Source organism: Salvelinus fontinalis, chromosome 6, assembly GCF_029448725.1.
Source record: "Salvelinus fontinalis isolate EN_2023a chromosome 6, ASM2944872v1, whole genome shotgun sequence".
NCBI classification, from domain to species: domain Eukaryota; kingdom Metazoa; phylum Chordata; class Actinopteri; order Salmoniformes; family Salmonidae; genus Salvelinus; species Salvelinus fontinalis.
In genome coordinates, this window is record NC_074670.1 from 25,942,799 (window position 1) to 26,086,977 (window position 144,179).

Genomic DNA, 144,179 nt, shown 5'->3' on the forward strand with positions numbered 1-144,179 from the left:
ACAGGCATTTGGGAGATAAAGTGGATGATAACTCTCAGGCAACAGTGCTCTTTTCCCCAACCAAATTGCAGTGGAGAGCGCAGAGGAATTTTAAAAGACACATTTATCTGCTCCCGACAAGACCTTTATGCAGTGAATAATTAATGCAGTGGGCATGATGTGTCTTCCAGCTCTGTCCTTGAAGGCTGTTGTCTCGGGGGAAGTTGAGTGTTGAGTTGAGTGTCCAGAGGTTGTTTGAATGGAAGTCTTATGATACCCGCTCTGGGCCATACATTCGTGTCTAATAGTAGATTTACGTAGGGGTTTGCTTCATTGGCCAAAGAAAATGGTGCTATGAATTACCAGAGTAGTAGCTAGGCTCCGTTTTTTTTGTAGTTGTTTTTTTAATCCGAGAAATAAATTCAGAGCAATAAAAGGCTGAGCTGTGATAGTAAAAGCCATTACTGATAGTGAGGAGAGGCTAAATGGATTGTAATGGCTGTGTGGGGTATGATGAGAGGACACTTTTTTTTGCTAACTCCCTGATGAAATATAGACATTGTATGACATTATGTGTTATTGTACTTTTTATTAGTTTTAGGCTTATCTGAAAGGATATTTCAGCAAGAAAGGCACTTTCAATATGCAGTGTTACACTGTGATATAAAAAACAGTCTGAAATGCTCACCAATGCAGCCACAGGCAGACAGTATCATTTTGATTTTAGGTGACAACAGTGTGATGCTGGTTTTATACTGCTGCATGGCATTGTCAATGTAAAGGTATTGTAAGGTCAAGTATCTAGTGGAGCGTTGTCACTCGTTGCCTCATACAACACGAGGTGAGATTAAGCTCCAACATACTAGCTTTCCAAATCCTGTGGCTTCACATGTTACACATGTTTCTCATATTTCTAAGTGTAATAAAACAACTTTAATCCTCTCTTCCCTTGCCTATGGCTATAGTTCTAGTACCTCTCCGTCTCTACACTCCCACTGTCATTTAGATACTTACTTTTCTGTGGCATTGATTACGGTTTGAGTGTGGATGTAGAGGATTTAAATGGAATTAAGACAGGCTGTTGTACGCCAACGAGGTTTCCCCCAAATCCTTGGAGACTTGATTTGGTTTATCCGATGTTCACAGCTGTGGGGTCAGCTAATCGTCTTCTTTCACAGCCCTCAATTTATCTGGATTTCATCGAACGGAAATAAGGTCTTAGTGAACAGTTTTATTTGTTTGCTTACAACGTAACATGTATACTTTTTTCTGTGTTATCTGACTGGGATTAGGCAATAGGGACAAAGTATCATTTTATCATGGATTTCAATGGAAGTCAATGTCTTTTCACTTTCATAGATTCACTTTAATGTGTAGATGTGAGCTTTCCCTTGCCTTTGTGTGTGATCTCAGTAAGAGATATGATGATTTCCATGTCTCTGGATAATACTTGCTTAACATACTGGGAATGAACTGCGAGGCCGTCTCATTGATATGATAAAACTGGGCAGGATTAGGTTAAATAATCAAATCATAACTGTTTCAGGGATGTGCAGCCGGTCTCTAAAGCTGAGTTTATTCTGGTCCTTAAAGCCTGCGATCGAGATTGCTCAGGTTGACAGCTAGGAACATTGATTATCTTTCACAGAAGTCGTCTGTGAAATAATCTGTGCTCTGAGGCGCTGGGGCTTACTGCGGGTAATTGACCTCAACGTTTCCAAGGTGCTACGTTCTTTTAAAGGCAGTGGCCAATGTCTCAGAGTGATGGAGGGCTATTACGGCTACTTTTGGAATATGATCTCATTTATCTCGGATTCTGTTCAGTTTATGACCGTTCAGCACAGAGGAATCTATATAGGAATCTATGTATTGTCAATATGAGTAGTTCTATTCTACAACAAAAACACTAGTCAGAGATAACATGCATTCTTAGATTTTCTCTATGAATCATAGTCAAAAACATGCAAGATAGAGCTATTTCTTCATCATAAGAGAATACATTATATTCTGCCATAATGAAGAAATAGCTTTATCTTGTATGTTTTTGTCTATGATTTATAGAGGGAGCCTAAGAATGCATGTTATCTCTGATTAGTGTTTTTTGTTATACAGTAGAACTACTCTTATCTCTTCACATGCCGTATTGGTTCTTCTCAACTCTACCCTACTCCCTTTCACATTCTTAGCTATCTCCTTTCTAAAACAAATTCTATATGCTATATGACATGTATTGAAACACTGCTATTATTTTCTTGCCTAAATTACACCTTTATGCTAGGGCAAACCATGAGGGCCATTTTACTTATTAGCCTTTGCATAGCTGAGTGTTTACTGAGGCAGTAGTGGTTAAGTGCCTTACTCAAGGACAGCTGTATCCTCTCATGGGAAACACATTAATGCAGTGATGATCTCTGCCAAACCACAGGCCATAGAACGAGGCTGGCTACTGGAGCTAATGCATGAACTGTGTACAAACACACGCCGTAGTGCTAATACAGTAGAGTGCTATGTGGACTGTAAGCATGCTTTACTGTTAAGCAATGTGACCACCAGGTTATTATATACTGGCTATACCAGATTAACTATGGCGAAATAATCTTAAGTGTCTTCAATTGCACCATAAACCCCTATATAAAGTAGAAAATGAATAGTGGTCATATGTAACAACATACTATAGGTTATGCCACTATAGTTCCTTGATTGTAATACATAAATCCCATGCAATAAGACTATCTTCCCGTTTCCCATCATGCACTGAGACAGCTAGGATAATTAGTTATTGATAGAAGGCCGGTAATTAATGATGATGAGTCTAGGTGCAATATTAGCTGCCCGTGATTGCATCTGAGTGGCCACTGTGATTGGTTCAGAGAGTCACGGAGACATGGACACTCGTTTGTCAAGTCCCTTGAACTGAATCTGGGGTAATGGGATGGAGTCACACAGTGATGGAAGGGGACCAAATTCACTGCACCCCGGTCAATAGTTCTGAAATGGTCAGTGATAGTGATAACCTCCAAGCCATTTAGGGTATGGTGTAATTCAGGCAATGGTTATGGATTATAGAGCGGTCGGTGCTCTTGTCCCTTCTCTCATTGTGTCTCTGTAAGTTCTTATGAACCAGGTCATATTGTGTTATTTTAAAGCTCTCGATATTTATCGACATATTTTGATGATGACAATAGGGGGGTTATAATATTGAGCTCAAATCGAATTGCAATTCATTAAGTGTTTATGAGTTGGTAAGAGATATTTATGGTTTCATGTTAATGTTTATTAACATTCATGAAACCAAAAGCCTTGGGTTCATGCCAGAGGTCAACCGATTATGATTTTTCAACGCCGATACCGATTATTGGAGGACCAAAAAAAGCCGATAGCGATTAATCGGACGATTTTTAAAAATTTATTTGTAATAATGACAATTACAACAATACTGAATGAACACTTATTTTAACTTAATATAATACATCAATAAAATCAATTTAGCCTCATATAAATAATGAAACATGTTCAATTTGGTTTAAATTGCCAGCAGCATACCACCCTGCATACCACTGCTGGCTTGCTTCTGAAGCTAAGCAGGGTTGGTCCTGGTCAGTCCCTGGATGGGAGACCAGATGCTGCTGGAAGTGGTGTTGGAGGGCCAGTAGGAGGCACTCTTTCCTCTGGTCTAAAAAAAATAAAAAATAAAAATATCCCAATGCCCCAGGGCAGTGATTGGGGACACTGCCCTGTGTAGGGTGCCGTCTTTCGGATGGGACGTTAAACGGGTGTCCTGACTCTCTGAGGTCATTAAAGATCCCATGGCACTTATCGTAAGAGTAGGGGTGTTAACCCCGGTGTCCTGGCTAAATTCCCAATCTGGCCCTCAAACCATCATGGTCACCTAATAATCCCCAGTTTACAATTGGCTCATTCATCCCCCTCCTCTCCCCTGTAACTATTCCCCAGGTCGTTGCTGCAAATGAGAATGTGTTCTCAGTCAATTTACCTGGTAAAATAACGGTAACAAAAATAAAATAAATAAATAAAAAATATAAAAAAAATAATGCAAAAACAAAGTGTTGGAGAAGAAAGTAAAAGTGCAATATGTGCCATGTAAGAAAGCTAACGTTTAAGTTCCTTGCTCAGAACATGAGAACATATGAAAGCTGGTGGTTCCTTTTAACATGAGTCTTCAATATTCCCAGGTAAGAAATTTTAGGTTGTAGTTATTATAGGAATTATAGGACTATTTCTCTCTATACCATTTGTATTTCATATACCTTTGACTATTGGATGTTCTTATAGGCACTTTAGTATTGCCAGTGTAACCAAATAGCTTCCGTCACTCTCCTCGCTCCTACCTGGGCTCGAACGAGGAACACATCGACAACGGCCACCCTCGAAGCAGCGTTACCCATGCAGAGCAAGGGGAACAACTACTCCAAGTCTCAGAGCGAGTGACGTTTGAAACGCTATTAGCGCGCACCCCACTAACTAGCTAGCCATTTCACATCGGTTACACCAGCCTAATCTCCAGAGTTGATAGGTTTGAAGTCATAAACAGCAGAGCTGCTGGCAAAACGCACGAAAGTGCTGTTTGAATGAATGCTTACGAGCCTGCTGGTGCCTACCATCGCTCAGTCAGACTATATTTCACTGGTCATCCCCAAAGCTAACACTTGGTTTGGCCGCCTTTCCTTGCAGTTCTCTGCTGCCAATGACTGGAACGAATTGCAAAAATCACTGAACCTGAAGTCTTAAATCTCCCTCTCTAACTTTAAGAATCAGCTGTCAGAGCAGCTTACCGAACACTGTACCTGTACACAGCCAATCTGGAAATAGCACACCCAACTACCTCATCCCCATATTATTACTTACCTTCTTGCTTTTGCACCCCAGGATCTCTACTTGCACATCATCATCTGCACATATATCACTCCAGTATTAATGCTAAATTCTAATTATTTTGCCTCTTTGGCCTATTTATTGCCCTCCTCCCTAATCTTCGACATTTACACACACTGTATATAGATCTTTCTATTTTTATTTTATTTTGTGTTATTGGCTGTACGTTTGTTTATGTGTAACTCTGTGTTGTTGTTTTTGTCGCACTGCTTTGCTTTATCTTGGCCAGGTTGTAAATGAGAACTTGTTCTCAACTGGCCTACCTGGTTAAATAAAGGTGAAATAAAAATGTTAAATAAAAACAATTTATAGTATTCAATTTTGCATCATTTTGATAGAACCACACAGAAAAATTCCCTGTTTTATAATATGTAGAACTACTCTGAATAATCTTAAGAGGTCCAGTGCAAACTTCTAGCCGTTGAGATAATTGAGCTATGAAATGCAATAAAGAAAATGTTATTTGCTTGAATTATCTGAGGAATCCCTTAGGAGTAGAGAAAGTAAGGACTGGAGCCTCTTGAAGGTCCTGCCGTGTATGTGTGTGTCTGTAAATGTGCGTGTGTGTGTGTGTGTGTGTGTGTGTGTGTACTGACATGTGCATGTGTGTGTGTACGTGAGTGCATGTGTTTGTAGCCTACGTGTGGATGTGATCGTCTGTGTCCCGGCTCCCCCTGTGGGGACGTGTGTGAGTGATGGCTCTGTGTCTGAGACGCCATTGTGTGTGAGCAGCAGAGCGTGTAATGAACGTTACCGTCACCCCCACTCCCCCCTCGTTCTCCTTCATCCCTCACTCTGCTACAGCAGATCCTGTACCGGGCCATTCCCATCACACACATCACAGTACATCCCTCCCAATCACTCGAAGTTATCAGACCACACATACTCCACTGTACACAGACGCATAGGCTGCAAGGAAGTGTGATCATCTCATTCACTCCTTCAATGTGTCTACATCTAATTAGCTCATTTGAACACAGTTGATTTCATTCTGTGAAATTTAGGGGAAATATGATATGTAATGGAGACTGGATGACGTCCTCAGAACAATCTCTATGACAATAACAGAGTAATACTGTTGGCTACATGCGGCAGGATGGAAACAGAAAATGAGCTCTGTCAGGTTGGATGGGGAGCGTCGCTGCACAGCTATTTTCAGGTCTTTCCAGAGATATTAGATCGGGTTCAAGTCCGGGCTCTGGCTGGGCCACTCAAGGACATTCAGAGACTTGTCCCGAAGCCACTCCGGTGTTGTCTTGGCTGTGTGCTTAGGGTCATTGTCGTGTTGGAAGGTGAACCTTCGCCCCAGTCGGAGTTCCTGAGTGTTCTGGAGCAGGTTTCCATCAAGGATCTCTCTGTACTTTACTCCACTCATCTTTCCTTTGATCCTGACTCTCCTCCCAGTCCCTGCCGCTGAAAAACATCCCCCCCAGCATGATGCTGCCACCACCATGCTTCACCGTAGGGATGGTGCCAGGTGACGCTTGGCATTCAGGTCAAAGAGTTCAATGTTGGTTTCATCAGATCAGAGAATCTTGTTTCTCATGGTCTGAGAGTCCTTTAGATGCCCTTTGGCAAACTCCAAGCGGGCTGTCCTGTGTTTTTTTACTGAGGAGTGGTTTCCGTCTGGCCACTCTACCATAAAGGCCTGATTGGTGGAGGGCTGCAGAGATGGTTGTCCCTCTGGAAAGTTCTCAAAGCTCCACAGAGGAACTCTGGAACTCTGTCAGAGTGACCATCAGGTTCTTGGTTACCTCACTGACCAAGGCCCTTCTCCCCCAATTGCTCAGTTTGGCTGGACTGCCAGCTCTAGGATGAGTCTTGGTGGTCCCAAACTTCTTCCATTTAAGAATGACGGAGGCCACTGTGTTCTTGGGGACCTTCAATGCTGCAGACATGTTTTGGTACCCTTCCCCAGATCTGTGCCTCGACACAATCCTGTCTCGGACCTCGTCGGACAACTCCTTCGACCTCATGGCTTGGTTTTTGCTCTGACATGCACTGTCAACTGTGGGACCTTTACATAGACAGGTGTGTGCCTTTCCAAATCATGTCCAATCAATTGAATTTACCACAGGTGGTAGAAACATCTCAAGGATGATCAATGGAAACAGGATGCGCCTGTGCTCAATATCAAATCTCATAGCAAAGGTTCTGAATACTTACAGTATGTGAAAAGGTATTTCAGTTTTTTATTTTTAATACATTTGCATATATTTCTAAAAACCTTTTTTTGCTTTGTCATTATGGGGTATTGTTTGTAGATTGACAAAGATTTGTATTTATTTAATCCATTTTAGAACAAGGCTGTAACGTTCCAAAATGTGGAAAAAGTCAAGGGGTCTGAATTCTTTCCAAATGCACTGTATACCCAGATAAGCACACCCATTCCTAGAAAACCTTTAGTAGCGTCGGCACACCTGAATGCTCCAAATATACATTATGCTTTGTGACACACATTCTGCTTTTGAATCAGTACTCTTAAAAGCAAACAGTTTGACTTTAAATGCTCCACAAAAGGCTATGTTGACCAATTCCCAGCAGCCCCACTGTTAAAACATGACCCACTCGATCATAGGTCTTTGGTGCTCTGATGCATGACAACAAAGTTCTGGCTAGTGTTAAAACCCCTTCAGTGCAGGCAAAGCAGCTCTCACTGCATATGGGTTACAGCCACCTTTCTTTTACGTATCAACATATTTCCTGAGATGGTTTAGAGGTCCTGATTGGGTGAAATTTCAAAATCACCACTACATAAAGGCATTCCATTACCACAGCTACAGAGGGAGAGTCAGGCTGCTTCCCAAATGGCCCCCTGTTCCCTACACTGTGCCCTACTTTTGATAGGGCTCTAGTCAAAAGTAGTGCACTAAATAGGTAATATGGTGTCATTTGGGATGCTGCCTGACTCTCCCTCTGTAGCTGTCTTAATGGAATGCCTCTAAGTAGTGGTGATTTTTAAATTTCACCCAATCAGGAGCTCTATGCCGTCTCAGGAAATATGTTGATACGTAAAAGAAAGATGTTGCTGTAGGCTTTAAGGCTGACAGGACACAGTTCGACGTCGAGGTGTTACCTGTTCTGAGGAGATTGGTTTTGTGATGAATTGTTCGATGCTTGTCGTCGCCTGCAGTGTATGCTCTTTTCTCTTCCCTCCACTTAGTTGAAATGCACCCGGGGCCAGAGGTCCTTCCAATTCATCAGGCAACTGATGCCATCATCCAGCAAACTGCTGCATATGGGAAAAAATGTGGAAGAAGGAAAATGTTGTGTGTAGGAGGATTGATCCAAACATGTGATCTGTGATCAGTAGAACTGTCAAGAACCTGAGGGATCAAAATAGATACAATGCTGACTGGATTCAATCTATGAAACATCCAAATATGCATGGATGGATGCTGGGGTGATTTTGATTGGACGGGTCAAGAATAATAGGAAGTAATTCCTTGTTGTTTACATTCCTGCTGGGTATACAGATCTGCGAGCTGGTATGTGTTATGAGACTTTGCTGAGTAGAATTAGTTACAGAGGCAAAAACATCACACACACACACACACATACACACACACACACAAAGAGAGCAGGAATTCCATCTGCTGGAAATATTAAAGCTCATAATTTTCTCTGACCAAAAATAAAAACGTGCAAAAATATTGACGATATCATTTTTTGGAAAAGGTTTGGCGAACGCAGAGAATACAAAGATCTGCGACGTGTGTTACTTTCCACAGCTTTTGCAATTTATCCTTATTGTTGCCATTATTGTCAATTAGTTGAACACATGGCTCATGGAACATGACTAATGATGGTGAGTTATGTAAGCATTATAAAGACCAGAAGGTTGTCAGAGATTACTGATGTGGTGGGGAAGGATTTTTGTGGCGTTCTCGCTGGGCACTGCTATTATCAAAGAGAGCTATCTTCCCCAACAGATGCTAATTGATACCAGCTCTGGCTTCTGGGAAATGTTGGAGACAGTTTTTCCCCGCTCCTTTAAAGAATCCATATGTTATGTTAGATGTTATGACATCACAACTTTAAAGGGTCTGAATCTCATTTTTTCGGTGATTGATACCACCCTTGTTTTTGAAGAATTGACATAGACTTTAATAGGTACAGTACTAGCATTAGAGAGATCAAGAAAGGTATTATAGTTATAAACAGTTTATTATGTTCTTGAAGCAATTTTGAGTAAGGAGATTTGCTCATCTCCGCACGTGACCCAGTAAATGTGTTTCGGATTGTGTGAAAAGGAAAGAGGAAAGGTTTCAGGACAAACAAACAAAGGGGTCAATGTGTACATCATTGTCTGTCTGTCTGTCTGTCTGTCTGTATGTATGATTTAAAAAAGAAAAATACATGTAACCTTTTTATTTTACTAGGCAAGTCAGTTAAGAACAAATTGTTATTTACAATGACAGCCTACCGGGGAACAGTGGGTTAGCTGCCTTGTTCAGGGGCAGAGCGACAGATTTTTACTTTGTCAGCCCGGGGATTCGATTCAGCAACTGTTCAGTTACTGGCCCAACGTTCTAACCACTAGGCTACCTGCCACCCCAAATACACTGATACACCGACAGGTTTGGAATGTTCTATCTCTGATGAAACAAGGGGCATTGCTCTCTCTTGTCAACATAATTTCCAAGCAGGGCAAAAAGGAAAACCCGCCCTTTCTTCTCTGTCATATTGAAGAATGGCTTTCATTTTAATTCGTTAATGTTTTCAAATGTTTATGAATAATTCTCTAAGAGCTGAGGACCATAGGCTTCCATATCTTTATATATCAGTTCCCGTAATCATACATCTATTATGTTGACTGATGTATATATACCGTATGTATGATAAGAGCTATATCTGTATCCTTACCATATATGGTTATCCTTATGTCTTTCTATGTCTCATTATCTTGCCTTTGCTGCAGAGTTCATTACATGAAAGGACTTGCTTATCAGAATTGCTTATTTCTGTCACGATCGTGTGGAGGATTGATGGACCAAAACGCAGCAGTAGGAAAATAAGCCATCTCCTTTTATTGATGAAGAAGGCAAAACGAAACAAACACACTTACAAACTAACCAAAACAATAAACGATCGTGAAGCTAAATAACGATGTGCACACACAGGCTACAAACGTATCACATAGACAACTACTCACATCAAATGAAAGCCTATGGCTACCCTAAATATGGCTCCCAATCAGAGACAACAGAAATCAGCTGTCTCTAATTGGGAACTCATTCAGGCAACCATAGACTCTCCTAGACAACTAAACATACATAGACAACGCTAGACACATGTACTCAACACAAACCCATATACTACACCCAACACCCCCTTTACCATAGAATCACCCAAAACCAACAAAACACAAACATTCCCCATGTCACACCCTGACCTAACTAAAATAATAAAGAAAACAAAGAATACTAAGGCCAGGGCGTGACAATTTCATTTAAAATCTCAGCATTCTTCCACATCCCCCTCTGCTAACTCATCTGCAGATTATCGGTACTTGCAAGGTTGTAATCTCAAGAAATACTGCCACCCTCCATCGACTCCTTCAGGGTAGCTCCTTGATCGTCATTGGCCAGGAGCAGGTGATGTGCGGATCAAGCCATGGAGACGTTACTAAGAGGTTTGAATAATGGATGAATCATCATTCAAATGTAATGCCAAACGTAGGGCAAAAAGGTGCACCGGTTTTACTACTTCCTGTATTAGTTGTTAACGAACCAGGTACCCACACTCAACAGATATCAGTCTCACTGCAGCACTCACACACAAGGTGACAGAGGCCAGGTAGATCATTGTGGGAGCTTCCATCATCCATGCAGAAAGGACAGGGAACCTTTCAGTCACCAGGCCCCCATTGTTCAATGAAGGTCAGTGGAAAGGGGGAAATTAAATAGGGTGACACAGCAGAGAGATAACACATAATGGAGACGTAATAACACATATGCCAACATAAAACATATTCATAACCACTATATATCATTTAGCAGCAGCTGGTAAAATCCAATCATTTTATTTATCACATTCTTCGTAAACAACAGGTAGACTGACGGTAATGTGCTTACTTACAGGCCTTTCCCAACAATGCAGAGAGAAACATAGAAGAATTATAGAAAGATAACAACACAAGGAATAAATAAACAATCAGTAATGATAACATGGCTATCTACACGGGGTACCAGTGCCAAGTCGATGTGCAGGGGTGTGAGGTAATTGAGGTAGATATGTGCATATTTTTATTTAACTAGGCAAGTCAGTTAAGAACAAATTCTTATTTTACGATGACGGCCTACTCCGGCCAAACCCTAACCCGGATGACGCTGGGCCAATTGTGCGCCGCCCTATGTGACTCCCAATCACAGCCGGTTGTGATACAGCCCGGGATTGAACCAGGGCCTGTAGTGATGCCTTAGACCGCTGCACAACTCGGGAGTCCACATATGGGTAGGGGTAAAGTGACTAGGCAACAGGATAGATAATAAACAGTAGCAGCAGTGTATGTGACGAGTCAAAAGAGTTAGTGGGGGGTCCTTGCAGATGTATCATGTAGATACTGTACAGTCGAAAAACACGTTTATTGGGTAATATTTGGACTAAATCAAAAGACTGGTTGGAGGCATGGGCAAACTAATGGTAAACAACATGCTGCATACAGTACTCTGGAGTCATAATTCTGTCTGGAAAGCTTCCCAGTCAAGTCGGGCTCAGCATGAGTCATTATGTACAGTCCCCTTTGAATTAGATCCTCTGGAATGATTAAACCTTTACAACCTATAGGGGTAAGTGAACAGCGCACAAGAGGGGATTTACCCCCCATCCCCCCAAGCAAATCAGAACCTCCTGTATACTTCACCAATAATGATTTAGTCCCAAATAATGACTTTCATATTTTTGGATACAGATATTATTAAGAGTCCTCTGCTCTTTATCGAGAGCTATTATTTTAATAGGAAATGACATCACTGGAAGCCCAAGGTGGGCCCGTTAAGGGACAAAACAACCGCACTGCCCATTGGCACAAACATGCTAGGGCCGGTTGTTTTTTTTTCACAGATGGGGGAACTGAAATTAAGGGTATTTTGTTCACTCACGCTAGGGTCCGAAAAAGATTATGCTGGGACTTGCAGAGACAGCTGGATAGTAAAAAAAAAAAAAGAAAAGAAAAGAGGAAAATCCCCAGAAAGAAGCCTGGTCTTAATTACAAAAGGCTGATGGGAATGGTTGAATAGAGGAGCTTTGGAGAACAGATATTTGCAGCGGGATCAAAGGAGAAATGAAGGATGACAAATAACCCCCGGCCCAAGTCTGCTGGAATCCAACTGGTAGACAGTCTAACCCCAGGGATAGGGAAAGAGAAGGAGAGAGAGTGTGGAAGGGGAGATGCGGATTGCATCCATCTATTTGAGTTTGCCCTTTTCCAGATTTTTTCCAGCAACGTTTTGGCATTATTTGTATTCAGAAAATAAGGAGCAGGTGGACCTTGCCAGTACTATCTTTTAACCAATTGCAATCCCCTCGAGTTGTACCAATAAGGTACTGTTTTACAACTTTATTTTGCAATCGCAGCATTTCAATGACGTCATCAACAAACGACAGCAGAGTAGGAGAGTTTCTTTCAGCTCTTGTTGTGATGTGTATTCAATGTCCAGTTCAATGTTTCACCAGCGCTGTCAATGGAACTGTCACTTTAGGCAAGCTTTGGTGAATTGAGTGCGGGTTACAAAAACAGGAAATAAAGTCACCAGTTTTTCCTCTCATTCCAAACATGCAATCTCCTCCGGCATTGGGAGAATTCCCAGCCCAGCCACACTATGAGTCCCGATTGTTTACACACTTCCTCTATTCAACACCAGGCCGACTTTATGAGGCTTTATTGTGTATTTGTAGGCTGTTCTTAGACCAAGAATAGGGATCAAGACTAAATGAAAGAGGATTGCCAATAATGTGACAAACGGCAATCCTTTTTGTTTGACATCTGTTTTCACTGCCGAGTGGTATCTTGAGTCATAGTCGTGGGAAGTAGGGGTGCTGAGGACGCTGCAGCACCCCTGGAAAATGCGAATATTTTTTGTCGTTTCCCACGAAAGTAGTATACTTGGCCTTTAATAGTTCTGTATTAGTGGACCGACATAGCCGTCTGTAGCGCAAACACAATTTAAAAGGATTCCACCTGATCATCTACTGTACATACCTTTGACATTACTGTAAGATGATTCAAGTACTGAGCTAACGCAGTATATTTTTCTTCCTGTCCTGTTCATGTAACTAACTGAGCCCATTGCTTAAAAATCACCCATACAAAACCGGTGTCAAATTGTTTCAAGGGGTTCGACAGGAAATGACATTCATCTACAGTATATCATTATTGTTACAGGTTTAAAAAAGAACCAAAGTAATCTTCTTCTTCAATAATTCCAGATGTCAGTATGGTGGTAGAAGACATACCCCAGTACCAACCCCATTCTAAAACACACCACAGGAAAGAGAAGAGTAGCATTACAAAACGGTCCGTAGGGAATCTCAAGTTAGTCTATATAAAATAAAGCCGTCTGGTAGGGGAAATGAGCGAGGAACCTGCATTAAGTTACCTAAGAAGTAATACCTTCATCCAGTCCATTGATTTAAAGTGGTGGCTAGTACTCTATGTCACAGTAATTGGCTTTTTAGATAACAAAACAACTTTAATAGGTTTGTGCTGACTGGCTGAGCAAGCTTGTTGTTATCAGTAGTGCAGTGCACTTTGGATGATGGATTAAGTGAGTGGTCTCAGTCACAAGACAACCGGGTCTTTGAAAATGTTACCCTTATCTCGCTGATGTCATCAACGGGAGACTGCTGTCATGACTCATGATACAGCAATCATACATGTCTGGAATGTACAATCACAAGGATAGGAGATATTCAGGACTACTTCCTTACTGATTTACTGGAGTAAAGATACTTGACATTGGTTATGAATTTGGAATTCAAATATGCCACTTGTATTACAGGATAGCCACAGTCACTGGTCTTAATTTGGTGTAATTGGGAATAAAGTTGAAAGCACACAGAGAGATTTTAAGGTGCTAAACCATAATTGCTGTGGTGAAGGAGAACTAATGAATGCCGGCCAAACAGTTTCCACCCTAGAAAAGAACACGGTTTATTGAATCTCTGCGTGCTCCACTGTATCTGAGGCAAATGAAATTCTAGAAGCGCTGTAATGTATTGTGCTGTCTGTTATTGTATTGTGCTTTCGATATCCGCCTCAGCTGGGGCAATACAGCCCTTCTACTCAGTGCCAAAGTTGCCGTTAGCCCAGTGAAAGTAACCTGTTGCTTCCTCCCTCAGTTTTTTCTTTAAAATTTGATAAAGCCAAAGTTGTCCAAGTTGCTTCAATATGCTGACCCAAAACAACAGAGCAGTAATGGGAAGGCAAGTTTGTCGAAAACACAGTTATTTGTGTGATTTTTTTCATTTTGGGGCGTTTTGCGATCCAGCATGTAAATCCATGCATGTAAAATGAATAACCACTAACCAGTTAGGAATATCTATCGCACATCAGATGTTGCCTTAAGTTAATATTATGTCAAGTGGTTATTTAAAGCCCATGTTCCTCAGACACAAAGCAGACCCTTTAATTCAGAAAGTACAAAATGATGTCAAACTACACTTTTAAAACTTCTCTGGGATATGTGGGACGGTAGCGTCCCAACTAAGCAACAGCCAGTGAAATTGCAGGGTGCCAAATTCAAAACAACAGAAATCTCATAATTCCTCAAACATACAAGTATAATACACCATTTTAAAGATAAACTTCTCGTTAATCCAGCCAAAGTTTCTAATTTCAAAAATGATTTACGGCGAAAGCACACCTTGCGATTATGTTAGCTCAGTACATAGCCACATAAAAACACAGCCATTTTTTTCCAGCCAAAGAGAGGAGTAACAAAAAACAGAAATAGAGTTAAAATTAATCACTAACCTTTGATGATCTTCATCAGATGACACTCAGAGGACTTCATGTTACACAATAGATGTATGTTTTGTTCGGTAAAGTTCATATTTATCCAAAAATCTGAGTTTAGGCGGGACGCTACTGTCTCACTTGGCCAAAAGCCAGAGAAAATGCAGTGCGCCAAATTCAAATAAAATACTATAAAAATCTAACTTTCATTAAATCACACATGAAAGATACAATATGCATATCTTATCTTCTGGGGAACAGTAGCTGGCAGTTGAATTTGGGTATGCTTTTCATCCAAATGTGAAAATGCTGCAGAGTCCTCATACATATTAGGACAAATCATTATCATTGTCTGCTTAATTTTTTATCAACCAGCCAGCAAAAAAGGATTATACATGAAACATACTAAATTGATGTGTGGTCGGGTTTTCAACCCCAGTCAATCCTTTGTGGCTTAGTTATGGAGAGTTTCAATGAACATTATTGGATAAGTTAATTACTTGCCTGTCATCTTTGCTGCATCTTTGCTGCCCAAAAAGAACATTAGTAACATTAAAGAGATTCTCTGGTACTTTTGTTTACTTTTTAGCCAGTAGTCTTGAAAGTAGCACTCACATATGTACAGATATGTGCACCCTGTCATTATTCTCATTCTCACTCTGCTGTGTGTGCATCTTGCTAGCTGTCACTCAAATGGTGAGGGTATGAAGCTCATTGGCTAGAACTCAAATTGCTAGGGGGGTGGCCCACGTGGGAGAAAATGTAAAGAAAATGGCACAGCACAGCTTACAGAAAACAGCCACTTTCAAACTAGGGACTTTGTGGCTAATTGAGGTAATACAGTAATTCTGCTCATAGATTTTGCATGTAGATGAGCTACATACACATTGACCCATCCAGCCCAAAACAGAATCCTTTAAAAAATAGTTAGTAGTCACCAAAGTTCCAGAGCATTTCTTTAAATGAAATCTGTGGAAAGGATCAGGGAGTCATCATACCACATTATAAGCCCTACAATAAGACATTATAAAGGCGCATACATGCTTATAACAAGTAATAGCATTATAAGCAGGTGTTAAAGTGGAACTAACAGCGTTTTAGCAACATGAAATTCAAATATCTTCATTTACACCCCCAGGAAGAATATGATGCCTTTTTCTATTCTGAGAAGCGAGCACTTAGCTATGACCATTTTCACGTTTTCATACTTCCATAGAATGGTTGGGAATGAAGTAGAGTAAGGGATTTGTGAAAATTCTATAGAGTGTGAAAGCAGCCGTGCGTTTGGACAATTGACAGACACTGCAGTAAATACACACGATACCCGATAATGACAAAGTGAAAACAGGTTTTTAGAAATGTTTGCAAATGTATAAAAATAAAAAAAACAGAAATACCTTATTGACATAAGTATTCAGACACTTTGCTATGAGACTCAAAATTGAGCTCATGTGCATCTTGTTTCCATTGATCATCCTTGAGATGTTTCTGCAACTTGATAGGAGTCCATTTGTTGTACATTCAATTGATTGGACATGATTTGGAAAAGAACACATCTGTCTATGTAAGGTCCCACAGTTGGCAGTGCATCTCAGAGCAAAAACCAAGCCATGAGGTCGAAGGAATTGTCCTAGAGCTCCGAGACAGGATTGTGATGAGGCACAGATCTGGGGAAGGGAGCCAAGAAATGTCTGCAGCATTGAAGGTCCCCAAGAACACAGTGGCCTCCGTCATTCTTAAATGGAAGAAGTTTGGAACCACCAAGACTCTTCCAAGAGCTGGCCCGCCCGGCCAAACTGAGCAATCGGAGGAGAAGGGCCTTGGTCAGGGAGGTGACCACAAACCCGATGGTCTCTCTGACAGAGCTTTAGAGTCCCTCTGTGGAGATGGGAGAACCTTCCAGAAGGACAACCATCTCTGCAGCACTCCACCAATCAGGCCTTTATGTTAGAGTGGCCAGACGGAAGCCAGTTTGGAGTTTGCCAAAAGGCACCAGAAGGACTCTCAGACCATGAGAAACAAGATTCTCTGGTCCGATGAAACCAAGATTGAACTCTTTGGCCTGAATGCCAAGTGTCATGTCTGGAGGAAACCTGGCACCATCCCTATGGTAAAGCATGGTGGTGGCGGCATCATGCTGCGGGGATGTTTTTCAACGGCAGGGACTGGCGAACTATTCAGGATAGAGGGAAAGATGAACGGAGCAAAGTACAAAGAGATCCTTGATGAAAACCTGCTCCAGAGCGCTCAGGACCTCAGACTAGGGTGAAGGTTCGCATTCCAACAGGACAACGACCCTAAGCACACAGCCAAGACAACGCAGGAGTGGATTTAGGACAAGTCTCTGATTGTCTTTGAGTGGTCCAGCCAGAGCACGGTCTTGAACCCGATAGAACATCTCTGGAGAGACCTCAAAATAGCTGTACAGCAACACTCCAACTTGACAGAGCTTGAGAGGATCTGCAGAGAAGAATGGGAGAATCTCCCCAAATACACAAGAGGACTCAAGGCTGTAATCACTGCCAAATGTGCTTCAAAAAAGTACTGAGTAAATGGTCTGAATACTTGGGGTATTGTGTGTAGATTGATGAGGGAAAAAAACGATTTAATCCATTTTAGAATAAGGCTGTAACTTAGCAAAATGTGGAAAAATTCAAGGAGTCTGAATACATTTCGAATGCACTGTATATGAACAGATTTTAATAAGATTTCATGTTGCTAAAATGCTGTCAGTTCCACTTTAAAGTGTGTTTTTATTTCACTTTGTCAGTCTCTTTGGTCCAGTGGAAAAATAACCACCTTTTAACTTTGATTCTCACAGCTGGCGTCAGTTACATTTGTTAGGTGTGGTGTGAGCACGGCAACCGATACATATGTAAAAGTGGAATGCATTTTAAGTTCTACATGGTTCATATGCAAGCATTACTTAGGTATATATCAGGTTTCTGTTTGTGTATTCATTGGATGGAAGTCACAGAGTCAACATTGAAGTAGCGATGGTGTCGTTATGCAGTGCTTCCTGTAGTCAGGGAAGTTGAGGGAACCATAGAGGCAATCAACTAGGAGACAGACATCATATTGAGTTCTGGATGCTGGTTGGATGTTTGAAGATACTGAAGTTGAGCAACACTGTTTAGTGTATGTCACTGTGTTAGATAAGGGCTCAATGAATTGCTGGGTTCATCACATTGAAGTGGATGAAATTAGATGTCTCATTGGCCTGCTGGTAAGTGCAGATCTCATCAAAGCAGAAAGGTCTGTGTTCTGAGAGCTTTCGATATCTACAGCAAGAACCCCCCCCCCCCCTTCTTCTCTCATCGCTGTGTTAATCTCTTTCATACTATGACACAGTCCTGGTGTTTCGTAGAATAGATCTCACTATAAATACAGTTAGTCCTGGTTGCAGACATTTAAACATTAGTCTCCATGTTAGTTTTAGGATGGGAAAGGCCTGTGTTTTGGTTCAACTGAAGTTGGTCAGAACCTGAATTATGCACTTAGTTCCTAGAAAGTCAACTTAGTATACTGTATGTACCCATTTACAGCCTTCATACAGGTGCACTGTAAAACATTTTTTTTTTAAGTGGGATGGCGCTGTCATCTGAAGTGCTTTTCTGATCGGTATGATCCAAAATTACGCTTTGGTTCATTCAACATGTTCTACTCAATTTGTCTGAAATCAAACAATGAATTTGACAGATCAATGTGATTTTTTGAATTGAATGAAAGCTTCTAAATTGCTTTCAACACCTCATGCATATTCACATTGCATAGCAAGAATCTACTTGGTACAACATGGAAAAATGGGTTGTACATATAGAGTACCAGTCAAACGTTTGGTCACACCTACTCAAGTGTTTTTATTTATTTTTACTATTTTCTACATTGTAGAATAATAGTGAAGACATCAAAACTATGAAATAACACACATGGAATCATGTAGTAACCAAAAAAGTGTTAAACAAATCAAAATATGTTTTATATTTTATATTCTTCAAAGTTGCCACCCTTTGCCTTGATGACAGCAGGTAGCCTAGTGGTTAGAGTGTTGGGCCAGCAACCAAAAGGTTGCTAGATTGAATCCCTGGGCTGATAAGGTAAAAATATATTGTTCTGCCCCTGAACAAGGCAGTTAACCCACTGTTCCTAGGCTGTCATTGTAAATAATAATTTGTTCTTAACTGACTTGCCTGGCTAAATAAATACAAATAAGATGACAGCCTTGCAAACTCTTGGCATTTTCTCAACCAGCTTCATGAGGAATGCTTTTCCAACAGTCTTGAAGGAGTTCCCACATATGCTGAGCACTTGTTGGCTGCTTTTCCTTCACTCTGCGGTCCAACTCATCCCAAACCATCTCAATTGGTTTGAGGTCGGGTGATTGTGGAGACCAGGTCATCTGATGCAGCACTCTATCGTTCTAATTCTTGGTAAAATAGCCCTTAAATAGCCTGGAGGTGTGTTGGGTCATTGTCCTGTTGAAAAACAAATTATTGTCCCACTAAGCCCAACCAGATGGGATGGCATATCGCTACAGAATGCTGTACTAGCCATGCTGTTTGAGTGTGCCTTGAATTCTAAATAAAACACTGACAGTGTCACCAGCAAAGCACCCCCACACCATTACACCTTCTCCTCCATGATTTACGGTGGGAACCACACATGCGGAAATCATCTGTTCACCTATGCATCTCAAAAAGACACGGCGGTTAGAACCAAAAATCTCAAATTTGGACTCATCAGATCAAGGGACTGATGTCCCCCAGTCTAAGGTCCATTGCTCGTGTTTCTTGGCCCAAGCAAGTCTCTTCTTATTATTAGTGTTCTTTAGTAGTGGTTTCTTTGCAGCAATTCGATTATGACGACCTGATTCACGCAGTCTCCTCTGAACAGTTGATGTTGAGATGTGTCTGTTACTTGAACTCTGTGAACCATTTATTTGAATATCCAATAAAGTGCATCTTTCCTTACTAACCTTGACAGAGGCAGGGGGAGGATGGAGGATGCGTCCATTTATCTTGCAGTGCCTTGGCGGGCCGGCACATTTATTAGGATTTACGTGCCACTCGCTGACAAGGTGCACATTCTTTCCGTGCATTATGGGCTGGATGATAGTGGTTCTATTTTATTGAGTTATATATTGTGTCGAATTTACGATTGGGACGAGGCCCACAGAGAAAACGACACAACTACAATGTCCAAGGGAGTGTATAAGGATGTGTAGAAAAATATCTGTTTTCCAGGGGGGGGGGGTTCTTGTTTGGCCTGTATCATGTCAAATGTTATGAATAAATTCATGCCAATACCTGGACGTGTCAGAACAAATTCATTCTGAGTTAAATTATGTGCACTCACACTGGATTGAAATAGATAATGTATGTTCACACTATCTACAATAGTAACGGTATAGCACATTTGAACTCTGTGAACCATTTATTTGGGCTGCAATCTGAGGTGCAGTTAATTATCGATTTCTGAGGCTGGTAACTCTAATGAACTTATCCTCTGCAGAAGAGGTAACTCTGGGTCTTCCTTTCCTGTGGCGGTCCTCATGAGAGCCAGTTTCATCATGGCACTTGATGGTTTTTGCGACTGCACTTGAAGAAACTTTCAAAGTTCTTGAAACTTTCCGTATTGACTGACCGTCATATCTTAAAGTAATGATGGACTGTTGTTTCTCTTTGCTTATTTGAGCTGTTCATGCCATAATACGGACTTGGTCTTTTACCAGATAGGGCTATCTTCTGTATACCACCCCTACCTTGTCCCAACACAACTGATTGGCTCAAACACATTAAGACAGAAAGAAATTCCACAAATTAACTTTTAACAAGGCACCCCTGTTAATTGAAATGCATTCCAGGTTACTACCTCATAAAGCTGGTTGAGAGAATGCCAAGAGTGTGAAATTCTGTCATCAAGGCAAAGGTTGGCTACTTTGAAGAATCTCAAATATAAAATATATTTTGATTTGTTTAACACTTTTTTGGTTACTACATGATTCCATATGTGTTATTCCATAGTTTTGATGTCTTCACTATTCTTCTACAATGTACAAAATAGTAAAAATAAAGAAAACCCTTGAATGAGTAGGTGTGTCGAAACCTACTCATTCAAGTAATAAAATATTAGGTTTTATCAAAGAAAAGTAACTTGTGTGTTGAAGAAGTAGGTCGCAATTTGAAATATAGGTTTGTTAATAATCAAATATAACAGTTGGCATTGAATCATCTTGGTTTCAACAAAGGTAGTAATTGTTTTAGATTGAGAAAACCCAGCTCATTTGCTTGTGCAGTTGACACCATTTTTTTAGGTTGACCCAAAGAGTAATTTTTGTATAAAGTGGTTGGTGTACATGTCTTTTTGCAACTACGTTTAAAAAAAAATTGTTAGGCGCTGTATTCACGTATTTTCCTTCTCCTCTCTCCATCTGATGTGGAATTTATTTGTTTGCCTGATGCCGATTGTACAGTCTTGGAACCAGACTCACCTCAAAGCCAAGATGTCAGCACTGTTTCCAACCCTTTGGCATTACTCAACGACGGTTGAGTCAGTGTCGACTACAAGCTCTCCTCCATTCAGCTCCCTGACTGGTAATTACTGCATTGTGATCTGTGTCCGCCTAACAAACAGCCCACCGCTCATGATTGGCCAGCTCAAGGGCGACCGGGCGGCCCACCCTGTCTGCTGCCATTGCTCAACTGTCGGTTCCGGTTCACCGCCGTTCATGCACCCTCCCAGATTCCATGATTCGCCTTCCCTGTGCTATCCTCCTTCACCCTGCCAGGGACGACACATCAGGATGTTTCCACACAGATATCTTGGTGATCGAGTTGGAGATGGAAAATAGGTTTGAATATCCAATAAAGTGCATCTTTCCTCACTAACCTTGACAGAGGCAGGGGGAGGATGGGGGATGCGTCCATTTATCTTGCAGTGCCTTGGCGGGCCGGCACATTTATTAGGATTTACGTGTCACTCGCTGACAAGGTGCACATTCTTTCCGTGCATTATGGGCTGGATGATAGCGGTTCTATTTTATTGAGTTATATATTGTGTCGAATTTACGATTGGGACGAGGCCCCAGAGAAAACGACACAACTACAATGTCCAAGGGAGTGTATAAGGAAGTGTAGAAAAATATCTGTTTTCCAGGGGGGGGGTTCTTGTTTGGCCTGTATCATGTCAAATGTTATGAATAAATTCATGCCAATACCTGGACGTGTCAGAACAAATTCATTCTGAGTTAAATTATGTGCACTCACCCTGGATTGAAATAGCTAATGTATGTTCACGCTATCTATGAATACAATAGTAACGGTATAGCACATTTAGTGATGAGCCGTGCAGCAATTGGATGTGACTATAGCGATAATGAGATATCTGCAGAACTCATTCTTTGTAAGGATATAAATTACCTCATGATTGAATGTTGCACTGGTGTCATCTGGTTAGACAAATATGGTATAATATTTGGGTGTTGCATTACTTCTACATTGGAGCACTCAAATCCAGGAATGATTCAAATGATTTAAATAAGCACAACAACCATTGTCTCACGTATTTTACAATAGCAACCTTTATGGACCTGCCTGGAAAGTTTGTATTGGGCTAACAATATTGGGTGTCATCGATGACGTGTTTGACTGGAGAGACTGAATCCTTTAGTTTTGTACGTCCCTCAGCCAATCGGTGTTATGGAAAAATACTAACATTCAAGATGGAGATCGATTGTTCAAAGTCCTACTCAAATTACAGTTTTTCATGAGTAAGCAAAACTGGAATCAACGACTTGATTCTATTATAGTTGGCTCTGGTTTCTGATGGGAGGAAAAGTGTAAAGAAGTGTTCCCTGCAGGAGAAGCTAGATAACTCATGTTTGGTTAGGTTCTTCTGATCAAATCCACAATGTCTCTTAAATGACTTGCCTGCACACTCAGCAACCTCAGAATACATCTGTACGTTTCAGCTAAGATCCAACTCATTTCTGTGTTGCACAAATCAAATCCATATTGACCCGGCGTCCTGAAGGCTTGGTGAGCTGAGGAGGCTGCCAATCAATAACCCCCACAGCTCAGATCGGCTTTAGCACCGAAACGCCGTCTGTCCGTCACCACACAACCTCTGTGATTCATAGCAGCTAAAACTCCCCACTCATGTCAGCAGCAATTAAGGTCCGGCTGTGCCAGCTGTAATAGAGAAAAATAGATGTTGAGATGAGATCCAATCAGTTAAGGCGGGAGCTTTTTCTTGTAAGACACTTTCCCTGAAATGTCCTTCATGAAGCGACTGTCTGTGTCATGTGACACTGTCATGAGAAGGACATAGCTTATGCTATGAGCAGCCATAAAACTGTAATCAGTGTGTATGACAAATGACGTGGCACTGTTCTCCATTGCAGCAGTACGCAACTGATAACCATGATCAGGTGATTGGCTATATACCTAGCCAATCATAATTCATCATGGGCAACCAGCACACAGGACCCATCCAACCAATTTGTCCTGTTTGCGGTACTTGTCCTGAGTAATGTAATGTAAATTTGATCATATTACTCCAGTGCTAGCCTCTACACTGGCTTCCTGTTAAAGCTAGGGCTGATTTCAAGGTTTTACTGCTAACCTACAAAGCTTTACATGGGCTTGCTCCTACCTATCTCTCCGATTTGGTCCTGCCGTACATACCTACATGTACGTTACGGTCACAAGACGCAGGCCTCCTTACTGTCCATAGAATTTGTAAGCAAACAGCGTGAGGCAGGGCTTTCTCCTATAGAGCTCCATTTTTATGGAATGGTCTGCCTATCCATGTGAGAGACGCAGACTCGGTCTCGACCTTTAAGTCTTTATTGAAGACTCATCTCTTCAGTAGGTCCTATGATTGAGTGTCGTCTGGCCCAGGAGTGTGAAGGTGAACGGAAAGGCACTGGAGCAACGAACCACCCTTGCTGTCTCTGCCTGGCCGGTTCCCCTCTCTCCACAGGGATTCTCTGCTTCAAACCCTATTACGGGGGCTGAGTCACTGGCTTACTGGTGCTCTTCCATGCCATCCCTAGGAGGGGTGCATCAGTGGGTTGAGTGACTGACGTGATCTTCCTGTCCGGGTTGGCGCCCCCCCTCGGATTGTGCCGTGGGGGAGATCTTCATGGGCTCTACTCAGCCTTGTCTCAGGATGGTAAGTTGGTGGTTGACGATATCCCTCTAGTGGTGTGGGGGCTGTGCTTTGGCAAAGTGGGTGGGGTTATATCCTGCCTGTTTGGCCCTGTCCGGGGGTATCATCGGACGGGGCCACAATGTCCCCCGAACCCTCCTGTCTCAGCCTCCAGTATTTATGCTGCAATAGTTTATGTGTGAGGGGGCTAGGGTCAGTCTGTTATATCTGGAGTATTTCTCCTGTCTTATCCGGTGTCCTGTGTGAATTTAAGTATGCTCTCTCTAATACTCTCTCAGAGGAGGAGGACCTGAGCCCTGGGACCATGCCTCAGGACTACCTGGCCTCATGACTCCTTGCTGTCCCCAGTCCACCTGGTCGTGCTGCTGCTCCAGTTTCAACTGTTCTGCCTGCGGCTATGGAACCCTGACCTGTTCACCGGACATGCTACCTTGTCCCAGACCTGCTGTTTTCAACTCTCTAGAGACAGCAGGTGCGGTAGAGATACTCTGAATGATCGGCTATGAAAAGCCAACTGACATTTACTCCTGAGGTGCTGACCTGTTGCACCCTCGACAACCACTGTGATTATTATCTGACCCTGCTGGTCATCTATGAACATTTGAACATCTTGGCCATGTTCTGATATAATCTCCACCCGGCACAGCCAGAAGAGGACTGGCCACCCCTCATAGCCTGGTTCCTCTCTAGGTTTCTTCCTAGGTTTTGGTCTTTCTAGGGAGTTTTTCCTAGCCACTGTGCTGCTACACCTGCATTGCTTGCTGTTTGGGGTTTAAGATGGGTTTCTGTACAGCACTTTGTGACATCAGCTGATGTAAGAAGGGCTATTTAAATAAATTTGATTGAAGTGTGTGTTTTTTGTTTGGTTTCTGGTTCTACCCAACATTTCAAACGTTACTAACTTCCACCCAGTTTATCCCAGTTTACTTTTTCTGGTCTTCATAAAGTCGATGTTTAAATAGCAAAGCCATCTTCCACAGTATGTACTTTATCTTTTAGGCCGTTCTCTCGGCCCTAGATTTGCGTGGGCTTCTAACAAGAGCTCCCAACTGGCTGGAATCAGACGATGTCGAGTCCACATCAGTATCCAATTAGCAGCTGTTAAAGCTTGGAACCTCTCATGTCGAGTTTGGCTCGGCTAAAGGTTCAGAGCCATTGCTTTTTCTCGTCCAGTGTCAGTGGAGAGGGGAGAAGAATGTTCCCCTGGTAGTCCAGCAGTGACAGAGCTGGCAGATGAAGCCAAGACGAGATTAAATTAGTGTGAAACGCCTGTTTTCAGAGATCACATCATCCCCAAACATCTGGATGTTTAATTCCCATGTTAAAAGGTAACAACAATATGTAAGATGTATTGTTTTGACATGTTTCTCCTGACATGGAGTGACTTCATAACTCTGTATAGTGTTGTACAGTGCCGTGAAAAAGTATTTGCCCCCTTTCTGATTTTCTCTATTTTTGCATATTTTGATATTAGATAAAGGGAACCTGAGTTTACAAATAACCAACAAAAAAATTATACTTTTTAAAATATAATTAAAACCTCTACAGAGTACCTAACCCGGATCCGGGAGCACCCCCCCCCCCCCCCCACACACACTGATTAGCATCGCTAGCATAGCGTCACAATTAAATAGTAGCATCTAAATATCATTAAATCACAAGTCCAAGACACCCAATGAAAGACACAGATCTTGTGAATAAAACCACCATTTCAGATTTTTTAAATGTTTTACAGGGAAGACAAAATATGTAAATCTATTAGCTAAACACGTTAGCAAAAGACACCATTTTCTTACTCCAACAGTTTCTTACTCCATCAGGTGCTATCACCAATTCGGCTAAACTAAGATATTGATAGCCACAAACCAACAAACAAATTCATAAGATGACAGTCTGATAACATATTTATGGTATAGCATAGTTTTTTTTTTTTTAAATGTGCATTTTTCAGGTATAAATCACAGTTCTACATTGCAGCTGCAATCTGATATAGTGCTGATGCAGCTAGAACAATTACAGAGACCAACGTTATATAACTAATTACTTGTCTTAAAACATTTCAGAAAAAATACACAGCGTACAGACATTGAAAGCCCAACATCTGGTGAATCCAAACAATATTTCAGATTTTTTAAATGTTTTATAGCGAAAACAAAATGTATCGCTAAATTAGCATAACCAGGCCAGCCAGAACCGGCTGGACGCGCCCGACCAGTTCACATGCACGACAGATATATGAAATAACATCGTAAATTGGGTCTTACTATTGCTGGTCTTTCATCAGAATGTTGATCAAGGTGTCCTTAGTCCTGATGAGTCGTTCAATCCATTCACAATGGCAACCTCCCCTCTTCATTTAGCCTGGGTACTGGTCGACTGGCACGGTCCATGTCCAAAGTTAAAAAACTCAAAGAACGGAACACGGCAAAACTCCCGAAAAAATTCTAATAATCTGATTAAACTATATTGAAAAAACATACATTACGGTGATATGGTCACATGTATCAAACAAACTTCGACACGGAGATAGTTTTCATCCGTAACGTCAGCACAGTTAGAGCTTCCGGCGCCGAACAGGATGGCTGGATGGCTGCCTTGCTTCGCGTTCCTTGGAAAATATGCAGTATTTTGTTTTTCTATGTGTTATTTCTTACATTGGTACCCCGGGTGATCTTAAGTTTCATTACATACAGCCGGGAGGAACTACTGAATATACGATTAACGTCAACTAACCACCCTTCCTACCAGGAATATGACTTTCCCGAAACGGATCCAGTGTCTTGCCTTCCACCCAATACAATGGACCTGATCCCAGCCGGCGAAGCTACACGACGCCGAAAAAGGGGCAAACGTAGCGGTCTCCTGGTCAGGCTTCGGAGACGAGCACATCGCGCTCCACTCCCTAGCATACTACTCGCCAATGTCCAGTCTCTTGAGAATAAGGTCGATGAAATCCGAGCACGGGTAACATTCGAGAGAGACATCAGGGATTGCAACGTGCTCTGCTTCACGGAAACATGGCTAACTGAAAAGACGCTAACGGAGTCGGTGCAGCCAGCTGGTTTCTTCACGCATCGCGCAGACAGAAACATACATCTTTCTGGTAAGAAGAGGGGCGGGGGGGTATGCCTCATGATTAACGAGACGTGGTGTGACCATCATAACAACACTCAGGAACTAAAGTCATTCTGTTCACCTGATCTAGAACTCCTCACAATCAAATGTAGACCGCATTATCTACCAAGGGAATTCACTTCGGTCATAATCACAGCCGTATATATTCCCCCCCAAGCAGACACATCGATGGCCCTGAACGAACTCTATCTGACTCTCTGTAAACTGGAAACCACACACCCTGAGGCTGCATTCATCGTAGCTGGGGATTTTAACAAGGCTAATCTAAAAACAAAACTCCCTAAATTCTATCAGCACATCGATTGTCCGACCAGGGCTGGCAGAACTCTGGACCATTGTTATACTAACTTCCGCGATGCATATAAGGCCCTCCCCCGCCCTCCTTTCGGAAAAGCTGACCACGACTCCATTTTGTTGATTCCAGCCTACAAACAGAAATTAAAACTACAAGCTCCCGCGCTCAGGTCTGTTCAACGCTGGTCCGACCAATCTGAATCCACGCTTCAAGACTGCTTTGATCACGCGGATTGGAATATGTTCCGCACGGCGTCCAACAACAACAATGATGAATATGCAGATTCGGTGAGCGAGTTCATTAGGAAGTGCATTGACGATGTCGTACCCAGAGCAACGATTAAAACATTCCCAAACCAGAAACCGTGGATTAACGGCAGCATTCGCGTGAAACTGAAAGCGCGAACCACTGCTTTTAACCAGGGCAAGGTGACCGGAAACATGACCGAATACACACAGTGTAGCTATTCTCTCCGCAAGGCTATCAAACAGGCTAAGTCCCAGTACAGAGACAAAATTGAATCGCAATTCAACAGCTCAGACACAAGGGGTATGTGGCAGGGTCTACAGTCTATCACGGATTACAAAAAGAAAAGCAGCCCCGTCGCGGATCAGGATGTCTTGCTCCCAGACAGGCTAAATACCTTTTTTGCCCGCTTTGAGGATAATACAGTGCCACTGTCACGGCCCACTACCAAAACCTGCGGGCTCTCCTTCACTGCAGCCGAGGTGAGTAAAACATTTAAACGTGTTAACCCTCGCAAGGCTGCAGGCCCAGACGGCATTCCCAGCCGCGTCCTCAGAGCATGCGCAGACCAGCTGGCTGGTGTGTTTACGGACATATTCAATCAATCCTTAGCCCAGTCTGCTGTTCCCACATGCTTCAAGAGGGCCACCATTGTTCCTGTTCCCAAGAAAGCTAAGGTAACTGAGCTAAACGACTACCGCCCCGTAGCACTCACTTCCGTCATCATGAAGTGCTTTGAGAGACTAGTCAAGGACCATATCACCTCCACCCTACCGGACACCCTAGACCCACTCCAATTTGCTTACCGACCCAATAGGTCCACAGACGACGCAATCGCAACCACACTGCACACTGCCCTAACCCATCTGGACAAGAGGAATACCTATGTGAGAATGCTGTTCATCGACTACAGCTCAGCATTTAACACCATAGTACCCTCCAAACTCGTCATCAAGCTCGAGACCCTGGGCCTCGACCCCGCCCTGTGCAACTGGGTCCTGGACTTCCTGACGGGCCGCCCCCAGGTGGTGAGGGTAGGTAACAACATCTCCACCCCGCTGATCCTCAACACTGGGGCCCCACAAGGGTGCGTTCTGAGCCCTCTCCTGTACTCCCTGTTCACCCACGACTGCGTGGCCATGCACGCCTCCAACTCAATCATCAAGTTTGCGGACGACACTACAGTGGTAGGCTTGATTACCAACAACGACGAGACGGCCTACAGGGAGGAGGTGAGGGACCTCGGAGTGTGGTGTCAGGAAAATAACCTCACACTCAACGTCAACAAAACAAAGGAGATGATTGTGGACTTCAGGAAACAGCAGAGGGAGCTCCCCCCTATCCACATCGACGGGTCAGTAGTGGAGAAGGTGGAAAGTTTTAAGTTCCTCGGTGTACACATCACGGACAAACTGAATTGGTCCACCCACACAGACAGCGTTGTGAAGAAGGCGCAGCAGCGCCTCTTCAACCTCAGGAGGCTGAAGAAATTCGGCTTGTCACCAAAAGCACTCACAAACTTCTACAGATGCACAATCGAGAGCATCCTGTCGGGCTGTATCACCGCCTGGTACGGCAACTGCTCCGCACACAACCGTAAGGCTCTCCAGAGGGTAGTGAGGTCGGCAGAACGCATCACCCGGGGCAAACTACCTGCCCTCCAGGACACCTACACCACCCGATGTCACAGGAAGGCCATAAAGATCATCAAGGACAACAACCACCCAAGCCACTACCTGTTCACCCCGCTATCATCCAGAAGGCGAGGTCAGTACAGGTGCATCAAAGCAGGGACCGAGAGACTGAAAAACAGCTTCTATCTCAAGGCCATCAGACTGTTAAACAGCCACCACTAACATTTAGCGGCCGCTGCCAACAAACTGACTCAGCTCCAGCCACCTTAAAAATGGGAATTGATGGAAATTATGTAAAAATGTACCACCAGCCACTTTAAACAATGCCACCTAATATAATGTTTACATACCCTACATTACACATCTCTTATGTATATGTATATACTGTACTCTATATCATCTACTGCATCTTGCCATCTTTATGTAATACATGTACCACTAGCCACTTTAAACTATGCCACTTTATGTTTACATACCCTACAGTACTCATCTCATAGGTATATACCGTACTCTATACCATCTACTGCACCTTGCCTATGCCGTCTGTACCATCACTCATTCATATATCTTTATGTACATATTAGTAGTTGCGGAATTGTTAGGTTAGATTACTTGTTATTACTGCATTGTCGGAACCAGAAGCACAAGCATTTCGCTACACTCGCATTAACATCTGCTAACCATGTGTATGTGACTAATAAATTTGATTTGATTTGATTTGATTTGATAACAAAAGACAATGGCACCTCTGAAAACGCGCATCTCAGAAACCGGAAGTTGTCGGTCACGCTAAAGAAATAGGTCTTATTTCACGTCAGTACAAGATAAACAAAAAATTTCTCCTCTGACGTCTTCCAGACACCCAGAGGAAGAAGAAGGAAGTGTGTTTCGGGTCATAGGTCGCGTGACCATATATAGGCAGAGCTTTGAAGCGAGCATACACATCTTGCAATCTTCTTCTGGCTCAGGGAAAGTGCTGTGAAATGACCTGTGTTTGACTCAGAGACAAAATTGGAACGGTTTTAGAAACCATAGCTTGTTTTCTATCCAATGGCATATGGTTATATGCATATAGTAACAGCAATAATTGAATAAGAGGCAGTTTAATCTGTAGAGGCAATTATGCTAATGCGAAACAGCACCCCCTGTATTCTCAAGAAGTTAATTAACAAAGCTATGTAACACCCAATTCCCCTGGGTGAAAAAGTAATTTTCCCCTTATACTCAATAACTGGTTGTGCCACCTCTAGCTGCAATGATTGCAACCAAATGATTCTTGTAGTTGTTGATCAGTCGCTCACATCGTAATGGAGGAATTTTGGCCCGCTCTTGCATGCAGAACTGTTGTAAACTCAGTGACATTTGTGGGTTTTCAAGCATCAACTGCTCGTTTCAAGTCCTGACACAACATCTCAATTGGGATTAGGTCCGGATGTTGCCTAGGCCATTCCTTTTAGACATTTTCATGTAGACTTGATTGTGTGTTGCTGCATGACCCACCTGCGCTTCAGCTTCAGCTCACTGATGGATGGCCAGACATTCTCCTGTAGAATTCTCTGAATTCTCTGATACCGAGACAAATTCATGGTTCCTTCAATCAAGGCTTGTCGTCCAGGTCCTGAGGCAGCAAAGCATCCCAAACCATCAGACTACCACCACCATGCTTGACTGTGGACTGCAGTGTTTGGTTTTCTCGCCAAGCATAATTCTTTTACATTTTTATTTCACCTTTATTTAACCAGGTAAGAACAAGTTCTTATTTACAACTGCGACCTGGCCAAGATAAAGCAAAGCAGTGCGACACAACAACAACACAGAGTTACACATGGAATAAACAAGTGTACAGTCAATAACACAATAGAAAAAAAAGAAAGTCTATATACAGTGTGTGCAAATGACGTGAGGAGGTAAGGCAAAACATAGGCCATAGTAGCAAAGTAATTACAGTTTAGCAGATTAACACTGGAGTGATAGATGAGCAGTGTAAGTAGTGATACTGGTGTGCAAAAGAGCAGCAAAGTAAATTAAAACAATATGGGGATGAGGTAGGTAGATTGGGTGGGCTATTTACAGATGGACTATGTACAGCTGCAGCGATCGGTTAGCTGCTCAGATAGCTGATGTTTAAAGTTGGTGAGGGAAATGTAAGTCTCCAGCTTCAGCGATTTTTGCAATTCGTTCCAGTCACTGGCAGCAGAGAACTGGAAGGAAAGGCGGCCAAAGGAGGTGTTGGCTTTGGGGATGACCAGTGAGATATACCTGCTGGTGCGCGTGCTACAGGTGTGTGTTGTTATCGTGACCAGTGAGCTGAGATAAGGCAGAGCTTTACCTAGCATAGACTTATAGATGACCTAGAGCCAGTGGGTCTGGCGACGAATATGTGGCGAGGGCCAGCCGACTAGAGCATACAGGTCGCAGTGGTGGGTGGTATAAGGGGCTTCGGTAACAACACAGATGGCACTGTGATAGACTACATCCAATTTGCTGAGTAGAGTATTGGAAGCTATTTTGTAGATGACATCGCCGAAGTCGAGGATCGGTAGGATAGTCAGTTTTACTAGGGTAAGTTTGGCGGCGTGGATGAAGGAGGCTTTGTTGCGAAATAGGAAGCCGATTCTAGATTGGATTTTGGATTGGAGATGTTTGATATGAGTCTGGAAGGAGAGTTTACAGTCTAGCCCAGACACCTAGGTATTTGTAGTTGTCCACGTATTCTAGGTCGGAACCGTTCAGAGTAGTGATGCTATTCGGGCGGACGGGTGCGGACAGCGATCGGTTGAAAAGCGTGCATTTGGTTTTACTAGCGTTTAAGAGGAGTTGGAGGCCACGGAAGGAGTGTTGTATGGCGTCGAAGCTCGTTTGGAGGTTAGTTAACATAATGGGACCCATGTGGTCCAAACGAGCAGTTCATGCCTGAAAACCCACAAATAGCGCTGAGTTACAGCAGTTCTGTATGCAAGAGTGGGACAACATTCCTCCACAGCGACATGAGAGACTGATCAACAACTACAGGAAGCATTTGGTTGGAGTCCTTGCAGCTTAAGGTGGCACAACCAGTTATTGAATGTAAGGAGGGGAATTACTTCTTCACAGAGGGGCATTGGGTGTTGCATAAATTTGTTTATGAAATAAAGGAAATAAGTATGTTATTGTGGTGTTATTTGTTCACTCGGGTTGTCTTTATCAAATAGTAGATTTTGGTTGAAGGTCTGATAACATTCAGTATCAAAAGTATGCAAAAGTAGAGAAAATTAGAAAGGGGACAAATATTTTTTCACAGCACTGTATGTCAACTGTCATGTGCCTTTTACTGAGGAGTGGCTTCCGTCTGGCCACTCTACCATAAAGGTCTGATTGGTGGAGTGCTGCAGAGTTGGTTGTCCTTCTGGAAGGTTCTGCCATCTCCACAGTGGAACTCTGCAGCTCTGTGAGAGTGACCATAGGGTTCTTGGTCACTTCCCTGACCAAAGGCCCTTCTCCCCCAATTGCTCAGTTTGGCTGGGCGGCCAGCTTTAGGAATAGTCTTGGTGGTTCCAAACTTCTTCCATTTAAGAATGACGGAGGCCACTGTGTTCTTGGGGACCTTCAATGCTGCAGACATGTTTTGGAACCTTTCCCCAGTTCTGTGCCTCGACACAATCCTGTCTCGGAGCTCTACAGACAATTTCTTCGACCTCATGGCTTGGTTTTTGCTCTGACATGCACTGTCAACTGTGGGACCTTTATATAGACAGGTGTGTGCCTTTCCAAATCATGTCCAATCAATTGAATGTACCCGAGGTGGACTCCAATCAAGTTGTAGAAACATCTCAAGGATGATCAATGGAAACAGGATGCACCTGAGCTCAATTTCGAGGCTCATAACAAAGGGTCTGAATAATTGAATAGATTTGCAAACATTTCTAAAAACCTGTTTTCGCATTGTCATTATGGGGTATTTTGTGTAGATTGATGAGGAAATGTTTTTATTGAATCAATTTTATAATAAAGCTGCAACGTAACAAAATGTGGAAAAAGGGAAGGGGTCTGAATACTTTCCCAATGCATTGTATCTTGCTCTTTTCTGCACACACAATCATGCCTTTCCCCTTTCCCCTTTGTATATTCCTCTGACAACATCACCCCTGGGTCTCGACCCCGCCCTGTGCAACTGGGTACTGGACTTCCTGATGGGCCATCCCCAGGTGGTGAGAGTAGGTAACAACATCTCCACCCCGCTGATCCTCAACACTGGGGCCCCACAAGGGTGCGTTTTGAGCCCTCTCCTGTACTCCCTGTTCACCCACGACTGCGTGGCCATGCACGCCTCCAACTCAATCATCAAGTTTGCAGACGACACTACAGTGGTAGGCTTGATTACCAACAACGACGAGACGGCGTAGGTCAGGGGAGGAGGTACAGGGAGGAGGTGAGGGCCCTCGGAGTGTGGTGTCAGGAAAATAACCTCACACTCAACAAAACAAAGGAGATGATCGTGGACTTCAGGAAACAGCAGAGGGAGCACCCCCCCTTTCCACATCGACGGGACAGTAGTGGAGAGGGTAGTAAGTTTTAAGTTCCTCGGCGTACACATCACGGACAAACTGAATTGGTCCACCCACACAGACAGCGTGGTGAAGAAGGCGCAGGAGCGCCTCTTCAACCTCAGGAGGCTGAAGAAATTTGGCTTGTCACCAAAAGCACTCACAAACTTTTACAGATGCACAATCGAGAGCATCCTGTCGGGCTGTATCACCGCCTGGTACGGCAACTTCTCCGCCCACAACCGTAAGACAAACTACCTGCCCTCCAGGACACCTACACCACCCGATGTCACAGGAAGGCCATAAAGATCATCAAGGACAACAACCACCCGAGCCACTGCCTGTTCACTCCGCTATCATCCAGAAGGCGAGGTCAGTACAGGTGCATCAAAGCAAGGACCGAGAGACTGAAAAACAGCTTCTATCTCAAGGCCATCAGACTGTTAAACAGCCACCACTAACATTGAGTGGCTGCTGCCAACATACTGACTCAACTCCAGCCACTTTAATAACGGAAAATGGATGTAAAAAATGTATCACTAGCCACTTTAAACAATGCCACTTAATATAATGTTTACATACCCTACATTACTCATCTCATATGTATATACTGTACTCTGTACCATCTACTGCATCTTGCCATCTTTATGTAATACATGTATCACTAGCCACTTTAAACAATGCCACTTTTATATGTTTACATACCCTACATTACTCATCTCATATGTATATACTGTACTCTATACAATCTACTGCATCTTGCACTTGTGTGTATAAGGTAGTTGTTGTGAAATTTTTAGGTTAGATTACTCATTGGTTATTACTGCATTGTCGGAACTAGAAGCACAAGCATTTCGCTACACTCGCATTAACATCTGCTAACCATGTGTATGTGACAAATAAAATGTGATTTGATTTGAATTTCTATGTCTCTCTATTTATCAAGTTTTCATTGGATTCAAACCAGTCAGATCTATTTGTAGTGGAAAACATTTGTGTGAGGGAATGTTATTTTTAGTGGCATGATAAGCTCTTGACTGCAATGTGTGTGTTAGATTGCAGTACTTCCCTGTTCTCTGGAGATCAATACTTCCCTACTTTATTTCCAACTGCTCCTCTTACAAGCTGTAAAAGCAGATAAAGGAGAGAATAAAGGAAAAATAGAGGGAGAAAGAGGGGAACGGAGAGAGAACAAGCACATTAAAGAATCTGGAATTGGTTTTGAATGCCGGAACATGTCTTGACTGTGTTCTTGCCTGTGTTCTGCCTGTGTTCTGCCTATGTTCTTGCCTGTGTTCTTGCCTGTGTTCTGTCTGTTGACTCTATGATGAGATAAAGTGTGGAGTGGGTGGATGAGGGTACTCTCCTCAAACTCTATCTAACTATGTCCATCATAGTACTTTATCCCAACAAAGTGATGTGCTTCAAATCACCCAACTGTGTACAGGGCTATAGTACACTCACCTGATGCAGAGGATGAGGTGTGGTTTTGTTCCTCACTGCTGAGAAACTTAGAATAAATTACTGGATGATAAATTCATTGATTGACAACTGTAGCAGACTGATTAAATATGATTAGAAAAATAGTTAAAACATGTTGTGCGACAGTTTTGTTTAAATGGCCTCATACTGCTGTTGGTCTTGGCTGAGACTCAAATAGAAAATATGGAGCATATAGGGCCCAAACCATCTCTATTTTGTTAAAGGTGTTTCTGCATATTTGTAGGTGGTTATAAATGCTACTTTGCGAGCGTTCTACCCTCTAGGTATGAATGGTATCTCCCTGCTGTACGCTATTGACCAGATGATGTAAAACACATGCTGAGGAAATGGTGGGAACCCAAGTTTTACTCCCAGAAGACACTGCAGGAGGGAAGCGGGCCAAATCGCCGTCCTCACACATGGAGGGATTGCACACAACTTGTGGTACCGTTTGCATGTAATGTTTCATTTCAGAAACAATGTGTAACCGTCAACTATCATCAGCGTAATACGTAGTTTACCTACCGAGCGTGTGGTTAAGTTAACATGGCCAATGGTGTTAATTTTCCAGTGCTGTGGGTGATATTTTCTGTCTTTGAATGACTCATGTTCTTGAGAAAGAGTTTGACCTAGTACTGTTTCTACTTATTCTACGGTTGTCATGACAGTCCTACTCTGTACCCACAACACAGTTCCAACAGTATGTTACAAAATCTTACATTACACCAAGTTTGTCAGTATAGACAACATCTATTAATATTCACACGATGGCTAGCATACATTTTTTTCGGAGAGGATTTTGGGGTTTGACTAACGCTGAGACAAGGGCTTGAGTACCAAACAGTATGGCCTAATAAAGGACAGAACCAGAATGACATGCCTGTAGGGCATTTCTCTCTGATGGGTTTATTCACTTGTGGTGTAAAGTACTTGAGTAAAAATACTTTACAGTACTACTTAAGGATTTTGGGGGGGGTATCTGTACTTTACTTTTGTCACGTTCGTTAAAATAAATGTTGGACCAAGGCGCAGCGGATGTTGAGCTCCACATAATTTAATGAATAAAGTGAAATTAGCAAAGACAAAAACAAATAAACAATAAACTAACAACGAACCGTGACTACAGAGATGCTACGTGCACTAACTCAAAACAATACCCCAAAAACACAGGTGGAAAAAAGCTACCTAAGTATGATCCCCAATTAGAGACAACGATTACCAGCTGCCTCTAATTGGGAATCATACACAATCACCAACATAGAAAAACAAACCTAGAACCCCACATAGAAATAATAAACTAGACTAAACCCCAGTCGCGCCCTGACCTACTCTACCATAGAAAATAAGGACTCTCTATGGTCAGGACGTGACAACTTAATTAACTATTTATATTTTTGACAACTTTTACTTGACATTCTTAATGAAAATAAATTTCCAATTCACGCACTTATCAAGAGAACATTCCTGTTCATCCCTACTGCCTCTGATCTAGCGAACTCACTAAACACAAATGCTTCGTTTGTAAATGATGTCTGAGTGTTGGAGTGTGCCCCTGGCTATCCATAAATTAAAAAATAAACAAGAAATGTGAAATGTATACATTTACTTTGCATTCTTAAGTATATTTTAACAATTACATTTGCTTTTGATACTTAAGTATATTTAAAACCAAATACCTTTAGACTTTTACTGGGGGACTTCTACTTTCATTTGAGTCATTTTCTATGAATGTATCTTTACTTATACTCAAGTATGACAATTGAGTACCTTTTTCACCACTGTCAAAATGTTTATGTGCACTGTTCACCAGGCGTTTGAAAGGGGTCTGAGTGTGTGATTGACAGCATGGCGGTGCTGAAGGCGACACTGGCCACTGTTCCGTGAAACCATAGTCTTTATGCAACTCTGTCAACCCCCCCCTCCCACACACATCTATATGTGAGTTGGTTTAATCATTAGAAAATAAATTACAGACTCCTCTTTACATCTGCGTATTCCTCCAAAGCTCAGTTGTCCTGAGTCTGCACAACTCTGCCAAGACTTAGGATCAAGGGAGACACTCAAGTTTCTTAATACTATATCTCTTGACACATTGATGAAAATAATCATGGCCTCTAAACCTTCAAGCTGCATACTGGACCCTATTCCAACTAAACTACTGAAAGAGCTGCTTCCTGTGCTTGGCCCTCCTATGTTGAACATAATAAACGTCTCTCTATCCACCGGATGTGTACCAAACTCACTAAAATTGGCAGTAATAAAGCCTCTCTTGAAAAAGTCAAACCTTGACCCAGAAAATATAAAAAACTATCAGTCTATTTCAAATCTCCCATTCCTCTCAAACATTTTAGAAAAAGCTGTTGCGCAGCAACTCACTGCCTTCCTGAGGACAAACAATGTATACAAAATGCTTCAGTCTGCTTTTAGACCCCATCATAGCACTGAGACTGCACTTGTGAAGGTGGTAAATAACCTTTTAATGGCGTCAGACCGAGGCTCTGCATCTGTCCTCGTGCTCCTAGACCTTAGTGCTGTATTTGATACCATCAATCACCATATTCTTTTGGAGAGATTGGAAACCCAAATTGGTCTACACGGACAAGTTCTGGCCTGGTTTAGATCTTATCTGTCGGAAAGATATCAGTTTGTCTCTGTGGATGATTTGTCCTCTGACAAATCAACTGTAAATTTCGGTGTTCCTCAAGGCTCCGTTTTAGGACCACTATTGTTTTCACTATATATTTTACCTCTTGGTGATGTCATTCGGAAACATAATGTTAACTTTCACTGCTATGCGGACGATACACAGCAAACATGGTGAAGCCCCAAAATTGCCTACCCTGGAAGCCTGTGTTTCAAACATAAGGAAGTGGATGGCGGCAAATGTTCTACTTTTAAACTCTGACAAAACACAGATGCTAGTTCTAGGTCCCAAGAAACAAAGGGATCTTCTGTTGAATCTGAAAATTAATCTTGATGGTTGTACAGTCGTTTCAAATAAAACAGTGAAGGACCTCAGCGTTAGTCTGGACCCTGATCTCTCTTTTGACAAACATAACAAGACTGTTTCAAGGACAGCTTTTTTCCATCCACGTAACATTGCAAAAATCAGGAACTTTCTGTCCAAAAATTATGCAAAAAATGAATCCATGCTTTTGTCACTTCTAGGTTAGACTACTGTAGTGCTCTACTTTCCGGCTACCCAGATAAAGCAATAAATAACTTCAGCTAGTGCTAAACACGGCTGCTAGAATCTTGACTAGAACCAAAAAATGTGATCATATTACTCCAGTGCTAGACTCTGGCTTCCTGTTAAGGTAAGGGCTGATTTCAAGGTTTTACTGCTAACCTACAAAGCATTACACGGGCTTGCTCCTACCTATCTCTCCGATTTGGTCCTACCGTACATACCTAAACGCACGCTACAGTCACAAGACGCAGGCCTCCTTATTGTCCCTAGAATAAGCAAACAGCTTGAGGCAGGGCTTTCTCCTATAGAGCTCCATTTTTATGGAATGGTCTGCGTATCCATGTGAGAGACGCAGATTTGGTCTCAAGTCTTTATTGAAGACTCATCTCTTCATTAGGTCCTATGATTGAGTGTCGTCTGGCCCAGGAGTGTGAAGGTGAACGGAAAGGCAAGGCACGGGAGCAACGAACCACCCTTGCTGTCTCTGCCTGGCCGGTTCCCCTCTCTCCACAGGGATTCTCGGCCTCAAACCCTTTCAGTATGCTCTCTCTATTTCTCTCTCCCCTTTTCTCTATTTTTCTCTCTTTCTTTGTCTTCTTTTTTTCTTTCATTCTTTCTTTCTCTCTCTCGGAGGACCTAAGCCCTAGTACCATGCCTCAGGACTACCTGGCCTGATGACTCCTTGCTGTCCCCAGTCCACATGGTCATGCTGCTGCTCCAGTTTCAACTGTTCTGCCTGCGTCTATGGCACCCTGACCTGTTCACCAGACGTACTACCTTGTCCCAGACCTGCTGTTTTCAACTCTCTTGAGACAGCAGGAGCGGTAGAGATACTCTGAATGATCAGCTATGAAAAGCCAACTGACATTTACTCCTGAGGTGCTGACCTGTTGCACCCTCTACAACCACTGTGATTGTTATTTTTTGACCCTGCTGGTCATCTATGAACATTTGAACATCTTGGCCATGTTCTATTATAATCGGCACAGCCAGAAGAGGACTGGCCACCCCTCATAGCCTGGTTCCTCTCTAGGTTTCTTCCTAGGTTCCGTGCTTCTACACCTGCATTGGTTGCTGTTTGGGGTTTTAGGCTGGGTTTCTGTACAGCACTTTGTGACATCAGCTGATGTAATAAGGGCTTTATAAATACATTTGATTGAATTTGATTGATTGATTGTGGTTAAGAGTGTCGGGCCGGGCCTCCCGGGTGGCGCAGTGGTCTAGGGCACTGCATCGCAGTGCTAACTGCGCCACCAGAGTCTCTGGGTTCGCGCCCAGGCTCTGTCGCAGCCGGCCGCGACCGGGAGGTCCGTGGGGCGACGCACAATTGGCATAGCGTCGTCCGGGGTAGGGAGGGTTTGGCCGGTAGGGATATCCTTGTCTCATCGCGCTCCAGCGACTCCTGTGGCGGGCCGGGCTCAGTGCGCGCCAACCAAGGGGGCCAGGTACACGGTGTTTCCTCCGACACATTGGTGCGGCTGGCTTCCGGGTTGGAGGCGCGCTGTGTTAAGAAGCAGTACGGCTGGTTGGGTTGTGCTTCGGAGGACGCATGGCTTTCGACCTTCGTCTCTCCCGAGCCCGTACGGGAGTTGTAGCGATGAGACAAGGTAGTAATTACTAGCGATTGGATACCACGAAAATTGGGGAGAAAATGGGATAAAAAAAAAAAAAAAAAAAAAAAAAAAGAGTGTCGGGCCATTAACCGAAAATTCACTGGTTCGAATCACGGAGTCGACAAGGTGAAAAATCTGTCTGTGCCCTTGAGCAAGACACTTATCCCACTCCTGTAAGTCACTCTGGATAAGAGTGTCTGCTAAATTACAAAAAAAAAGTACTTTAGTGTTTTTGCGGACTGTACTTTACAATAGTATTTACTGTAGTGTTTTTGCGGGCATTACTGTAGTATTTACTATAGTGTTTTTGTTTTATTGTCTTTGACATAGAAGTGGAGGCTTTCTCCTTCTGGAAACCTACTTGAGAAATACTAAAATAGCTTATTTTCCATAACCTGTAGGTAGGTAGGACTGGGGTCTGAACGGATAGTTCAGAGCTTCTGCTATTTCTATAACCTGTAGAGAACACAATAATGTTGTATACTTGGCATGTAGGTTTATCACTTATTGGTGGCATATGGGGGAGAGGAATGGGCAGGGTATATGCAAATTAAATACTTTAGTATTTACTGTGGTTAAAGTGTAGTGTTTTTGCAGACTGTAGTGTTTTTGCAGATATTACTGTAGTATTTATTACAGTGTTTTTTTGTGGATAATACTGTAGTATTTACTGTAGTTTTCTACCGTATACTAAAACATTCTAAGTACTACACATGACCGAGGGATACTACAGTGTGTAGTATAGTATTCTACAGTATACTTACTACAGTTTACTATGGAATTCTATAGTAAGTACTGTAATATTCTAGAGTAGGTACTGTAGTATTCTAGAGTAAACTGTAGTATTTGTTCATGTGGGTCTCTCTCTCTCTCCTGGCTCTTTCCCCTCCTCAGCCTCCCTCTCCCAGATAGCAGTTTAAAGGCTTTGAAAAGCCGGAGACTCTGCCTGTTGATCAGATAGCCCCATAACTAATGAAAAGCGTCATGGAAGGGACAGCAAGATGAATGAAGTAGCCCAGGCTGCACTTGCACGTGGTGCAGTGGTGCTCCTCGGGCTGCGTCGCTGCTCTAACCGCTATTCATGGTGACAAGTAATGCACCATCACTGACACCTGCGAGTCGAGGTTAAAAAATACATTTGCACAGCCACCACAGCCACTGCCAGTGAAAGAGAGAGAGAATGACCAAGAGAGGAGGGCAAGAAGGAGAGGCTGCCGCTTCAGATATGGAATAAACATATTTACTGGAAGTGGGCTCGGGGGTTGGGCGAGACAGAATGGGAATTCAGGATTAATTGAAAACATCTGTGCGACGCGAGATGGCCGCCATAGCGGAGCCTGAGGGGATAGGAGGAGAGAAATCGCAACACTTGAGAACATTGATTTCTTTTTGGGTCTTGAGGAGACAGTTATGATGTCACTAATGGCTGGGCTGGCTATCTCGGGCTGTGTGTGGACAGACATCACTCTGATCAGGACTGTCTCATTTGTAGTCGATAGCGGTGGCCAGACTTTGGAGCGGTCAATGCTGCTGTCTGACCTTCAGAGGCATTACAGTGAACCAATCAAAGTGATTGTGTGAAAACAGAGCCAAGGGCGGTGAAGGTTAAGTGGGTGGATGCTGATACACACACGTATATACAGGCGAACCCTTGTTGTGCATCACAAAACCTAGTTGGTATTTGTGGGTAACAACGACCAGCCGTCTCTGTGTGGCCGGTGGCTGTCCCTTGTGCATGGTGCTGTTCTGTGTTGTGTTGTGCCTGAGGAGCCACCAGAAAGAGACGGAGAAGAGCAGTGGAGGTCACACCAACAGCACTGATATCAGCCCAGCTCCAGGAGTCAGATTACAGAGAGAGAGAGAGAAAGAGTAAGAAAACAGACAGAGGAAGAGAGAACAGAGAACAGAGGAAGATAGGTAGTTAAAGAAAGAAGTAAAGAAAGAAAGTTATTAAAAGGAGAGAAAAGGAGGGAAAGATATATAGAAAGTGTGAGAGAGGCGACAGGGAGAGTTTTACACGAAGAAGAGATGGACAGAGAAGAAACCCAGAGAGAGAGAGGCTGTAGCTGGAAAATGTAGATAGACACCTTGGAGAGAAGAGAAGCACGCAGAGGGGCCAGCGCTCAAGTGGAGTAGAGAGGAGATTGTACAGGAGGACGGGAGGAGAAAAGAGAGGAGGAGAGACCGGCAGAACCAGCAAGACGAGAGAGAGAGAGCAGTGTGTGGAGAGAAAGAGAGAGCGAGAGAGACGAAGGAGGGGGACACAGACCACTGTGAGAGGAGGGTGCCGGCTTTGCACGGTAACGGCTGCAGACACGACACGCAGACAGAGAGACGGACTACAGAGCTGCACACACACACACTCACACAAACACACATAAAGAGTGTGTGAGACATGCCCAGGCTGCTGCCCATGGACACACACAACCTGGCAGGGCATCCGAGAGGACATACAGACCCCTATGTCTAAGGAGTCATGGAGAGCAGCATGTTTTTCGGTGAGTTTGTGTGTGTGCGTGTGGTTGTGAGGCATTAGCAGTGCATACATCATCTTCAGAGATGGAGCGGATGGTTTGGTTAACGTAAAAGGAAGGAAAGTGTGAAGTTCCACACTTACTAGATTTGACACGGTTGGATAAGCCCTAGGCACCGTGTCTATTCCCCCTAGCCATGATCCATCCTGCCAGACTAGATCCATGTGTGGGGTTGAAAGTCCAAGGTTTGGATTTCATTTCACATGTTTTATAGACTCTCGCTGATGTGTTTATAGCGAAGGAATTCAAAGAAGGACAAAGCTAGCTCACGGTCGGCTTTGAGAGCCAGTTGATATGCTGTCTAGAATAGTTTGAGAAAGGAAGGAATTAGACTTCTTCCATTAGATTCGTGTTTGATGAGAGGCTTAGACAGACTTAAAGCAGGAGTGCTTTCCTTTCAAGTGCTCTTCACATCGCTGGCTTACATTCTCACGTTAGATGAATACCGTAATTGCATTGATTCTTGCCGCAGCAAGACTTCGTCCGTCTTTTTTTGTGGGATTAAAATGATCGCAAATTACACTGCAAACCTTATAGAGTGAGATTCTGACATCATAAGGGGTTCAGTATACATCATGCTGATGACAAGACTTATAATGCATTATAACTGCATTACAATGCATTACACCTGCGGGCTTTAAGTAAAGTGTTACAGAGAGTTTTTGTTTTGGAGCCAGGTGACATTGTGAGCAGACTGTTAATGTGTCCTTTAGGAAAGAGGTTATGATGTAGGATGTGTGTCAGGTGTAATGTATTAGCTCTCAGAGACCTGTGACTGCTGGTTGTCTGGCAGGTGTTCATCCACAGGAGTATTTTTTGTTGTTGTATCTTATTCGGATCCCCATTAGCTGTCGCTGAAGCAGCAGTTACTCTTCCTGGGGTACACACAAAACATAAAACATGACGTAATACAGAAAATCAGTAGAAAAGAACAGCTCAAGGACTGAACGACACACAGAGAATAAGAAGAATAGTACACACATTACTGACAGTTACACACACATCAGTACATATACATATGCCTCAAAGCCTAAGTGCTGTGCGTGTTGTTTTATTTGTTTGCTTGAATATTTTGATAGAAGGGAGTTATTGGCTCTATATGATCATGGATCTATATAATACTGTGTTGCCTTGAATTCATTCTGGATTTGGTTACTTTAAAGAGACCCCTGGTGGCATGTCTGCTGGGGTAAGTATGTCTGTCAGAGCTATATGTAAGTTGATTATACAGACCATTTGGAATTTTCTACACAATAATATTTCTCACAGAAACAAGAATTGATGCAGTCAATCTCTCCTGTACTGACATGCATACTGTTGACATTAGCCCTCTGTGTACATTGAAGGGCAAGGAGTTTTGATGTAGTGGGGACGTGACTGGTCTGGTGTCCTTGGTCTGTGGAGTCACCTCCCTGGTGCCGGCTCAGCCTCGTGACTCATCAGCTTTAGTCAACACACAGGCCCACCTAGAGACAGGGGTAGCCCTAGTGACGATAGGGTGTTGAAACGCGGTTTTGTCACTTTTGTCAAATGTACAAGAAGTGCATTGTGAATAAAATAATCAAAAGTATATTATGTCTGGAGTTATTTTGTTCTTGTACTAATGCCTAATGCCATCATCGATAAACAGCTGCCTCTGATTGGGAACCATACCAGGCCAACATAGAAACAAACCCCCTAGATACAACACCCCCCCCCCCCCCCCCCCCCCCTAGTCACACCCCGACCTAACCAAAATAGAGAATAGAAAAGGCTCTCTATGGTCAGGGCTCTATGGTATGGTCAGGACCCCAAAGGTCTCCGGACTTCGGCCGCAAAACCTGAAACCAACTGGGGAGGGTAGGGGGGGTGACTAGTGTCGGTGGCGGCTCCGGTGCGAGTCTTTGCCCCCGCCGAGACCACGGGTCCGGCCATGGAGCTGGGTTGTACGCCGCACCCGGACTGGGCACCGGCGCTGAAGAAGGCTCCGGCCATGGAGCTGAGTTGACTGCCATGCCTGGACTGGGCACCGGCGCAGAGGAAGGCTCCTCCCATGGAGCGGGACTGGATGCCGTGCCTGGACTGGATATCGGCGCAGAGGAAGGCTCCTGCCATGGAGCTGGACTGGATGCCGTGCCTGGACTGGATATCAGCGCAGAGGAAGGCTCCTGCCATGGAGCTGGACTGGACGCCGTGCTCGGACTGGGCATCGACGCAGAGGAAGGCTCCTGCCCTGGAGCTGGAGGTTCTGGCCTGTGGACTGTCGCAGGAGGTTCCGGACCGTGGACCGTCGCAGGAGGTTCCGGACCTTGGACCGTCTCAGGAGGTTCCGGACCTTGGACCGTCTCAGGAGGTTCCGGACTGTGGACCGTCGTTGGAGGTTCCGGACTGTGAAACATGGCCGGAAGCTCTGGACTGTGAACCGTCGCCGGAAGCTCTGGACTGGGGACCGTCGCTGGAAGCTCTGGACTGGGGACCGTCGCCTGACGCTCTGGACTGGGGAGGCGCACTGGAGGCCTGATGCGTGGGGCCGGCACAGGTGGCACCGGACTGGTGACACGCACTTCAGGGCGAGTGCGGGGAGCAGGTACAGGACGTACCTGACTGGGAAGGCGCTCTTGAGGGAGAGTGCAAAGAGCAGGCACAGGACATACTGGACTGGGGACACGCACTTCAGGGAGAGTGCTAGGAAGAGGCACAGGACGTACTGGGCTGTGGAGGCGCACTTGAGGCCTGGTGCGTAGAGCTGGCACAGATGGTGCCGGAATGATGACACACTCCGCACGGTGAGAGCGGGGAGCTGGCGCAGGACGTACTGGGCTGTGGAGGCGCACTGGAGACCTCTTGCGTAGGGCAGGCACAAATTGTACCGGAACGGTGACACACACTTCAGGGCGAGTACATGGAGGAAAGACAGGACGTACGGACTGGGGAGGTGCACTGGAGCCCAGATGCGTGAAACTGGTGTAAATGACACCGGACTGGTGTCATGCTCCTCAGCATGCCCACGCTGCAGCACTCTCATCGCCACCACCTCTCGCCGGAATCTTTCATCGAGATCCTCCTTCGACTCCCTGACGGTCTCTGGTTCATTCCTCGGCTCCGCCGACCACCCCATGTGCCACCCCCCCCAAATTTTGTAGGGCTGTTCTCCCTTCTCTCCCCGCGTCTGCTTCCACGGAAGGCTTTCGTCTCCAGCCATAATTTCCTACCAAGTCCAGGATGTCTTCTCCTCCTTTATCTCCTCCCAAGCCCAGGATACCTTCTCTTCCCGGGCACGCTGCTAGGTCCTGTTGTGGTGGGATCTTCTGTCATGATCGTTGTACGAACTTGAAATATACTCAGACCAACGTGCAGCGTGATTTGGGTTCCACATGTTTAATAAAGGAAACTCACAAAAATAAAAAACAGCAAACGAAACGTGAAGTCATGGAGTGCACAAAAACCAGTGGTGAAATGGCTGCCTAAATATGATCCCCAATCAGAGACAACGATAAACAGCTGCCTCTGATTGGGAACCATACCAGGCCAACATAGAAACAAACACCCTAGATACAACACCCCCCCCCCCTAGTCACACCCCGACCTAACCAAAATAGAGAATATAAAAGGCTCTCTATGGTCAGGGCGTGACAGTCATTGCATAATGGAGGAAAAGGGAGGAAGGAAGCTTGTTAGGTTTTGGTTGTGGAGAACGTACGCTGCTTAAGCATTTGTGGATGAAGATATTAATATAGTTTGCATAATATGTTAAACTATAAACAAAGCTAAATTAGCTGTTGTGTCAGTGATAGAATACTTTTAGAAGACAAATCCAAGTTTGTGGTTTTCCTCAAAGATGTTTTTGGTTGAAAACGTTTTGAATATGCATTTTGAATGATATAAATTCTCATGTCACATAATACTTCTACAAATCCCTACGAATTTGATCCCTTAGAATTTCCGATGGGAAAAAAGAAACAAAAATCAAGGGGGAGAATACCCCTGTGCCCCCTATGCAAATAACCCTCTTCATGAACCAAATGGATGAAGAAGGCCAATGAAAAGACAGTTACTCAGCAGGAGTAATGTCTCCTAGTGGGAGCTGTAATCATAAAAGGGATTAGTGTTGAGTTGGAGGCCCAGAGCACGTATCTGGTGTATCTGGCCTGGCGGTTGGAGTTTAAGAGCACGTAAACATCTCTTTGGTTAACCTCAGATTACAGAGCACAGTGGAAGTGATTGTTGGATCAAACTCTGAGACAGCTGTGTTTATTAGAGGTTACACCGCGAAAGTCATGACAACAGAGCGGGTTACGTTGGGAGGGTGGGGTTCTAGTGTTAGCCAGGCTATTCTAGTCTGAGCCCGGAGCTAAATGCTAACTGTTAGCATTGCAGCGGAGAGCTTAGTGAAATGGATACAAACATGTAGCCTAGGGGTATATTGGCATAAATCTGTTTCTAACTGACCAATCTTCAAATGTTATTGATTAATAGGAGATTTCAATGTTTCTACATGCTTTGTTGTTTTTGTAAATGGGGTGAAAGCACTGTAACCCCTGCATCTTAATTACAGTGATTGATCCTGAGTGTAATTATAGGGTCATGGAATTACAATCAGACAGCCCCTAAGAACACAATGCTGTGAAACACATCTGAATAGACATCATCAGGATATTCATGTTTTTGACACGCAGTTGAACTCATATTTCCCAATAATTGAATTTATATTTGCTCTGTGAAATAGTAGAACGTTGCATCGTAGATTCTATAATCCATGACAGCAGTTTTCCGGCTGTGTGGAATCTCGGCCCTTTGGACAGATCTTATCGGAGAGCAGTCGGGATCAGGACCAGGAGAGGTGGAGGTTGGAGAGTGCAGTGGAAGACGATTAATTATTCACGTTAGTCTGTGTCCTTCAGACATCTTTACTCTCGCTCGACACACTGCCGCAGGATTTTAGTCCCAGATAAAGACATTTTTAAGAGGGCCGATATTCAAGGCGCCCACATGCACAGGCATGTATGAAAAGACGCGTGACGCACAACACGTTGACAGATACACATTAAACAAACTTACGAGCACACGTTTACATGTATTTATGAGCAGCACACATATCTATTTTACACGTTTCAAAACACACCACGTGAAAACACACTTGCACACTCCCCATAGGAGAACCCTTTGGTTCCAGGTAGAACCTATTTTGGGTTTCAATATAGGACCGTTTTCAGAGAGGGTTCTACCTGGAACCCAAAAGGGTTCTACCTGGAACCAAAAAGGGTTCTCCTGTGGGAACAGCTGAAGAACCCTTTTTCTAAGAGTGTATTATACACAGCTAGAGAGTCTCATACCTAGAGACAGGACTTGCTCCAAGGCTACAAGCTCCACTCTTAATACTACAATGAGCCATGAGCCAATATAATGTTCAGGTCAGGGAGTTGAAACACTAGCCTTACATAAGGCAGTGTTAAAAGATGGAACGTCTCCTTGTGTGTTTGTGCATGTTGGGAGATCAGTGTTGCTTTGTTATTATTCGGAACGGAGGAAGTGAAAATGAACGCATGAGGTTAAAGTGTCTTGTCTCAGTATGCCATCCTGAAATGGGGAAATTGTTTTTTGAGTTACTGCACTCTGTTAGGGGAGACTAAAAGATTGGCTCAAATATTGACCGATGTAATTTGTTCGCTTTTTGTCATTCAGAAGAGCTGAGATGTTGGCCTCTTGTATGTGCCTCTTGTAAGTGCAAACATTTACTGTATAACAATTCCATCACAACCAGATCCATTCTTTCCTTTTTTCTATGGACACGTTTATATTTGAAACACCACAATGGATACTGTAGCTCACTCCTCACTCCTCAACCAGAGTACAGTTCTGGTTGTTTTAATAGGCTGTTTTAACTGCACGTTACATTTCTGCTCGGCAATCTGGCTTGGCTGCAACGTGTTTCCACGGTGACGTCAGGCAACATGTCAGTGGAGGATCCTGCAGGGATGATGGCTGCAGAAGGACATGCTTTGTTAGAGGAGAACTGGGACGTGTCTCCAAATGAGCATCAGCATTTGCTGCTTTCCAACAGATGGCAGTGCTCCTCCGAGCGGAGGGAAAAAAAGACTTGTGGTTTCCCGCCCTCTCTCTCCCTCTTTCCTTTTTACAACTGCTTCTTTTTATTCACCCTTACCATCGCCTGGGGACTTGATGTGGCAAACATCGTTTTTATTTGTCTCAAGCCGGTGTTTTGATATGGTATCTGCGCTTTTAGTCATGCTGGCTCTGAGTTCGTCATGTTGTTAAATGTGCTGTGGTAAAAGTCATCCCTGGTTCTAATTAATGGGTACGGAATGGCTTTCTTTAGTTCCTAATGTTTTGGAAAGCTGCTTTCGAATCCCCCGGTGTTGAAGAAAGGCTCTGATGGTTGTAATTCATGGCTTATAAAGCCCACTCTGGCTTCTCTCATGTAGATGACAATAAAAGTATTTACTTTGGTTTTTCCAGACAGTTTTGCACCCCTTGTTATTGAATCTTCTTAGTTATTGATCTGTCTGGTCCATTGCACTCATTTCATATTTGTAATTAAGAGGATGGTTTCAGCATTAAGACATTTCTCTCTTAAAGATGCACTATGCAGAAATCGCTTCACCCTTTCCTGGTTGCTAAAATTCGAATAGTTCGCCTAATTTCAGTTTCTCTGACTAAACAAGCAACTATAGTGTAGAGAATCATTGTACCATCGAAACTGCTGTGAAATATATTTTCCATGACCAAAAATATTGTATTTTCAGCTGTTTGAAGCTGGTGTACAAAACCGAAAGTAGAAGACTCAAAATCAAAACTTAAGAACGGGAAGCATAGAAATAGTGCACATAGAACATATCTGCCTCTTCTTAGACTTGATTTCAATAAGAATGACAGATTTATAACTTACATTTATTTCTATGTGAATTTGGTCGGGTCACCCAAAAAGTTCCATATGTTGATTGCAGCTTTAAACAGTGCTGATGAGAAGGACTATTAAAGAGTCAAATACAACTGGATAAGGCTGACATGGCATTCCCATGATCCAATTAACATTGCACTGTATTTGTCTCTGTAGGCAAATACAGTGCAATGTCTGAATTGTCTCGGTTTATCTATACCTTGTTCAGACTAAGTCCAGAGGCCTTGTTTTCATTAGAAGAGAGGTCACCATAGTTAGAGAAAGCAGACCAATATCAGATTTTTAAAATATTTTATTTAACTAGGCAAGACAGTTAAGAAGAAATTCTTATTTACAATGGCGGCCTACCCCGACGACGCTGGGCCAATTGCGCGCCGCCCTATGGGACTCCCAATCACGGCCAGATGTGACACAGCCTGGATTCGAACCAGGGACTGTGGTGATGCCTCTTGCAATGAGATGCAGTGCCTTAGATCACTGTGCCACTCGGGAGCCTCCCAAATACAGTCGGGAGCCCCCCAGATACAAGTGCTCTCATATTTCATCTCATTTGAATCTTACTTTTTTGGTGGTTTTGGTGGCTATGAGACATTTTAAATTTTGCTCATAATATCATATTCTTGTTTAACTGAGAACCACCACAGCACAGACCATCGAACATGGCCCATTCTCTTTCTTCTCCTCTACAGGTAATGCATGTCAAAATGTCCTCCTGCCGACGCTGATACGTCCTGCTCTACCCACCATCCAGCAGTCTCTGGGCATGAAGCAGTTCCAGCTCCCGTTTCCCCTGGATACGGCCTCAGCAGTCAGCCTCTTTCCCGGCTTCGGCACAGTAAGTCCCGGGTCATGTAATAAGGGTCAGCTCAGGTCATTGGGCATTACGATCCTGGTTAGGTCTGGGTAAGGTCATAAAGTATGGTATCTGATATTGTTGGTGCAATGGTTTAGATTTAGTGTGATGACGTTCATGTTAGAGGGCATGTGATTTGTCTTTTGAAGTGTGAGCCTCTTTCAAACATTTGACCATACATTTCCAATAATTTCAGCTGCTGATGTAAACAATGATATAGGACAGTCGTAAATGTGTGCACTAAACCAGAGCAGGCAGTCAACCAGGGTAATTTAAAAGAATATATTGGAATTGGGACTCGTTAAATACATTGTATATGAACAGACTTCACACATATCCAATGTGCACTTATTGTAGAAGTTGACTGTATTTTCTTGTACTGTTTTCTTTGTACGCAGATATAAATTACAGGCAAATACTGTATGTGGCCTCATCAGGTTTTAATTTAGCAAAATCATCACAAAATGATGACTAGTGGAAAATATTTGACAGATAAAAGTCTACGGCTTGAGCTTTTTGCCTTTGAATTACGGGGGATAGCTCAATTTAAAGTCTGCTTGAAACAGAACCAGAAATATGGAGCACAGCTGCAGGAAAGCACAGGAGACAAGTGGGGACATCATTACGGAACAAGGCTTGGGTAGTCCAGTTGAAGACCAGATAGTATCAGGAATGGATTTCGTGAGAAAGTTCACATTTTGCCTCCATTCCTCTTCTCACCCTCTAATCTGCATTTAACAGACCTTTCAGCATATAATGAGTAATGTACTGGGAAGCCTCCAAATCACGGAAAGCTGATACTGGATTAACATGGGGTAATCACCTCTCCCATGCACTCTCCATTTCTCTCTCTCACACTCTCTCTCGCACTCTCTCTCTCTCTTCTTCTTTCTCTGTGCCCTTGACGTTTAATCACTGGCAGAATGAATGTAGGGTGATTGTAAAAGCTAGCGTTGGCACGATCAACAGCGCTATAAAAGTGTTTATGCACAAGTTATTGTTCCATGTTTGGTTGTGCTGCTTACACTTGCATATATTTTGTATTGGTTTGGTTTCAGGGACATAACAAAGTGGTGATGTCTGTTTTCTTGCATGTGGGATGGAGCACATTTTTATGTGTGTGTCCATTTGAAATGATCCATGGTTAGTTTTGTGTGAAGAGGTTTCACAGCATTGTTGCGAGTGGGATCAATTCAATGTTTTGAAGGAAGGGGCGCGACTCTAACTCACAATTGAAAACTCAATGCTTTCTTGGTTTAATTTGAGTTCAAATCGTGACGTTTCGACCGTTAATGCCCTTCCTCAGAAAGAAGGGACCAATTCAATCAAATGATTGATGAAGTGGGTCAATAACATGTCTGCTAATCATGCAATGATTTTCAGTGTAAATAGAGAGGTATTGGATGTTATTAAATGTACTGTACAAGGTTTAGCTAAAGCTACTTACCATCATCAGCTATTGGAAAGGTAGCAGTTTTATCAGATATAATGTCAGTTTTGCTTATGCGCCTCTAGGGCACAATAAACATTTATGCACTCTGATTCGCAAAGTACAAAAGAATCATATAGACTACGATGATGACTACAGTTTTCCGTTAATCTACTCCGGTGTAATAAAGTGTCAGTGTTCTGGCATGATATTCAGCAGATACATTTTCCACCTTCTTTCCAGACCCGGGGAGTTACGTCCATGACCACACCTGCATCTGATGAGATAGATTCCAGTCTCCTTGCAGCTCTCAGTCAATGTTGTTTTGTAATACAGTATGTGACTGACATAATCAGGATAAGTTTCCCCAGAAGGGATAGCAGGAATCTTTTCTCGATGTTTTGTTATACTCCTCCTTGGTTGCTATTCCTTCTTCCTGGGCTGTGATACTTCTCATAATATAGAAATGTGTCCTTGTGTAATATGACAGTGTATATATAATATATGACATAATACACGTTTTTGACTCATTTGCTGTATAGAAGCTGTGCAACACCCCACTAATTTCCTTTGCATATTCAATTCTGGGCATTGTGGTGCAGTATTTTCTGTTAGAAAGAATTGGTTTGTAGAATCTCCTCTCTGCATTTCCTAAAAAAACATTAGGTTTATTTGTCAGGATGAGAAATATTGTTTTTGTAGACAAAGAAACAGCAGAGCAGGAAGGCTGTTCACGGCTAAGGTGAAACCAACTGTGAAATAGGTGTAGAACTTTAGATTACAGCAACTGCAGTAGTGATATTGAGCTGGCCAGAGTGAAAGAACAGAAACAAACCAAATAAAAAGTGTTAGAGCTCAACACTCAGCACAGACAGGTGTTGGTTTGGGGGTGTAATGAAAGGAGTGAATGGGAAAAGTAGTTTCCAGTTAAGGGGGCTTTCTTCACCGCTGAAAATACCATGTATCTTGCCAGGGGCCTAGATTTGTCTTGAAGAAACAATACAAACTATATTTCCTCTGTAGAGTAATCAGGAATGTGAGTTATTGATTCCTTCTTACCGATCTGCAGGTTGGAAAATTGCTTTGTAGTCCCGGACTGAGAATGACACATGGGTTTCAGCCAGGAGTCCCTCAAGCATCACAACCCATTTCAATCCCCCCCTCTAAAAGTAAATTATTCTATCAATACCAGTAATGGAAATGTAGGTTTCCAATGCACTTGCGTATAAGCATACGGCTTTATCTGTTCTTGCTTTGGATGATAAATGATAGAGGAGCGCTGCGTGATTTCAAAAAAGAACAAAGGGCGGAGACTATTTGAAGATTTTTATTTGATTTACGCAAGTCTCGTAACAGCTGATAGATTCTGTAAATTGTATTCCCAGAAGGATAGCAGCTGAAATACCAAAGAGGAGAACACAGTGGGGATAAGGACCACCCTGGTGGTGCGCCCTTGCAAATTCCACCTGATGTAAATACAGACTATATGGTTATTGCAATGGTTGCTATCAGTTAGCACTCGGTGCTTTTTAACCTCTGCCCCTAACAGTAGCTTTATGTGGCGAGCGCTCTCTTGACGGTTTCTCCCACGATAACATTTCACTCCCCTGGGTAGCGGCCAGCAGAGCTCTCTCAGTAGGAATGCAGAGATAAACTGTGGAGCTAAAGCCAGTTCTTTATGGGGATGCTCTGTGCCAGCAGCTTGCCTGGCAAAGTATTGTTAATAATTGTTCACTTATTTTGTAGTGCTTTCTCTCGTCTCAAGATTTCTCCAAAGTAGGATATTCACAAAATTGATTTTAGATGGGACAATTATGTACGTTGTAAAATGTTGTGTGAAAAAGTTGACAAGAAATCCTACTGTACTGTATGTGTTAGAGTGCATTCAAGGGTCTATGTAGCCCCAATAGTCTATGATACACAGGATGATTTATAGTGGATCAACCAATGAACCCTTGAGTTCAAAGTCTTTCATAAGAAGGAAACGTGATTCTGTTGCATTAGTAGTTGCTCTTAAAGTGGGCCAAGATGAATAAGAAAAGGTGACAATATATCAATCTTAAACTGTTCATCTGGCAATTTTAAGATGTTCAGCTGTTTTCTGTGTATTACCCAACTGCTCTTTCTCACACCCCAGGTAGAGGCATCTGTCCATTGTGGGGATGTGTGCGTGAGGTTCAGGTCTGCACGGTACCATGTTTCACTGCTAAACCAGAAACAGCTGGGGAGTCACGCAAGCAGTTTGCACCTGCGACACTGATTGTTCCCTAATGTTAAGCACACTTGCCATGTACGGTCCCCGGGAAAGATTTAGCAGAGGAAATATTTTCACACCGAGACAAGGTTGACCCAGTGGATTTACGAGACTGACAATCTTTCAAGACTACATCATCGTTTAGATTGTTAGCCTCGAGCGGCTAGAGGGCTGAACGTGCCTATCGTAGGAGATGTTTTGTGGTCTTTTGCCACACCCTACATCGAGCTGGGATTCTGTGAACATTTATACTTCCCTTCCGCTGTTATGTGAAATGTTTATGATATGTATTTAAATCTTCCTCCGCGGTTATCCCCCTGAGACTTTGAAACATCCTCTGATTTGTACACAAACTACAATATCTAGAGCTCAGTAGTATTACAAACTTCAAAAGATATAATTCCTTGCATTCACATAAAAAAAATGACCATATCACTTCAGGGCCGGTCCTAACCTTTTGAGGGCCATAGGCGAGAATCTGTTGGGAGGCCCCTCCACCTCGCGGGCAAAAGTAGTTTTAGAATTAGATTTAGTTTTAAAGTACATTTCCTACAATTCTACACATTTTGCCATGGAGCTAAGAGACAACTTAGGAATTTTATAGCACATTTCATGCAATTCTACTCGTTTTGCCATGAGGCGGAGAGAAAAATGTGCAGTTTTACAGATAATTTCCTGCAATTCTATATATTTTGCCATGGGGTGGAAAGAAATTTGTGCAGTTTTGAAGCTAATTGAAATCCATGTTTTAAACATTGCTACGTTTCTGAAATAGCAACAAAAAAACTTGTAATCTGCTTGACACAATGTTACTTACCTTACAGATAACAAAGTCAGCTAATTTACACTCCATTCATATGCAAGTATTTTTGATTCATACACTGGCTTGTCTGATTGGCATGTTTTTAATTTAAGCTGCCCGTCCCTTATCCACACTGAAATAACATTATTTCAGTAGTCCTCTATTATGATAAAAATATATCTATCTATCTCGCATAGTTCATTAGTACACCCTTGTGGTTGAATATATATGTACCTATTGTAGGTCCCAGGATACAACAATGAATAATGTTGAACTAGGGATACCTTCAAATTTACAACAACAAACACCTCGTGAAACAGCTGTGAAAACCAACCTGGCAATATTTTAAGATTTAAATATATAAACTTTAATCTTTTTTTGGTTCAGTTGTGTCATTCATTTATTTTCACCAGATTTTTTGGAACACTCACATGGCAGTCATAGACTGAAAGACTGAATTCTCGTGTGTGTGGAATAGAGAGGAAGTGGGTGCTGTGTGGATGGGAGGTTCTACCTGTCACTTGTTCTCAACAGCCAGTCTCGGAAGGGGGACTCGAAGAGGGAGTCTGCAAAGTCCAGGCACGGCTGCTCTCTTTGTTCTGAGTGTTTGCAGTGCTAGTGTATTATGTGCCCAGTATGATGAAGCAAGAAAACTTTCTTAACAGATAATGACAACAACAGTAGCCGTAGATGTAATGAATAGCTGGAGGGTGGTTGGTAAGGGAGGACATGCGGTAAATCCACGTTTGGGTGTTAGGCAGAACCCCTAGGTCCTGGAGAACAGGAGCAGAGTAAAGGGAACAGGGTCGGAGACAGAGACATAAACAAGCAAACACACAGGTTACATTTAATGTGATGGATTAATGCAGTGTTATAAATGGAAGAAATGTAATTTTAAACAGTTTTTGAAGGTATAACCTACCTCAAGCTGGTCCCCCTCCGACTCAGAGCACAGAGAATCAGACTGATACAAACTCAATGGCTCTGTTGGGTGAGATACCTCCTGGGTATCGATAATCAATAGTTTTATAGTCATTTGGAGAGGTAAATGAAGGAGGTACATTTTTATAAGCTTTCTCAAATGTCAACCAAAGCTTAACATACTTTGTCTCATGGGCTTCACCAAAGTGTAGGCTTTCAGTGGTCGACCGTCCAACCACTCCAACTGGAGAAGATTGTTGGCTTCCACCGAGGTAACTCTAGGAAGACAAAGAGAAAAAATCTGAGTCAGGTTATTTTGTGTGCAAATGCAAATAGTTATTATCTGAGATTTTTATATTCACCTTAACAGATGGTGACCCCAGCTAGGAGCGAAAGAGCAGCGAGGTTTCCCAGGTCTCGTCTTCCTTCCGTCCTTCTTCCGAACCAAGTCGTTTGCCTCCACATCCTTCTCAGTCCGTGCCTGAAGGTGGTCCTCGAAGGCGTTCTGATCTGGTTCGACAACTTCCACATCAGGTGGAGTTTCAGTGATCTGAAAGTATGTTAGACAAAAATAACAATAGACAAATAACACTAAGTCAATCACACATTTTAAAGACGACAGTATATGCAATAATTGTATATACAGTACTATTGCATTGTTTACCTCAGTCAACAGCTGCCGCTCCCGTCCGTACATCAGGCGATCGGCGAGTACTCTGTGGAGGACTGGACGTTGCTGTTGTGTGCAAAGAGAATGACCTTCAGGTTGTCCTCCCACCGTTCCTGGTACCGCCAAGGGATTTGCCCGTGGCAGTCTTGAGGGTCTGGTTGGTCCGTTCATCCAAAACCTGGAGAAGGGGTTAGGAAAGGGATATCTATTGACAATGTAAGATATTGAAATATGTCTTATGTACCATAAAATACAATTTAAAAAAACAGAATATAACCAATAACATCCGTACCTTGTTTCACTCAAGATGGCCTCAGGAGAACTGTGGGTGTTGAAGATGTCCATCATCACCTTGAGGTGGCCTCGCCAGTCTCGTTCTTTTTGTTTTGTATGATTGGTATCATACAAAACAAAAATCTATTTTTGGTTCCAAGCACCGTTTTTAATAGGTTACAGAAGGGAATTTAGAGTTAAGCACATTCTCTTCCTTTACTGACCTTAATGGATATTGCTTCCACCCACTTGGTGAAGTGATCGGTCGCTGTCAGACAACAGCTGTTGCCATTCCTGGATTTTGTGAAGGGTCCGATTAAGTACACCCCTAACATTTAGAGTGTTAGAGAGAAGATTATTTTATTCTTACCCGTATCTGTGTATTGCAGTATGCAGATTTTCATATTTGTAAGAATACTAACACACACACACACACACACACACACACACACATTCTATAATAAATAAAGCAAGCATTACAAAAAACAACTTATCAGGGCAAAAATTGTATTGTTACACTTACTGATCATGGTGAAACAACTTTGATGGGCTTGTCGTGTCTCTGACTTCTTTAATGAGATGACATGCTATTTTCAAATTGATTACCTAACGTGTAATTGATTTTGTGATTGAATTAAACCATGCAACAGTTAAACCATTAATAACCTGGGGCACCACAGAAGCATTAGTTTATATAGAGTGTCTATCTCCCGAATCCACTCCTAAAGATCTGAAGATCTTTTATATCAATAGCAGTCAATCAGTCATGAATTATTCTTTACCAAATATCAGTCTCATCTGAACGTCATAAAATTCTTGGTTATCTGCACAAACCCAGCCTTTACTTATGAGTCATCCGTACACAAATTGGCAAAATTATTTATTTACTAAGTAATTAAACAATTACAGAATATACAATACATAATAACATTATACAGTAAATACCGTCCCTAGTGGAATAAACAAAAACAGTTTGGTTATAACACAATAGATTCAGAGAGAAGAGAAGGGGGTTTTGGAAGGAAAACTAAGGACCATGGGTCTCTATCAGACCTGGGAAGCTCTTCTCACATAAATACATATGCCGCTAACGATCGCTCATTCGGAAAAGCAATGCATTGTATTTACGTGAAGCTGGCTTCAAGAGTTGAGCTGGTGATGTGAGGCTCTGGTTTGCCCAGTCAATGTCGCCATCGTCCTTTGAGGAATCTTCCGTTTCATCGGTTGAGAGGTTCACGTGGTCTGAGAGGTTCATCTCACTCTGGAGATGCTTCCTCGTCGGTCAGTGTTCTCGTACTGGATTTGTGCATACGTTCAGCTGCAGTCTGATATATGCTAGTTTAGTATGCGCTTCTTCTTTAGGTGATCAATAGTTCAGAGTTCATACCATTTCACGTGTGGAGCAAGCTCTCATGTTTCCTGGCCTATATAGTTGAAATTAGCCGTCTTCAACGTGGAGGATATGTCCTCCCATTATTTGTAACTGAGGTGACTTTTTGTCAAGGAGGCTTTTATTCAAGAGTGGAAAAGGGGTTGATTCATAATTTCCAACCAATGTCTATTCACTTGGGCGTGACTACTGACTTAGCTAAACTTTATGTGGAAGGCCAATTCTCTCCTTTTAAAGGTTAACATCACGTTTCATCATTTCGCTAATAGTTTCATCTTTACTCATTCATTTTATACAAGAATTAGATGCAAGCCTCGTAACTGAGGAACCCGTATAAACAGAGTTAGGGTAATGTGGCTGTATTGTCTTTCATGAGGTCACAAACATGAAACAAAACGGACCGGGTTGTAGCTGGCTTCTCCACCAACCGCTTACACATTCTCCAAAATAAGAATATTTATTGTTTAATTCTCAAATTCAGGGATGTAGTAGAATTTGGCAGGAGAGTTCCTTTGTTCTACTGTGACCCTCTCTCTCCCATATTGCATGGTCAGGGAGACAAGAGTCTCTGCATGGAATTTAGAACGTGGTTGTAAAGTTGTAAAACTGCCCCCCCCCCCTCCCCTCCTAACAAGAGAAGGGGGGTTGTTCACATCTCTGCTAGACAATTCACTGAAAGGGCTAGCCTCATGACAGGCTTCAACTCTGGCGCCACAGTCTTCACCCTCTCAAACTTCTGGCAGGCTAGACAGGTACTGACCTTTTAGCACAGTCATAAATTGAACACTGTGTGCTCTCTGATATGACATTCATTGAAATCACAATAATTTCAGATATAATCAAATGTGATTGATAAACAAAAGGTTATTTCACTTGCCCAGCTGTCTGTCTGTATGTGTCTGTCTAGCAAAGACACCTAGTTAAGTGCAGTTGTAATTATCATAATTGCTTACACCTATCCATTTGATTGATCAGGGTTAATTATAGCTAGATTTTTTTTCTAGTTTTGCTAGCAACATGTAGATGACCAAATAATTAGATGGAAATGGTTTTTGAAAAAGTTAACTGCTTAACATTACCCGGAAGTGTGAATTTGTGAATTTCTTTGCCCCCTGCGAATGTTGCGCCTCTTGTCGAGATCAGTAGTGCCTTCATAGTGCTTTGCCTGATTGGAAAGATAAAATAAAATCTCTTTGAGGGATGCCATTGAAGTGCAAGCTACATACAAACAGACTGCTACAATACCAGGGGCACTCTTTGGCAGGGGGACACTATTTGGCATGACAGGCCTCCTGGAGGTCAGTGCCCCTGGACACCCTAGGCCCTTCGTGCTGTTGGTAATTCAGCCATGATTACTACAAGTTTAGATAGCTGGGTAGACTGACTTACCAATCTAAAAAATATTAGCTAACGTGGGCTAACGAAACGGTCACTGAGTTTATCAAGAAGTGTATAGGAGATGTTATACCCACTGTGACTATTAAAACCTACCCTAACCAGAAACCATGAATAGATGGCAGCATCTGCATAAAACTGAAAGCACGAACCACCACATTTAACCATGATAAGGTGACGGGGAATATGGCAGAATTCTAAACAGAGTAGTTGATCCCTCCACAAGGCAATCAAACATGCAAAATGTCAATATCGGGACAAAGTGGAGTCGCAATTCAACGGCTCAGACACGAGACTCATGTGGCAGGGTCTACAGACAATCACGGACCACTAAAGGAAAACCAGCCACGTCGCCGAGACCGACGTCTTGCTGCCAGACAAGCTAAACACGCTCTTTGCCCGCTTTTAGGATAACACAGTGCCAACGACGCGGCCAGCTACCAAGGACTGTGGGCTCTCCTTCTCTATGGCCGACGTGAGTAAGACATTTAAACGTGTTAACCCCCGCAAGGCTGCCGGCCCAGACGTCCTCAGAGCATGCGCAGGCCAGCTGGCTGGTGTGTTTACGGACAAATGCAATGTCGGTTTATCATGAATATCATGAATATTGTCCTTGTTTGATATTCATAGTATAATATTATGAGAAGAAAAATTGTTTAATCTTAGATTTCATTGTACCATGTCACGAGAGAATAACTCCCCTCGAGCCAGTGGGGTGTTGCCAGAGAGGTTTGATAGATTGATCAATTAGAAATCAGGTTATGGAAGAAATTAGCAAAACACTATCGAACCACATCAACTTGACCTCTATGGTACACAGATGAATTGTGATGTATGTACACCTTTTTATTGTGGTGAGTTTGGCTCAAGACCTGTGAAGACATTGCATTGCTGTTGTAGATGGATTAATTCAAATAAGATGGGGGGGGGGGGTGCAGTTAATTGTATTCAACCCCTATCTAAGCGTTGTTTCATAACGTTTGAAGCAACTTTTTTTTTTAGGTGTTATGGCTTTTATATCATGTCACGCGTGACAGCACTACGGATAAGGACAATTTGATGGAGCTCAGATGTGCTTTGTTCTGAGGCAAGGGGTGGGTGGGGCAGGGGTTAAGGGTTAAGGTGTTACATTTTCATCTGAGCAGGTCGGGGACAGTGTGACGCAGCCAGGTGGCTCTGGAAAGCAGAGGAGACACCCTAGTTCAATATTTCATCCTAACAGATCTTGATGGTGTGAGAGGGGTCAGCGGTGGAGACCGATGGGAAAATGCTAAAGTACCACTCATACTGGAGAAAATACAATCTGAGACAAGAAGCAGAAAGCAGGGGGATAGATAAGTGGAACGAGAGGCACAATGGAGAAAAAGAGCAGAGAGAGGGGGGGGGAGAAGGGGTTATAAGGAGAGAGGAGAAATAGAGGGAGAGATAGAATTGCCCTTGTGCTTGCTCTGTGTTCGTCGAAAGTAGTCCATTCAGTCTCTCTCTCTCTCTCTCTCTCTCTCTCTCTCTCTCTCTCTCTCTCTCTCTCTCTCTCTCTCTCTCTCTCTCTCTCTCTCTCTCTCTCTCTCTCTCTCTCTCTCTCTCTCTCTCTCTCTCTCTCTCTCTCTCTCTCACTAACTACTTACATTTCAATCATTTAGCACTCTTATTTAGCGTTACTGACTAAGTGCCTGCATCAAGGGGAACAACAGCATGAAACTTAAATCATTTTATAGAATCCCAAACCCCTTAAAACCCCTTAAAAAGCAGCAATATCCACAGGAGCAATATGCATAATGAACCCCCACTCCAGCCTTCTGTGTGGTATATTGAATAAGAAGCCCAATTGAAGAGCTCAGTAGTGCTACTGCCCCTTTGCATAGTAATGATAAACACACACACACACACACAAGTACAGAACACACACAAATTCCACTGAGATCCACTAGACCTATTTTCCTCTATACATGATGAAGAAACACACGTGAATCCCTTTCAGTTTGGGATGCTTCAACCCCAAGGAGGAGAGATAAACAAGTGCAGCAATAGAAAGAAAACAGACTGTTCCCTGGGGCTTTTTGAGCCAAGTTAACACTTTGAAGAAGATCAAATAGATCTGTACTAACGGAATAATAATCCTATTAGAATATTAAATTGAATCAAGATTCTATGAGTTTCATTCTACTCACGGTCACTGCGAATTTTCCTATCCAGTGACCCACTCAAGTACACTATGGGGAAAAATTCCTTCTCGTCTCTCTCTCTTCTCGCTCATTCTCCCTCTCTCTCCTCCTGTCGCAAACAAATCCATATCACACCAAACATATTCACTTCTCACAGTATGTGATTACGAAAAAGAACTCAAAGTTTAACAGTTGTACTGAGACAGAGAAAGATCAATCCATTTCCCCCCCTATCTCAGTCTATCTCTTTCAGCATCTTTAGGGGATAAAACCACTAGTAGTGCACTCAGTTTACAGCAGACACTCTGCTCACCCCTCAGACATCATTGCTTCCTCTCTTCCCCTCTCAACTTCCTCTCATGTGATAAGGGTCTGCGTTTTTATTAACACCTGGGAAGCTTGTTGTTTCTCATTATAAGTTATGAGCGTCCCCCGCATTTGACTTGCAAATGTTTTGGTGTGGCAACAATCTATAGCGGCATGTCTGCTGATAACTAACTGACTGGCCTAGGCAGCGAGGTAATTGGGAAACGCATAGGAGGGAGGATTAATTTTGACAGGTCATTCATCCCACTTTAGTTAATGGTAAGCGTGCGTGGCGGCCGTGAATGGAACATTCAGACCACACGGTGGGGGCTGGCTCAGTGTGTTGACCAGTCATTCCCTCTCGCTCTCTCTCTCCCACTCTCTCTCATTCTCATTCTCTCTCTCTCTCTGATGCCGTCACATTACTGCAGTGGTGGAATCCTAAACAATAAACTACGAGACCACATAAAGAATATGTAACTAGGCAGCATTTGAGCTGCTGGCCACAATATTTTACTAAATGTATAAGAACACAAAATACTATAATTCTTATTATAATTGTGACACTTTGCAAAAAGGCTGATCTATGGATTCATTTGACCTCATGTTTTATGCAGTGATGTGTGGGTGTTGTATGGGCATATAGAAAATATCATGTTGATAAATTAACAAAAATAATGCTCAGTGTTGTGTTTGTCCAGTTTATCACAGTTGGGAAGTGAAAGTCACCGACCCATACACTGCCACCGCGTCTCATCACTGTCTAGTCTTGTTGCATTATCTTCTGCTCTGAGTGAACCCGGTCTCACGGCCGACGCGCTGAACTGTCCGACAGACAGGCTGCTGTCGGCTGTCAGATAGTATCCATTAAACAGCCTGGTTATTCCTCTATCGTCAGGGGTGATGGTCCCCCGTCATCTCCCCAACACATCAGCATGAATCACAGAAGACACATGAATGAAAGGAGACACTCGCTCAGAGAGAATAAAATAGGGAAAACTACACTTCCGTGGGCTTTGATAGCAGGCGTGTGACTTAGCATGAAGACGTGTGTGTGGATGGGGAGATATCTCAATTGGAGCCGGCTCCCAGCAGGAGGTTCTCTGTGGAGTATGTGGCGCAGTGGGTGGCTGATGGGAGAGTCTGATGGAGGAATGATGTGTCACTAGGAATGCAGCTGTGCCGGCTAAGGCCCTGTTCACACTCAAGTGTGAACTGATTTACAACACACGGTTGTGATACAACAGAGATAAACGGTTGTGATACAACCAAAATAATTACACAAGCGCTGTGGAGACACCGTAAAAAATGTTTTGCAGACAAACTCTATCAGGTTGTATCACCATTGTGCAAATACGTTGTACATCAGTTGTACAACCAGAGTGTGTACGGGGCCTTAGACCGCAGCTGAGTGTGCAGCTAAATGGTGGAGGACTGTGTAATGGACAGATTTTATACAGTAGATCGAGAAGAGAGTTCTGTGAACGTTATGTGATGAGGCTATGTGAACATACACTGAATTTACACCGAAACACACCAAGGTTATGTGTGTGAAGTACTTCCCTAGTAACCTTGGTGTATTGTGTATTATTCTAAGTCTACATAGCCTAATATTCATTTGACACTGACTGTGATGGTATTTCTGACACTCAAGCCCAGTGCGTGTTTTAAGTAGAAGGTCATCCTTTTTCCGTGGCACAGATGTTTCTCACACTCGATACGTTTCCAGTCCTCCATATTAGCCTATTTCCCAGCAGGCTGTAGCTAATGTATCCGTACTGAAGCTTTCAATGCCAGGGACCTGTGCCAGGTTCATGTGTCATCTTCTCTCCAAAACTTGGGTGAGATTTACAATGGAAGAATGTTGCATAACACACCTGTTTCTTCAATGCACCCACAGCTCTACTCAATACTCTATTCAATGCTCTACTCACAAACTTGTGTAAACATTTTATGATTGCGTTAATCCAATTATGTTCTTATAGAATGTTCCCTTTTAACAGTATAGTTACAGCCCTATAGATTTAGATCTATAGACAGGTGGGATACTTAGCAATAAACCGATGCGTGCCTAACTGTGGAGCACAACAGGCAGGGTTGGCTTAAAATCAAAGGATTGTTGACAACATGAAAACTATATTTCCTCTCCAAATTTTTATTGAAAACATATTGTCACTTACTGTCACTCGTTGTACACTCAAATACATCGTTACTGTAGTTGGTTAGCTAGCTAGCAAATGTTTGCAGCTTCTTGTCATTGTTGCTAGCAATCTGACGGTCCAGAATCAATACAACACACAGACTTCTGCTGTGGACGCGCGTGCATCGTTTTTGTGACATTGTCAGCTAACCCGTCTATATACACTATCGTTCAAAAGTTTGGGGTCACTTAGAAATGGCCTTGTTTTTGAAAGAAAAGCTAATTTTTTGTCCATTTAAATAACATCAAATTGATCAGAAATACAGCGTAGACATTGTTAATGTTGTAAATGACCATTGTAGCTGGAAACGGCTGATTTTGAATGGAATATCTACATAGGCGTACAGAGGCCCATTATCAGCAACCATCACTCTTATGTTCCAATGGCACGTTGTGTTAGCTAATCCAAGTTTATAATTTTAAAAGGCTAATTGATCATTAGAAAATCCTTTTGCAATTATGTTAGCACAGCTAAAAACTGTTGTGCTGATTAAAGAAGCAATAAAACTGGCCTTCTTTAGACTTGTTGAGTATCTAGAGCATCAGCATTTGTGGGTTCGATTACAGGCTCAAAATGGCCAGAAACAAATAACTTTCTTCTGAAGCTCGTTAGTCTATTCTTGTTCTGAGAAATGGCTATTCCATGCGAGAAATTACCAAGAAACTGAAGATCTCGTACAACGCTGTGTATTACTCCCTTCACAGAACAGCGCAAACTGTCTCTAACCAGAATAGAAAGAGGAGTGGGAGGCCCCGGTGCACAACTGAGCAAGAGGACAAGTACATTAGAGTGTCTAGTTTGAGAAACAGACGCCTCACAAGTCCTCAACTGGCAGCTTCATTAAATAGTACCTGCAAAACACCAGTCTCAACGTCAATAGTGAAGAGGTGACTCCGGGATGCTGGCCTTCTAGGCAGAGTTCCTCCGGCCAGTGTCTGTGTTCTTTTGCCTATCTTAATATTTTCGTTTTGTTGGCCAGTCTGAGATATGGCTTTTTCTTTGCAACTCTGCCTAGACGGCCAGAATCGCGCAGTCGCCTCTTCACTGTTGACATTGAGACTGGTGTCTCAACGTCTAACCCCCGAAGAAGCTCTAAAGCAGGGCTCATCAACTATATTCAGCCGCAGGCCAATCTTTTCTTGAGCAGATGGTCAGGGGGGCGGGAACATAATTACAAATCATTTGTAGACAGCAAATTGGCCGCAAGAAGCCCAAACAGATATAATATTTGACTAAAACATAATCATTTTAAACATGGCTTTGTATGCGATCACATATACTGTATCTCTCTACTATGCGTGGGAATACTTTGGATTTCCAAAATTAACATCACTTGGAGCTGATGATTTGCTGGTGTTTTTACTGTCTTTTGTGTCCAGCAATAGAAGAACATTTTAAAAATCCATATAAAAAAAAATCACCTGCCTGAGTTAGGGAACCCTGCTCTAAAGAAAATAATTTTCTCTTTCCACCACACCAAAGGATGTAAGGAGGTTGATTTAGAGATCCGCTCTAACACTGTATCTCAATTAGATTCTATACTCTCCTCTCTACCCCCAGATGGACCCAGTTCAGAAAGCTGTTATGCATCACACGTTTGGAGTTCCTCCCTTGACGAAGAGAAGACACGTCTCGTGCAGCGTGTGCCAACTGAGATTCAACTCACAGGTGAGTGAGCTTCTGGAGATCACACGGGTCCAAATGCCCACGATGAACCTGTGTTGTGTTGAGTCGGATTAGACTGAATAACAAAGTACAAAGGTCCACTCCTACTTGTTCAACCCATATTTACAGGATTCCAGAAGATGTTGATGAGGTCATACTTCAAACAAAGTCTTGCTTGAAACATAAGACATAACGGGCTCATGAATCTTCAAAAGTATATGTAATTTGTTATAAAATGGGACACATTGCATTCTTATATAAGATGTCAGTTGTGAAATAGCACATGATGTCACTTGTCTCATATGGGGATGTGTCCTGAATAATATATCCAGCACAACATGCCGTCTTTGTAATCTAGGGCAACTTTCTTGTAAAGACTTTAAAGTTGGAGTAAGCAACTGTTATCTTGCAATACATGACAGCAGTTGTTTAATAATAAACAAAGTAGTTCTTATATAACCCTCATTACTAAAATGCAAGGAATCTGACTGTTCAATTTCCTTGTTCTTACCATCAAATCATATTTTCCTACAATTTAAAACACATTTTTGAGCCAGGGGTAGTTAATTCAGTAGCATTACAAAATGGCATTGTCATACTTCCTCCTCTAAGGAAGCTAGCTATCTATTCAGGGCCCCAATGTGCTAGTGATTACTCAATGCGGCAGTTATTATTTCCTCAACATTGAGGTCTAGCTCAGGATAATCATCATCCATCCCAGCCATCAATCACAACTCCTGAGCAAACAGATAAAGATGGTGTTTACCTATCAAATCTCCGTGGTACCGAGATAGGGAGAAGAAATTTCAGTTTGATGTCACTTAGACATCAAAAATACTTTATCATCTTTGCAGATTGACTATATAGGAGTTTACATTGGGTGGAGAAACCTAGTGGACTTGGAGGTTGTTTGGGTGGTGGATGGTGTGTGTAGCTTAACTTACTTTAGTGAAGAACAGAATACCTGGACTTTTGAGTGGTGAAAAAAAACTAAAATACATGCAATATGATTTAATTAAAGGGGTCTTTCCATTGTACCATATTATTGGGATATTCCCACACAGTTTTCCTCTGCACTAAGTCAAAAGTGCCTCAATAAGCTCACAGCTCTCAAATTTCTGGCTCAAACAGTAAAACAATTTTTACCTCAAGAGTCATTCTTCAGAGGAGGATGTCTCCTCCCATTTCAACCCGAGGAGATAACTACTGATGTTCTGATTGGTGACCAGTAAAACACAAGCCACAAACACACTCACTACCACCAAACCAGTCTCACGCTGTGGAGAACTTCACACCGATTCTCTCCACCTCTTGCTTGGCTGTTGACAGGAAATGTCAGTCTATGAAAAGGGCCTGAAGTATCTGCTTTTCTTCGTCTTCAACTTGCTGCCCTGGATCGATGAATGCGTCCTTATGAGTCTCCATCTACCAAAGTGAATAGGGATGGAAGCAGTATTGCAGATGAAGCAGTCCCAGCTCTAAACCTGAGTCATCATCATGGTGTTTGGCTTCCTGGGTTGTGTTGGAGCTGTTGTGACAAGGTAGCGGTGGTATACAGAAGATAGCCCTATTTTGTAAAACACCAAGTCCATATTATGGCAAGAACAGCTCAAATAAGCAAAAAGAAACGACAGTCCATCATTACTTTAAGACATGAAGGTTAGTCAATCCTGAACATTTCAAGAACTTTAAACGTTTCTTGAAGTGCAGTCGCAAAAACCATCAAGCGCTATGATGAAACTGTCTCTCATGAGGACCGCCACAGGAATGGAAGACCCAGAGTTACTTCTGCTGCAGATGATAAGTTCAATAGTTGCCAGCCTCAGAAATTGCAGCCCAAATAAATGGTTCACAGAGTTCAAGTAACAGACACATCTTAACATCAACTGTTCAGAGGAAACTTTGCGAATGAGGCCTTCATGGTCGAATTGCTGCAAAGAAATCACTACTAAAGGACACTAATAAGAAGAAGAGACTTGCTTGGGCCAAGAAACACGAATAATGGACATTTGATTGTTTGACATTTGGAAAGTTTACCGACAAATGTGCTGTTTCCATCAGGCCTGTCATGACATTTTTTATCCGACATGTTCTTCACACGCATAAAAAGGTTGGATGGAAATCTGGTTAATGTCTATGTTATCTTTACACCAATATATTGCTTCCTTATATCATGCTCCAGGTATCCAAGCCATCAGTAGATTTTTGCCAGAAGACACAAGTGATATGGATGTGTTTAGTCTAATCAAAACCATAATTCATCTTTCATTAGAGTAATGATGTGGAAAAATTGCCTTAATGATACTTGCGGTTTGACACAGACCTGATTAAGGTGGGGAAGGAGGCAATTCGTTTTTGGATGGTCTATAAGTGAGAAAGACATCTTATGGAAAAAGACTGGCAAATAGCCATTTAGTCAGTCAATCAACGCACAGAAAATTAAAGTGCATTCCCACGTGGTATTTAATGTTCTGTGCATTCTTTAAATCATGATTAAGATATACAAAATATGACATTTTTTGGTTGGGTTGTAGTCACTATGTTACAGTATATGGGTGGATGTATGGAAATACATGCTGGCGGTGTAATTAGATCAATAAAACCATGTGTAAGGAAAAAGATTCCAATCTGGACAAAGAAGTCCAAACAAAGGCATAACAGAGTTATGTGTGCTTGTGAGAGGGAGAGAAATAGGGAGAATGCTGTAGCAGGCCTCACTCTCCAATGACTTGCATTGGAATTATTTCTATATATACAGTACCAGACAACAGTTTGGACACACCTACACATTCAAGGGTTTTTCTTTGTTTTTACTATTTTCTACATTGTAGAATAATAGTAAAGACATCAAAACTGGAACCAAAAATCTCAAATTTGGACTCATCAGACCAAAGGACCGGTCAATCAAAATACGCTCGACAAAGTGGGATATTTTTGTTTCTGTAAAATATATAATGGGAGAAATGGTGGTGGAAAGTTTATATTTACGCCTTTATGCGCAAATATTGATATAATAACCATCATATCGAAGTAAATTTGAAGTCACGCGATGATATTGTGTGGTCCTTCCACTACGACTCGTTACAGCAGGCTGTATATTAGGCTACAGATTAAATAAGTGATGATGAACTTTACAGGGTGGTAAAAGTGCAAGTTGATGAGCTTACTTTACAGGGTGGTAAAAGTGCAAGTTGATGAGCTTAATGCTCCTTTCCAATAAATATCTACCGTCTTATTCTGATGACATGATAATCGATGCTTGGCTGCCGTTTGAAAAACAAAAATAATCTTGCTCTCATCGTGTAGGTAGCCTACCCGCACCGCACGTGCCAAGACCAAAGATTTGCCATATAACGCAAAATTTCTTTTGAACAAACGATCCGTAGAGTTGAAAATGCGATGGAAATCGATTTAATTTATATTTAACAGCAATAGTATAACAAAATATGTTTATATGTACTACGTCATCACACACAGATCTTTGGTGGGAAAATGTCTTAATGCAGATTTTAGAATATTTGCATGAAAATCTGTTGCCAATTGGATGGAAAACTAGCTAGTGCCATGCTTGGATTTTTTTTGGTTCCTTGCAGCAGAGGATTAGTATTGTATGCATTTTCCAATGCCAATAATTGTCTATGACCTCCACAGACTAAATCAATTTAGGTTGAGTGCAGAGAAAAGAGGTTTTATCTGGAAATTTCCATTTGGTTGATTTGCTCTAATTGGCATGGAGAAAGCAAATTTTCTCCTAAAAATTGCAAACAGCAAGTAAGAATTCTTTGTCTCAATGGTTTTGATTGAAACTTCCCTCGTAGCCCATACAGATGCTAACAATGCCCTGCTGGGGATGCGGTTGGCACAAAATGCAATAGCATTTTTCCTAATACCTTCCTTTCCTGCCACGGGCAAAGTCAGCCAGGAAGTATGTGGAGGTAAACAAGGACAACTGAAAGTTTTTGCATGTGGTCCAGTCCACGAGTGAATCTTGGACGAATCGTGTCTGGACTCTAAATTCAAACAGCTACATAAATAATACATCAGACTATTACAGATGCACCCATCACAAGGCCACTGATACTATACTGAGATGTGAGATAAAGAAAAAAATCACATAACAGGCAAAGGAGCATGGATAACATTGTATATATAATTGGACTACACTCTGCAGCGCATGGTCCTTGTTAATGTCATGGATGTTCTTTTGATGCTGAACCCCTTTAAAGTTTGTGTTTACTCAGCAATATAAAAGGCAATGCTTTGTGATGCCTGCTCACTGTGTTGTATGTTTCATGAGTCACTGATTTGAGTTAGTTTTTGGTCATAATTTGGCCTGGTTTAAATTGAGCCCACTATTTGTTCTTCTCACAGAGCCAGGCCTTAGCCCACTACAAAGGAACAAAACATGCCAAGAAGCTGAAATCTCTGGACGCTACCAAATGTAAGCTCAAAGGTACAGTGGTCACCAAGGAAACCACCAACCAGGAAGTCCCTAAGAGCATCAACCCTCCAGCAATGTGCTACGGCACTGACAGGAAAGGTTGGTAATTTTCCTTTACTTTCCTTCCGTATCCACTGTTTTTTCCAACCCCCATCCACTCTCTCTGTCTGTCACTCTTCTTTGTCACATCCCTCCAACAAATTTCAAAAGGTGCCGAGTCTGCCGAAATACCTTGACCAGGTCCCTTTGGTGTAAAGGTTACAAAAAAAAACTGTGGGAGTACAGAAACTGTGTGTTGATAGTTCTCTTTCTGCACATCCATTTGTTTTCACCTGGATAACATTACTGTAAATGTTGTATATCTGATCATGGTGTCACACTAGAGGAAGTTGGGAGCAGGAGGAAGTAGATACAGGAGACGTCTTGATGATGTACATTTACTACAGGAGACAGGCACCAGGACCAGATAAGCTTGACTCTCTTTTATTTTTCTAAAATGTAGTCAGTAGAGGCCTGGAGGATGACCTCTGTCAATTCCATTAGTCTTACAGCTAAACCCATAGGACCTGGAGAACCAGAGTGCTCTCTGGGTTACCTCTGTCCACTACTAAAGTCTTCCTGTATCCATCTTTAATTGCCTCATAAAATGGCACCAATGAAACCTTGGACCATGGCTTTCCAGGATTAGGTCTGAGTGCCTCAGTCTAGGACCTACAATCCAATGTTCCATGAGTAAGCGATTTTAAACCAGGAGCACATTTCTGGAGCACATACAAGCATCCATAATTGAGCTCAGGTTCGGCGATTCCTGTTCACACTCTGAAGGCACTGTATTGTGAACACTCTGGTCCCACATGCTCACACCTGCAGAATAGGATAATTCACAATTTACAGAGAGAGTATCAACATATTTCAAAATTCCTAAGTTATTTATTCCAATGGGATGATGTTTTGTCCCCAAATTCTAGTCACTTTACCCCTACCTACATATACAAATTACCTCGACTAACCTGTACCCCTGCACATTGACTCGGTACCGGTACCCCCTGTATATAGCCTTGTTATTGTTATTTTATTGTGTTACTTTTTAGTATTTTTTACTTTCGTTTATTTGGTAAATATATATTTATGCATGTGTTAGAGAAATGCAGTCCAGAGCTCACTCATAGGTGTGTCTCAAGAACAAGCCCACGTCTCACTATGTGGAAAATATTGTTTGCAAAATAATGTTTAAAAATAAGACCCTGAAAGGCCTCAAAGACAGACCATTAAACACTGTATCGGGAAAAGGAACAAATAGCCATAAATCATTTTCATCACTGACCTCCCAAAACAAAACAAGCAGGTTTCTCCTCCACCTCACTATCGTGTCTACAAAGCGTGGGAGCGTCCGTTTGTCAAAAGTGGTGTTGGGTAATGAATATTAATGGGCTCAGATGTCAGGGAAATTAATTGGCGAGGCGGGTAAACGCCACATTATCTTTGGGGCTGAAGTATTTAGCGGTATATCAGTGCCCGTGAGCTCCTCTAATGAAAAGCGGAGGTCAGGGAAGAGGAATGGCTACGGAGAGCAGATATGAGGAATGGGGAGAAGAACTGCAGTCTCTTTTGATAGTGGGCTCTCAGTGTTGATGCAAAACTTCTGCCAAATAGCCATTATAACACACATTCTGTGTACATGTGAGTTCATGTATTTTCTGTATGCATTTTGAGGATGTGTGCGTGTGTGTGTGTGTGTGTTTTAAACTTGTGAACTTGTGTGCGGCTTCGAAAGGATAGCCGGCCACAGTGAGATTGTATAGATTAGCCAATGGCTTAGCCACTGCTTGTCAAGCTGTGTGTCTGCGTGTGTGTCTGCGTGTGTGTCTGTGTGCGTGTGTGCGCATGCACGTGGCTAAGAAAGAGAAGAGTCGCCCATAACACAGTCGCCATCTCACAGTTCCAGTCCAGTGCCTGAGGAAATGTACCCTGATATTAGCTATTAAAGAGCAGATTGTCAGGGGAGCTATGCCTGCACTGGCAGCAGCTGCACAATAGAACAGGCATGGGGCATGGGGGCGTGCTTAGGCTTGTTCAGCCATCAGTTAACCACTAAAGCTCCCCATGCACGTCTCCTAACCAACAAGGAATTCAAAGATCCAAATCTGTATGCACTGGGTTGGAAAAAGCCCTTAAACACAGACATGCATCACAAAGTGGCAAAGCTGATGACTCTGTGCATTAAACCTGCTTTTCACTTGCGTGGAACTAGGATTTCCTGTAAATGCCCTCATTTGTGAGAAGTTCGGAGGAGGTTTAAAGCTGTAGAAACTTTCCAAAAGGATTTTGTCTGGAGAATGAATTCCAATGAGGAAGGAGGGGCTGAATGAGTCAACGTAAGTTCAATGACCCCTGCTGTGAAATATCTCAAAGATAATTTTGCTCTGTTATCCAAATGATAATCAAGACCATTATAAATACACTTCTGTATCCAAGCTACTTTATCAAGATCCTAATCACAGTAGATTCAAAACTGCCTCTGTAGTTGGCCTGAAAATCAAAATGAAGAAAGGAAGAAATGCCTCACAACTGCAGGGCCTTGAGGGGTTTCTGTCCTTTAAGTCATGGTGGCATATAATGGGGCCCAATCATTTTAATTAAAGAGCTTAATCCAGCATCATTGAGAAAGGTAATCAGATCTCAGGGGGAGCTCTGTGATTGCCTGGAAGCCTAACGAGAGTGGAAGGATTTGAGAAGAGCATTTCTGCTCTATCGCCAAAGGAAATCTCCTGGGAAAACTGAGAGCTATAGAGGTATAGAAACAGGCAACGTGGGCCTCCCGAATGGCGCACCGGTCTAAGGCACTGCATCGCACTGATAGAGGCGTTACTACAGACCCTGGTCCATTCCCGGGCTGTGCCACAACAGAGTCCCATAGGACGGTGCACAGCGTCATCCTGGGTTAGAGGAGGGTTTGGCCGGGGGGCCTTTACTTGGCTCATCGCTCCCTAGCGACTCCTTGTGGTGGGGCCGAGTGCCTGCATGCTGACGCCGGTCGCCAGTTGAGCGGTGTTTCCTCCGACACATTGGTGCGGCTGCCTTCCGGGTTAAGCTGGCGGGTGACTCTACCTTCACCTCTCCCAAGCCCATTGGGGAGTTGCAGTGATGAGACAAGATCGAAATTGCGAAATTGGGGAGAAAAGGGGGGTAAAAAAGAAACAGACGACAAAAAGGACGGGAAGCTCTCCAAGAGGGTCATGATAGCTGTCTCTTTTTCCCAATCGAATTCCCTCTTTCTTTGTGGCATCCTCCCTCTCTCTCTCTCTCTCTCTCTCTCTCTCTCTCTCTCTCTCTCTCTCTCTCTCTCTCTCTAATTGTGTCCCTCTCTTTTGATTTAATTTCTTCTCTTCCCCCTTTCCTTCTGAAGTCCCTGCACTTCCTCATCTTTCTTTCACTTACTGTATTTTTCATTCCCTCTTTCTCTCTCATTGTTACTTCCTCTCCCTGCTCTCTTTCCCTCTCTAATCCCTCTTTCTCGTTCCATCTCCTTAATCCTTTGCTTATTTACTCTATTACCCCTTCCTTATATCCCTGTTTCTCTCTCTCCCTCACTACCCCCCCCCCCCCCCACCCTCTTAGCCCATAACTGTCAGTCCCAACCCGCTGCCTCTCTAGATTGATCACAGTCATTACCTTCATTAATGAGAGGTGATTGAGTTCTTAACAGAGCCAGTTAGGTCACAGCGAGTGGGGATATGGATTACTGGAGCCTTCCCAGAGTAGAGGGCGTTTTAGGCCAGCCAAAGTACACTATAATCACCTGCTCGCGAAAGGCAAATGGCTCTTTAATGGCATTATGGAAGATGAGTGCACTGCAATGCAAGAACAGACACATGTATGTGCCTACATTGCCTTTTGAACAGGTCGCCCTTGATTGAAATAGAGGTGGGTCACTGAAATGGGATTTCCTGTTTAAAAGATGAAGCAACGAAGAGTCACATCCATGCTTGTGTGTGAACAGTACACAACCACACACACACTGTATATACTCACCACAAAAACACAGTGTACATAGAGAGAGTACATACTCAAAAGCACATGTATAGAGACACGCATGTGCGCATGCAAGCACAATACATGTATGTTGACAGACAAACTACAAAAACACATTTAACCCTGCTCTTCAAGGACAAATCAAATCATTATCTTGTGCTGAAAACCTGCCCACAGAAGAAGGTAGGTTGACAGCTCTTGGTCTCTAGTGAGTTGGCTTTGATTGAGGGGTTGGCATAGTGTGACTGCGGGATGTTTTGATACCTGGCACTCAAAAGAAGGCTGGGAGTAGCTGGATAATAATTGCAGGGGGGTGAGGGGCACTGTTATTGTTTTCCTCTTAGCATAAATAGTATTCATCAGTGACAAGGTGAGGCCCACCATCAATTGCCATCCAATTAGGGATTCACATGGTGGCTTTATGCGATATAACAGAAATATCAAGTATCAAAGGTGTCAACTAGAGTTAATGGTGTATACTGTCATTTGGATATTGTAGAGTATTATAAATTAAATTAATTCACTATTGATTCGCTCTCTTGGCTGGCGATCTTCACTCTGTGTCATTGCAGTAGAGAGAACTGAGAGGAATTGACATCGATCAGGGGATGCTGCCGAGACTAACATTTTATTTTGGTAAATGAGGAGCCAGTTCACAGTATTTTTTATACCGACTTGTGTTGTTTCTCTCATCAGATCTTATTGATCCATAGATGCCTTTGATCTCCATACATGAGACAATTATTTTTGGTGCAGTAGTCGTCTTGTAACAGGTTTTTTCATCGGGGAAGGTAAATTAACATATCTATCGCCCTCTGCAGATGGCTTTCCAGGTGCATCGCCACTACCACTATCTCCTGTGCTCACACTGGCTCCAACCCTGGGATCCCTGACATCAACCCTGGCACCCATGACATCAATGTTACCACCCCTGACACCTACGCTGGCATCGAGTCCCAACTCATCCACGGGGACAGAGACTACCTCAGCTACAGGATGGGATGACATGGCCTCGCCCAAACCCAGCTCACCTTTAGAACCAGACATGGAGGTGGAGCAAGAGGCTGAGACAGACCCGGAGACAGAGGAAGAGAAAGCCAGGCGTCTGCTCTACTGCTCGCTCTGCAAGATGGCCGTCAACTCGGCATCCCAACTGGAGGCTCATAACAGCGGTGAGAGACCTGCCCTCCTCTCAGTCCCTCCTGTCCCTGGGGGCTCAATCACTAACCCTGAATAGTAGCTCTTAAATAGAGTTCAATCTTCTGTGAAGAGCACAGCCAATCATGTCCATCATTTGATTGGTAGGGTCTATTCATTGGCAAATAATGTCAGTGCCTCTCAATGCTGTTTACATAATAGTGGCAAAGGACTGTGTATGCAAATGCCTGATAGACCTTATTGTGACTCACTTTTTCCTATTTTATCGTACAGGTACGAAGCACAAGACCATGCTAGAGGCCAGGAGTGGTGTGGGCTCCATCAAGTCCTTCCCCCGGCCAGGGGTCAAGAGTAAGCTAGCTCCGCCCACGAAGGCAGCCACGGGCCTGCAGAACAAAACATTTCACTGTGAGATCTGCAATGTGCATGTCAACTCCGAGACACAGCTAAAACAGGTGAGATACACCAAGGTGTTACATGAACATTAGCCATTGTATATTATCACAGTTCCATGAGTGAAAGTTGTGAATTTTGTTAATGGAAATTGTTTGAATTCACTATATTTAAATGTCATGTTCTTATCAGTGGTATAACTGTGTCTGTCTCTCTTGGGTTTGTTGAAGTAGTGTCTTATGAGAAATTATTACTAAGCCTACGTAATATAACCTTGAAATTACAGAGAACATTTTTCAGGCATTGATTACACTAAATGAATAGAAACAAATGAGTAGATAGGCTTTCAAAACTGGATGAATGGAACATGTCTTAAAATTGAATTGGCAAGTTTTTTTATATATATATTTGGACTTTTAGAGTGGTGCAATTTTGACATATTGCATTTACTGGCAATTTTCTTGTTTTAATTTGTACCTCTATGGCTGACAACCCTTCCCGAATCAATTAGTGGTGTTCCTTGGTCTTTTTGAGCCCCCTTAACTCTTAAGGATGCGCCCATTTTTCCATTTTTGCCTAAAATGACATACCCAAATCTAACTGCCTGTAGCTCAGGACCTGAAGCAAGGATATGCATATTCTTGATAACATTTGAAAGGAAACACTTTGCAGTTTGTGGAAATGTTAAATTAATGTAGGAGAATATAACACATTAGATCTGGTAAAAGATAATACAAAAAAAAGCGTATTTATATATATTTTTTTCTACTGTTATCTTTGGAATGCAAGAGAAAGGCCATAAATGTATTATTCCAGCCCAGGCACAATTTAGATTTTGGACACTAGATAGCAGCAGTGTCTGTGCAATGTTTTAGACTGATCCAATGAACCATTGCATTTCTGTTCAACATTTTGTATAAAGACTGCCCAAATATGCCTAATTGGTTTATTAATACATTTTCAAGTTCATAACTGTGCACTCTCCTCAAACAATAGCATGGTATTCTTTCACTGTAAAAGCTACTGTAAATTGGACAGTGCAGTTGTATTAACAAGAATTTAAGCTTTCTGCCAATATCAGATATGTCTATGTCCTGGGAAATGTTCTTGTTACGTACAACCTCATGCTAATCACATTAGCCTACGTTAGCTCAACCATCCCGCGGGGGACCCACCGATCCTGTAGAGGTTTAAGTAAATCTAGGACCAATCACTTGTGGTCTCTCTCTTTCTTATTATATAACATTACGGTCCTCTCCATCTCTCCTCCAGCACATCAGCAGCAGACGTCACAAAGACCGAGCGGCAGGCAAACCAGCCAAACCCAAATACAGTCCCTACAGTAAACCCCCAAAAGTCCAGGCCACACAACCAGTAAGTCCCTCCTTGTCTCAATACTGACAAAATACAGAATCATAGGAATCACCTAAACAACCAGAAAGTCTCTACACCACAAATCTCTGTCACCAAGGTGTGAGAGACACGATTGAGGGTATCTCTTTCTTGTTTTGTAATCTAAAACGGTGTTCTTCATTATTCGTTTATTCAATAACCCCTAGATATGAAGTTGATACGGTTTGTGACTTTACAGGCCTAGTAAAAATGTAGGTCTGAGACCGACATGCTAAAGGTGGAATGTATTGGGGATTCATCTGGGGCAAAATGGCAGGAAAAATTAAAGTCAAGTTTCCATCATGGGTCTCATAAAGTGGCAGACACAGATAACTTGCGACCAGGCCCAGGGGTTGACAATCTGTGGGAAATGACACGTCTAAATCCCATCATCAACTCTATTAACCCAGAGGAGACACTTATATATGGAAAGAGCAAAGATTCCTCCCAGTAGGTTAGAATACATGAGTCAGTTGATTGACAGCACATAACAATTTCCATCTTGGTGTTCAGAGGAAGCTCCATTTCCCTATAACTAATACAGAAGACGATTTCAAAGGGCTCCATTGACCTTCAAACCCACACTCTCAGACACTGATTGAGTTTTTTGTTCTGTCTTTCTCTCCCTCTTTCTCTCTCTCTGTCTCTCTCTCTCACTCTGTCTCTCTCGCTCTCTCTCTGTCTCTGTCTCTCTCTTTCTCTCTTGCTCTCACTCTCCAGGTGAAGCTGACAGTGGGGAAGGAGTTGTGCCAACCTCAGATCACCCAGATAATGCCCGCTCACCTGGCAGCATTGGCATCAGCAGCAGCAGCCATGGGCTCGGCCTTCCCCGGCCTCCGCTCCACCCACGCTCCGTCCCATGGCCTCACCCTTTTTCAGAAACACACCCTCCCTGCTGCCCTGCTCCGCCCCGCCCCCGGGCCTGTCAGGACCTCCCATACACAGTTACTGTTTTCCCCCTACTGACTCACAACCCCACCCTAGAGACTCTATGGACTTCCCATGACGGCCGTGCCACGGAAGTTGTTTTGAACCAGAGTCCCCTTCCCTCTGCTTATCCCTTTATACATTTGGACCACAGGCCACCTTCACCAGAATATGGGGATAATAGGCACACAGGTATTGTTTAACCCATACTGCCAGATAAACCCTACTGGGCTGGCCAGACCTCCCGTTATGGATTTCCCAAGGAACCCATCAATGGCCTAGAATTGATCAGTGTCCCCCTTCCCTCTGCTGTTCCCCCTACATTCAGAGAAGAACCACACCGGAACAAATAACTGCTCAAATAAACAGATGGACGCGGTGTGTTAGCGATCACCTGCTGGGTGTGAACGATCCAACATGTAGAATCATGTGGAAATAACCTAAAATAATAGCCGATATTCTGGTCAGTGGCGATAGGACGGCCACCCACGGCTTTTAACCGTTTGTCGTTCTGGTGTTTTTCCTCTGAAGACTACGATCTTCACCAAAACATATGGACTACAGACAACCTGAAGCATTATATCTGGACTACTGCCCACTCTAGTCCATTTGGATTACTACTGCTCTACAGTATTAACCCTGCATTTCCCGTTTCACTTGACTACAGGCCAGTCTCGTCAATACTGTAGGACCACCCTGTCGAATCTACTCGTTCATCTTCACAGAGTCATTGACTCATCACAATTCCCTCCTATAGTAGCTAGTACTTAGTAGTACCCACACAGCCACCCCTTCTAGTATTACAGGGCTACTTAGCCCCAAACGTTCCTGTGCCATTCTCTTGCCCTTGAATCATACCCAAGGACAGGACTTGGAGTTATATTGTACTGCAATAATGTATAAGACAAACCAGTGAACTATGCAGTGTCAATTCTGTCTAATGCAAGGCACAGTTTGAGCTATAAATGTGCTATAGGGATACCATGTTTGTAAAGATAGTGTCGTACTAAGATCATTGCTTCAGTGGAGGTAGCTATCGCTCACGACTGATACGGATCTCATCTTTTGCTCTATGCACTTTAAGTCCCCCCTCTGTTGACGTCTGCAGTGCATTAGATGGCTAGAGTATGTGTTGTAGTTTCTCTTGCATTTACGTGTCTGTGTCTGTTAGTGTGTGAGTGTTTGTTTCTTTGTGTGCGTGCGTATGTGTGTGGGTGTATATGGGTGTTTGTGTGTGACCTTGCCCTCCACCTTAAAGCCATCCCAGCTGACACCCAATAACCATTCTGAATGACCACGTCATGGTTTAAAGGGACCACCAATGCTTGTGTATAATATCTGTTAATGTGTAAAAGATGAACAATTTCAAATAAAAGAGTCTTACTTTGTTAACTTTGTTGCTGCTAAAATTCACCAATGGGACTGTACAGTTGCACATGCATGTACAAAAATGTATGCACTACTGTAAGTCACTCTGGATAAGAGCCTCTGCTAAATGACTAAAACGTCAAATGCACACGTTATAGTGTCATATAGACATACAACACAATTGAAGGCTCTCAGCTTGCTTGACGGTTAGTGTTTTTTGTCATGAGTCTTATTCTGGAGGCAGCGCAGCAGAGTGATCACTAGCTGGCACAGCCACAAAGTCATAAAATCTGATGTTTTACCAAACCCTAATGCCTAACCCTAACATTTAAATTAAGACCTAAAAGCAACAAAAGAAATGAAAAAAAATGAAAAAACATGATTTTTTTTTTTTTTTACAATATAGTCAATTTAAGGGGATTAAGGGGAAATCATCCTGTTCTGCCTCCAGGACAAGACTCAGACTCATTACAATAAACGTCAACCTGCAGATGTCTTCCCCTCAGGAAGTAAAATCATTGATAAACAGGTTTCGGCGCCAGCAATTTGAGCTAACCAAAACACCGTAAGTCATCAGGTACATATTGTAGACATTTTTTCAGTCTGTCTGTGGTCCAGTCCATGAACCCATAAGGCTGTGCGTCAATCCCCAGTCTGAAGTATATCTGCCCAAAAGACTCCTGACAACATTCCTGACACACAACTCCCCTCTCCAGCCAGAGGGAGCTTACTTCCAACCCTAATCCGACTCCAAAAACAACAAAGCAGGCCGCCTGATGACCAGAGAGCAAGACATTGAGTGTGTGACAAATGGGTATTGAGGTTCCTTGGTACCACACAGTAACATACAGAGGGGTTTATTTCCAAAATATTAGCACCTTACATTTATCACCTGTTTATTAGGACTCCTGAGAAAACCACAGATTGGATTGATGACCACAGAAAACATTCATTTTATGATTGTGAAGAATTGATCTGGTGGACTGTGGATGGGTAACAGCAGGCGTGTTTATATGCAGTAGCACACACTGCTGAACTAATAGCTGGTTGTTTTCTGTCATCTTAAAAAAAGACACAAGTTCATTGCGCTATTGCTTCTATTGAGTAGGTCTTCCCTTCCTATCCTGTAGGCTGTAGAAAACGGTGTCTGGAGGACTAATGTACAGGCAGGGGGATGCGTAGTAACACAGTAGGAACAGGCTCTGAAGTCGGATACCCTTGGGACACAAGGGCAGATTCAGACAGCGTGTCTGTCCATGTTCACTTCGGATTCCACATTATGATAAATGCCTCAATTAACATTCCACGTCCATTAGAACTTCATATTTCTTCCATCGGGTTTTATACAGTTTTGAAACCTGGTGCTGTTATCTTAGACTGAACACCTGCATCACATGCCAGTTGGTTTTTACAGTCTCATGTCTCAGCAGACCGCTTTCATGCCTCTCATGGTTCAAGTTAGGATAGGGATTTGATTAGAAGTCCCAGTCAAATATTTTTGTGAGAAGGTAGAAATATTGGAGTGCTCAAAACAACAAATGTAATCCTAATGAAATCCTAATGTAATCCTAATGTAATCCTAATCCAAACATAGGTCAGAACACAGAGTTTTTGAGGTTTGGTTTCGAAATTCCACAGAGTAATGTGTGTAAAAATGTTCCGTTTACCTTTACTTTTTCTCAGTCTTAAAGAGCTATACAGTACCTTTGACCTTGGCAATAACGTTGGCCTTAATGATGAGAGCAAAGCCCACAAGCTTCGGCTTGTTTAGGAGTCTATGGTTACCATGCAGTTCAGATCGACCAAGACACAACAACATTACAAACGTGTTTCCCCAAATGTATTGGGATGACTTTGTTTGAATGGAACTGAGATCCAAACATAAATTAAGGAAAGCATTTACATGCAAACAAATAGCCCAACTAAGTTCTCTGCTCTCCACATTGTACAGTATAGCTATTGTTGACATCTCCCATTGGCTCCAAATCCACCTTCATTCCGAGGCTTTGTCATGTCCAATATCAACATGGGGAATCACTGAGTCAGAGGGAAAAGAAATTGGCACAAACAGTATACAAATAAATAAATAATACTAGCCTACATGATTACTAATGTTGTCATGGATTCATTGCATGCATACAGAAACCCTTACTCTCTTAGCTCAGATTACTACTGGCTGACCCCTCATACTAAATTAGTATGTTCAGTTATATGACCCGCCCTTGCATTGCTCTCCTTGGCCACATCAATTATTGAGCCATTAATTATTGGCTCAAACAGATGTCACTCAAGTGAGACGGAGACTGTGACCCTAATGAATAACCTGCAGCCATAAACACACAGAGAGCGGGTTGGACGAGTCTGAACGGATCTGAGAGGTACTATAAATTACAAGGACAGAGAACTAGTAAAAGGCAATGGTTCCATGTCAGTGACTGGCCAATATATCAGCCAGTATGATGTTATAAATGTTTATACTGCTCCATGTCTCTTCTAGGAACCTAATAAGCGTTCCAATAGAACATATTAGTATATCTAACTGAGGCAATATGGGAGGAGTAGCCTACCTATAAAAGGGCACTAGGTGTGCAGCAAATACTCAGCTAGCGCACAACATTCTGAGAACCATATGTTTCTTTGAGTTTGGTGAGAGCGTGGTTGTCTTATGATTATTTTGCATACGACATTCTAGGAAAGGTGCAGGATACCCAGCTAGAGCGAAACATTCTGAGAACCATATGTTTCTTAGGGGGGAGTTTCAGTACTTCAGCATAACATTTCCTAAGGTTTCCTCGTGGTTCTATTTCAAATAATGTTCTCAAATTGTTCCCGAGAACGTTAAGAAACAACGTTCTTCTGTGGGAATTTAAGTACTTCAACATAACGTTTTCTGCAGGTTTCCTCGTGGTTCTACTTAAAGTCATGTTCTCAGAACATTAAGAGAACTATCCATAAAAACCACAAGAAAAGACAACGTTCAAAGAACATAATAAGAATTTACACTCCGTTCTCTGGGTCAACAAAACTCTCCATCCTCTGTCTTGTTAAGTGTGTTCAGATGTGTTGGCCGCACACACTAATTGGCCACACCCACTAATTGGCCACACCTGATCTTAATGAGTGAGTGCTTTCTTTGAAATTGGGTTTGTTTGAATAGACAAATATGTACAACTTTGTATGAGTAAACAGGAACATTCTTTATTTTAACCAGTAAGTTGACTGAGAACACATTCTCACGTAGAGCAACGACCTGGGGAATAGTTACAGCGGAGAGGATGAATGAGCCAATTGGAAGCTGGGGATAATTACATGTCTAGGATTTGGAATTTAGGCAGGACACTGGGATTAACACCCCTACTCTTATGATAAATGCAATGTGAGCTTTGGTGACCACGTCTTCCCATCCGAAAGATGGCACCCTATATAGGGCAATCCTCAATCACTGCCCTGGGATATTTGCTTTTTTTTCAGACCAGAGGAAAGAGTGCCTCCTACTGGCCCTCCAACACCACTTCCAGCAGCATCTGGTCTCCAATCTAGGGACCGACCATGATCAACCCTGCTTAGTTTCAGAGGCAAGCCAGCAGTGGGATGCAGGGTGGTATGCTGCCCACTTCTGTTCTCAGAATGTTTAAAAAACGTTCAGTTTTACCGGCCAGGAAACTTACAGCTTAATTCCCAGAACCAATGGGATCCAAAAATGTACATTCCCACAGCTTCCAAAGAACCTCCAAAGAACCAAATGTCAAAATAACCATGCTGGGTATGATCTAGAAGGCAAGGTTATACACTTTATAGAGTGCTTAAGAAAATGAAAGTGCCCCTGGGCTGAGTGTAAGGTTGTGTAAGGTCTGCGTAAAGGTTGTATAATTGTGCGTGCGTGTGTGTGTTCAGTGTTCTCTATCAATGTCAAGTGCCTATCAAGATTTAGCTGACAGGAAATATTCAAGCTATTGTTAAAAGTGGAGATGGAGATAATGTGAACTGTTTACCAATGACACATTTTGTTTAGTCATTTTTTGAAACAACTTACTGTAGATGACATATCCCTGCATGCAACTGCCTGGTTCTGATAGTTGGTGATTTGGGTTAGTTTCAGTGTCGCTGTCTCCTTCTCATCACCTGCTATAGAAATGTAGCAGTAATGTATGCAGGGCCAGGAGAGTTATCATGGTAATAGAACTGTCAGGGAAGTGACATCTCAGGGTTACGGTGATGACATCTAGGATAGGTGATGCAGGTCGCCAGCTAAGGAGATCACACCAGGTAGCAGCTGTGACTTTCAGGAAGTGTCACCTTGTGTTTCATGTCAACTGTAGGTTTTTATTTTTTACAATTTTTCATTTAACCTTTATTTAACTAGGCAAGTCAGTTAAGAACAAATTGTTATTTACAATGATGGCCTACCCTAGCCAATTGTGCCTTGCCCTATGGGACTCCCAATCACGGCCGGTTGTGATACAGCCTGGAACCGAACCCGGGTCTGTAGTGACACCTCTATCACTGAGATGCAGTGCCTTAGACCGCTGCACCACTCTGGAGCCCCTGAAGGTAAGAAGGAAGTGAACACATTCTTGCATCCCACTGCTTCCCGAATGCTCTATTGACTGTGTGTCATAAAGTAATGTCTGTACATTGCAGCAGTATGTTATAGCAACATTTTCACAAATGTTCTGTAAGGTACACTATATATACAAAGGTTAGTGGATTCGGCTATTTCAGCCATTATTGTGAAGTGGAAACGTCTAGGAGCAACAACGGCTCAGCTGTGAAGTGGTAGGCCACACAAGCTCACAGAACGGGACCGCCAAGTACTGAAGCACGTAGCGTGTAAAAATCCTCCATCCTCGGTTGCAACACCCACTACCAACTACCAAACTGCCTCTGGAAGCAACGTCAGCACAATAACTGTTTGTCGGGAGCTTCATGAAATGGGTTTCTACGGCTGAGCAGCCCCACAAAAGCCTAAGATCCCCATGCGCAATGCCAAGCATTAGCTGGAGTGGTGTAAAGCTCGCCGCCATTGGACTATGGAGCAGCGGAAACGCGTTCTCTGGAGTGATGAATCACGCTTCCCCATCTGGCAGCCTGACGGACAAATCTGGGTTTGGCGGATCCCAGGAGAACACTACCTGCCCCAATGCATAGTGTCAACTGTAAAGTTTGGTGGAGGAGGAATAATGGTCTGGGACTGTTTTTCATGGTTCGGGCTAGGCCCCTTGGTTCCAGTGAAGGAACATCTTAACATTAGAGCATACAATGATATTCTAGACGATTCTGTGTCCATATACTTTTGGTCATGTAGTGTTTGAGGTGCCTTTAACGATGGTATGGATGTAAAATTCTCATTCTAATTGTTTAAGGATTATTTCACTAAACTCCAAGTATGAAATTATAGATTTTGTCAACATTTCAAGAGTAGCCTATAAGGTAGGCTGGCTCACACTCTCTTATTCCATGGTCCCTTTGAGATGGTCCCTTGAGATGGTGTACTACTGCTGCCATCTGTTGGATAAAAGAGGGGCATACAGGTGCACAAAGCCAGCTCTTTAAGTACTTTAAGTAAATTGACAAGCCTATACTCTTTTTGTTTTGTTGTTGTCCCCTTCCCCTCAACACTATTAATCAGACTACTACTTTACTCTAAATGTCCATAATGACCAAAAGCCTACCAAACATCTTTCTTCATTTGATTCCGGAAAGAACACACACTTATTTGGAAGGCTCTCACACAAGCTGCACAATTTTGTCATAGTGCCTTTAGTTGCCAAGGAAACTGTTTCCGTGGAAAGGCCAGTAAACAGCTGAACTCAATCTAAAGTACTGCCATTACTTGAGGCAAGCATAAATGGACTCATGGTACACCCCTTCACATTGTCTGGAAATATTCACTAGGCTAGTTTGAGAAATAAGTAATTCTTTGTTATTAACATAATGGAACTTGTGAAATGGAAAATGAAAGGGCGACACATTTCAGTCCTGATTTGTTTGTGTTTGTATTCCCATTCTTTGACTAATTCTCACTCCAGTATTCCCATAGAGGGGCTCCCTGGGGAATCCTTTGACTCCAGTCCTGACACAGAAAGCCCTTACCAACACCATGCCCTCCACCACAGTTGGAGCAATATCCATGGCAACCCATCTTCCAATTTGGAGAAAGGTAAGAGCCGCTTCAACGTCAGGGTCCAGTGTGTGGACTTTGTCCAACTTCAGCGCATGGCAGAATACAGTGTTACCACTTACAAAGGGAGCAACCCGTTAATCCGTGCTGTGGCAGTGTGTGAGGAGAAAAACTCCACATGGAAAAAGAACATGGAGGATGTGACCATTTTTCATGAGGGGTATGGAGGCAAAGAGGGGACCAGCTTTTTTGGGGTCTTTGACGGGTTTCACGGACAGATTTCTGCAGTTACGGCATCTAGGGAGATGCCTGTTTTAGTCCTGGAGCAACTCTCCAAACAGGACCCTTTGCTCTGCTTGGAGAAGGACCAGGTGAAGCTACTGTCAAGCTTTGAGGCCCTGTTCCAGAAAGACTACAACAGACCTTACCCAGGCCAGGCCCAGAACATTGGACTAGGCCTAGGCCCTGAGCAGCTGGAGAATCTGACCAAAGTGGAACAGGTGAACCTAGCCTTCACCACAGCCTTCTGGAAGATGGACCGGGTCCTGGGGCTTGGCAAGAACGAGACCTCCAAGATCCGCTGGAGTGGCTGCACAGCGCTCATCTGCCTGATCGACAGTGGGCTGCCCTCAGACGGGAAGGAGCAGGGAACAGGACAGGAGAGTAATACACCAACCACCTCACAGGAGTTACAGGGTGGAAGAATTATCATTGCTAACTGTGGTCAGCATTTTACTAGCATACTGATAATACACTGAAAATATGATACAGAACAAGTCTTATTCATTGACTACTATCAATTTCCAAATCTCTTGTTGATTCCCATTTCACAGGTAACGTCCATGCGGTGCTGTACAAACAAGGTAGGGGCTTCCGTCTGACCAAAGACCACAGCACGTCCAACCCTAAGGAGCGCAAACGCATCCTCCAGTCCGGAGGGGCAATCAGCGTCAACAAACAGCACGGTCTGGTGGAGGGGCTGACCAAGGCCACCCGAGGGCTTGGTCATTATGGCGATCGCAAGCTGAAAAAGTCAGTCATCCCTGTGCCTTACTCTGTGTCGCTGCCCATGGACCCATCCTTCCAGCTGCTGGTCCTAGCGTCCAGTGGCCTCTGGGAAGTCTTGGATGAGCATGCAGTGGCTGAGAGAGCTCTGACTGTCATTGAGTTGACTCAACAGAAATTAATATTGAATACCCTGTGCGTCATGCAAACTGTTGAGGATTTGTCCGTTTCAGATTCTCAAAGTTGCATACAGTCAAGACCAGGGTCATCTATTTTTGATAGTGAAGAACCTTCCAGTGTCAAGGATGAGGACAACCCACCAGAGTTGGACATGCCAGAGCCTCTGGGGGTACAAGCTAGAGATATTCAGAATGCAGAGGAAACAGAGAGACATCAATCCTCAGTCCTGCAGCAGGAGAGTGAGGTCAATGTGAAGGGAACTATGGCTGACAGTCTGAAGAATCTTACCTTGGACTACGAGCGCCTTGCAGCTGACATTTGTAGAGAGCTAGTGGACACAGCATTGGTCTCAGGTTCAAGGGAAAATATTTCAGTCATGGTCATACTTCTTCATGGGTTGGATGTGCTCAAAGAAAACACTCTCAAAGGAGAGTTGACAAAGCAAACAAATACCATGTAATTATAACTTCAGGACAATTTTTCAAAGTTTTGCCAAGAATGAAAGCTCTTGCAATTCTTGTGATATTGAAAACATAAAGGCATGCAATATACCGAATTTATTGAATTTATTGACTTGTACCCTGACACTCAAACTGATCAGTCCTTCTTCTCTAGTAATGTTTTACATTGGTAGTCTTTCTGAAGCCAGGTGGATTTAACAATCAGTTAGTGCCACTATCGGTTGTTTGAGGCAATAGGTTAGCAAGTCCAACACAGTGTATCAGTTTTATAAAATGTAACGGCCAGTCATGAATTAAAATATAACAAACAATTGTTCAATGCAATAAGAGTCCTCTGAAATATGAACAGACCATTTTGAGAAAAGTACCAAGACACAGGTGAGTTGCAATTGAATTGTTAATAACACCACATATTTAAAAAGACCACCATTGATTAGCATTTAACCAGTTTGTGACAAGGTAATGAATCCATAGCTGACCTTGACCTACAATGGTATACTGTACAATTGTTCGAAATCTCTAGACATCTTCCAGACAAGCTTATGCCCTCCAAGATGTATTGGTAGAAGACAACATTGCAACACCCTATGTAACAGAGTAATATTCCACAGACTGATGATAGGTAATAGTCAAGACTTATGTTGGTGCATGTTTTGAGGCCTAATTTTAAAACACCACTAATTCTGACAAGTTGATAGTTCAACAATAGCAGTTTGGGGAAACAAAGGACTAGTCATATGTAAGGTCTTAACAAGACAATTTACAACGCTTGTCTGAGCATGTTCAACTGTCTCAGTGTTCTTCATTAAATCAATGCATCAACCAGAGAATATTGTGATTTCAAGAGGGACTTCCCATGATGCACAAGCCAGTCATCATAGATGTGACAAACTTGCAGAGTCACCAGCCATCCAATCACAAAACCACTCTTAAATCCTGTGCAACCGGTTGCAGTGGGCCAGTTGTGTAATGGCGTTGGATGTTCTCGCCAAACTTCTCTGCAGACGAAGATGTCGTCGTCTCGGCAGCAGGTGCCAGGAAGTGGAATGCTTGGTTTGACAGTCCGTGCATGACACTGCTTCAATAATGTTATTATACTCAGTACAAACAGTCATAGCCTCCAGGCATTTAACAATGGGGGAGTTTGGTTTGTTTTGGTTGGAAGAACACAACTTACTTTTATCCCCAGTTCACTAACCCTATGACCTAGTTTACACTTTCTCTTCAGGGAATCAGACACACACCTTTCTCTCTCTCATAGAAGTTAGTCTTCCAACTGAATTAAGTAAAAAAAATATAAAAAAAATATGCTTTAGGCCTTGTAGTGATACATGCATACATTATACTGACATTCATTTTAAAAAGTGTAAGTAAAAACAAACAAAAAAGTTTTAAATGCAGCTATACAGAGTCTTTAGCTATTCTGGGGAGAAAGGACGAGAGGTGGAAGGTCTGATGTCAGCAAGGGGAACAACATGTCCAGATGTTATTCAAAGTTAGGAGGAGAGGGGCAAGGTGCATGTGGGAAGAGTGGGCCAGGTTTAGGTACTGCAGCAGGAGCGACTGGCCGGCTGAGCTGCCTCCGTAAGATCCACTCCCCGGTTCCGCCCACTGTACGCGCCGTCAGCTTGAGGCTCGTTCTTGGGTAATTTCTTTGCTGTGAAGCGATAGGGAAAATGTTTAGGACCTGTGTTTCTATTATCAGATTGATAGACTCGTTAACATTTTCAAACAAAGTGTAATGAACATGGAACATAAAACACTTACCAATAGCCATGAACATCTCATTAACGTTCATAGAGGTCTTTGCTGATGTTTCCATGAACAGTAAACTGTTATCATCTGCGTATGACTGGGCATCCTGGAAGAAAACCACCAAAATCAGTCAATATGCAACAAAGGTTGTGTTTAACTGCCTTATAGGTCAAATTGTATGATGACTCCATTGAGAATAAAACTAGCACAGTGTAATGTTCATTAGCAAATTCACTGGCACGAACCTGAAAATCCAATGCTCTTTTGTTTGCAAGGTCAGCTTTGTTCCCAGCCAACGCTATTACAATATTTGGACTGGCTTGTCTCTGAAGCTCCTTAACCCAGTTCTTTGCTCGTGCAAAGGACTCCTGGCAAACAGCAGAAGGACAAGAGATTAAGTCAGACAATAACAAGGTCCTTGTGGAAGAATGACAACACAACCCCTCCCTTCATTCCCTGGTTATGCTATTGACTTTGCAGGATATCCAAGATGTGGTCTCATTAAAGGAGAACCTCTATAAAATATGACAATTAAATATAATGTTCCCCAGCTTACATGTATGGGGAGTTTGTCAACAAGATGTATCATATTGCCGAGTTGAAGTCATGCTCTGCTCCAAACATTGGCTTAAGCTTTGTGTACAAAGCATTGAGTTAGAAAACCAAGCTCGTTTGACAGCTTATTTCCATTAAATACTACGTTCTAACAACTTCCCAGCAAACGTCTTAGCAAATAAAGCTAAAGCAGACATGGGGATCAACCTAGAATTTCTCATTGGAGTTGCTCATTTTTCCCCCCCTTCATTTTACCAGGTTTGTTCATCTCAATGAGACTCTCTTTTACAAGAGAGACCTGGCCAAAATTGCACCACAAAGTATCAGAAACATTTACAACATAAAAATATCAATTTACACATTGAACAGAAAGATGTTTTTGGAAAGTGTGGTGCAACTAGGGGTAAAAACAATGACAGCCCCTCAATTCATTTGTTAAAATAAAAGTGCCCTAGATGTGACAAGTTTGTTAGGACCAAATTAAATGAATAGGGATATTTTAGAATTGGGTCAAATCTAAGAACTACAGAAAGATGCTTGAAAACATGTCAGCAAAACGAGGCTACCCTTTTTCCTCAATATTTTCTTCAGATTCTCAACTAGGCTTATTAAAGAGGGCCTAATCAAACTCCTGCTAAATTTTCACAAAATGTCTTCAGTTCATTCGGAAAGTATTCAGACCCCTTAACTTTTTACACATTGTTACGTTACAGCCTTATTCTAAAATGGATTCAATTGTTTGTGCCCCCTCATCAATCTACACACCATGACAAAGTAAAAAGAGGCGCAGAAATTATTGCAAATGTATTAAAGATATGTAAAATGTGATATTTCAGTTCTAGAAGTATTCAGACCCTTTACACAGTACTTTGTTGAAGCACCTTGACAGAGATTACAGCCTCGAGTCTTCTTGGGTATGACGCTACAAGCTTGGCACACCTGACTTGAACCCTCTCAAGCTCTGTCAGGTTGAATGGGGAGCTATTTTCAGGTCTCTCCAGAGAAGTTTGATCGAGTTCAAGTCTGGGCTCTGGATGGGCCACTCAAGGACATTCAGAGACTTGTCCCAAAGCCACTCCTGCGTTGTCTTGGCTGTGTGCTTAGGGTCATTGTCCTGTTGGAAGGTGAACCCTCGCCCCAGTCTGAGGTCCTGAGCGCTCTGGACAAGGTTTTCATCAAGGATCTCACCGTACTTTTATCTGTTCATCTTTCCCCTCGATCCGGACTAGTCTCCCAGTCCCTGCCACTGAAAAACAACTCCACAGCATGATGGTGCCAGGTTTCCTCCAGATGCTTGGCATTCAGGCCAAAGAGTTCAATCTTGGTTTCATCAGACCAGATTATCTTGTTTCTCATGGTCTGGGAGGTCGACATCCTTTAGCGGGATGTCATGTGCCCTTTACTGAAGAGTGGCGTCTGTCTGGCCACTGCTATAAAGGCCTGATTGGTGGAGTGCTGCAGAGATGGTTATCCTTCTGAGAGGTTCTCCCATCTCCACAGAGGAGCTCTGTCAGTGACCATTGGGTTCGTGGTCACCTCCCTGGCCTAGGCCCTTCTCCCGATTCCTCATTTTGGCCGGGCGGCCAGCTCTAGGAAGAGTCTTTGTGGTTCCAAACTTCTTTCATTTAAGAATGATGGAGGCACTGTGTTCTTGGGACCTTCAATGCTGCGGAAATGTTTTGGTACCCTTCCACCAAATCTGTGCCTCGACACAATCCTGTCTTGGATATCTACAGACAATTCCTTCGACCTCATGGCTTGGTTTTTTCTCTGATACGCACTGTCAACTGTGGGACCTTATATAGACAGGTGTGTGCGTCCTTTTCAATTGAATGGACATGATTTGGATTTACCACAGGACTCCAATCAAGTTGTAGAAACATCTCAAGGATGATCAATGGAAACAGGATGCACCTGAGCTCAATTTCGAGTCTCATAGCAAAAGGTCTGAATACTTACCTTATTTACGTATCTGGTTTTTATTTTTAATACATGTTAATGTCTAAAACCCTGTTTTTGTTTTGTCATTATGGGGTATTGTGTGTAGATTGATGAGGGGAAAAAATACTTAATCCATTTTAGAATAGAAATGTGGAAAAGGGAAGGGGTCTGAATACTTTTCAAATGCACTGTACCTAATTTAAGAGTCTCTTTTAATGTGTGACAGAGTACATAAACCCGGCTGCTGACTCACTTTGTTAGTGATGTCGTAGACCACGATTGCGGCCTGGGCACCTCTGTAGTACATGGGTGCTAAGCTGTGGTAGCGCTCCTGACCAGCTGTGTCCCATATCTCAAACTTGACTGTCGTGTCATCCAAACATACTGTCTGAGTCAGGAAGGCAGCTGAGAGGAGACAAACAGTCATAGCAGCATTTAGAATTTTGTTTGCAGTAGGCTATAAGAAAACATCTGCTACAGGACAAAAAGATAACCCAAAACCATTAACACATGAATAGAAGATGTCAGATCAGCCTACCTCCGATTGTGCTCTCTTGGAATTCATGAAACTGGCCCTTGACGAAGCGAAGTACAAGACTGGACTTTCCCACGGCGGACTCCCCTAAGAGTACTAATTTGAACTGGGAGATCTTGTTGCCTGTGTTCGGCCCATTGGGTCGTGTTGCACCACCCCTACTTGCCATGTCCTACACCCGAGTCTCTTGCTCTGGATGCAGAAGTACCGCTTGAATGGTCACTCCTAGAACTGCCAAAAATGAGATGTCACATTACTTAAATTGTCAATAGATCAGTGAATAAAGTAGTGGGGGGAAAAATAAATACAACTACAAAATAATCCAAACTATCAACTTTGACATTTAATTGGTTAGAAATTGTTAAATTAGCTTTGTCTCTGATCATCATTGTAATATCATTGAATCACAGGATGTAGCTAGCTAGTTAACTACAGACAGTATTTGGAAATGTGACGACGACTTTCACTTGGCAATTAGCTAGTAACAATGTACTTGTTTACAAAGAGTATATTACACCTATTTCTTAACTGTCCCAACTAGGGTTTCAAAAGGGTCGGAAACTTTACGAGAAATTTCCGGAATTTTCTATGGGAAGTTGAGCCCGGGAATTTTGCTTAAATTCATCATCATTATAACAGTGAACCTTTTTTTGAGGGATACACATAAGGCAATTATAGGTCTTGTGGCATATTTTGGTTAAACTATCCCCAATTCAATGGAATTGCAACCCTCTGCATGCACACTGCATTCTTCCATCACATGTACAGCTGATTCTCAAGATCTTGCACACTAATGAGATGCTATTGAGCCCACACTACTACACTGTCTGAGCCAAGGACTACATGCTTTCTGGTTTTGTTTACAATACTGGGTTGGGTGAATATATTTTATATGACATACATGATTTTTGTTAGCTAGTAAATAGTAGCCTACAGCAAAGTGTGTTTAAATCATTTCTAACTTGTTAATCATTTCTGCTAGTTAGTTTTTGCTACCATTTGGGTTTTAGCTTGCTTGAGCCTGCTAACTGAGTGTTAATTCACCTGTTTCCATACATGTTTCATTTACAAAAGGAGTTGTTTAATCTAACTGCTTAACTATTTATCTGTACATGAATTGTATTAGTTGGTTTTTATTACTCATTTTTTCCTAATCTTTACAGGAAAATGCCACGGGCACTATCTGATGTGTGGAGACATTTCACTGCAGCTAATGTAGAAAGAAAAGCTCTGTACATTTGCAAATACTGTACCAAATCATATGTGAAGAATGCAACAAAGATGCAGAATCATTTGGCCAACTACATAAAGTTCCCTCAGCGCTCACAACAAGCAACCTCGAATAGAAGTAGAGACTTTTGTTAGAGGTGAAAATTATGAATTAGACACCTTATCGATAGCAACAGCTCATGGTCCTCCTGGAATCAGAAGTGTTTTTGACTCAATGGGGGAACGTAGTCAGAGAAATGCTGATGAATGTCTTGCTTGAGCAGTGGATGCAATTGGAAGAGATTTCTGAATGTTGTTTGCCCAGCATAGAAACCTCCAACCAGACATGCTTTATCTACTCATTTGCTGGATGCAGAGTTCAACAGAGTGAAGGTCAAGCAAATCATAGACAAAGCAGACTGTATTGCAATCGTCTCTGATGGGTGGTCAAATGTTCGTGGGCAAGGAATAATTAACTACATCATCTCCACCACTCAACCAGTATTCTATAAGAGCACAGACACAAGGGACAACAGACACACAGGTAGTGTATGATGCAGATGAGCTGAAGGCAGTCATCAATGACCTTGGACCGCAGGTATTTGCACTGGTGACAGAGAATGCAGTGAACACGAAGGCTGCTTGGTCTAAAGTGGAGGCGTCCTACCCTCACATCACACCAATGGGCTGTGCTGCTCATACATTGAATCTGCTCCTCAAGGACATCATGGCACTGAAAACAATGGATACACTCTACAAGAGAGCCAAGGAAATGGTTAGGTATGTGAAGGGTCATCAATTTACAGCAGCAATCTGCCTCACCAAGCAAAGTGACAAGAATAAGAGCACCACATTGAAGCTACCCAGCAACACCCGTTGGGGTGGTGTTGTCATGTTTGACAGTCTCCCGGAGGGGAAGGAGTCTCTCCAAGAAATGGCCATATCACAGTCTGTATGGACAGCCCCATCAAGAGGATCCTCCTGGATGATGCATTTTGGGAGAGAGTGGTAAGCAGCCTGAAACGCCTGAAACCTACAGCAGTAGCCATTGCATGGATTGAGGGAGACAATGCCATTCTGTCTGAGGTTTAGACTCTGCTTGCAGATGTAAAAGAAGAAATCCGTACTGCCCTGTCCACTTCACTGTTGCTCCAAGCAGAGGAAACTGCAGTTCTGAAATACATCAAAACGCATGAAGACTTCTGCCTGAAGCCCATACACACCACAGCGTACATGTTGGCAAGAGCATCCTGTCTGGTGCAGAGATTAACAAGGCCTATGGTGTCATCACTACCGTGTCTCACCACCTTGGCCTGGATGAGCGCAAGGTTCTTGGCAGTCTGGCGAAGTACACTTCCAAGCAAGGGCATTGGGAAGGAGATGCAATATGCAATATACCAACATCTCATCAGCCACCTGGTGGAAAGGACTTTGTGGATCTGAGGCTCTTTCCCCTGTCGCCTCCATCATCCTCCAAATCCCACCTACATCAGCCGCCTCAGAGCACAACTGGTCCTTGTTTGGGAACACACACACCAAAGCACGCAAAAGGCTGACCAATACAAGGGTTGAAAAATTGGTGGCCATCCAGGGCAAATGTGAGGCGTTTTGAGCCTGACAACGAGCCATCCTCAACAAGGTTGGAAAGTGACAGTGAAGATGAGGCCTCAGAGTCTGATGTTCAAGAGGTGGACATTGAGGAGTTACAGGGAGAAGACATGAACGCCTGAGAGGAAGACAACCAAAGCTTTAGTTTCTAGAATATCATTTTACAGATGTATGTTGAAAACGTTTTTGGGAGATGCGATGGATCATTGGGGATCATTCAATATTCCCTTTCTTTTGTTCAGTGAAATCATCCCATTTGAAGAGTCAACTCATTTAGTTAAACCTCAATTCGTAACTAAATATATATTTTTTTTATTGGAAGGATTTAATCATTTGCATTTATGTCTACTTATGATAAGGTAGAATGTTTTACTCCATATGATATGGTAACGTTAAATATATCAAATGCAAAAAACATCTACATTTAAATGTTTTTAATCATATATTCCCGTTAATTCCCACGGAAAGTTTCCACCTCTGAATATTTCCCAAAATGTGAAACCCTAGTCCCAACAAGTAAACACAACAAGCCTTTGTGTCTAGTCAAAAATAATTGCAGTGAAGACATGTGGGTCGAAATCGTGTTACGTCAGTCTTAACCACAAATAACCACTGTGTTGACTAGCTAGCTAGTCAGTCATGATGGCGGATAGAACCTATCATCAAGCACTGTGCCCGTCAAAAATAATCATTAGCTTCCTCAGTCCCACCCATTGGTCAAATCTTGTCTACGACAAATTGGTTAGTTAGCACGCTAGCTAACCAGCCAGTTACAACTAGCTAACGTAGCTAGCTATAACTATTTAGATTATGTGGCTACTGTTAGCGAGCTAGTTTACTTTAGCAAACTAACTAACTACAGTACATTGAAAAATGTGCTAGTTCGTACACTAAAACTATCGGTCTTACTGCTAGCAAGCTACATAAGGTTGAACCACACCTCACCCTGCTTCACGCAAATACGTAGAAGCTAGCTACATACATTTCAATGGTCAACTCACAGCAGTATATTAAGAACGGGTCAGCTGCTGGTTTATTATTTGCTGTGAGCTAGCTAACAAAACATAGCTTTCGGCCTAGCCAGGGCAAGCTAGTTCTGCCGGTAAACTAGCTAGCTAGAATGATATCTGCTTACCTTACCCGATATAATTAACTAGGTAGCTGAAGGGATTTACAAAAAATATATATATTTCCGGCACTCCACAATCTTTTCGAAGGTCGATAAATTTCATAAAGCTTGTCCCTTTCCCACTTCCCGTTTGTTTTGCATGGTACGGTGTATGATGATACATCGAGTACCTACGTAGCGCTGAGAATAAACCAATCACACACTCGTGTTAAATGGGCAATCTGCTATTTAAACAACAACGAGTTCCCCGTCACTGTTTCAGTAAAAAGCTGAGGGATGGGGCTAGAGAAATGTAACCGCTATCAAATTAATAGACAGCGCTATGGATACAAGGACTAGCCATCCATGGAATCAACATTATAGTTTGAACATTGTTTTGAGGTTATACAACGTTTGTTTACATTTACTTTGTTGGAGTAAAATAAACGTATATTTAGGGTTCTGATGGGGTCCGACAGTTGAACTAAGTTCGAGGCATTTATAAGTTATATTCTTAAATAATCTATTTGTGCATTTAATTAATTTATAAGTCCAAAAATCGATGTAGCAACTGCAGATTGCCACTAATGAAAGGATCCGGAAAACGAATCGTTTTATAAGGCAAAGAGGTAATGTTACACAAGTGTGATAACTAATTCACCAAAAAAATGTTGTAACATATGACATGCTTGATGTATGCAACTTTGTCATAACACGTCATATTGCCAAAGTGTAGGCTAAAAGCAAACATTTGCAATGTTCTTAATCATACAGGTCCTTAATTGTTTTTATTTATTTATTTATACCTTTATTTAACTACACAAGTTAGTTAAGAACAAGTTCTTATTTACAATGACGGCCTAGGAACAGTGGGTTAACTGCCTTGTTCAGGGGCAGAACGACACATCTATATATATTTACAAACACTTGAATTATTCAATACATTTTAAATCACCATAACATAAATCAGCATAGATGCGGTAAATGGACGTATGTATTGTAGAAGGCCCACAATGTGGTTACTTAAGTCCGATTTTGATATATTTAGCTGTTTTTGCTTTAGAAGTTGTCCCTTTTCAGGTTTAGAAGTGACTGCTAAATGCTAACTCCCTTTCAGAAAACTGGTTAGCATAGCTAGCATACAGAAATGGGTAGTGGTAATCAGTCGTTTTTAACTGTAATGCAGTTGATTTGTGACAATGACAATGACATGAACACGTGTTGGAGTTAACATCTATACAAACATTATACTCCGACTTTTATCTCAACATAGTGTGAAATACACATAAACAATAGCCTAAATGTAGACTAATGTTGCTGGGGGGCAATTCGGGATCTTTCCCTCACCGCACTTCCCCCACGCGTTTCCATGTCAATTCCATTGCTTTGATCGAGTTCGATTGACCTCTTTGCGCCGGAGGCACTTTTTTTTCCCGCCATAGTAATTATAACATGGTAGAATGTTGATGCTTTTTTTCTAGAACACAGGCACAGTAAGCCTATAATTATAATGCCAATCAGATCACACCTCGGTTTCCTAGTGGGGAAAATGTGAATATGTCTGTTTGTATGGGTGTATATTCACTGTCTAACACACACTCATTTTAAAGCCCCAAACCCCACCAGTAGTGAGGACGTTTCTCAACACAACATGCCCAGGTGCAGGGACTATCCGAGTGTTCCATGGGAAAGCAAAAAATGTATCAACCGCTACAGAAAATGTCCATTAATTATAATCCACATAATAATTCAAATTTCCTGTTGCTGCAGGATTGTTTTCCTGCTGTAGCAAACTGGCTAAAATTAAGATCATACATCTGTAGATACATTTAACATGGTAGAGATCATCAACGCATTAATTCATGGAATTGGTATGGTCACATTTGTTTCTGTATTTCCTACAGGGTGGATTAGTGACCAACCCACCACCTAAGACCATCTATCAACAGAGGTTACATCAGCTCTGGTATTCCACCAATCAAAAAGCCCCCCTGGGCAGGTCACGTGATCAGAGCCCTGGGCTTCCAAATTGGTTCGACACCGACACCGGCAAAGCCACATTTGGTGTGAAATCCCCCAAAAGTGAGTGAAACAATAAAGAAAGACCCTAGAAGCTACAATGTGTCGCCATGAACATTCATATTATGACTGAAAGACATATATATCCACAAGCCTTCATGTACAAGTGTGTTCCTTCTGATCCAGCTGCAGCTGCAGGTGTTATTATCAACCCACCTAAAAGCGCGGAGCAGGTGGAGACAGAGGCTCAGGAGGGACACCAGTCTTATATCCGCTCCCACAATGCCTACTTTGTCGGTGAGTATTGTGGACATTTGTCTCTCTTTGGTTCTGACAGTGTTCAAATGGGGACTTCATTTAGGCTTGGAAGTCATTTATATGCTATTCAATATGTTGTTTTACACATTGATTTAATACCCATAATTTTCAGACACATTTCTGTAGAAACACCATAGCCAGTGGTTAATCACACCTGTCGATATTTCTCTGTTTGATTTTAGCCTGGGTAAATCCATCATAACTGTGTTGTGTCCCAGGTGAACAGGTTGATAGGAAATACAAGTGGGGCAGTTATGGAAAGGACGGCAGGTTCGGAGTGCCTACTCCCCACCACAACGATGGACGCAGTGTCTCCAAATCTCTCCACTGGTTGTGTGATACTCAGAAGTAAGCACTTATCCTACCTTAAGTTTATTCAAAACATTTGACTTCTCATCACCATTCAATGTCACACAATGCATTGCCAATAGTCATGACATCAAATGTTGATTTGTGTACTGCTATTTTTTCCCATACTCATAAGAGTGCAAAGTTTGTTTCTCAGAGATGTGATGACAGGGAAAGGATACAGCCACAGATTGGCAAAGTGCATCACCCGTAAGTCTATCACATTAACTCTTTAATGCAGATCTAGTTAAATGCCTGTTCAGTATATGTTCCAGACCTGTGTATTGCACAACTCATTCCCAGCTACTACAGTAGCTTTAATTCCTCTATTCACAGCCTTTTATAGCATAGCAGAAAGTAGCAGAAAGTGCCAGCAGGTCATACATATGGAATCTTGATGCGGCCAGAGGACTTTGGTAAGTAAAATGTTCATTTATAAAAGGACAGATATTCATAAAAGGACACATATTGAGTTTTCTATTACAATGCCAGTATGAAATTGGTAAAAATGGGTAAAGCTATAATGTAGTCTAGAGGGGTGACCAAAATGTAAGCCTTCTGTTATTGTTTGAAGATGAAGAATTTGGTTTAACTTTCTCCACAGGTGCGGGTGACCTTCTCCACTCCACCCCTCCAGCAGAGTACCAGAAAGGCACAGACAGACAGCGCACCCTGGTCAGTGCTGTACACCAGCACCTCAAGAAGGTCAACTTCCACAACTTTAACTCCCTGCTGCAGGCCTTCAGGCACGACGACAAGGTTACATACAGTGCATTCGGAAAGTATTAAGACCCCTTGACCTTTTTCACATTTTGTTACGCTACAGCCTTATTCTAAAATAGATTTTTTTTTTTATCAATCTACACTCATCAATCTACACACAATACCCCATAATGACAAAGTAAAAACAGTTTTTTAGACATTTTTGCTAATTTATTACAAATAAAAAACAGAAATACCTTATTTACATAAGTATCCAGACCCTTTGCTATGAGACTCGAAATTGAGGTCGGGTGCATCCTATTTCCATTTATCATCCCTGAGATGTTTCTACAACTTGATTGTCCACCTGTGGTAAATTCAATTGATTGGACATGATTTGAAAAGGCACACACCTGTCTATATAAGGTCCCACAGTTAACAGTGCATGCCAGAGCAAAAACCAAGCCATGAGGTCGAAGGAATTGTCCGTAGAGCTCCGAGACAAGATGGTGTCGAGGCACAGAACTGGGGAAAGGTAGATCACAGTGGCCTCCATCATTCTTAAATAGAAGAAGTGTGGAACCACCAAGACTCTTCCTAGAGCTGGCCGCCCGGCCAAACTGAGGAATCGGGGGAGAAGGGCCTTGGTCAAGGAGGTGACCAAGAACCCGATGGTCACTCTGACAGAGCTCCAGAGTTCCTCTGTGGAGATGGCAGAACCTTCCAGAAGGACAACTATCTCTGCAGTACTCCACCAATCAGGCCTTTATGGTTGTAGCCAGATAGAAGCCACTTCTCTGTAAAAGGCACATGACAGCCCGCTTGGAGTTTGCGAAAAGGCACCTAAAGGACACTCAGACCATGTAAAACAAAATTCTCTGGTCTGATGAAACCAAGATTGAACTCTTTGACCTGAATGCCAAGCATCTGGAGGAAAAGTGGCATCATCCCTACGGTGAAGCATGGTGGTGGCAGCATCATGCTGGGGGGGGGATGTTTTTCAGCGGCAGGGACTGGGGGACTATTCAGGATAGAGGGAAAGATGAACGGAGCAAAGTACAGAGAGATCCTTGATGAAAACCTGCTCCAGAGCCCTCAGGACCTCAGACTGGAGCGAAGGTTCACCTTCCAACAGGACAATGACCCTAAGCACACAGCCAAGACGACGCAGAAGTGGCTTCGGGACAAGTCTCTGAATGTCCTTCAGTTGCCCAGCCAGAGCCCGGACTTGAACCCGATCAAACATCACTGGAGAGACCTGAAAAAAGCTGTGCATCGACGCTCCCCATCCAACCTATCAGAGCTTGAGAGGATCTGCAGAGAAGAATGGGAGAAACTCCCCAAATACAGGTGGCCAAGCTTGTACTGTAGTGTCATACCCAAGAAGACTCAAAGCTGTAATCGCTGCCAAAGGTGCTTCAACAAAGTACTTAGTAAAGGGTCTGAATACCTATGTAAATTTTGAATTTTTAATACATTTGCAAAAATGTCTAAAAAACAGTTTTTGCTTTGTCATTATGGGGTATTGTGTGCATATTGATGAGGGAAAACAACAATTTAATCAATTTTAGAATAAGGCTGTAATGCAACAATGCGGAAAAAGTTGTCTGAATACTTTTCGAATGCACTGTATATACAATTCTACTGTATTAACTTGATAATATCACAGAATTTCTAAACACCAGGACCAACATCGCAATACTTCCGGGAAAGCTTTGCGAAGCAGACTCGACCGACCAGACATGGGTTTGGGGTCTGCAAGTCAATGGGAGAAGTGAAAAATTCTTCCATAGTTGTTCATTTTCCTTAAATTTAAAGGCACAACCTAGATTCAAGCCAATGTCTGAAGTAGCTGAACATGTTATTACTCCAACGTTGTGAAAGTGACAAACTGACACATTTTCATCAAAAACAACTTAACGTCGAAGGAGTGCCTTTGATTTGATTGCCTGCACATGTGCAGTTCGGCACGAGACTACCGTTAGACCTGATGACATGTTTCTGCGCATGAGCTTAGCTAACCAACGTCGCCATGACATCGCCTACAAGCATTTCTATTGGAGAAGCAGTTATCTTCATACTGTACTGTCTTTGATAATATTAAGTTCGTTTGAGATTGTTCACTGTGTTCAGTCTGAGGTGTGTCGGTCTGTGTGTGCAATGTGCATGTGTGTGTGTGTGACTCCACAGAAGGGTCAGGGTGTGATCGACGGGGAGGACCTGCAGGACGTGTGTCATCAGTTTAACCTGGACCTGAGTGGGCCGGTGCTGGATGACTTGATGGAGTACTGTGACATGGACAAAGATGGACTCATCAACTTTCAGGAGTTCGCCAACTTCCTCAACTGGAAGGACAAAATGCCCATCAGTAAAGTGGAGCAGCGTATTCTGACCAGTGGTCAGTTAGTGTCTAAGCATAGAAATATAATTACTAGAATGCTCATTCCCATTCAAGTCAATTTTCTGTGATTGGTAGACTGGTGGTAATTCTATTCCCTTTTGATTGACAACTCTACCTCAGAGTGTAAGATCAGCACAGCCCCAGATAACATGCAGAGAAAGGCTCTCCCTGTGAGACCTGCAGCCTCAGAGGCTTTGGCCAGACCGGAGGACCGGGAACCTGCAGAGGTGGGCAGCACGCTGAAGAATAGATATTTAGGTGAAAGATGCATGATGAATTTGAAATAATTCCCACACTTCTCAAAAACAATTCAGGGAGGGAAAATTCTCTGAGATTCAGCACACGATTTCTCACATTTGTATCTTAGCATTACAATGTACTGGTAGTCCTTTTCCCCCTGCTTCTCTACATTGTGTGAATCTCACTGTATAATTATGACATCTTTCCACATAGACTATCGTATGTACGGGACTCCCACAGTGCGCGTCAGCGACAGCACTAACTACGGTGACCAGACCACAGCCTTTGACCTCCTGTTTCCTAAGGGGAGTCCACATGCAGCACTTCTTCTGTCCCCGCACCTAAGAGTAGGTACAGAATACCAATGAACCCACTGAAGAATCAAGGGAGAGAAAGAAAATATGGTCTAGTAGATTTTATAGAATCCCACATACAGTACCATGTGGGATTTTGTTACAGCATTCAAAATGTAGGAAAACGTTGTTTCAAAAATATAATTGGTATGAACAATTCTGCCATTGGAGAAGTGATTGACGCAAAATGTTATTGAAATAGGACGGAGCATGAGCAAATCATTTGTCAAAGAGATCTTCTGATTCTTATTTCCGCCTCCATTTCCTTTTCAGATCACTGACATATTCCGAAATGTGGGCGCAAGTATTTCCGAGGAGACATTTGTGGAGGCGTGGAAGCTGGCATCCATGAGACACCCCACTGGGGACATGTGTGTGGAGATTTTCCGGGACGTTCTAAAGGAAATTCAAGCTAATTAAATCTGAATAGTATCTTTTACCTCCTCAGTATCTATTCCGTGAAAGAATGTACTTCAAGTATTCCATATACAACACAAGTGTTATACTTCTTTTTTGTCTTTGAGACTAACTATTAATTGTCATAATAACGGTCATTAAAATGATTTTCAATTGTGGACTGTAATGTATTTTCTTAGGTTGAGAGCAATAAGCTGTTTCTAGAATAAGTAAGTAAGTAAGTAAATACTGAGAATTATGAGTACCATCATGCAATCGGAGTCTTATCATTTGAAGTCCTGTTTATTCTGTCATACTCTTTGATTAGATTCACACACATATTTACTCCATGGTTTTATTAGTCAGTGTTATAATGTTAATCTGTCAATCCTAATTAAATATGTGGCCACAGCCTTAGACACACAAACACACGGGCGTGCGCACATACACACAGGCGTGCGCAAACACCCACCTACTTACTGACGGCATATTGAAGTAATTGTTTGGATAACAATATCAACTTGAATAACCAGATGAATAAAAGGTACCGGGGTGCATACACTAATCCATGTCGAAACCCAACAACACAGGAATATAACATGTTAATAAACAACACATTAGCTTTTTGTCAGTGTTTTATCACTTTAATTATTCCACTACTGTAAATTACCATTTCACAATCTGACACCCTGGCGTGGTGAATTGGCTAATATGCTATAAACATATTCACTAGCATTTTAACATAAGTAAAGCTATGCACACTCATAATCACATTAGGAATAACCAGGAAGCGTCTCTAACCAGAACCCCCTACGCACCTGCCCATATTACCACGCCTGGAAATTATAATAATCCCCAACCATATTTCATTATGCATGAATTAATGCTTACTAATGAAGGAATTGTCTCTCTTTTTGATGCATCATTAATAGTGTGATTTAAGAGTTGACAGAATTGGATGAAACACAGTGTTCAATAGCCTGTCAGTGTAATTGTTTTACATTGTATTTTATTAAACATTTATTTAACTAGGCAAGTCAGTTAAGAACAAATTATTATATACAATGACGGCCTAATAGTGGATGTTTATTTTGGCACTGGCATAATACATTACAGTACACCAACATCTGTGATTCCTTTGAGACATTTAATCATAATGTAAGATATTTGTATGCTTCATAAGCACTACATAAAACCTTCACAAATCATCTAAGCATCTGTCATACTCTCTAAATGATGTATAAAGGGTGACATAACCAATACCATTGTAGGGTGAACTGCCAAATGTGACATTACACACTTTGTATGTTTTTACAACATTTATAGAATATGACATATGCTTATAGATTATTTGTGAAGCATTTATGTAGTGCTTATGTATGCTACATAAAGCCTTTCCAAGTTGTACTTCCTTTAAAGTGGGACCGGAATGTGTATACTATCCTACCTTTGTTTTTTTCCCAAACTAAACCGAGGTCACTCATGTAAAATGTGTATCATATAAACATCTACAGGAGGATAAGGAGACTTGCCAGTTATTATCCAACCGCCTCAATAAACACCAATTCATATTGTGATTTGTGTAAAACTATCGCCCCCTTCTGCTGAGGATTGTTGTGTTTATGAATTGTGTCCTACCTTTATAGATGCTATGTGGTATCAATTTTACTTCTGAATAATCAGACAACTAAGGTGTTTCTGAACAATACAGAACAACAGTTTAAGAGACAAAATATCATACAGTATCACCATGAAGCAGTTTATTTTGTTCTGGGACAAACTATAACAGCAGGGATATTGTAGGCACTAATTGTTCATGCTGAGGGTCATAGAAAGTCTATTGTTCCCAACAAACCTGAGATCGGAGAACTTACGGAGAAATAATACGTCTGTATTTCAGTGTGTAGGGCTCTGGTTCCATCCAGTCCACCCTACAAAGCAGCTAGGATTCAAGGTGACTCTTCTGTTGGCTTGTAATGGTTCAGTTGAGTTTGGGTGCGCTTGGCGGAGTACAATGGTCCTGCTGATTGAAGTTCTGTTGGTTAATAACGTTTTGTTGAGTTGAATGTTGTCGGAACTGAATTAGGTCAACTGTGCTGTGTATGCTTGGTCTGATGCTGTATCCTGGTGACAGAGGTGTTCATGGGTCTTTGTCCAATCACCCAATCAGTTTCCAGTGCCAGATGTTAGTGACTGTCCAATCAGGTTCAGCTCCCCTGGTCAGCTCCCAGTGGAATCTGAGAGGAGAGATGGAGGGAGGGAAACACATTAAAATTAGATCTAATAGGAATTGCTTTAGATTTGTCTATGGTGTTTTAGCACCTCTGCAAAGCGACAAGAGAAGTAGAGTAAATGGGACAGAGAGAGAGTAGAGAGAGCAAGAGAGACAGAAAGAGAGTGTGACGACAAATATATTTTATAGAGTATACTTTTGAAGTTGTTTCCAAACAGCCGAGGGAAGACCATTTAAACCAATGCTGACCAACAACCAAACTAATCTTCCCACCATCACCTTGAAAATAAGGTGAAGCATCTTAACAGAGCTCTCTTATCCTGACAAACTGTATCTCAGCAATGAAAGGGAAAACCTATGAAGTTTGACAGGCTTTTAGAAAAGAGTTTAAGACCTGAAACAATGAGAGTGAGATTCTGGCCAACTACATAGGTGGGGATTAGGTATGACAACCAAACCGTGTGGCCCAATTCCTAACGGGATTTCTGATCAGGAATGGAAGAAGAAGCTTGATCCTGCTCTGTGGATCGGAAGTGGATTTAATTCCTGTCATTGTGCTTGGAGCAAATCGTGTAAGTGATTTAGACCAAATCAGAAGTTACAGCACTGAAGCGTTCTCTTCATTTGGTTATACACAGGTGTACTTTTATAGCACTTAGGAGGTGTTATAACACATTAATTACACTGTCAACATGGCTGTCATAACACACTACAATACTATGAGGCGCAATACAAAACATATAAAAGCAGCAAGAGCAAATACAATGTGTTTTCTTTATACACAATATAACTAACTACCTCGCGTAGATGTTTGTATGTTTCCATACTTCCCCCAACCTTTCTCTATGAGAATGCAGAAAATGAAGTCCCTGGTTAAATGTTTGCATTACTTATTGTGGGTTCACATACATGGAGAAAGTAAATAAAATATTGACAAACTCTCGCACATCAAATCTCTTGGCATATCCATCAAGATCCAGTAAGAGATTAAGAATTTGTAGAGACACAGCACGTAAACGTATTTAATTCATATTTAAACATATTTAAGTAAAGTTTAGGGAGACTTAATAATTATAATCCAAACATTTGGATGCATGAAATGAATATTGATTAGTCTTGGATGCCATGCTTACTCATAGACAGCTGTCACTATCTTCTTCTTTAGGCCATCTTCTTCAGTGGTGGCCATTTTGAAGATCTTGGTACTCTCCTGGTCCTCAGGAACATCAGCAGTGGACATATGCCAGAACCTCATCACAATGAAGCTGTCACGCCCTGACCTTAGAGAGCTTTTATTGTCTCTATTTTGGGTTTGGTCAGGGTGTGATTTGGGTGGGCATTCTATGTTCTATTTTCTATGTTTTTGTATTTATTTGTTTTGGCCAGGTATGGTTCTCAATCAGGGACAGCTGTCTATCGTTGTCTCTGATTGGGAACCATACTTAGGTAGCCCTTTTCCCTCCTTTCTGTGTGGGAAGTTGACTTGTGTTTGTGGCACTTTGCCCTCGTAAGCTTCACGGTTGTTTTCTTCGTTTGTTGTATTGTTGGCGTAATTTTCTATGATAAAAGGATCATGTACGCTCACCGCGCTGCGCTTTGGTCCACTTCCTTTGACGGCCGTGACAGAAGCAAAACTTCCTACCTGAGAATAAGAGGAAGCAGGAAAACAGAGAGTTAACAAAAGACAAATTGTCACGCCTTGACCTTAGAAATCCTTTTAATTCTCTATTTGGTTAGGTCAGGGTGTGACTAGGGTGGGCAATCTATGTTTTCTATTTCTTTGTATGGTTCCCAATCAGAGGCAGCTGTCTATCGTTGTCTCTGATTGGGGATCATACTTAGGCAGCCTTTTGCCACCTGTAGTTTGTGGGATCTTGTTTTTGGTACTGTGCTGTTTAGCCCTACTAGACGTTACGTTTCGTTTTGTATTTGTTGTTTTTTCGGTGTTCATTTAATAAATTAAAATGTACGCCTACCACGCTGCACCTTGGTCCGATCCTTCCATCGACAAACGTAACACAAATATACAGAACCAGTGAAGTAGGACACATTTATGCGTCACACTAACTCACACGCACGCACGCACGCACGCACGCACGCACGCACACACACACACACACACACACACACACACACACACACACACACAGCAATACCATTTTAATCAAAAACTATGGAAACTTCCTCTGGCAGAATAAATATAATATCGTCCAATGAGTTAGCTAGATGCCTTCTTTGTGTTTCTGAGAGAGACTTGCACCTCTGTTGCGCATAGACCACTATCTGAAATGAAACCAGATAAGACACAGCTTATGGGACATGGCTATAACATGGGCCATTGATTCATCAGAAAACTGATCAAGGAATCTAAAACAAGACACAACACTTTGTCTTTACAATAGACTAATTTAGATGAATATAAATAGGACTTTGGAGATGGTAAGAGTAGGCTACCTCAGGTGATACCACCCCTCTCAGCTCCTCAAAGTTACCATTGGACATCATAGTGGAGACATGGACCAGTGCCTATTGCAAAGACCAGGTCAGGTGTCTAGTTCACGTTTGCCAATGTGTAGTTTCTAGTATCCCAAACATGTATGATGAGTACAGTGAGTTATGACCTGCACCAAAGAGCAGCCTATATATAACACCTGAGAAACAATACCTGTTTGGTTCCATTGTCAAATTCCACGCTGTTAATGCCCAATTGAAAATAGAGTTATATCAGGTAGATGTGGACTTTATTCCAGATCCACGTGGATCAGGAATGCCGATCACTGTGATGCCATGATGACCGTGCCCGCCATTGCGCTTCCGTTTATTCTCGCTCTCTGTGCAGTATTGTCTGTTTTTCTGATGGGAGAAAACCCCACTTTGTCGCAGCAAGTTATGCAAGCTACATAGTGTGGTCAATTCTCCAAGCGGACTCGCGGTGCGCGTATAAATAGACGTCAATGAACGGCATAGGGGCTGTTGTGGCATTGTGGAATAGGTCCTATTCCAAGGGTAGGCCAACGATGATAAGTATGAGCGCTTTGCCAACCCGCCGAGTTTACGGCAAGTGGCGATACATGTAAACCGCTGCATCATGCAAAACGATATAGTATAATTTTCATTCTGGATTTTGATAGAGAGCAAGATGCATTCTCCTGTGTGGTTCTTCAGTCAACTTTATGAAACTATCCGATGCTGTACCCATAATCCTTATGGTAAAACATTTACTGTACCTACAATATCCAGTAGAGGGAACTAAATGTCTACAATTCAGTCTTGTACATGGATAGTTTCACAACTAAAATTGGCTGGGGAAAATATGCACGTTTCTTAGCGTGAAATCAGATTCCCTAAGGAACCTTGAATTGCAGAAGTTCTTATTTCTAAAACCTTGCATTCCAGACCCATGCCTTTAAAGCTGCAATATGTAACTTTTTGGGTGACGACCAAATTCATGTAGAAATGTGGGTTATAAATCTGTCATTCTCATTGAAAGCATGGCTAAGAAGCGGGAGGTCTGTTATATGTGCTATTTCTATTCTCCATTGTTAAGTTTCGTTTTTGCATCTTTTACTTTCAGTTTTGTAAACCAGCTTCAAACAGCTTATAATACAGTATTTGTGGTTATGGAAAATATATTTCGCAGCGGTTTAGATGGTACAATTTTTTTCTACACTCTACTTGCTTGTTTTGTTACATAAACTGAAATTAGATGAACTATTAGAATTTGAGCATTCAGGAAATGGTGGAGCGATTTTTGCATAGTGCATCTTTAATCATTAAGTCCAGAAAAACAACATACAGCCCAACACAAATAGACTTACTGTTAGAGATTGTTGTCACACATGCCCATGAATCAATGGACAATTTAGTTCAAATAAAAGAAAATGTCATTGGTCGCATACACATGTCTAGCATATGTTATTGCGGGTTTAGCTAAATCCTTGTGTTCCTAGCTCCAACAGTGCAGTAATATCTAACAATACACAAGAATACACAAACATCTAAAATAAAAATAATGGAATTAAGAAATAATGAAATATTAGGACGAGCATTATCAGAGTCCGGAGTATATATAAATATATACTGTATATATACACTGCTCAAAAAAATAAAGGGAACACTAAAATAACACATCCTAGATCTGAATTAATGAAATATTCTTATTAAATACTTTTTTCTTTACATAGTTGAATGTTTTGACAACAAAATCACACAAAAATTATCAATGGAAATCAAATTTATCAACCCATGGAGGTCTGGATTTGGAGTCACACTCAAAATTAAAGTGGAAAACCACACTACAGGCTGATCCAACTTTGATGTAATGTCCTTAAAACAAGTCAAAATGAGGCTCAGTAGTGTGTGTGGCCTCCACGTGCCTCTATGACCTCCCTACAACGCCTGGGCATGCTCCTGATGAGGTGGCGGATGGTCTCCTGAGGGATCTCCTCCCAGACCTGGACTAAAGCATCCGCCAACTCCTGGACAGTCTGTGGTGCAACGTGGCGTTGGTGGATGGAGCGAGACATGATGTCCCAGATGTGCTCAATTGGATTCAGGTCTGGGGAACGGGCGGGCCAGTCCATAGCATCAATGCCTTCCTCTTGCAGGAACTGCTGACACACTCCAGCCACATGAGGTCTAGCATTGTCTTGCATTAGGAGGAACCCAGGGCCAACCGCACCAGCATATGGTCTCACAAGGGGTCTAAGGATCTCATCTCGGTACCTAATGGCAGTCAGGCTACCTCCGGCGAGCCCATGGAGGGCTGTGCGGCCCCCCAAAGAAATGCCACCCCACACCATGACTGACCCACCACCAAACCGGTCATGCTGGAGGATGTTGCAGGCAGCAGAACGTTCTCCACGGCGTCTCCAGACTGTCACGTCTGTCACATGTGCTCAGTGTGAACCTGCTTTCATCTGTGAAGAGCACAGGGCGCCAGTGGTGAATTTGCCAATCTTGGTGTTCTCTGGCAAATGCCAAACATCCTGCACGGTGTTGGGCTGTAAGCACAACCCCCACCTGTGGACGTCGGGCCCTCATACCACCCTCATGGAGTCTGTTTCTGACCGTTTGAGCAGACACATGCACATTTGTGGCCTGCTGGAGGTCAGCAGGGCTCTGACAGTGCTCCTCCTGCTCCTCCTTGCACAAAGGCGGAGGTAGCGGTCCTGCTGCTGGGTTGTTGCCCTCCTACGGCCTCCTCCACGTCTACTGATGTACTGGCCTGTCTCCTGGTAGCGCCTCCATGCTCTGGACACTACGCTGACAGACACAGCAAACCTTCTTGCCACAGCTCGCATTGATGTGCCATCCTGGATGAGCTGCACTACCTGAGCCACTTGTGTGGGTTGTAGACTCAGTCTCATGCTACCACTAGAGTGAAAGCACTGCCAGCATTCAAAAGTGACCAAAACATCAGCCAGGAAGCATAGGAACTGAGAAGTGGTCTGTGGTCACCACCTGCAGAACCACTCCTTTATTGGGGGTGTCTTGCTAATTGGCTATAATTTCCACCTTTTGTCTATTCCATTTGCACAACAGCATGTGAAATGTATTGTCAATCAGTGTTGCTTCCTAAGTGGACAGTTTGATTTCACAGAAGTGTGATTGACTTGGAGTTACATTGTGTTGTTTAAGTGTTCCCTTTATTTTTTTGAGCAGTGTATATATCTATACAGTATATTACTGTATATGATGGCATGTATAGACATTATGGGCTGTATGTGGGTAAAATATATAGTATATCGGAGGAATACGTGGATAGAATAGTGTAAATACAGCAATTGTTGAATAGGATGGACTTGACAAGAATACAGTATATACATATGAAATGGGTAAACATTATTAGTGCTAGTGATCGTGACTAAGTTCAGGACAGGGTACTGGGTGGAGGACAGGGTACCGGCTAGTGATGGCTATTTAACAGTCTGATGGCCTTGAGATAGAAGCTGTTTTCAGTCTCCCGGTCCTAGCTTTGATGCAGCTGTACTGACCTTGCCTTCTGGATGATAGTGTGGTGAACATGAGGTCCTTTATGATCTTCATGACTTTCCTTTGACACCGGGTGCTGTAGATGTCCTGAAGGCCAGGCAGTGTGCTCCCGGTGATGTGTTAGGCTGACCGGTGCGGTTGCCATGCCTGGCAGTGACATAGCCTGACAGGATGCTCTCAATGGTGCATCTGTAAAAGTTTGTGAGGGTCTTAGGGCCCAAGCCAAATTTCTTCAGCCTCCTGAGGTTGATAAGGCGCTGTTGCGCCTTCTTCACCACACTGTCTGTGTGGGTGGACCATTTTAAATCGTCGGTGCTATGTACGCCGAGGAACTTTAAGCTTTTCAACTTCTCCCTCCGTCGATGTGGATGGAGGGAGAAGCAGACATGCTCCCTCTGCTGTCTCCTGAAGTCCACAATCAGCTTCTTCGTTTTGTTGATGTTGAGGGAGAGGTTATTTTCCTGGCACGACTCCGCCAGGGCCCTCACCTCTTCCCTGTCTCGTCTTTGTTGGTATTCAGGCCTACCACTGTTGTGTCGTCTGCAAACTTGATGATTGAGTTGGAGGCGCGCGTGGCCACGCAGTCATGGGTAAAGAGGGAGTACAGGAGGGGGCTGAGCACGCACCCTTGTCGGGCCCACAAATGCTTAGGCCTACATTGTGTGTGTGTGTGTGTGTGTGTGTGAGTGAGAGAGAGAAAGAGAGAAAAAAAACTACAATGGTTGAGTAAACATACAACTGTGTTCAAATAGCTTTGTTTTCAGACGGATGTTTGTGCACAGGTGCACAAAATCATTGTCTCAAAAGCTGAAATTTGATCAGTAGACCAAAACATAATTAAATTCCCGCTGTTCTTGGTGATTACAGGTCACGAACATTTGTGCTTGCTTGATATTTCGATTTCCTTTTAGTGTTCAGGCGAATTCATCTGAAAATATATTCTAGTTTGAGATAATATTCCCACGCATGAAAACAAGCGGAGAGAAGCCTGTGCGTGTCCACACCCCTTTAGTTCTGCAAGTCATTTTATTGATACACAATTGCAAGCGCAGCACTTGATTATTGAAATTGCGTTCAGATATGGAAACCTTTCTGAGAGTATTATAGTAATTATCCATGTCAGTTTAAAATGCTTTTACACCTGTCGGTTGAATGGAGCTAAATAATAAAATATATTGCTGCTCTGATTCCACACGATTGCCAAACTATTTCTATCTTAGAATGAAGCCTTCTTCATGTGCAGTATGTGGGTAAAATATATAGTTAGTAAAGCCATAGTTAGTAAAGCCATAATCTATTTTGCCACTTTTGTCCACAACTTTGTCAATAAAACATCCCCATTAACATGCCAGCAAATGAAATACATTTAAAACATTTAAAATAAAGAAATATGACAGGGTAGGAACTATAGTTTTGGTCAGTGTTTCCCTTGGGACTATAATGAGTGGTGAACATGTAAACTGGTATAAAAACCCTCATTGTATACCTGTCCCCCCCCACTCTTCCCCATTAATCTAATATTATTGACTTTATTATCATCTATGATCTATTTTTTTAGTTATCTATTTCATATTTTAACCTAACAAAGTTTGTTTTAAATAAAATCATTTTGAGAAATCACATTAGTTGAATGCATACAGGGAATCTACCTGACCCAAGAGCACCTTTAAAATCACAATTAAAATCCACATTAAAGCAGAGAAATGCCTTGATCTAACCACACCCTCCCTCCTTGATCCTTGCCTGCCTCATGTCTTCCTCACATCCAAGATAACTAAATCGCCAGAAAAGAGCAGAAACTCTGAGCTGTCCCATCAAGCCCAGTTAGTCTTAATCTCTCTTAGTCTCTTAGTGTCCAGATGAGAGCTTTTGTGCCGAAGGTACTATGTGGAGTCATTAGGCTACTGCGTTGTTGCTGTAGGCCCTACTAGTCTACAGTGTATTTGTGTGAGAGCAACCATTTTCTGAACATACTGTTTTTAAGAAGAATTTGGGTTTTCTGAGAAGTTATTGTTGTTTTTTATATATAAATATACATTTAAACAGTACCAGTCAAAAGTTTGGACACATTTACTCATTCAAGGGTTTTTCTTTATTTTGACTATTTTCTACATTGTAGAATAATAGTGAAGATGTCAAAACGATGAATTAACACATATGGAATCATGTAGTAAGCAAAAAAAATTTAACAAATCAAAGTATATTTTATATTTGAGATTCTTCAAAGTAGCCACCCTTTGCCTTGATGACAGCATTGCACACTCTTGGCATTCTTTCAACCAGATTAATTATGAATGCTTTTCCAACAGTCTTGGAGGAGTTCCCACATATGCTGAGCACTTGTTGGCTGCTTTTCCTTCACTCTGCAGTCCAACTCATCCCAAACCATCTCAATTGGGTTGAGGTTGGGTGATTGTGGAAACACTATATACAGTATGCCTCCAACTCCCTGTAGGCCTAAATGGATAGTTTGAATTAACCCTTACAGAAAAATCACATTATTTCACATGTGGAAAATCACATTATTTCACATGAAATTTCACATGTAAAGTCATGTGAAAATGTGTTTTTTGAACATTTCTCATGTGCACTCTTAGAAAAAAGGGTTCCAAAAGGGTTCTTCTGCTGTCACCATTAAAACCCTTTTTGGTTCCAGGTACTTTTTGGTCTACAAGGAACCCAACACGTTTCTACTTGGAACCAAAAGGGTTCTACAAAGGAATCTCCGATGGGGACAGTGGAAGAACCCTTTTAGGTTCTAGATAGCACCTTTTTTTATAAGTGTGTAGTTTCATGTTATTACATGTTGTCACGTTTTATCATTAACTACACATAAGATCACATGTGATTGCATGAAACCATGTTTTTGGAACACTTCATATGCTCATGTAAAATTAAAGTGTTTTTTCTGTAAGGGGATTAAATAAAGAAAGAGATAAAAAAAGAAAGAAAGATCAATGCAATATTCACATTTTAAATGCAAATCCATGGATCAAATTTAAAGGGAAATTCTGCCACTTTCCAACCTCATATTCATTATCTCGAGCACCATACCAGTCTACATATTTGAAAACAGCCTGTTTCTATGATCTGTAAGAAAGACCCCCCCACACCCTCCCCCACACCCTCCCAAAAAAATAAAATCTGTGACATCACAGGGATTCAAAGTCAGAAAAACTGTGATTTTCAAAACCTGCAACAATGTTTTGTATTTTCTTGCTCCCCACATCACTGCGAATCTCATAGTGTTTGAAAATCACTGTTTTTAGAATGTTTTAACTTTCGCTGATGTCAAAAAACTATATATTTTTTCTACTGAAACAATGAAATGTACTATTTTCATAGACACTGCTATTGTCCTGGAGATAATGAAAACGAGGTTGACAAGTGGTGGAATTGCTCTTCAAGACAGTCATTATCATCCTATTGTGGTTATAAGAAGCTGAGGCCTTATCTGCCTCATCAGCACTCTGTTAGTCAAGTCTTTCCCATGTCATGCCACTGAAAGGCACTGTTGTCCACAAATGAACCCATGAATACCATAGGTTGATGGTGAATTACAAATCTCTGTTGTTGAACGGCATAACTGCTGTCTGTCTTTCTTAAAGATTCTGATAAACAATCGAAAAACTTGCTACTTCTACAAATTGTCCTAGCATACTTGCATGACACCAAAAACCCTCGGGAACCTGCATACGTTTCACATTTTTATTGTGGCCCTGAAACTAGCTCATCAAATTCACCTATTCAAGGGCTTAATGATTAGTTGACGAGTGGAATCAGGTGTGCTACTGTAGCTGTGGAATAGTTCAAATACATTGAATGGCTGCGGTCCCCGAGGAGAGGTTTGAAAACCCCTGGCCTAGACTTAACTGTGATGATTGAACGATGCATGAGGGCTTCTGAGTGCGTGTTCAATGTGCGTCCTCTCCCCCTTAAATGTGCGTCCTCTCCTCAAGACCTGTGGCCTTTGTTAGTACGTTGTCAAGGAGGGCGTTCACATGTTTTGGGGAGCAGAGGATCACTAGTTCGAGCCTGGTATGAGACAGGGACAGTGGAGGAAGCTATACTGTTAGCAGCACACTGACATCGGTTTCGCTTAGACAACCGAACAGCCTGCTTTTACTATTTAACACAGCTTTCTTACAATAACTTTTATGCCATGTACACTACAGATTTGGCATGTATTGTCTGTCTATTGGCAAGTGGCCACTTGCACAATCCTCGGCACAGGTGTGTCAATCAAGGAGAAAAGAAAAATCCACATTTAAAAATTGAAATTGGAGTGACAGTCACTGCAGGAACAAGGTCAAAGTGAAAGTGCAAAATCGATTCTGGAAAATAAATATATTTATATATATATATCTTAAAATAATATAGAGCTTGTTGATCAAGATTCTGAGCAAAGATGTCTCTTTAACTTTGGTGCAGGGTAATGAGAGAAATGAGGGCAAATGCTCTAAGTAATAGTTCCTGATTTTTTCACATCACAAATTCTTTTTTCAACTCGTTTTTGTATCTATGCATAAATTAAAATATCCGCTGAAATTTATTATTCATCTGAGATGTGATTAATATGCAAAATTATGTAAATTAAGATGCAATTAGGCTCCAATTCTCTAGTGGAATTTTCCATTATAATTTAATACAAAGTAACAGAGTAATTGGTGTCACGTGTAATTACGGTTACTCAAGTATACTTTCAGGCATGCAAATGATTTGCTATATGTTGGTTATCCTATGCAAATGTACCATGTGGTGCTTTAACAAGTTGGGAAATATGAAGGGATACCAAGAGGAATTAACAAAAAAGGCAACTACACCAATGTGCATTTCTTTATTATGAATGGACATTCTAGGTGCTGTAAGTTTTAGGATGAATTTACCAAAGATACTTGGCTGGAAAGCAGTCAACTGAATGTTGAGGAGATAGATGGGGCCTCTTATATTGAAGCTTATAAAACATCACCTGTGCACATCACTATCATATTGTATCTGATCAATGAGAAAAGTAACATCACTTTCAGAGATGGACGAGCTAGCATAACAGTTGGATATAAACAATTTTTAGTTTTCGAGGCCTAAGGTGGGCATTGAGTGTCACGACTTCCGCCGAAGTCGGTCCCTCTCCCTGTTTGGGCGGCATTCGGCGGTCGACGTCACCGGCCTTCTAGCCACCGCTCGCTATGTTGCTGTGTATTTTTGGTATTTTTGAGTAAAGTACGTTGATTAATCATATCTGCTGTCCTGCGCATGACTCTCTACACCAGCATCACACAGGACGATTACATTGAGTAACATTAAAACTGTTGATTGCCAATCAGGGAAGATCATGCTAGAGAAATTAAAGGTGCCATGAATATTATACTATATTTGATCAATGGAAAAGAAAATGTCACAACCAATAGTAGGCCTGCAACATAATGTATGAGCTCAATTACTCTGCACAGGGCGACTAACTTCACTGTGGCAGTCTGCTCTGAGGGGAGAGAAAAGCGATTATGTAATTGATATCTATTTAGATAGAATAAAAGTCCTTTACTGCTTCTTGGGAAATTCCTTTGCGGAGAGCAACTCCCTCTCAGGAGCCAAATTGATTTAAAATTGTTACATGGCTGGTTACATGTCCTGACATCTTGCTTTGCGCTCTCTCTCTCTCTCTCTCTCTCTCTCTCTCTCTCTCTCTCTCTCTCTCTCTCTCTCTCTCTCTCTCTCTCTATCTATATATCACACACACACACACACACACACACACACACACACACACACACACACACACACACACACACACACACACACACACACACACACACACACTCACACACACACACACACACACACACACACACACACACACACACACACACACACACACACACTGCTATCTGTCTTGTTCATGATCATTGCACTGAACAAAGACGTCCTTCCCCCCTCTCCCAGCGCTCTCTCCGCCTCCACGCTGTGTGCCTGCCTGCTTGCACAACTCTCTCAAAGAACATAATCCTTCAACAAAATGCCAACACAAAAGAAACTTGAGCTCAATCCTATAACACACGGACACAGCAGACAATGCCCCCTCCCACCAGTCCCCCCCCCCCCCTCCAACCCAGCTTCTCTCCCAGCAATAAATGCCCCGTGGCACAGATCAGGCTTTATCAGCTCCCCCCCCCCCATTCCCCCTCCTCCATCTCCATCCCTCTCTCCCTCCATCTTTTCCCCAACCAGGATGATAAGAACCCCCCCTCCCCCAGACACACACACTACAATCTCCCCTTCCCTCCCCAGTCTCTCCCATACCTCCACACACACAACCCATCCCCATCATTGGAGCTGAAGAACGGAGGCTGCAGCTCCACAAACAAGGGTCTCTGTGACCTAAAGACAGACTGATGTGTCATGAAGATAATGGATCACTTACTGTAGGTTTCCAGGGTGATACTGATGATGGACAGCCAGATTAGAGAAATGTAATGCCGCCGAATGAATCTGCATGTGTTTATAATGTATGCCACCTTGCACAAGCTCTCATTTTATTTTCTCTGTGAGGGTTATTTAACTACAGCACAGCTGTCATGTGTAACGGAGGTAACACCTCATGTGACGAATGACCTTACCTGAGGTTGGCTCTCCACGTGAATGTCTAGGCTTTAGCGCGGCGGGCGAAGACAGCCTTGTCTCATGCAGTGACCCGGGTTCAAGTCACACTGTGTGATAGTGAGATTTGGGGCCTTTTTTTTTTTTACATAAATGGAGGGTGATTAACTTATTTGACTGTCAGATTGTCAACATTTGTTATAAATGCACAAGGCTTCATAGGAACATGGAGATGTGCTGTTATGCATGGCACGACAATGCAAAAGATAAACATCCAAAGAATGACGTTTGTGGCTTTTGTGCATGTAATGTAGGAAGAATAGTGGTGGTTTGCTTCTGCCTAGTGTTTACTTCCATTTGATATTATCGCCCATGCTTCTCCAATGCACTGATTCCTGCTCCCCATGCCCCAGCCAAACCCCTATTTTCTCTCTGTTTAGTGTGTGTTGTCAGCTCTGAGCTCTTGCTGGCGTAGCTACATGGTGCGGTTGGACGAGTGAGTGGGTGAGGTGGGTGAGAGAGGGGCGGAGGTCTGATGTAATCTCATGTCGGAGGCGTTGGCACGAGCAGGGCTCCCATTCACTGTGTGGTCTTCTGAGAGCGTCTACACCCCCTCCCTCGGTTTCGGGGCGAGATGTGCGCTCTGCCCCCCATCTGCTGATTACATCAACAGTGCACTGGCAGACGTGACACCGAGAGAAAGTAGGCCACCTTAGCACCTCGTTGTCACAGGAAGTGGAAGTGTACCGGTGCACCTTCTTCACCTGTCTCTGTCTCTGAGCTCAGTGATGTAGCCGTCGGTACTAGTCAGGCACACATCACTGTGACGCTCTTGTGCAGGATGTGGTAGCTTTCAAAAAAGGGTCCTTGCCTTTTGAATGGTCATATGAGGCCTCAACATCTAACTAAAAATACATATAGTTGCGTATAGATGATTTTCCATTTAATATCGAATTACTTTTTAAACTGTATATAAGTAAAGTATTGTGAACATGTCTATTCCAAAAGTAACACATTGAATAATGCAAGAATAGTATATATATTAATTACAATAAATATATTTTATAAATTAATATAAGACTTTAAAGTGCATTAATGTTTATTACATTATAATAACTGCACAAAATTAGAAATATATATATATATTTTCATCATTGTATTTTTATCCAAAAAGCAGAGCAATTAACTCTAAATTAATGTGACATTTAAAAATCATAGTAAGGCATTTTTATGATTTTTGGAGGACGCACAAGGCTATTGAACCTCTTACCAAAAATAAAAGTCAAAGACATCAGAGATGGGGAATGGAGGGTTCAAAATACATTCTATACATTTGTGCTCTTTTTCATGGATTACTGTCATTTCACATTCTCCATTGTGAGTGCCTGCCAGCCCTGCTTGCCATTTCTGGGCCTGTGTTTGGAACCTTGATATATTTGCCAAATGAATATTTGAAGCTTTAATTAAATGCATTCCACCTCTACACCTTCTGTAAGACGGCCAAGGCCACCTTGCACATTTCTCATATTTCACATTGGGTCTATAAATTACCTGCTGGTTAGGGTGAAAATCTACAACATGTTGCCATTTCAGTGAATATTTCCGCTAGGTTAAATTGACTGATTTGTGAACATGTATAAAGCTGTGAATATAGGCTTTACTGTAACAGGATCATTCAAAGATGGCTTTAGTCCTAAAACATATCAAACAAAGAAGTCAGTCATTATGACCAAAAATAAGATAACAAAGCACAAATCAGAAATATAATTGAAGCATACATATGAATGAAAACCGTGATGATGCAGTAGCACTGTGCTGTGATGTTCTTCTGGTGCTAATCTCCACTCTCCTGACAGACGAGGGACTATTTCCAGCCAGCCAGGGGAGGACGAGCTACCATACCTTTAACCAGGACAGAGTAATAGCTCTTACTCTGAATACTTACTCAACAACCTAGAGCATTTCCCTTTCATATACCCACAGAGATGGTAACTTCCATTATATTGGAATTGTTCAGGGGTGAGGGGTTATATTCCAACTGTCATCGTGTTTGCCAAATGAAAAGTCTAATTAACCATGCTTACAGTAGATGTGTAATTGACTGTGTACATGTAGGTTATAGATGGGTGGAGGGATATGAATAGGAAGTGTTCTGTGAATACTATTCATGCCTACCTACCATAACAGAAGTATATACAGTACAGAAGAGCTACACTCTGACAAACAAACACTTGTTTATGGTGAAAGAGGGCATTGAAGTAATGGTACAGTAGGACCCTGAAAACATCAAATACATATTTGATTTCAGAATACAACATTTGTCTGACTGTTTGAATCACCTCATCAAATCCTAGCCCCTCTCCTGTCCCCAACCCATAGTATTCAATAAGTACACCCTACGCACCATCATCTTCCCTAGGAATCTTGTTAGGTACCCTTCAAAGGCATCCTCACTCCTCTCCCTAGCCCCCTCAAATGCCTCCTCTCCTGTCTTTAGATAATTACCCCACCGGTTCCCAAGCATTTTTAGATCGCGGTTATGGTGACATAATTCATTAGTGTTGGCCCAAAGAAATGATTTAAACTCTTTAAAGTGCTCCTCCAAGCAGAATAGCTATTACTGGAGCCATATGCACCAGCTTAAGTATTAAACGGTTTGTTGAAGTCAACTACGGAACAAGAGATGATAAACATAAATTATGGCTAATATACTGCACCAGTGGTTTAAAAAAAAAAGAAAAAAAAGACTGACACAGGGAAATCACTTTGTAGTCACCGTCGCAGCAAAACTGCCCCTCTAATCCGTGACTGGTGAAGCGAGTGCCTAGAAAACACAACACAACATGGCACCGCGTCACCTTGAACATTCAGACGGGTTACTGCATCGTTTACGCCTGGGTACACCAGTGTGATTAGCGACTCCTGGTTTGGCGTAACTTTAATTTGTTGAGATATCTAGGAAAACAGAACTAAACAGAATGTATCAATTCTATGTTTTGGGTTGCTCCTAGTAAATCACATTTTACCCTCAAACACATTGTGATGAAAGTAACGAACGCTAACTATCACTGTCTTGTAGGTGTGGTTAAGATTGGTGTAATTATTATCCTTCTATATAAAAACAATCCCCCAAGTAAGGATGTGTTTTAAATGTCAGAGAAGAAAGGTCTTTTTACCATTTAATAGCAGTTAAATCAAGTTTTGACGAGTCTAACGCCACGTACTTTCAATTATTATTATGATATGATTAACTAATACTAATGTTCTACATTTGTTGCTCTACTCAGGGAGTTAAACAGTATTCTTCTAATGTTAACTGACGTGTATAACTAACATTGTTGTTTAACTTTGTATCCCACACTTTAACTGTTTGTTCTTCTTTTCATCATGATGACCATGACAGTGAAATATGATAGCGTCAGAAGGGTCCAATCATTTTATCTCTTATCTCCTCCCCTTGTAACTGTACCTTGTCGCTACAGCCAATCAGGTGTGACATTTAGTTCCAAGAATTCCCAGTGATTCTGAGGGGAAAACTAGAGGGTACTTTGTGCAGGTTCGCTATTATGAGGGAACTGATGTGACCTAGCAGCCACTCCCAGTAGCTGAGGGGTCTTTGTGAAGGCCTGGGGTTCATTGTCAGCATGGCCTTACTATTACCATATACAAGCATTCATTACTTTGTCTCGCCTTTGTGTGTATCGCTTTTTTAAGGGAACTGCAGGAATTATTAGAGGCTTAGCATTGAAAGGGCCTCTAAGTAGCTTGAGGGATGTAAGCCTCTTCCCCAAGTCAAGGCCAACATGCACACTCTGATCCCCAGTCCTATTCAGTGATAATGTACATGTCAGTGGGGACATGCAATGATCCCGCACTTCTCCATGCTAAATGATCACTCTCTTTCTTCCCCTCTTTCTTTCATTTAACTAAATCCATTCCCCTAAAACTCGCAGCAAATATTAACATGTTGCCAAACAATAGTCTACAGAAAGCATGAATCAGCAGACAATTCCCAATTCCAAGGCACACAACAGGGGACTGTGTAGGGGAGGGGGGAGCTCTGTCGAAGCCTCCATCTTAGAAAATTCCAAACCCTGGAATAGGGGGGATTTTGATCCTGGGAAAGCCAAAGCGAGTTGCGAGCTGTGCCGCACAACTCCGTGTCTCCAGACGGCCTGATTTGGGAACGCCGTGAAATCCGTGGCACCTCTCCTGCTTCTCCGGCTGAATCGGTGCCATATCTGTGATGGACTGAGGCAGGAAAAGGAGGCAGCCAGGGATGAATACGGCTTAATCTTTACCCAGGCCACATGTGTGTGTATGATAACATGGATGCTTTCTTCCTGTGCAGGGCTATATTCAGCCAGCTGCCAGGTTGCTGCTTCGCTGTGATATTTGCTCACACTAAAAAGAACTATTGCACCTAAGGAGGGGGTTAATGCATGTTTTTGGAATAGGAGGCTCAAATGGTGGTAATTCCTGACACATTTCGAGAGACAGATAGGGTTGTCTTATGGCTACTGACAATATGTAAAAGCAACTACACATGGCGCTTTCTCCCCTCGAGGTCCTTATATCTGATTTGTGCAGATCACCTCACGTGGGGTTATTTCTGTACACAAGTGACAGTGTTGCCATAGATGCACTTGTCAATTAGAATAAATAAGACATTTTAGTCTCCACGCACGAGGAGAAATGCTACCTGCAGCGTAACACCCCACCAGGATTCTATGGAGTATAAATGTAGGCCATGTTCTGTTTACCTTAAATCCTCTGATTTAACAGAATTTAATCAAATGTATCCTCCTAAGCATGTATGGTGCCATAACAAAATACCTGTGTGAGTGTGTGTGTGTGTGTGTGTGTGTGTGTGTGTGTGTGTGTGTGTGTGTGTGTGTGTGTGTGTGTGTGTGTGTGTGTGTGTGTGTGTGTGTGTGTTTGTGTGTGTGTAACATCTTTCACCGCATACTGCCTATATGCAGTAGTCACTTGGACAGCTTTGTTTAAAAAAATGTAAACGGCCTCCCCATTCCCCACCCTCTCCCACATCAAGTCCCCCCCGCCCCCACCCCCCACCCAGCAACAAAAGCCATTTATTATGATTGCATTACCATAAATGACTTTATAACATCTGCTTGTCAATAATTATCGTACAAATTCCCCTACCCTCTGACCCCTGGTTTGGATGAACCCCAGGTGTATGCCACAGTCAGGCTAATGAGTAGCACAGCGCTAGCACATTGTCCCCACGTCACTGCACACAGCCACCCAGCCACTTCAATTAAAACACAGTGTGGGCCTTAATATTAAGAGGAAACGAGGAATCATGAGCTAATTGAAAATATCATATTCAAGAGATACTGTAGCTTCTAAACAAAAGACTTGGATATTTTATCTAATATTGCTCAAACAGCTCATCAGTAACATATGGAAGGATGGTATGTATTGTATGTAATAGTTACAACAAGGTGAGATACGAGTATTATTTATTTTATTTAACCTTAATTGATCTAGGCAAGTCAGTTAAGAACAAATTCTTATTTACAATGATGGCCGACCAAAAGGCAAAAGGGCTGCTGTGGGGACGGGGGCTGGGATTACAAAATATATACGTATATAAACACTTCCATACAAAAGTATGGGGTCACTTAGAAATGTCCTTGTTTTGAAAGAAAATCACTTTTTTTGTCCATTAAAATAACATCGAATTGATCAGAAATGCAGTGTAGACATTGTTAATATTGTAAATGACTATTATAGCTGGAAAGGCTGATTTTTTATGGAATATCTACATCGTCGTACAGAGGCCCATTATCAGCGACCATCACTTCTGTGTTCCAATGGCACATTGTGTTAGCTAATACAAGTTTATCATTTTAAAAGGATAATTGATCATTAGAAAACCCTTTTGTAATTATGTTAGCATAGCTGAAAACTGTTGTGCTGATTAATTAAGCAATAAAACTGGCCTTCTTTAGACTAGTTGAGTATCTGGAGCATCAGAATTTGTGGTTTTGATTACAGGTTCAAAATGGCCAGAAACAAAGACCTTTCTTCTGAAAATCATCAGTCTATTCTTGTTCTGAGAAATGAAGGCTATTCCATGTGAGAAATTGCCAAGAAACTGAAGATCTGGTACAATGCTGTGTACTACTCCCTTCACAGAACAGCGCAAACTGACTCTAACCAGAATAGAAAGAGGAGTGGGAGGCCCCGGTGCACAACTGAGCAAGAGGACAAGTACATTAGAGTGTTTAGTTTGAGAAACAGACGCCTCACAAGTCCTCAACCGGCAGCTTCATTAAATAGTACCCTGTGTTTTGCGCGTACTATTTAATGAAGCTGCCAATAAACATTTTGAGTGTTTGTTGCAGCTCGTTCCAGTCGCTAGCTGCAGCGAACTGAAAAGACGAGCGACCAGGGATGTGTGTGCTTTGGGGACCTTTAACAGAAGGCTGCAGTAAATATCTCAGATTGGGGAAGTGAGGCCTAAGAGGGTTTTATAAATAAGCATCAACTGGTGGGTCTTGCGACGGGTATACAGAGATGACCAGTTTACAGAGGAGTATAGAGTGCAGTGATGTGTCCTATAAGGAGCATTGGTGGCAAATCTGATGGCCGAATGGTAAAGAACATCTAGCCACCCGAGAGCACCCTTACCTGCCTATCTATAAATGTCTCCGTAATCCAGCATGGGTAGGATGGTCATCTGAATCAGGGTTAGTTTGGCAGCTGGGGTGAAAGACGAGCGATTACAATAGAGGAAACCAAGTCTAGATTTAACTTTAGCCTGCAGCTTTGATATGTGCTGAGAGAAGGACAGTGTAGCCATATTCCCAAGTACTTGTATGAGGTGACTAACTCAAGCTCTAAACCCTCAGAGGTAGTAATCACACCTGTGGGGAGAGTGGCGTATTTCTTCTTACCAAACCACTTGACCTTTGTTTTGGAGGTGTTCAGAACAAGGTTAAAGGTAGAGAAAGCTTGTTGGAGAGAGAATTTAGCAAACCAGGCCAAAGACCCCTCAGAGACACCAATACTCCTTAGCCAGCCCACAAGAATGGAATGGTCTACCATATCAAATGATTTGGCCAAGTCAATAAAAATAACAGCACAACATTGCTTAGAATCAAGGGCAATGGGGACATCATTGAGGACCTGTAAGGTTGCAGTGACACATCCATAACCTGAGCGGAAACCAGATTGCATACCAGAGAGAATACTATAGACATCAAGAAAGCCTTTTTCCAACACTTTTGATAAACATGGTAAAAGTAGTGTTTTAAATAAAAACCATCAGTGCTTAGATTTAGGGTTTTATTAATGTTCACTGGATTTATAACTATCATTTTCCAGACTAAATGTCATTATGTGTAACGGTTGTCGTCTGGAGGAGAAGAAGAGGACCAAGGTGCAGCGTGGTAATTGTTCATCTTGTTTAATGAAGGTGAACACTCAAAATACAAAAACAACAAATGTGAAAAACCGAAACAGTACTGTCTGGTGCAGACACACAAAGACAGAAAACAACCACCCACAAAACCCAACACAAAACAGGCTAGCTAAATATGGTTCCCAATCAGAGACAATGACTAACACCTGCCTCTGATTGAGAACCATATCAGGCCAAACACAGAAATAGAAAAACATAGATAAACAAACATAGACTGCCCACCCCAACTCACGCCCTGACCATACTAAATAAAGACAAAAACAAAGGAAATAAAGATCAGAAATAAAGATCAATCAGAGACAATGACTAACACCTGCCTCTGATTGAGAACCATATCAGGCCAAACACAGAAATAGAAAAACATAGATAAACAAACATAGACTGCCCACTCCAACTCACGCCCTGACCATACTAAATAAAGACAAAAACAAAGGAAATAAAAATCAGCCAACCTAGGATTGGCAACCCTACTAAATGACACCACTGGACTGAGGGGCAGCTCCAGACTGAGGGGCGGCTCCGGACTGAGGGGCGGCTCCTGACTGAAGGGCGGCTCCTGACTGAAGGGCAGCTCCTGACTGAAGGGCGGCTCCTGACTGGCGGGTGGCTCCTGACTGGCGGGTGGCTCCTGACTGGCGGGCGGCTCTGGCGGCTCCTGACTGGCGGGCGGCTCTGGCGGCTCCTGACTGGCGGGCGGCTCTGGCGGCTCAGAACAGACGTGCGGCTCTGGCGGCTCAGGACAGACGGGCGGCTCTGACGGCTCAGGACAGACGGGCGGCTCTGACGGCTCAGGACAGACGGGCGGCTCTGACGGCTCAGGACAGACGGGCGGCTCTGACGGCTCAGGACAGACGGGCGGCTCTGACGGCTCAGGACAGGCGGGCGGTTCTGACGGCTCAGGACAGACGGGCGGCTCTGACGGCTCAGGACAGGCGGGCGGCTCTGACGGCTCAGGACAGACGGCGCTGGACAGACGGGCAGCTCAGGCGGCGCTGGACAGACGGCAGCTCAGGCGGCGCTGGACAGACGGCAGCTCAGGCAGCGCTGGACAGACGGGCAGTTCAGGCGGCGCTGGACAGACGGGCAGCTCAGACGGCGCTGGACAGACGGGCAGCTCAGGCGGCGCTGGACAGACGGGCAGCTCAGACGGCGCTGGACAGACGGGCAGCTCAGGCGGCGCTGGACAGACGGGATCACCTGTAGTGAGGAGACAGAGAGACAGCCTGGTGCGGGGGGCTGCCACCGGAGGGCTGGTGCGTGGAGGTGGCACCGGATAGACCGGACCATGGAGGCGCACTGCAGGTCTTGAGCACCGAACCTGCCCAACCCTACCTGGCTGAATGCTCCCCGTAGCCAAGCCAAGAGCTGTGCTGGCGAACCGGGGATACCATGCATAGGGCCGGTGCCATGTACCCCGGCACGAGGAGACGCACTGGAGACCAGATGCGTTGAGCCGGCTTCATGGCACCTGGCTCGATGCCCACTCTAGCCCGGCCGATACTAGGCGCTGCTACGTACCGCACCGGGCTATGCCTGCTCTCCGGGGACACCGTGCGCCTCACGGCATAACATGGTGCCTGCCCGGTCCCTCTCTCTCCAATGTAAGCACGGGGAGTTGGCTCAGGTCTCCTACCTGGCTTAGCCACACCCCCCGTGTGGCCCCCCCCCCCCCCCCAAGAAATTTTTGGGGGTGCCTCTCTGGCTTCCAGCCGCGCTTACGTGCAGCCTCCTCATACCACCGCCTCTCCGCTTTCGCTGCCTCCAGCTCAGCTTTGGGGCGGCGATATTCACCAACCTGAGTCCAAGGTCCCTTGCCGTCCAGAATCTCCTCCCAGGTCCAGGAGTCCTCCGATCGCTGCTGCTGCTGCCCGTTACCACGCTGCTTGGTCCTTTTTTGGTGGGTGGTTCTGTAACGGTTGTCGTCTGGAGGAGAAGAAGAGGACCAAGGTGCAGCGTGGTAATTGTTCATCTTGTTTAATGAAGGTGAACACTCAAAATACAAAAACAAGAAATGTGAAAAAAACGAAACAGTACTGTCTGGTGCAGACACACAAAGACAGAAAACAACCACCCACAAAACCCAACACAAAATAGGCTACCTAAATATGGTTCCCAATCAGAGACAATGACTAACACCTGCCTCTGATTGAGAACCATATCAGGCCAAACACAGAAATAGAAAAACATAGATAAACAGACATAGACTGCCCACCCCAACTCCCGCCCTGACCATACTAAATAAAGACAAAAACAAAGGAAATAAAGGTCCGAACGTGACATTATGAGAGCTAATTACAACATCTCACAAAGTTTCAAAGCACAACGCTCACATTACAAAAATAATATATTTCAAACGCCTAAATAGTGCAAAGTGTGTCAATCTATTACCCAAGTCTCCCTAAACAGCCGTCTAGTTGCTTGACTAGACACCACGGCAATGTCAGATGCAGCACTAATTGAAAAGTTAATTATCTTTTCTAAGCCATCAGCTGTCATTTCGGCAGATCAGATTCTAGCACAGCCTCTCGGGACCAACTTTATTTTCTTCTTAATGGCTCGGGGCCTTCCATTTAGCTGTGTGGGAACATTTGGTCATTGAAAGTACCATTTATACAGCATTGTTTAATTAAAGTCAAATTAAGAGAACTGTATGCAGAATTTAATTTCTTGTATAAATGATTGTCTAAAAAACTGGGTGCAACTTAGATAATCAAACTTTTCATTATCTTTCCCATCTCTCGAGGTGCATCTGTTGTTTCGCTGACGCCTCTCTGCATCTTGTTGACGGCTCCCGAAACATAAATGAGAGGAAGGAAATCACCCACAATGCACTGCATATCTCTTCAATGAATTCGTTTTTTGCTGTACCTTTTCCAAAACATGGAGTAAAATAGGTTGTGAGAACTTGTTTATCTAATTTCCTTGTCAAAAATGTCGCCCTGAATTGTATCACTACAAAGGAGGTTTAAGTCTAGAGAAGATATCTGTCACTAAAGTGTTGAAATCAATGGCTATTTGAAATTCCAGAGGATTTAGGTTTACAATCCATTTAAGTAAGTAAGGATTAAGCCATCATGATTACAAGGGCACAACAAAATGCATTCTGCCAAAGTTTGAGAGTGGCTTAGACCCAAAACTGCATTATTGAAATCTCATTACAGTGCATTGTGCATTGTGTACAATATAAACTCACAGACTATTTCCTCCTGTTCTTATGGTTCACATCATGACTTTAGAAAGGCCTTGCGTTGGTGCTGAAGTAAAAGATAAATACGCCATCCCAAATGTTGTCTTGAGACAAATGCTTTTGTGTACCACATTGCTTTCCGTAGTCACATTCCTTCTGAGGGTCAGCATCAGTGTAATTGATTCTGCTTCATCTTATTCCATTTGTTATTAGGGCCACATCGCTCTCCATGGGAACGCCTAATTGGTCTTCCCAGGTGGCCACTTGGAGAAACAGACAGAGGCAGTCTAACAGTCACTCTCCGTGTCCAGCGAGACAGCAGCTGATAAAACGTGTACTTCATCTTGCAACTATAGGATTCTGCCTGTGTTGCGCTCACATTAAGGTATCTCGCTCAAATGAATTGTGTTTTTTGTTTGTTTTGAGATTTGCATTCGTGTCAATCAATGTTCCCTCAAATTCTTTCGGCACTGAGTAAATTTCTTCTGTGCAACTTCCAGAAAGCGTTTACTTTGAAAACTGAGTCTGTACCCGCTTTAACTGACAGTTTTAACAGTTACCAAGTAGGCTACTGTGGCTATTTGATCATAATGTAGGTCTACCAGAGTGGCCTAACATCAGAACAATGGAGAAAATGCATCTCATAATAACATGGAAACAGCTGTTCTATCAATCAGCCTACAGTAGTAGCCAATGTGTGGTGTTCAATGTAGTCCTACATTCCATGAGACTTTTGAAAAAACATGCAGGGCTTGACATTAACATGTTAATCCACCTGTCCTTCAGACAAGGAGGTGACTGAAAATGTTGTTGTGTTGTTTGATGCAAGAAACCACTTTACAAAATAAAATGCATTATTATTCCCATACCATTACGACAGAGAATCAGACAAATTATGTTAGCTACCCTCTGCCTGTTGGCTACTTAGCTTATTCAAGCATTTCTCAAAATACAACACTGCCCTTTTATGAGTAAAATCTCTTTACCTGACTCACTTTTCAAAGTGTTGTGCTCTTGTAGGAAGCAATCACTCCCCTATTGCTGACTACAAAAGTGGGATAGTAACTCACTAACTAGCAAAGGATATTAACAAAATAATGTAGGTCTAATGCAGCTCTGATTGGTTATGCCGAGTACGGGCTGAGTCGGGCTGAATTGTGCAATAGAATCTACTCCAATGTGTTCTGCCTACAACAAAATCTCTTGCATCGTTTTGCATGCTGAGTCTTGCATAGGTCGTTTTGTTTTTCAAGTGGATAATATTGCGTTGATTCGATCACAATTGCCACAGTAAAGGGAAACAGTTGATATAGTGTTAACTAACAGGGAAAGTTGAGTGAAGTTCAATCTCGTGCTTCGTTCAGCAGGCTTGCATTTCTTCTGCTTTCTTCTACAAGGCAATCCCAGTTTCGAGGGTCATTGGTGTCAACCATGTTCAATGTCTTCATAAGAGCATCTTTTTTTGTAGAATAACTTAGTTTGTACGTACACACTGCACTAGTGTGCAATTTGAGGAGATTGATGCTTGCGATCATGCCTTACTTTGTAAGGTAGACGGGTTATGACGATATGTGTACATTTATCATTTACTATGTGTAGGCCTATGGAACACAGTGACATTTTCAGGTCAGAGAGAGCAGCTTGCGAAACATTTTCTAATATAACAGCCATTAAACTGTAACTGTTTTAAAATCTCCATTGGCATCATGGTGAAATCCCTAACGGGTTTCCTTCCTCTCCAACAACTGAGTTAGGAAGGACACCTGTATCTTTGTAGTGACTGGGTGTATTGATACACCATCCAAAGTGTAATTAATAACTTCACGATGCTCAAAGGGATATTCAGACATTTTTACATTTTTACACATCTACCAATTAGTGGCCTTCTTTGCGAGGCATTGAAAAACCTCCCTGATCTTCACTACTCAACTGAGGAACCGTACAGATAATTGTATGTGTAGGGTATAGAGATGTCATTCAAAAATAATGTTAACCACTATCGTTGAACACGAAATGAGTCCATGCAACTTATTATGGGATTTGTTATGCACATATTTACTCCTGAACTTATTTAGGCTTGCCATAACAAAGTGTTTGAATACTTATTTACTCAAGACATTTCAGCTTTACATTTTTTATTCTTTTTAAACATTTCTACAAACAAAATTCCACTTTGACATTATGGGGTATTGTGTGTAGATCAGTGACACAAAATCTCAATTTAACCTGTTTGAAATTCAGGCTGTAACACAACAAAATGTGTAAAAAGTAAAGGGGTGTTAATAATTTCTGAAGGCTCTGTCAGCTCGTATTACTTAGCTAGCTAGAAGGATGAAGTAATAAGCTAACGTTAAATGGGCCTTCCTCAGCTGGAGCAAAAAATAGAATACTAAGTTCTCATAATGACTTTGCTTTACAGAGAGTAGGCTACTGAGACAGACAGTGATGTGGTGCTCAGTGGTGGCAGGCTGCAATCCCTGTGGTATAATAAGAACCGGAGACTGCGTCCAAGATGCCCAATTGTTGTTTTCAAGGTAATCTACTCACGTTCTCATACGCCAATTCATGGACCATGTATATCTGGGTTGACCAACATCCCATGAGCCCTAGCAATCAGTGAGCACAGGGAGCAGCGCGGGCAGCACCGAAGTCATCACGTCATCCAAAAACCTGGCAGACGTTGGATGAATATAACATTTGAATATCTTCGACTGAGTTATGAAGAAAAAAAATAGGCCTCAGCGACTAGTATTTGGATAATTAAATGGATGTTTTGTGGACAGAGGTGATAACTAAAGAGTCTTATTAGGAATTTTCAAATCTGACTTCTCTATGTGGCCGTCTATGGAAATTGTCTTTCTGGGCCGGGCGTCAGTTCAACTGCAGTGCTGAAGCAAAACTATAGGAGCAATCAAAACCGTGCTTCTAAACCGGAAACCCTGGCTTCTTGGCTGCAATGCATGCAGGAGGAACCAGAGCAGACAGAGAGAGAAGAAGCAAGCAGAGACAAAGGTTGGACAGTGGTTCCCAAACGTGGGGTTAGGGCCCCATGTGGGGCCCCTAAGAAAATCTGTTCTATCTTATCAAACAAGTCAGGAACAAAAAAAAAGAAGATATGTTTCAATATGCTATCTTCCCTGTAAGCCTACATTGAAATGCAATCAAACAATACAGTTCTAAAAATGTAATACGTTTCCATTTATATCGGTGGTTGTTCATCTTACCTCGATCACACATTGGAGTTTATAGTTAACCCATTACCCACCTTTCTTTTACCACTACATCACTGATATTAATACAGAATCATAAGTAATATTCTAATACATCATGTGAATGTGATAATGTGATCATCTGTGTGCTCTGTTGATGTCTGTTTGTGAGTAGTTTTATTAGAACCTCCACCCCCCACCCCCCCTTTCAGACCTCACTAAAACTCAATCCCTGCTTACAGCCCTATTTGCCATGATTACGTGCCACTTCCCTCAACTTCAATGTTGCCCAGGTAGCTACTGTTTGTCTATCTGTCTGGTGCGTTGTGGAACATTGTTCTCTTAGCTCTTTATCTGCTTCCTGTCACAATTGTCACAAAAATGTCCTCGGTAGCTAACTTACAATTTAAACTTACACAATCAGTTCTCACTCCTCAAATATGTCATTACCTCCGCAAACGAAGCAGAGTGCAGTTGCCTGGTATCCATTTAACCTATCAGTCATGATCAATGGCTGATCAGTGATCGTGCTACATAACTGGGGGTTCTATTCATATAATCTCACAGTTTATTTATTATGGCAAATTTTACAGTAAATAGATTAATACTATATACTATCCAAATGTCAAAATGAACTCTGAAAATGACACCCCGCCACTTACAGTTCCTATGGTATGACTCAGCATATGAATTGAACAAATACTTTGAACTTTCCCATGCTTTGTTGTGGCAGTAATTCTTTTCAGAACGCCCTCAATTTACCTGAAGTAATTCAACACAATTTTTCCAGTACTTTGCTAGACCACAAAGAAGTCAAGGTACAAAGACAAGTGAACTGAGAGAAACAGAGCCCCAAACGTTTCTGTTTTATCCTCACATACCATTCTGTGCAAGATAGCATGGGTTTATTCCATGAAATCACATCAAACAACGTAAAATGAGAAGAGATAGTGACAGAGATTTGTACTTTAGGAAGTTGTTTTAGCAGTAAAAAAATGTACATGAGATTGAGGTCTCAACAGTAACATGGGCATGTGAAAGGTTTTCAGTAGTATCTTTCTTCCCGACAATAAATATTGATTTGAAAATGAACGTACACATGTTTGGAGGATACAAAACGAGCCAATTTTATTAAAATGCATCAGAGTTTAAAATGACATTATTATAGTATAAAATGACAGTAGTATCTTTCTTCCCGACAATAAATAGTGATTTGAAAATGAACGTACACATGTTTGGAGGATACAAGAAGAGCAAAGTTTATTAAAATGCATCAGAGTTTAAAATGACAATATCTGAATACAGAAATCACTGTGGGTCTCCCATGCCCAGTTTTAGCATCTCAGGGTTAAATAGTATTATCAGTTGTGATTAAGGAGTGTGTAAAGGATACCTGATCTACCACTGAGACAGCCATGGGTGTCAATAGGGCTAATTAGCTCATTACACCGCTATTTAACTGTGCCATAATCATTCCATGTCATCACTTAAGCCTTGGTAGAGCATTGGGGCTATGAGGGCTGAATACCCTGCAACCCCTGAAATGATCTGAAATATGGAATACTTTAGTTTGAGTGACTGGTTGAAAAGTTTGTTTGTATAGCTTTTATGGACTTATCTTTTTCCTTTGAGTGTCCCTTCTCCAGCAACATACCCTCATAAAGAAAATCACCCCCCCCAAAGGTTCTATGTGATGCTCATGGCTTTCTCTGTGAGTCTGTGGATGTTAAGGGCCACTTCTATACTCAGAATTCTCCTCTCTATGGACTGATAGCACGCATTTAGGCAAAACAGACACAGAAACATTCGGCAGAAAAATGTCAGTGCAGCCACATTGATGTATTTATCAAACCTTTTACTCCCCTCTCTTTTTGTCAACCTGCCACTTGTATAATTCCATTGATTCAATTCACCATGTTATCTTCTCATATCCCACATATTCCATAGGACAGTCATGCCTTCACTGACAGTCTCTAGTTGAGGAGAAGGGGAGATGACTTCGGTGCCTGAGTGCTGGCATGGTGTTGACCGTGCCTCTGCTCTCTGTGAAAGGAATGTGTTTGGTGTGGCATCAGCTCACTGCTGGCATCTAGGAGATGGGCTGCCAGTCCCCCATCATATGCCACCGTCACACACACACACACACACACACACACACACACACACACACACACACACACACCCACACACACACACACACACACACACACACACACACACACACACACACACACACACACACACACACACACACACACACACACACACACACACACACACACACACACACACACACACACACACACACACACAAACATCGACCGTCACACTCGGCTCTCACCTTGTGCAGGGTAGTGATAGGCAGAGGAGGACGATCGAGGCCTCTTATCGACGCCAATCCAGATGAACCTAAAGACACGCTCCCCAATATCGCAGTCTCACTCGCTCTGTATTTGGCCACCATTAGTCGTCTTTTAGCTTCAGCAGTCCTAAGGCTAGGGGGGGCCCACTGCCAAGGTGCTCTCGTGATTTGCTACGTCTCCCTGGACTACGGGGCCTGTGGGCTTACTGGCCCATGGAGACTTAAGCCCCGGCCTCCCTGGGGCTCTCGACCAACTCAAGCGCTTGGCATGGGCTGAACCGCCCCACAGATCCTTCCCAGAGCAGTGGATGACTATAATATCCTTCCACCGAGGGCCATGTCAGTCACGTGGCATTTGAAAGGATGAAGGGAATGTGTTAACTGGAGCTGGCCTGCTGGAGAGAGGGAGTTCACCTGCCTTCACATCACATCCCTCTCTCATAGGGTTCCAGTCAATGATGGCTTAAAATGGACCCATACTTAACTCTAGAATAATTGCCATTTTGGTATTGAAGTGTATAATGTACCTCACATGTCATTAGTGAGGCATGGTTTAGATTATAGTACAACTAGCTTAGTTGACAGTTAAAGTCACATTACCATGTACAATGGAAAGCAAGTGTTAGTTTTACATTATATCAATTATGTCAATTTCACTTCTATTCTAAATGTACTCACTGAATCAAAGGTAGTTATCAGCATTGCATTTTCTTCATTGTCTGTCTATTGCAGTAGCAACAGCCTTCTCCTTTGTGAGACTTATTATCCTTATAGATAACTACTTGGAGACATATATCATTTCATAAGAACTGTCACAAGTAACAAAATAATTCAACCGAGACTGCGTCACTTTAACACGAATACATCCAAGGGGTTGCAAACACATTGAGAGATTACTGTAATTTTTTATTTAGACATGTTGTTTTTTTAATTCTCTCCGACTGCTTTGCCTTGATGGTTTTGATTAATATCTCTAGGAAGTGTTTGTGAGTAAGATGTATACTGCGATTCATCTGCAAAATAATCCAATCATTACCAGCTAATGACAGGGGGGTGAAAAATGACGCGTCTACCCGGGTACTCCCCAGCATGTGCGATGGCCCAATAGACATGGTGGATGTGGGCCCCACCTGTCACAGCATTGCAGTAATTGCATTGTGGGTCCTCTCGCTCTCTCCTCTTCTCGCTGTCTCCCTCCATCCTTTTCAGTTCAGCTGCACAGACAATACTGGTCTTGATGAAGCCGTCTGACGAGGTGGCAATTACAGACTTCTGTCGCCATCACCGGGGGCAACCAGGAGCGAGGGGAGGGGCGTGCTGATGCCCTGAGGGCCCTCCACACCCCCTGGTTGGGTTTAATAGGAGGGAGGAGGGAGGAGGGCGGCTAAGCTGCTGTCAGAAGCAACTTGGAGCATAGAAGGATGAAGGGTTACTGTATGGGTAAACTAGAACAAGATAGTGTTAACGTGGAGATGGTGGGACCGAGGAACTCAGCAGGGCCTAGTGCAATGATGTAGCAATATAATCAGCTTGAAACTCCTGTGTAAAACCTTCATCTTTGCCTGTTGACTTAACACGCATGTGATATACAGTGCTTTCAGAAAGTTTTCATACCCCTTGACTTATTACACATTTTGTTGTGTTACAGCCTGAATTTAAAATGTATTCAATTGTTTTTTTTCTCACCCATCTACACACAATACCCCACAATGACGAAGTGAAAACATGTTTTTAGAACTGTTTGTATATGTATTGAAGATTAAATACAGAAATATATTGTATTATCTTGTATATTCAGAAATATCTTATGTTGTAGAAGCACCTTTGGCAGGGATTACAGCTGTGAGTCTTTCTGGGTAAGTCTCTAAGAAGTTTCCATACCTGGATTGTGCAGCATTTGCCTATTATTATTTTCTTAATTCCATAAGCTCTGTCAAATTGGTTGTTGATCATTGCTAGACAACCATTTTTAGGTCTTGCCATAGATTTTCAAGTAGATTTAACTCAAAAATGTAACTGGGCCACTCAGGAACATTCAATGTATTCGTGGTAAGCAACTCCAGTGTAGACTTGGCTTGTGTTTTAGGTTATTGTCCTGCTGAAAGGAGACATTTTCCTCTATGATTTTGCCCATGCTTAGCTCCATTCCGTTTATTTTTTATCCTGAAAAACTCCCCAGTCCTTAATGATTACAAGCATATCCATAACATGAGGCAGCCACCACTATGCTTGGAAATATGTAGAGTGGTATTCAGTAATGTGTTGTATTGGATTTGCCCCAAACACTTTGTATTCAGGACAAAAAGTAATACTGTTTTGACACATTTTTTGCAGTATTACTTAAATACCTTGTTGCAAACAGGATGCATGTTTTGGAATATTTGTATTCTGTACAGGCTACCTTCTTTTCGCTCTGTCAATTATGTTAGTATTGTGGAGTAACTACAATATTGTTGATCCATCCTCAGTTTTCTCCTATCACAGCCATTCAACTCTGTAACTGTTTTAAAATCACCATTGGCCTCACGGTGAAATCCCTAAGAGGGTAATTACCTTCCTCTCTGACAACTGAGTCAGGAAAGACACCTGTATCTTTGTAGTGACTGGGTGTATTGATAGGCCACCCAAAGTGTAATTAATAACTTCACCATGCTCGCTCAAAGGGATATTCAATGTCTGCCTTTTGTATTTTTTTGAGGTAGTCATTCAAAAATAAATAGTGTTAAACACTATTACTGCACACAGAGTGAGTCCATGCAACTTATTATGTGACTTGTAAAGCAAAGTTGTACTCCTGAACTTCTTTAGGCTTGCCACAATAAAGGGGTTGAATAATTATTGTAACGTTCGTCTGGTGGTGTATGAACGGACCAAGGCGCAGCGGGTGATGAATACATAACTATTTATTACAAACAGACGAAACACTGACAAAACACTAGAACAAACTACAAAACAATAAACGAAGGCAACAGACCTGGACTACGAACTTACACGTAACAAAGAACGAACGAACAAGTACTGACTACAAACAAAACGAACTCACGATACAGTCCCGTATGGTGCAACAAACACTGACACAGGAAACAACCACCCACAAACAAACAGTGGGAAAACACCTACCTTAATATGACTCTCAATCAGAGGAAACGCCAAACACCTGCCTCTAATTGAGAGCCATACCAGGCAACCCATTAACCCAACATAGAAAACACATAACATAGACTACCCACCCAAACTCACGCCCTGACCAATTAAACACATACCAAACAACAGAAAACAGGTCAGGAACGTGACAGAACCCCCCCCTCAAGGTGGCGAACTCCGGGCGCACCCCTAAAACTCAAGGGGAGGGTCTGGGTGGGCATCTGTCCGCGGTGGCGGCTCCGGCGGTGGACGAGGACACCACTCCACCACTGTCTTTGTCCCCCTCCTTAGCGTCCTTTGAGTGGCGACCCTCGCCCCCGACCATGGTCCAGGAGCCTTCACTAAGGCCCCTCCACAATAGAGGAGACAACTCAGGACAGAGAGGTAGCTCAGGACAAAGAGGTAGCTCAGGACAAAGAGGTAGCTAAGGACAAAGAGGTAGCTAAGGACAGAGAGACAACTCTGGACTAGTGGCAGCTCCGGACTGAGTGGCAGCTCCGGACTGAGTGGCAGCTCCGGACTGTAGGGCAGCTGCGGACTGTAGGGCAGCTCCGGGCTGTAGGGCAGCTCCGGACTGTAGGGCAGCTCATGACTGTAGGGCAGCTCATGACTGGAGGGCAGCTCATGACTGGAGGGCAGCTCATGACTGGAGGGCAGCTCATGACTGTCTGGCGGCTCTGGCAGCTCCTGACTGTCTGGCGTCTCTGGCAGCTCCTGACTGGCTGGCGTCTCTGGCAGCTCCTGACTGGCTGGCGTCTCTGGCAGCTCCTGACTGGCTGGCGGCTCTGGCAGCTCCTGACTGGCTGGCGGCTCTGGCAGCTCCTGACTGGCTGGCGGCTCTGGCAGCTCCTGACTGGCTGGCGGCCCTGGCAGCTCCTGACTGACGGACGGCTCTAGCGGCTCCTGACTGACGGACGGCTCTAATGGCTCGGGACAGACGGGCGGCTCTAATGGCTCATGGCAGACGGATGACTCAGATGGCGCTGGGCAGACAGATGGTTCAGATGGCGCTAGGCAGACGGATGGCTCAGACGGCGCTGGGCAGACGGATGGCTCAGACGGCGCTGGGCAGACGGATGGCTCAGATGGCGCTGGGCAGACGGATGGCTCAGACGGCGCTGGGCAGACGGATGGCTCAGACGGCGCTGGGCAGACGAGCAGTGCAGGCGGCGTTGAGCAGACGAGCAGTGCAGGCAGTTCAGACGGCACTGGGCAGGTAGGCAGCTCAGACGGCGCTGAACAGACGAGCAGTGCAGGCGGCGTTGGGCAGACGGACGACTCTGACCCGCTGAGGCGCACAGTAGGCCTGGTGCGTGGTGCCGGAACTGGTGGTACCGGACTGGAGACACGCACCTCAAGGCTAGTGCGGGGAGCAGGAACAGGGCACACTGGACTCCCGATGCGCACTATAGGCCTGGTGCGTGGTACCGGAACTGGAGGTACCGGGCTGAGGGCACGCACCTCAGGGCGAGTGCGGGGAGAAGGAACAGTGCGTACAGGGCTCTGGACACGCACAGGAGGCTTGATGCGTGGTGTCGAAACTGAAGGCACTGAGCTTGAGACACGCACCACAGGGAGAGTGCGTGGAGGAGGAACAGGGCTCTGGAGACGCACTGGAAGCCTGGTGCGTGGTGTAGGCACTGGTGGTACTGAGCTGGGGCGGGAAGGTGGCGCCGGATATACCGGACCGTGTAGGCGTACTGGCTCCCTTGAGCACTGAGCCTGCCCAACCTTACCTGGTTGCATGCTCCCCGTAGCCCGTCCAGTGCGGAGAGGTGGAATAACCCGCACTGGGCTGTGTTGGCGAACCGGGGACACCATGCGTAAGGCTGGTGCCATGTACACCGGCCCGTGGAGACGTACTGGAGGCCAGATATGTTGAGCCGGCTTCATGGCACTTGGCTCAATGCTCACTCTAGCCCGGCTAGTGCGGGGAGGTGGAATAACCCGCACCGGGCTATGAACACGTACAGGAGACACCATGCGCTCTACTGCGTAACACGGTGTCTGCCCGTACTCTCGCTCTCCACGGTAAGCCCGGGAAGTTGGCGCAGGTCTCCTACCTGACTTCGCCACACTACCCTTTAGCCCCCCCCCCCAAGAAATTTTTGGGTTGTACTTGCGGGCTTCCAGCCTTGCTTCCGTGCAGCCTCCTCATATCGTCGCCTCTCCGCTTTAGATGCCTCCAGCTCCGCCTTGGGGCGGCGACACTCCTCTGGCTCTGCCCAGGGTCCTTCTCCGTCCAGAATCTCTTCCCATGTCCATTCCTCCTTGACCCACTGCTGCTGTCGCTGCTGTCCGTTAACCTGTCTAGGATCAGCGTGCCGCTAGCGGCACACCCCCCCCCCCCCCCACTGAAAAACCAGTGCCGCGAAATTCAATTTTTTTTTTTTTTTTAAATATTTAACTTTCACACATTAAAGTCCAATACAGCTAATGAAAGACACAGATCTTGTGAATCCAGTCAACATGTCCGATTTTTAAAATGTTTTACAGGGAAGACACAATATGTAAAGATGTACATCTATTACCTAAAAACACATTAGCATAATCCACCATCTTTTATTTGTCCACCAACACCAGTAGCCATCACCAATTCGGCTAAACTAAGATATTTATAGCCCCTAACCAACAAAAAAACTCATCAGATGACAGTCTGATAACATATTTATGGTATGGGATAGGTTTTGTTAGAAAAAAGTGCATATTTCAGGTAGATGGCATAGGTTACAATTGCACCCACCGTCACAAATGGAATAGAAAAACTACTTAGAGCAACGTGTTTACCTACTTACTAATCATCAAACATTTCGTAAAAATACACAGCATACACGAATCGAAAGACACAGATCCTGTGAATACAGACAATATTTCAGATTTTCTAAGTGTCTTACAGCGAAAACACAATAAATCGTTATATTAGCATAGCATATAGCACATAGCAGCCCAGCATTGATTCTAGCCCAAGTGAGCGATAACGTCAACATCGCCAAAAATATATTAATTTTTTCACTAACCTTCTCAGAATTCTTCAGATGACACTCCTGTAACATCATATTACACAATCCATATAGAGTTTGATCGAAAACGTTTATATTTAGCCACCAAAATCATGGTTAGACAATGTGAAATGTAGCTCAGCTGGTCAGGATATGTCCTTGCGCCACTTAGACAGTGATCTACTCTTATACATAAATACTCATAAACGTGACTAAAAAATATAGGGTGGACAGGGATTGATAGACAATTTAATTCTTAATACAATTGCGGAATTACATTTTTTAATTTATCCTTACTTTTCAATACAGTTTGCGCCAAGCGAAGCTACGTCAAAAAACATGGCGTCCTAAGCCACTAAAATGTTTCGACAGAAACACGATTTATCATAATAAAAATGTCCTACTATGAGCTGTTCTTCCATCAGTATCTTGGGCAAAGGATCCTTTCTTGGGAGTAATCGTCTTTTGGTGGAAAGCTGTCCTCTTGCCATGTGGAAATGCCAACTGCGTTCGGGATGAACTGAAAAGCGTGCCCGGCTATTCACATCGTTTCAAAAATAAATGTCCCAAAATCGCACTAAACGGATATAAATTGCTATAAAACGCTTTAAATTAACTACCTTATGATGTTTTTAACTCCTATAACGAGTGAAAAGATGACCGGAGAAATATAACAGGCTAAACTAACGCTTGGAACAGGAGCGGGTCGGTGTCTTCCACGCGCGTTACGCACCAAGAAAAGACTTGCTAGCTACAGGGTTTTTTCATTTGTAGTGCCTGTGAACGCGCAATCGACCCCATTGGAATCGTCATCACGTAAAGGCATCCAGGGGAAGACGTAAGAAGTGTCCGTATAGTCATAGCAATAACAGTGCCCTTTTAACTGACTTCAGAACAGTGGCCAACATTTCTGAAATCTGACTCCATGTCAGGGAAATTGCTGTAGAATGGGCTCTGTTCCACTTAGAGACAAAATTTCAACTCCTATAGAAACTATAGACTGTTTTCTATCCAATAATAATAATAATATGCATATTGTACGATCAAGGATTTTGTGGGAAGCCGTTTCAAAAATTACCCAATTAGCATAAATAGTCTCAACAGCGCCCCCATCCTCAACAGGTTAACCCGCTGCTTGATCCGGGTTTGGTGGGTGGTTCTGTAACGTTCGTCTGGTGGTGTATGAACGGACCAAGGCGCAGCGGGTGATGAATACATAACTATTTATTACAAACAGACAAAACACTGACAAAGCACTAGAACAAACTACAAAACAATAAACGAAGGCAACAGACCTGGACTACGAACTTACACGTAACAAAGAACGAACGAACAAGTACTGACTACAAACAAAACGAACTCACGATACAGTCCCGTATGGTGCAACAAACACTGACACAGGAAACAACCACCCACAAACAAACAGTGTGAGAACACCTACCTTAATATGACTCTCAATCAGAGGAAACGCCAAACACCTGCCTCTAATTGAGAACCATACCAGGCAACCCATTAACCCAACATAAAAAACACATAACATAGACTACCCACCCAAACTCACGCCCTGACCAATTAAACACATACCAAACAACAGAAAACAGGTCAGGAACGTGACAATTATTGACTCAAGACATTTCAACTTTTAATTTTTAATTCATTTGCAACATTACGGGGTATTGTGTGTTGGCCAGTGACCCAAAAATCAAAATTGAATAAATTTTAAATTCAGAACAGAACAAAAGGAGTTAAAAAGTCAAGGGGTGTAAATACTTTCTGGAGGCTCTGTAAATACTATGTTATGGATCATTTATTATTGCTTTGGCGTTTCATGTTTCATGTTCTGTATGATTCTAGAGTACAACAGTTTGGCATAACGTATAATAAGGCAAAGTATGGACGCGAAGAAATGACCTGCCACATAGTATTTATATCGCACAAGCCTTACGTCAACATGCAGCAACATTTAAAGGTTTTACACAAGAGTTTTACACTGCTGATAGTTGCATCATTGCAATGGGCAAAGTATCGAAGCAAAGATATAGTGTATAATCAGTGAATTCTCCTTATATGTCAACTCTCTATAAAGTTGTTTAATTGTTTAACACGGATGCATTGTTTAATTGTATACACGGATTTTTTCTCTCAATTATTTATCTTCTTGGACAAATGTTAATTGAATCAGGTCGTAAATGCTAGGCTGAAGTGTTTTGATGGCTTTAATGAAGCTGACACTTGCGACACGCTCCCTCACTCCTCCTCTCCCCCCCCCCCCCCCCTCACACCACCCCACCCCTGATTGGCCTCAGGTGTGCCCTGACGCTTACAGACGTTGCCATGGTTACATCATGCATTCCACTCCTATGTAATTATGTGGAATAACTTGACGTGGCTCCTCAACATAACAAAATAGTGTAAATATATCTCTCAGTACAGTACGTTCCACTCTCCTCACATCTCTACCCACACAGACTTCTTACTCTTCTCTCTCAAACTATTTGAGCAAAGTGATATGATCCATGTCATCTGGAGTGTAGGCCACATTATATTTAGTCATATGTGACTTCACTGAATTGATGCTCTTACTGTCTCACATATTGACATAATAAAAAGAATGACAAGTATGAAAGTAACTCTTGGTAATTGCATAAGTAAACTATTGGAAGAAATATCGACGACCTCATTAGCTTGAATAACGAGTCACCCAATAACATATGAGGGCATATTACCTCATGCCCTGTCAGAAGTCAAGGTCCTCATTTTGGTCTGAGATGGGATAGGAAGACTATTGTTCAGAAAAAAGCCAATGCCCTGGATATCTTGAGTTTAGCTGGCCCTTTAGTAATGAGTTCATTGTTAAGCGACTTCAACCAACATATCCTGAGATGCAGGGGCAGAGAAAGTTCAAATTGGAACTCAATGTGCTCCCCTGTTACTTTTTGGAACTCTGTTAATTTGCAGAGCTACTTCTGACATCTTCAATATACTGTATGCCACTGTTCTTCTAATGTGCTGTACTTTACTGCTACTGCTACTGTACCAATACTACTACTGTACTGTAATTTTTAATTTTTTTACAGTAAGTAACACAGTCCAGTATGTGTTGGTAATTGGGAGTCATTTGAATTGAGTGATGACTCATTTCCTCTCAATAGCTTTAAGGGCAAGGGAAATTAGGTCACATGTTCAAGCAAAACTACTGGCCATAGGCTTAAAATACCTCACACTCAATGACTCACTCATACCCAATGACTCACTCACACACTCAGTGACTCACTCACACTCAATGACTCACTCACTCACTCACTCACTCAATGACTCACTCACGCCCTCAATGACTCACTCACACTCTCAATGACTCACTCACACTCAATGACTCAATCACACTCAATGTCTCAATCACACACTCAATAACTCACTCACATTCAATGACACACTCACACTCAATGACTCACTCACTCACTCAATGACTCACTCACACTCTCAATGATCCACTCACTCTCTCAATAACTCACTCACACTCTCCATGACTCACTCATGCTCAATGACTCACTCACATACTCAATGACTTAATAACACTCAATGACTCACTCACACTCAATGATTCACTCACACTCTCCATGACTCACTCATGCTCAATGACTTACTCACACTCAATGACTTAATAACACTCAATGTGTCACACACACTCAATGACTCACTCACACTCTGAATGACTCACTCACTCTCTCAATGTCTCACTCATACCCAATGACTCACTCATACCCAATGACTCACTCACACACTCAGTGAGTCACTCACACTCTCAACAACTCAATCACACTCAGTGACTTACTCACTCACACTCAATGACTCACTCACTCACTCAATGACTCACTCACACCCTCAATGACTCACTCACACTCTCAATGACTCACCCACACTCAATGACTCACTCACACTCAATGTCTCACTAACACAATGACTCACTCACATTCAATGACTCACTCACTCTCAATGACTCACTCAATGACTCACTCACACTCTCAATGACTCACTCACACTCTCAATGACTCACTCACACTCTCAATAACTCACTCTCACTCAATGACTCACTCACACTCTCAATGACTCACTCACACTCTCAATAACTCACTCACACTCAATGACTCAATCACACTCTCAATGAC

At 42.7% G+C, this 144,179-nt stretch overlaps 4 protein-coding genes and 1 pseudogene across 5 annotated transcripts; 3 read left to right on the forward strand and 2 right to left on the reverse strand.

Annotated features, from left to right (window-relative positions):
* The first annotated feature begins 41,258 nt into the window (after positions 1 to 41,258).
* LOC129857475 (zinc finger protein 385D-like) lies at positions 41,259 to 79,607 on the forward strand. Its single transcript, XM_055925754.1, has 8 exons — positions 41,259 to 42,617; positions 50,241 to 50,386; positions 65,768 to 65,875; positions 70,244 to 70,412; positions 75,167 to 75,517; positions 75,777 to 75,958; positions 77,169 to 77,270; positions 78,009 to 79,607. The coding sequence occupies exons 1-8, from the start codon at positions 42,596 to 42,598 to the stop codon at positions 78,252 to 78,254; spliced, it is 1,326 nt and encodes a 441-aa protein (XP_055781729.1). The 5' UTR covers positions 41,259 to 42,595; the 3' UTR covers positions 78,255 to 79,607.
* A 5,821-nt stretch (positions 79,608 to 85,428) lies between these two features.
* On the forward strand, positions 85,429 to 87,363 carry LOC129858582 (protein phosphatase 2C-like domain-containing protein 1). The gene is made up of 2 exons (XM_055927910.1): positions 85,429 to 86,447; positions 86,519 to 87,363. Exons 1-2 carry the CDS (start codon positions 85,518 to 85,520, stop codon positions 87,347 to 87,349), a joined length of 1,761 nt encoding a protein of 586 aa, XP_055783885.1. The 5' UTR covers positions 85,429 to 85,517; the 3' UTR covers positions 87,350 to 87,363.
* Positions 87,364 to 87,729: 366 nt separating this feature from the next.
* LOC129857476 (ras-related protein Rab-5A-like) lies at positions 87,730 to 96,264 on the reverse strand. 2 transcript variants are annotated; one of them, XM_055925756.1, is made up of 6 exons: positions 96,094 to 96,264; positions 92,140 to 92,367; positions 91,855 to 92,006; positions 89,351 to 89,473; positions 89,118 to 89,211; positions 87,730 to 89,007 (listed from the first exon to the last, which is right to left on the reverse strand). In XM_055925756.1, exons 2-6 carry the CDS (start codon positions 92,303 to 92,305, stop codon positions 88,892 to 88,894), a joined length of 651 nt encoding a protein of 216 aa, XP_055781731.1. In that variant the 5' UTR covers positions 92,306 to 92,367; positions 96,094 to 96,264; the 3' UTR covers positions 87,730 to 88,891. The 2 variants fall into 2 exon arrangements, with proteins under 2 accessions (XP_055781731.1, XP_055781730.1); XM_055925755.1 differs by having other exon boundaries at positions 96,089 to 96,264.
* A 781-nt stretch (positions 96,265 to 97,045) lies between these two features.
* On the forward strand, positions 97,046 to 102,184 carry LOC129858583 (EF-hand domain-containing family member B-like). Its single transcript, XM_055927911.1, has 10 exons — positions 97,046 to 97,051; positions 97,966 to 98,143; positions 98,267 to 98,377; positions 98,617 to 98,737; positions 98,867 to 98,956; positions 99,010 to 99,025; positions 99,111 to 99,162; positions 99,351 to 99,505; positions 101,639 to 101,846; positions 101,970 to 102,184. Exons 1-10 carry the CDS (start codon positions 97,046 to 97,048, stop codon positions 102,134 to 102,136), a joined length of 1,104 nt encoding a protein of 367 aa, XP_055783886.1. The 3' UTR covers positions 102,137 to 102,184.
* A 1,429-nt stretch (positions 102,185 to 103,613) lies between these two features.
* Positions 103,614 to 108,254, reverse strand: LOC129856695 (m-AAA protease-interacting protein 1, mitochondrial-like; annotated as a pseudogene).
* Positions 108,255 to 144,179: the final 35,925 nt, after the last annotated feature.

Coding starts and splice junctions, on each gene's coding strand:
- LOC129858582 (XM_055927910.1), top strand. CDS start 85,518: ATGGAACTTGTGAAATGGAAAATGAAAGGGCGACACATTTCAGTCCTG. Junction 86,448..86,518: donor GTCAGCATTTTACTAGCATA/CTGATAATACAC, acceptor TCCAAATCTCTT/GTTGATTCCCATTTCACAGG.
- LOC129858583 (XM_055927911.1), top strand. Junction 98,144..98,266: donor TGGTGTGAAATCCCCCAAAA/GTGAGTGAAACA, acceptor CTTCTGATCCAG/CTGCAGCTGCAGGTGTTATT. Junction 101,847..101,969: donor GCAGCGTATTCTGACCAGTG/GTCAGTTAGTGT, acceptor ACTCTACCTCAG/AGTGTAAGATCAGCACAGCC.
- LOC129857476 (XM_055925756.1), bottom strand. CDS start 92,305: ATGGCAAGTAGGGGTGGTGCAACACGACCCAATGGGCCGAACACAGGC. Junction 92,007..92,139: donor CCAAGAGAGCACAATCGGAG/GTAGGCTGATCT, acceptor GTCTCCTCTCAG/CTGCCTTCCTGACTCAGACA. Junction 89,474..91,854: donor TCTACGACATCACTAACAAA/GTGAGTCAGCAG, acceptor GCTGTTTGCCAG/GAGTCCTTTGCACGAGCAAA.
- LOC129857475 (XM_055925754.1), top strand. CDS start 42,596: ATGGAGAGCAGCATGTTTTTCG. Junction 42,618..50,240: donor GGAGAGCAGCATGTTTTTCG/GTGAGTTTGTGT, acceptor TCTCCTCTACAG/GTAATGCATGTCAAAATGTC. Junction 65,876..70,243: donor AACTGAGATTCAACTCACAG/GTGAGTGAGCTT, acceptor TTCTTCTCACAG/AGCCAGGCCTTAGCCCACTA.